This window comes from Gossypium hirsutum, chromosome D11 (genome assembly GCF_007990345.1).
Source record: "Gossypium hirsutum isolate 1008001.06 chromosome D11, Gossypium_hirsutum_v2.1, whole genome shotgun sequence".
Taxonomy (NCBI): domain Eukaryota; kingdom Viridiplantae; phylum Streptophyta; class Magnoliopsida; order Malvales; family Malvaceae; genus Gossypium; species Gossypium hirsutum.
The window spans coordinates 68,727,081-68,869,125 of record NC_053447.1 but is presented as its reverse complement, the minus strand read 5'-3'; the positions used below and the strand labels follow the sequence as shown (position 1 = coordinate 68,869,125).

General features: G+C 34.0%; 10 protein-coding genes across 24 annotated transcripts; 4 read left to right on the top strand and 6 right to left on the bottom strand.

Moving 5' to 3' along the window:
* Positions 1-2,341: 2,341 nt before the first annotated feature.
* Positions 2,342-4,727, top strand: LOC121223495 (L-type lectin-domain containing receptor kinase V.9). The gene has a single exon (XM_041105038.1). It carries the CDS (start codon positions 2,368-2,370, stop codon positions 4,474-4,476), a length of 2,109 nt encoding a protein of 702 aa, XP_040960972.1. The 5' UTR covers positions 2,342-2,367; the 3' UTR covers positions 4,477-4,727.
* A 12,807-nt stretch (positions 4,728-17,534) lies between these two features.
* Positions 17,535-20,814, top strand: LOC107963304 (4-hydroxy-tetrahydrodipicolinate reductase 2, chloroplastic). Its single transcript, XM_041105037.1, has 8 exons — positions 17,535-17,738; positions 18,441-18,678; positions 18,987-19,120; positions 19,213-19,287; positions 19,720-19,821; positions 20,014-20,123; positions 20,221-20,308; positions 20,625-20,814. Exons 1-8 carry the CDS (start codon positions 17,535-17,537, stop codon positions 20,691-20,693), a joined length of 1,020 nt encoding a protein of 339 aa, XP_040960971.1. The 3' UTR covers positions 20,694-20,814.
* A 2,003-nt stretch (positions 20,815-22,817) lies between these two features.
* On the top strand, positions 22,818-24,465 carry LOC121223292 (chromo domain protein LHP1-like). Its single transcript, XM_041104451.1, has 4 exons — positions 22,818-23,210; positions 23,293-23,367; positions 24,190-24,330; positions 24,418-24,465. Exons 1-4 carry the CDS (start codon positions 22,818-22,820, stop codon positions 24,463-24,465), a joined length of 657 nt encoding a protein of 218 aa, XP_040960385.1.
* An 884-nt stretch (positions 24,466-25,349) lies between these two features.
* LOC121203262 (disease resistance protein RPV1) lies at positions 25,350-31,037 on the bottom strand. 2 transcript variants are annotated; one of them, XM_041105030.1, is made up of 7 exons: positions 30,206-31,036; positions 28,816-29,917; positions 28,679-28,719; positions 27,772-28,012; positions 26,650-27,628; positions 26,378-26,580; positions 25,350-26,287 (listed from the first exon to the last, which is right to left on the bottom strand). In XM_041105030.1, exons 1-7 carry the CDS (start codon positions 30,691-30,693, stop codon positions 25,613-25,615), a joined length of 3,729 nt encoding a protein of 1,242 aa, XP_040960964.1. In that variant the 5' UTR covers positions 30,694-31,036; the 3' UTR covers positions 25,350-25,612. The 2 variants fall into 2 exon arrangements, with proteins under 2 accessions (XP_040960964.1, XP_040960963.1); XM_041105029.1 differs by having other exon boundaries at positions 26,378-27,628; positions 30,206-31,037.
* A 49,892-nt stretch (positions 31,038-80,929) lies between these two features.
* On the bottom strand, positions 80,930-117,353 carry LOC107963264 (TMV resistance protein N). Of its 6 annotated transcripts, none has more exons than XR_005920807.1 (8): positions 116,645-117,324; positions 86,536-87,637; positions 86,397-86,437; positions 85,488-85,728; positions 84,095-85,342; positions 82,013-84,004; positions 81,770-81,924; positions 80,930-81,607 (listed from the first exon to the last, which is right to left on the bottom strand). XR_005920807.1 is itself a non-coding variant. In XM_041105028.1 (6 exons), exons 1-6 carry the CDS (start codon positions 117,130-117,132, stop codon positions 83,276-83,278), a joined length of 3,849 nt encoding a protein of 1,282 aa, XP_040960962.1. In that variant the 5' UTR covers positions 117,133-117,324; the 3' UTR covers positions 80,930-83,275. The 6 variants fall into 6 exon arrangements, 1 of the variants encoding a protein (XP_040960962.1); XR_001701879.2 differs by lacking the exons at positions 80,930-81,607; positions 81,770-81,924; positions 82,013-84,004; ... (2 more) ...; positions 86,397-86,437; positions 86,536-87,637 and adding exons at positions 111,098-111,315; positions 112,127-112,195; positions 112,459-113,174; ... (2 more) ...; positions 114,941-114,981; positions 115,338-116,430 and having other exon boundaries at positions 116,645-117,353; XR_005920808.1 differs by lacking the exons at positions 80,930-81,607; positions 81,770-81,924; positions 82,013-84,004; ... (2 more) ...; positions 86,397-86,437; positions 86,536-87,637 and adding exons at positions 111,098-111,315; positions 112,127-112,195; positions 112,459-113,174; ... (2 more) ...; positions 114,941-114,981; positions 115,338-116,430 and having other exon boundaries at positions 116,645-117,303.
* On the bottom strand, positions 90,887-93,373 carry LOC121203528 (disease resistance-like protein DSC1). Its single transcript, XM_041105033.1, has 3 exons — positions 93,104-93,373; positions 91,866-92,960; positions 90,887-91,775 (listed from the first exon to the last, which is right to left on the bottom strand). Exons 1-3 carry the CDS (start codon positions 93,356-93,358, stop codon positions 91,032-91,034), a joined length of 2,094 nt encoding a protein of 697 aa, XP_040960967.1. The 5' UTR covers positions 93,359-93,373; the 3' UTR covers positions 90,887-91,031.
* Positions 95,560-96,685, bottom strand: LOC121223494 (disease resistance protein RPV1-like). Its single transcript, XM_041105036.1, has one exon. It carries the CDS (start codon positions 96,496-96,498, stop codon positions 96,007-96,009), a length of 492 nt encoding a protein of 163 aa, XP_040960970.1. The 5' UTR covers positions 96,499-96,685; the 3' UTR covers positions 95,560-96,006.
* A 3,444-nt stretch (positions 117,354-120,797) lies between the features above and the next one.
* LOC107934974 (disease resistance protein RUN1) lies at positions 120,798-127,363 on the top strand. Of its 7 annotated transcripts, none has more exons than XR_005920809.1 (9): positions 120,799-121,343; positions 121,427-121,936; positions 122,026-123,144; positions 124,123-125,533; positions 125,909-126,049; positions 126,141-126,197; positions 126,314-126,384; positions 126,470-126,542; positions 126,652-127,162. XR_005920809.1 is itself a non-coding variant. In XM_016890770.2 (3 exons), exons 2-3 carry the CDS (start codon positions 121,467-121,469, stop codon positions 123,017-123,019), a joined length of 1,464 nt encoding a protein of 487 aa, XP_016746259.2. In that variant the 5' UTR covers positions 120,798-121,343; positions 121,427-121,466; the 3' UTR covers positions 123,020-123,085. The 7 variants fall into 7 exon arrangements, 1 of the variants encoding a protein (XP_016746259.2); XR_005920810.1 differs by having other exon boundaries at positions 126,664-127,160; XR_005920811.1 differs by lacking the exon at positions 125,909-126,049 and having other exon boundaries at positions 126,664-127,167.
* Positions 127,364-127,688: 325 nt separating this feature from the next.
* On the bottom strand, positions 127,689-129,751 carry LOC121223493 (uncharacterized). Of its 3 annotated transcripts, none has more exons than XR_005920815.1 (3): positions 129,145-129,693; positions 128,399-128,890; positions 127,689-128,051 (listed from the first exon to the last, which is right to left on the bottom strand). XR_005920815.1 is itself a non-coding variant. In XM_041105034.1 (2 exons), the coding sequence occupies exons 1-2, from the start codon at positions 129,548-129,550 to the stop codon at positions 128,753-128,755; spliced, it is 531 nt and encodes a 176-aa protein (XP_040960968.1). In that variant the 5' UTR covers positions 129,551-129,751; the 3' UTR covers positions 128,326-128,752. The 3 variants fall into 3 exon arrangements, 1 of the variants encoding a protein (XP_040960968.1); XR_005920816.1 differs by having other exon boundaries at positions 128,399-128,877; positions 129,145-129,681; XM_041105034.1 differs by lacking the exon at positions 127,689-128,051 and having other exon boundaries at positions 128,326-128,877; positions 129,145-129,751.
* A 6,613-nt stretch (positions 129,752-136,364) lies between these two features.
* On the bottom strand, positions 136,365-139,968 carry LOC121223492 (disease resistance protein RPV1). Its single transcript, XM_041105032.1, has 4 exons — positions 139,184-139,968; positions 137,799-139,040; positions 136,957-137,708; positions 136,365-136,624 (listed from the first exon to the last, which is right to left on the bottom strand). The coding sequence occupies exons 1-3, from the start codon at positions 139,433-139,435 to the stop codon at positions 136,962-136,964; spliced, it is 2,241 nt and encodes a 746-aa protein (XP_040960966.1). The 5' UTR covers positions 139,436-139,968; the 3' UTR covers positions 136,365-136,624; positions 136,957-136,961.
* Positions 139,969-142,045: the final 2,077 nt, after the last annotated feature.

Here is a 142,045-nt window from a genome sequence, read left to right as displayed (position 1 = left end):
AATTTAGTAAACGCTGAAGGCTTGAAAATGAAAATCGCACTTAAAATAGTTTGCTGATGGGATTAAGTTCTCATGCAATGCCGTTGATTCAATGTTTGCAGATTATGATGGCGAAACCAGCTGGAGGTCCAGCGAGGAGAGATCAACCTACAAGAATGGACGGGGACTAAGTCTTGCACGGTATGATTGATTTCCTATCTCCTGTATCTCACCACCCATGTTCGGACTTTGTTTAGGCGTCTATTTTATTTTTAGATGCAAAAACACTTGAGCTTGAAAGAATTTTGCATGTGATTTTAGAGTTTTTACTGTGTTTTTAATGTATTATCGTGACCTATATTAATGTAATCTTTAAGAAGGCATCAACGCTCAAATTAATCTTTTTATTCAATTTCTTAATAATGATGGGCAAAACAAAAATCAGCTTCAAAATATACAAAATCATTCAATACATTAAAGATGATGCGCTATTGCGCTTCAATACTGTTATTTTAAGTACTCTATAGCCTTATTATCTCTTTTGGCCCCTGCACTTTCAATGACATATTGTCATATGTCAAAAGTAAAAAAATACTTAAAAACTAAAAAAACTCATTAAAATCCAAAAATATATATTAAAACTTAGAAAATTATAAAAACTAAAAGAAAATCATAATCTAGTTTTGAAAATTATAAAAAAAATTTAAAAATTATAAATATGTAAAATTTAAAAATTTTCATAATTTTTTTATGAAGTGCAACTCTTTTCCTCCTCAATCCATTTTTTTTTGAATCAGTGTCAACCATTTCAACACCAATAAAAAAATCATTTTCTTTAAGTTTTGAACTGGTGCCGGCCACTTCAACACTAGCACCTAATAAAATATTTTTTTTCTTTTTCTTTTTAAATTGTAGAATACCTATATTTTTTGAAGGTATTTTAAAAAAATAAATTTGGGTAGCTGCCATTACACTGCCGACACAAAAAAAAATATTATTTTTTATTGGACGGGGCAATCATTAAGGCATGATTAGAGAATGATGGAGGGTGGTGCCAATGTGAGATGACCGACACTGCCCGACATTGTAGATTTCAGGTTATATATGTCATAATTTTTCAAACAGTCTCATTTTTATAAATATTTCTTTTCTTTGAGGTTAGCTGGGTAGAATAGTCGGAAGAAATAAACGAAATAAATGGATGTGAATTGTTTCTTTCTTTTTTGTTTTTCTCAAATTCGGCATTGTGGAGTTTCGACTATTTTACCTAAATGACTCAAAAATAATTATTTATGCAAATGACCCTGGTTCAAAAATAATCACCTGAATGACTTAAAATACACAGTAAAATTAGGTAAAAGAAACTAAATGGCCAACAGTATTTTTTCTGCGCAACCATTACTTGATGATTGTGTTAGATATTAAAAAAATAAATTTTTGGTTGTCAAAGACTAGATGATCAGTATCATTGTATTTTTTTCACCCATATTAATATTTAAAAAAAAAACTATCTTTTTGAAGTAATAACACTTTAATGGCCGCAGTCATTTTACCCAAATTAATCTCAAAATCCACGTGACCACTGACCTCTTTATTTTCAATCGTATTTTGATTTATGATACTGATAAATTATAATTTTATTACTCCATCAATGGTTTCGATGGCAACTAGCAGTAGAACAGTGTTTAACTTTCTAACTTTGATAATTTAAATTTAAATTTAAATATGGTTGTAAAAACCTGACATTGGGCCTGTGAAGGCCGGGACCTGCTCAAAAGGTCACAATTTGTCCATTAAGTGGCCGGCACCTTTTTTATTTTAAATTTGGTGTCGGTGTGTCGATAATTAGTATTTCAGCACTCAAACTTCCTTTTTTTTTTTTAATATATGTATTTTTAAGTGTGGAAATCCTGGGCTCATAATTGAAAGTGTGTTTACTAAATATTAGTGTAATGGTTTGCAAGTAAAAGTCAAATATGTTACTATCATATATGACAAATTCTTTGCAAGCTTAATATCTTAAACATTTTTTGTAAGTAATTTTTTATTGTTTTAACTAAAATTGTAGAAAAACAGTTAATTATCTAAATAGGGTGAAGGAAAGCAAGAATTAAATGATTTATTTTACTACTGAAATGGTAAATTCCATTGCGTTTCAAGTTTTTTATTGAAAGGAAAGGAATGCAAGAATTATAATCATTAAGTTTTTTTAATTAAGTTTTTAAATACATATATTAGAGGTAAAGAATTGTCAAGTGTTTCATTATCAGAAGATATCATCACCTTTACCAAATAATCTCATCGTCTTTAAAGGAGAGCAATTTCCTTACTACTGACGGGTAAAATCCCGGAAATTTCTTTGAGGTCTTAATCAAATCGATTAAGACAATGGTGTTTTGGTTTCTTTTTATTTATATTGGACTGATGGTGCAGAATAACTTGCTTACACAACAAAACTTACTACAGCCCATAATCACTATTGCTGAAATTTTGTGTGTAATAATGTCTTGTTTGATCATGCTTGTGCTGCTGCTTTTCCTTCTGAACCTTGCATCTTCAGATATCAACCAGGGTCAGTTTAGTTTCAATGGTTACTTGGATGTAGAAGGAGGAGCAGGGGTAGATTCTAATGGGCTGTTTAAACTGACTAACTCTACACGCCTAATAGCAGGTCACATATTCTACGAGAATCCAATCCATTTCAAGAACTCCAAAAATGGTAGTGTTTTCTCCTTTTCTACCACATTCATTTTTGCAATTATACCGGGATACGGCCATGGAATGGCCTTTGTAATCTCGCCAAACAAAGAAATTCCCGGAGCTTCTGCCGTCCAGTATCTTGGTCTTTTCAATGAAACAAATAACGGTGACAGCTCAAATCATATTGTTGCGGTTGAGCTGGATACAGTTTTGAGCCTTGACGTCAATGACATTGATGACAACCATGTTGGCATCGATATCAATAGCGTAAACTCGGTGAAATCTGCTTCTGCGGGGTATTACACTGATGAAGGTAAGTTCATCAAAGTCAGCCTTGTAAGCGGAGACCCAATGCAAATATGGATAGAATACAACGGGGTTGAGAAGCGACTCAATGTTACGTTGTATCCCATCAATCTACCAAGGCCAAAAACCCCACTTATATCCTACAAAAAGGATCTGTCTCCTTATATGCATGACTTTATGTATGTCGGCTTCTCGTCGTCCACCGGTTCTATTTCAGCTACTTCATCCTCGCACTACATATTGGCTTGGAGTTTCAAGATGAATGGCTCAGCTGATGAGCTAGACTTGTCTCGCCTTCCAAAGATTCCACGACATGATAACGGAGGAATCAAGCAATTGAAGAAGATTTTGGCTATCACCCTTTCTTTCACAGGTCTCACTTTAGTCCTCGTATTGGTTTTCGGGTTTGTGTTGATCTCAAGGAAGAAGAGATTCATGGAGATTCTCGAGGATTGGGAGGTTCAGTTCGGGCCTCATAGATTCTCTTATAAAGATCTATTCAAAGCAACAAAGGGGTTTAAAAAAAAGGAAGTTCTAGGGAGTGGTGGATTTGGTAGGGTGTATAAGGGTGTTTTACCCTCTTCCAACATACAAATTGCCGTCAAAAGGATCTCTCATGATTCAAGGCAAGGTATGAGGGAATTCGTGGCTGAGATTGCAACCATCGGTCGCCTCAGGCATCCGAATTTGGTTCGACTTCTCGGTTATTGCAGGCGCAAGCAGGAGTTGCTTTTGGTTTATGACTACATGCCTAATGGAAGCCTTGACAAGTTTCTTTACCACCAACCTAATAGCAGCCTTAATTGGACACAAAGGTTTAAGATCATCAAGGACGTAGCTTCAGCGTTGTTCTATCTACACCAGCAATGGGTTCAGGTCATCATTCACAGAGATATCAAGCCTGCCAATGTGCTGATAGACAGTGACATGAACGCTCAACTAGGAGATTTCGGGTTGGCAAAGCTATGCGACCTTGGAAATGATCCTCAAACCTCTCATGTAGCAGGCACGCTCGGTTACATGGCTCCTGAGCTCGCAAGAACCGGGAAAGCCAACACAAGCACTGATATATATGCATTTGGAATATTCATGCTTGAAGTTGCATGTGGTAGAAAGCCGATCGAACCACAAACGGCACCAGAGGAAGCATTTCTTGCTGACTGGATAACGGATTGCTGGGATAAAGGAGACATTTTGGCGACTATTGATAAGAGGTTGGGGAAGAGATTTGTGGGACAACAAGCGGAGTTGGTGTTGAAGCTTGGGTTGCTTTGCTCACACCCGGTGACAGCGGCTAGGCCTAGCATGTCCAGCGTTATATCGTATTTGGATGGTGTTGCTTCATTGCCCGATGACTTCAGCTCTGTTATCAAAGTTCGAGAATTCCCAGCAGTATCAAATGAAGTGGGGGCTCCTAATGAGTTGACAGCCGAGAGAAACACCGTTCCTTCATTAACAATTACAGAAGCATTTGTTTCTCACGGTAGGTGAAGTGGAAAAATATCGGGTTTTTCTTTAAAAATTATGATTGTAAAATTAAATAAAAATTTAAAGCCTTCCGAATCGAGTAATAGGGTTTTGTATATATATTTAAGCATCATAAGTAGCATACTGTGGCTGTTCATGCCAATGTCATTTAGGAATATATTTTAAAGCCTTCCGAATCGAGTAACAGGGTTTTGTATAATAGGGTTTTTTCTTTTTATTTTAAGATTTTTATAATGTTTTATATTGTAATAAAATAGAAAGGTGGTCACATGCATAACAAATTAAAAAGCTTAATCGAATAAAAAAGTAGTTGATGTATGTTTTATATTGTAAATAATCTTTAGATAAATATTTAAATTGGAGCGAAATTTTTGATGAATTGTTTACATCAGAATTAAATATGTAAAAATAATCAAATAATGTTAAATAAAAATTAAATCTTTTTGAATATCGTATATAAAATTATGTTTTTATCAATTAAATTTTAATTTTTAAATAAAATCTTTAAATATTATAATGCCGCGTATTCAAATATAATAAAAATTTGAATATAATTGTTTGCATTAGGAGAATAGTAGCTAAAGGAATCTAATGTTCAATAGGCAATAGGGACATGCATGTAAGTCACCAATGCCACGCCAATCTCCTTATCTCTTCATGAATCAATCTCCTTATCGCTCCAATTTAAATAGAAAGGTGGGTCACGTGCATAACCTTTCTATTTTTATTACAATATAAAGCATCGTTGTCCGAAGTCCTTCATAGGTTAATTTCTTAATTACATGTACTATTGGTGTTTAACGTGAACAATGACGAATATTGTATATTAATCATTATTTAAATATCAATTATTGATATTTAAATATAGTGTTATTTACATAATAATAACTGATAGGTATATTTGAATTCTATCTAATCTCATTTATATTTCGGAAAGGAAGCTCACTTTAAAAAATTATTTTATGCATATTTTTATTATTTTTTAAATAAAAAAATTAAAATATTCTCGATAACTTATTTAATTACATAATGACATTTTCATAATTTCTTTAGCTGAATTGGTGCCCAACTCAATCAGGAGCTTAAATTATAATATATCGATATATACAATTGATGGTCAACAATGAGCATTAGCGGCGCAAAGAAAAAAACGCCGCTAAATATCCAGAATTAGCGGCGTTTCATGCAAAACGCCGCAAAAAGTCAGACATACAGTGGCATTTTCTTAATAAATGTCGTAAAAATGCTGACAAAACGCATCGTTTAATCTTCAGGAATAGCGGCAGTAGCGGCGCATTATGAAAACGCCATTATATTGGACAATTAGCGGCGTTTACCTTCAAGCGCCGCAAAATCTCTTAACCAAAACATAGCGTTTTGGTCTTGATGTATACTAGAATTAGTGGCGATTATTGGAATACGCTGCTAAAGCAAGTATTAGCGGTGCTCGGTTAAAAGCGCCGTAAGCAATCTTAACGAAAACGCATAGTTTTGATCTTGATGTATATTAGAATTAGTGGCGTTTATGACAAAACGCCGCTAAAGCAAGTATTAGCGGCGTTCGGTGAAAAGCGCCGCAAACAATCTTAACGAAAACGCATCGTTTTAATCTTGATGTATATTAGAATTAGTGGCGTTTATGACAAAATGCCGCTAAAGCATAGTCTTAGCGGCGTGTAGTGCGAAGCGCCGCAAAATACCTTAACCAAAACGCAGCGTTTTAGTCTTGATGTATACTAGAATTAGTGGCGCCGACGACAAAATGCCACTAAAGTATAGTATTAGCGGCGTGCTTTGAAAAGCGCCACAACATATCTTAACCAATATGCAAAGTTCAGTCTTGAGGTACACTAGAATTAGTGGCGCTTATTGTAAAGCGCCGCAAAGTATCTTAACCAAAACGCAGCGTGTTAGTCTTTATGTATACTAGCATTAGTGGCACTTAAGGGAAATACCGCTAAAGCATAGTATTAGCGGCGGTTGGCGAAAAGCGCCGCAAAATGTCTTAACCAAAACGCAGAGTTTGGTCTTGATGTATACTAGAATTAGTGGCGCTTACGCGGAAACACCGCGAAGATCTTATCTAAAACGCAGCGTTTACTTTTAGAGATATTAGAGGCGCCTTGCTAAAACGCCACATAATTCAATAATTAGGGGCGGTTTTACGCTAACGCCCAACAATTGCTATGCAAACGGCACCGTTTTGTTGTTAAGGTTTAGGTACACTAGCGGCGCAACTTTAAAAACGCCGTAGAAGTCAAGCATTAGTGGTGCTTTATGTTAAGCGCCACAAAAAGATTTAAGCAAAACGTCGTCGTTTTCTTATAGAGGTTTAGAGACATTAGTGGTGCGTTTAGAAAAACGCCGCAAAATCGTTAAGCAAAACAATATTTTTTTGTTGAGCTTTCAACACATTGGCGGTTTAGGGATTATGGATTTAGGCCTTACGGTTTATTATTTATTTTTTATTATTTAAGGGTTGAGGTTTAAGGTTTATAGTTTATAAATGTTTTATGATTTAGGGTTTAAGATTTAAGGTTTAATATTTAGGGTTTACATATGTTCTATGATTTAGGGTTTAAGGAATATGGTTGAGTTAGGGGTTTAGGGATTATGGTGCAATAGTTGGGGTCTAAGGTTGAAGTGTTTAGGGTTAAGGGTTAGGGGTTTAGGGGTTTATAGTTAATGTTATATGATTGAAGGTTTAGGGGATATGGTTAAGGGTTATGTATTATGGTTTGTGGTTTATCATTTGAGGTTGGGGCTTAGGGTGTAGGTGTTAAGGGTTAAGGGTCATGGTTTATGATTTATAGGTTTAAGATTTAGGGTTTAAGGGATAAAAGGGTCTATGTTAATTTAGGGTTAAGGGTTTAGGATTAAGGGTTAAGGGTTTAGGGTAAAAAGTTTACGGTTGATGGTTTTCAGGATATATAAGGGTTGTGGTTTAGGGTTTAGGTTATTTAGTATTTTTGAAAAATACAACCTGACTTCACCGAATTAAATTTTTAAATTGAAGTTTTAGAAAAATACAAACACTATATACGGATTAAGTTCCTACCTTAAATTTTAAGAAAAATACCATCACTAAAAATCAAATTTCCCATTTAATAGAATTAAAAATAATATTGTCATATTGTTGTATGATATTTTAATTTTTTTAAATTATTAAATACTTTGAAATTTTTTACAGTAGTGGCGTTTGGGCCAGAAACGCCGCAAATATGTGTTTAAAATTATGCAAAACGGTGCTGTTTGGATAGGAATTTGATTTTTAGTGGCGTCGCCACTGTAGGTATACAATAGTGGCGTTTTTTATAAAAACGCCGCAAATCCATAAATTATTGTGTGTACGAAAACGGCGTCATTTTCTTAAATGATTTTAACTCTTTAGTGGCGTTTTTATTTAAAACGCCGCAAACTGTAAGCTTTAGCGGCGTTTTTTCTGAAAACGCAGCAACTGTGTATTACAAAATGTTTAGAACGTCGCCGTTTCGTTTGAGGAACAGTTCAGTTATTTAGAACGTCGTCGTTCTGCTTGGCGTCACATATTTTCCCCTTTTGAACCCTAAAACCCGTACCCAGCCCCTAAACTCAGTTTCCTTCCCCTTCCCCTCCCAAATCCCTAATTTTCTTTCAAAATCTCCTCCACTTCCCTAATTCCAGACATTCACGGAGTCTTTTACTTTATTCGGTTCTTCATTTCGTCGGTTTAGTGCGTTTAATTCTTCACAACATTTAGAAGAAGACGAACAGTGGAATAGTTTTTTGGGTAAGCATGAACCGGTTTGATTTCCCTCTTATTTTTCGTGTTTAGGGTTCAATATTGTTAACATTCCATTTCGTCCATGGTTTTAGGTTTCCGAAGCTCATAAAACAATCTCATTTTTGAGTATTGTGGAATCACGTCCCGCCCGATTTACTTTCTCTTCGTCTTCGTAAAGGTATGAAATTCTTTTCTCTTAATTTTGGCTTTACCAATTTATTTTGTTTAGGGTTTTAGGCAGTAACTGTCTTACATTTTGACAATAACTTGTATGCTTTCGAATTCCTAAGTAATTTTTGTGTTCATATATATTTTTTAATTTGTTTGTGGTTAAAGTTAATTTCGAAATTAAAAACAATTTTGCAGCAAATTCTAAACCTTGTTTTGTATTTCTAATTGTTTTTGTTTAAAGGAGCCAGGATGTTTGTTTTGTCTTTTTTTTAGGTTTAATCAGTATAAAATTTAAGAAAATTTTATATATAAAATACGCTATTTTAATATTTTGATTTAGATAATTTGACAATTGATTATTCACTTAAGTTCATATAAATTTGTTTTAGTGATGAAGTTGAACAAGTTTAGTTTTTCTTAGTTAATTTTTTCTTTCCTTTGGTTGCAGCAATTTAGTTTTAGCAATCTAGTCTGCGAATTTGGTACCTCTCACTGGTTTGAAGCAATACATAGAAAGGGTAGATAACCAGAACGTTAGTTTATCCTTTATTTTTTTGTTTTTTCGTTTTATAAATTTACATTTGATTTTGGAAGTTCTGCTTAATGTTGCTGGTTAATGTTAGGGGTTAATGTTGTTGCAAGTTCTTTTTTTGCTGCACGTTGTGGTTAATGTTGCTGCTTATTGTATTTATTTCTGGTTATTGTTCTGGTCTTCAAGATGTTTTTTGCTCCATCTTTCTCCCAAGTGTTTGAATTAATTTCGGTTATGGAATATAATTGCAAATATTATACAGTATTCTCATGGTTTGTAAAGATCCAAATTGAAATCAAATATAATTGCAATTGTGAACTGAATTGATTTAAAGTTTTTAGTTCATGTAAATTTGTTTCATGTTCAGATTTGATTTTTGTTCGTTGTAATTATATATTTCAAATGATTAAATAATGCATAAGTTTACAAAACATAATTTAAATGTCTCATCTGTTTTTGCTGCTAAGATGGTACATTTTATTGTTTTTTGCTGCTAAATCAACCATGTATGGCTACCGAATTTAGTCTTTGCTTAAATCTCAAATTGTACTTCATGTGTTCGGTTTTCTTTGCTGAAAATATTTTCTTTACTTGAATTTGAACCATGTACGCAACCTTTTGTGCAGAAAACGCAATCAATTTGGGACACAAATATTACTCATATATTATAAGACAAAATCTTTTTAATATATAACATATATTAATATGGACATATAACCTATATTCCAATTTTATTAATAATAAATATTATAATTTATCGAATAAATGTAAATTGGATATATAACCTATATTTCAAATTTATTAGTAAACAATTTTTAAATTTTAAAAATAATTATAAATATTTATATAACCAAATTTTTTAATATATAACCTACATAACTTATAAATATTGGTATGTACATTTTTAATATATATTTTTAAAATCTATAATTTTTTCAAAATTTATCAATCATATCATAACTTACATAACTCAAATTTATCAATAATATATATCATAACTTATAGATAAACTTACATAATACATAACTTAAATAGCATACAATATATAGCATACAATATATAACTTAAATTTATCAATAATATATATCATAACTTATATATAAACTTACATAATACATAACTTAAATAACCTTCCTAACTTACATTATTTACATAATACATAACTTAGTACATAACTTACATAATTTTTTCTAAATAACTTACATAAATTAAATAACTTACATAACTTACATAACTTACATAACTTACATAAATTGAATAACTTACATAACTTAAATAACCTCCCTAACTTACATTATTTACATAATACATAGCCTACATAACTTACATAACTTACATATATTAAATAACTTACATAACTTACATAACTCACATAACTCACATAATACACAACTTACATAACTTAGTACATAATACATAAAAATATATCATATCATAACTTACATAACTCATTTATAGTTTTAACTTACCCATGCAAATTATTATCAAGGTCAGACTTCAATAATTAAGAAATGGACCGGTCTTGGATGAATTTGTCAAGGGTAAGTAACGGTTATCGAAATGGAGTACAGACGTTTCTAAATTTTGCATTTCAATATGCAAGCCAAGAGAACATGATGGATGTTCATGGCTTGCATTTACGTAGCAGGCACGCTTGGTTACATGGCTCTTGGGCTCGCAAGAACCGAGAAAGCCAACACAAGCACTGATATATATATATATATATATATGCATTTGGAGCATTCATGCTTGAAGTTGCATGTGGTAGAAAGCTGATCGAACCACGAGCGCCACCAGAGGAAGCATTTCTTGCTGACTGGATAACGGATTGCTGGGATAAAGGAGACATTTTGGCGACTATTGATAAGAGTTTGGAGAAGAGATTTGTGAAACAACAAGCGGAGTTGGTGTTGAAGCTTGGGTTGCTTTGCTCATACCCGGTGGCAGGGGCTAGGCCTAGCATGTCCAGCGTTATATCGTATTTGGACGGTGTTGCTTCATTGCCCGATGACTTGAGCTCTGTTATCAAAGCCGGAGAATTCCTAGCAGGATCAAATGAAGTGGACACTCCTAATGAGTTGACACTAGCCGAAGAGAAACATCGTTCCTTCATTAACAATTACAGAAGCATTTGTTTCTCACGGTAGGTGAAGTGGAAAAATATAGGGTTTTTCATTAAGAATTATGATTGTAAAATTAAATAAAGTTTTAAAGGCTTCCAAATAGAGTAGTAGGGTTTGTACCCCACTGTTTACAATAAGTTAATGCTACTAGGATTTTGTATATATTTAAGCATCATAAGTAGCATAGTGTGGCCGACCATGCTAATAGGGTTTTATACAATTTTTTGTGATTTTCAAAATTTTGAAATTTTTATTTACTTTTTATAATTGTTTTAATTTTTAGAGCATTTTATTACTATTGCATGTATTTTTATTTTAATATTTTCAAAACTTTTAATAATTTTTCAAATATTTATAATTTATTGTATTTTTCTGAAACTTTTAAATTTTTTAATAATTTTCATTTTTTATATTTTTTTGAAATGGATAATTAATTTTTTGAATTTATTAATTTTTATATTTCAAGTTTTATATAATATTTAGTTTTATTTTTAAAATCCAATAGGTCAAGTGTGTTTTTTTATTAAAATATTTAAAGTGTATTTGGATGAAGAATATTAAATTTTTTATATATTTAAAATGCTAGCATTTTAGAATTCATATAAATTCAAAATGGTAGTATTCGTAAATATTTTTTTTGGATAAATAATTTATTTAGAAAAAAGTGAGTTGCTAGCATTTTATAGATTAAAAAATTAATTATAAAAAAGAATAATTATATTAAAAATAAATAATATAAAATATTAATTATGAATATCATTGTATTTTTAGAAAAAAAACTATTAATGGTTTTAATAAAATAAATTTTAAAATACATATTAGAATTAAATAAAATTTTTTTTGAAGTTTAGGTTTCTTATCTTATAGTGAGAGAGACCACGTGTTCTAAATGAAATAAAAGTGGAGAAATTTTGAAAATTTTTGTATTTCCTACCATGAAAATTTTAGGTAAACTATATCATTAGTCACTAAATTATGGGTAAGTTTTCTTTTTGGTCACTTAACTAAAAAAATTACAATTTGGTCATTGAACTATTTAAAAGTTCTCATTTAATTCATTGGTATTAAAATCAATGCTATATGACTTTCTCTAATCACACTATTAACACCAATTGCAAGTTTTCTTTCCTCTTCTCTTATATAATTCAATTTTTTTTATGAAACAACTTTGGACATGAATCTGTAAACCAAAATTCAAACAATTTTTTTTCTTCAATCTTCGACACTGACTATTAGACCGATTTAAATCTAAGGTGTGTTATTTTACTCGTTGATGAGTGTTCATCTATCATACCGATTATCGAATTGTCACTTGAAACTTATTGGTGGAACTTTAAAAAGGAAAAACTTAACAATCTAATACCTTGAATAAAAATTAATTTATAGTTCAATAACAATGTAGGCAAAAATTTACACATAATTTAATTAATAATTTCTATCACGAAGACTGGGAAGACTTTGAAATGTCTTTAATTGCAGGGTGGAAACCTGTTACAGTTCAAATTCCTATATTTCCTACTGAACCTAGTAATAATTCTAGAAAACCTAGAATGGAAGAAATTCAAACTTCAACAATTGATAAAAAGTCAAAAGTTGGAATAATTATAGAAGTTACATTTCAGTTTAGAAAATATAAAAAATATTCTCTAAATGCCTTGATAGATACTGGAGCTACAATATGTAATTGCAGAGAAAATGCTATTCCTGTAGAAAAATGCGAATTAATGAAAAAAACCCATAAAAATAATGGGAATAGAAGGTAGTAAAACTATTATAAAATATAAAGCTAAAAATATATCAATCTATGTAAACAATGTTAGATTTGTGATTCCTAAAATAGTATGTTTTCCTAACATGAAAGGAGATATATTATTAGGTAATAATTTTATTTGTAAGTACTTACCTTTTACTATTGATAAACATTCTATTTGGCTATCAGTAAAAGAAGATTTTGTGGAAATTCCACTTGAAGAAAATAAAAAAATTGTGTGTAATAAAAAAATTTACACCTATTAAAATTAATGAGTTAATATTTGTAATTTATTACTAATATTTGCTGATTTTTTGAGCAGGCCTTTTAATGGATAGAGGTAAAAAGCCTCTACAAGAAACTGTAGGTGAATCAACTACCGTTCGCAAAAAGCCCAACAAAGGAAAAGCAGAATCAAACTCTAAAAAAAGATTTGTACCTGCACAAATACCATTGTATCCTAACCAAGGATATTATGTGTCTTATCCGATGGTAAATCAACCACTTGGACCAAATGTTTTAAAATATCCAATTGTAAACCAACCACTTGGAAGCAGTTTTTCTAACATGGTGTATCAATCACCAATGTCCCAAGATCCATATTTAGCATCACAAACCAGTTATGCTGATATGATCAAAAGATCCGAAAATTTGTTGAAAGAACAACAAATAGAAGATGAAAAAGAAATTTTAAAAATAAAAGAATTTTATAATCCTGGTTTATCACCGGAATTTTATGATTTTATAAACGAGATATGGAAAACCCATATTTCAAATCAGAGAGCTAATTTCCAAAGAGCTCTTACCAGATTTTCATTATTTTTAGTTGAAAAAACAACTAAGGAAAATGAAGCTGAAGATTTATTATTAAATTCTATTTTATATAGAGAATGGGATGAATTCCAAGAATTCATGGAAATTAAGCAGATAAACAATTTTCTTGATATTTTTCAATATTTTATTTACAAAGGGAAAAATACCCCTATTATGAATAAAATATTTAGAATCTGTTTATATAACAAATCTAGGCAGATTTTACCAGTAGAAATATTCAACAAAATCAATAGAACTATCTGTAACCAACAGATAATTTAATTTCAAAAATCATTTTCTGAATATTTTCTCCAATCTTATGTTTTTACGAATTTTATTGGAAATAATATTTCAACTTTAAAATTTAGATTGGATCATCAACCGTTTGATATAACAAGTATCGAATGGGGTTTTGTTCAATAATAACGTAAGCAAAAATTTACCCATAATTTAATTAATAATTTCTATCACGAAGACTGGGAAGACTTTGAAATGTCTTTAATATGAGAAGTAAATCATGTTGGCAAACAAGGTTAAGTTTATATATTGAATTCTATCTAATCTCATTTATATTTTGGAAAGGCCATTATAGATAGTATGTTTGAATTTTCCCCTGAAAACGAAGTCACTGTGGAATTCAATTTTTGTTGCTAAGGCTCATTGAATATTCCACAATAATAATTGATACACATTACATCACCACTTTTCTGAACATGAATTTGAATAAAATAATTTGGATTTATATGTGAAAATTCAGAGTTTTTGTTTGTGCATCAAATGGGAAAAAAAAGACTGAATTTGGGGTTGGCAAATTCATTATCAATTTTTTATATCCCAAATGTAATACTTAAAATTTCTTTTGAAAGCATGAATTTACAAAATCCATAATTCTATTATGCTTTAGCACATTTCGCTTCTTGGTGTGGTTGTTGGATTGATTCATGACATAATTTTAATAAAAAATTTAAATAATTGATAGAAGTATTAAAGTATGGATAATAAAATTGAAATATATAAAAATATCAAAATAAAATTTTAGTTGAGTGGTAAATTAAAATTTTTACTAATGCAATTAACGTATCTTTAAATCAAATCTCACCATAACCATATTTTTATTGTTTTTTTAAGTAAAAAGACTAAAGTAATCTCAAATAATTTAATTTATTTTAATTATGAAAGGATATTTTTGTAATTTCCTAATTGAGTTGGTGTCCAGTTTACTCGTGACGCCAACTTTGTTAGGAGCTTAAATAATAGTATAAATATATACAATTGATGAAAGTAATAAAATGTGTATAATAAAACTAAAATATGTAATAAATATTAAAATAAAGCTTTGGTGAAGTGATCAATTTTATGTTTTACTAACCTAATTGATGAACATTCAAATCTCATTTTATACATATTTTTATTGATTGTTTTAATTAAAATGCAACCATTCCATGTTTTATTTAATCGCTAAATTTTAAAACACTTAATAAAATTTTTAGTTTTTAAAACATGCCTCAGAATAAAATATATTATCCTACTATTTATTTCCCTAATGCTTTTATAGGAGTTGTTTTTATGTATTATATGGATCTACATATAAAATATATTTAAATTTTTTATAAAGGTTTAAATAAAAAAAGTCTCATTTAAAATATAAACATGAGTTGAATAATTTTGTGTTTAATATTTGAGCAACCATAAGTTCTGCTAATACTTTACATAGGCTTAAATCTGACCTGATTTTTTTGTACATTTACTCGAGACTAGTGTTAATTAAAGACTTTGTATCAAATCTTTTATCATTTGACCAATAGTTTTGTGTGACTTGTTTCAAATTTGTTTTTTACTCAGTGGAGTTATATCTCAAAGTTAAAATCCAACATTATGATTAATTTGGAAATAAACTTATTTAAGGGTCAGTTTACTTGTTTAATCGTAAAGGCTCAATCTAAATATGGGAAGATTTGGATAAAAGTACAAGGTTCAAAAAAATTCTAATAAGTCAATAAAACACTAAACCTGTCCCAACATCTAGATTGATCAGACATTGAGTCTTCAATGCTTGGACAGCCTTGGTCTTAACTTTTGTTGATGTTTAAAGTTCTCATAAAAGAAGAAAAATAAGATTATTAAATATTAAATAAGTATTTTTTAAAAAAAAATATAAACAAGCTTAAAATGGATTTAAATTAACCATTTACAAATTTGGATGGACTTGATAAAATTTGAAGTTTGTATTGGACTGAACCTAGCTTGAGTAAATATAAAATGTGCTAGTATCACATATAGACTTGACATTGCTCGGCTCATAAAACCTTTGCTTGCGTAGGGATGAGAATTCAATTGAATCTAGTCGAATTGAGTAAACAAAAAAATTAATCAAGTTGAGAACTCTTATTTTATTATCCCAATTCGATTTAATTTTTTTTTTGAATTAAGCAGAGTGAAATGAAATTCAATCAAGTCAAATCGATTAAATTTGCAGTGAATATAGATCATATTGGACTATCAAGAAATTATCCTCTCAAACCTCGCATGTAGCGGGCACACTTGGTTACATGGCTCCTGAGCATGCAAGAACTGGGAAAGCAAACACAAGCACTGATATATATGCATTTGGAATTTTCATGCTCGAAATTACTTGGGGTAGAAGGCTAATCTAAGCACGAGCATCGCCAGATGAAAATTTTCTTGCAGATTGGATAATGGATTGCTGGGATAAAGGAGGCATTTTGGCGGTTGTCGATGGGATGTTGGAAAAGCGGTTTGTGGTACAAGAAGCTGCCTTTGTGACTCGTATCAGAAGCAGAGTTGGTGTTGAAGCTTGGGTTGCTTTGCTCGCACCCGATGGTGGCGGCTAGGTCTAGCGTGTCCAGTGTGGTATCGTATTTGGATGGTGTTGTTTCGTTACCCGATGATTTAAACTCTGTTATCAAAGCTCGAGAATTCCCTGGATTATCCAATGATGAGTTAATAAGTGAAAGAAACAACACCATTCCTCCATTAACAATTACAGTGTCGTTTGTATCTCATGGTCGGTGAAGTTGAATTAAAGATTGTCTTTCATTTGTTTCTTTTTAAGACGTATGATCCAAATTCAAAACATTTGTTGATAGAGTGTGTTGACACCATTTTTTTGAAGAAAACGGGGTCGACTTGGATTTTGAAAAATGAAACGGGAGTCGCCACCAATCCTTTTTTATGAGGTGTGATTGGATCACCTCGAAAAGTGGTTGTTTTTAATAAACGGTTTGATTTTATTAAAATAAGTTTGGTCCACGAAATTCAGAAAAACGGGTTCGGGAGTCGGTTACGCACGAGGAAGGATTAGCTCCCTCGATATGCCCAAAATTGGTACCTAGTTGATTAGTTAATGTCTTAATGTTGAAAATTGAGAACTTTGAAGAATTTTAAAAATACGATCCTTGAATTAAAATGTTAAAAATTTTCAGGAAAAGCTGCATATTTCACGTTATTCGAGAAAGAGAATCATATCCAGTAAGTTAGGACACAATGTCTCGAATTCCCGATACGCGGATGAAAAATGCTTATTTAAAAGATATTTAGCTATCTCGGATTTAAAAAAGGGGTCACGACCAGTAAGTTAGGACATGATCTTTTTTATTCCCGAGATCATTTAAAACTTAAGTTTGAAAAGATTCATGTATTTAGATTTATTGCGAAAGTCGAAACCCAGTAAGTTAGGTTACAACTTTCTCAAATCTAAACACGAAATTTTGTTTATTTTAAAACCATATTAAATAAAATTAACTCAACATAAAATGGTATGAATAAACACAATATTAACTTGTATAACAAAATGATGATGATAATATAAGCACAAATAATGGCTCTTACTTTTTATCTAATCAAACCATCTTCATTTTCCTTTTTTCCCTTCATTTTCACAGTTCAAAAATGGCTTCCCTCCTTAAGGCCTCTTCCAACGTACTTCGGTCCGAGAAGCTACCTTTCTTGTCCAGAAGCAAGACAAGACAAGGTGTTGTTCCAAAGAAAATAACATTTCGCTTGGTTCCTATCGCATTATCCTTGTCTACGTCGATTGGAACTGTTGAACATGACCTGAGATCTAATTCTCCAGACATTGCCATCCCAATCATGGTACCCGTTTTTCTTTTCTCTGTTAAAAGGAGAAAAAAAAAAGTTGAAATTTTCAGTTGGATTTATCTCTATGTGGTGTATGTTGCCACTGTGTTTGATCATAAGTGAGTAAAGCTTTAAATCGATCAATGGCAAAGGAAGAGTCTTTTTCTATATGGGCATTTTGATTTTGTGTGTATTTTACCAACAGAACTTTAACTTTTAACATCTTTGTCACACGGATTTGGGGTTTGGTGACTTGACATGTAGATGGATAGCAACTTTGGGGGTGGACAAGATTAGATCATCTACTTTGCTTAGCTGTGTTAATATGAGCATTTGCTATGGGGAATGGACTGGGGATTACTGAAAGTTATTTCAGTTTGTTCTGGCTATTCTAATAGCTATTTTTTTGGATTCTGATTATTATGAGTGAAAGAATTTCTCCTTAAGAGTAGGATTTAACCAAGCATAACTAAAATGCCATATTAATTGGCGGTGAGTATTATTGCAAGTATGTATTATGGTTTGATCCCACATATATTATCAAGCTTTTGATCTATGATAATTGTCATTTATTGTTTCTATGTCTTTACTTTCTCAGCTTGGTTGCTCTTCTGAATTTTACCTTGTTACTCTTGCTAAATGGTATGAGAAGATAGGTTAACAGATAATATTGTTTAACATTCACCCCATTGCCTGCTGTTCCTTTTCCTGCTGCAGGTAAATGGTTGTACTGGAAAAATGGGAAAGTCTGTTATCCAAGCAGCAGATTCTGCTGGCCTTTACGTTGTTCCTGTGTCTTTTGATGCAGAGAAGAAGTCTGGACAGACTGTTGAAGCGTGCGGGAAAAAGATTCTTGTGCATGGTCCGTCTGATAGAGAAAGCATCCTTGCTTCTGTCTTTCAGGAGTATCCAAACCTGATTGTGGTAGACTACACCGTGCCTGCCACAATTAATGGTAACCTATTCAGGAACATGCATTTAAAACTAAATCATATTTCATATTTGATGAAAAAAGAACTAAAATGAACTTGAGTGAGAAGCATTTCGATAGTGTGTGGAATAATGTCTCCAAAATTTGAAGCGATATTTTGTGGTGATATTCTATACTATGATTGAATTACTTTCTTCTCAGCTTATCATTAAAAAAGTTACGACTTGTTAAATAAATTTATGCATGCTATTCAAGTCCGATGTTATGATTTGATCTCTCTATTAATTACCTTTTTAAATTGTTTATGTTATTGGGGTGTTTGATAAATATAGATAATGCTGAGCTCTATGGCAAAGTTGGAGAACCTTTTGTTATGGGCACCACTGGTGGAGACAGGGATCAACTCTATAAGACTGTTGAAGAGTCTAAGGTTTATGCTGTGATCTCGCCACAAATGGGGAAACAGGTCATCTAACCTTTAGTCAATTGAAATACTATTTTAACTGTTGGAATCATAGATTTTCTCTTTTGGTTGCTTAGTACTGATGGTTTTTTTAGGTCGTTGCATTTCTTGCAGCGATGGAAATCATGGCTGAGCAGTTTCCTGGAGCCTTCTCTGGATATTCCCTACAGGTACTTCTTTAAATAAGGTTATTTGTTTTGAAAGTGCTTGAAAAAACAATGTTTCAAATTAGGCTGATTAGGTATAACCAATACTGTTATAACTTGTAAACAATTGAGGCTGCAAAATACAACTGTTTGAAGCAATATCAAGAAGCCGGTTTGATATATTGTGAAGAAATAGCATGACTTGGAGCAGTTAGCTTTTGGATCTTACATTTGTGGATGGATTTATCCATTAGTGTTTACATACCATAGGGAATTTGTTTGTAACAAGTTTTCTTGGGCTTGTGTTTACAGTTGCTTATCTTGGTCTTCGGATATGATAGTCCTTTGGGATGCCTCCTTTTCTTAAATATTATTTATAATAAGTTTTCTTGGGCACCATCTTTAGTGTTTTGTCATATTGGTTGCATATTGCTAATCTTCATTAATCTTGATTAGGTGATGGAGTCCCATCAAGCAGGCAAATTGGACACTTCTGGTACTGCTAAGGCTATTATTTCTTGCTTTCAGAAATTGGGGGTGTCATTTGACATGGATCAGGTGTGTGGCTCTCACATATTCTTAATTGTAATTGAAAGAGAAATCAAGTTCTTTTTTCTTATTGGTTAGCGGCTGGGGACGGGGGTAGGAGAAGGTTGGGAGATTTTGACCCTTAGGAATGACATAAATTCCTTTATTATATGGTTCTTTCAAGGTTTTGGACTTCTAACTTGTGTCCTTTTCTTTTTTCAGATACAAATGCTCCGGGATCCCAAGCAGCAGATTGAGATGGTGGGAGTACCAGAAGAGCATCTGTCTGGTCATGCCTTTCATTTGTATCATCTAACATCACCTGATCAAACGTATTGATTTAACTTTTTCACCTGTACCTTACATCTTGTTCAACATGTAACTATCAAATGACCTTTTGATGATCTCCGATTGAAAATTCTTCTGCAGAGTGTCGTTTGAGTTTCAGCATAATGTTTGCGGCAGATCGATATACGCGGAGGGAACTGTTGATGCTATACTTTTCCTTGCTAAGAAGGTGATGTTATTTATATTTCTCTTGCCAGTTTGAATCTATCCTAGTGTTTCACCGAATGTTTTTACTGTTACTGCCTTCGATTTCTGTGAACTTAAAGTTTGTGGCACTAGTGTCTCTATATTTAAATTTCAGAGAAATTGGGCATGCAGTTTGGTTAAGTTAACAATATCCGGTTGTATTTACTGCTTAAGGGTAGGGAGAGTAGCACTTAGGGATCATAATGTTGATTATAACAAATGTCATGGCGAGACTAGGGTGTTGGTTTAGTTTTATGTTCATATCAGTGTGTTTGATTGTGGATATTGTTCAAGTGCAGGTTAAGTCCAAGGCAGACAAGCGTATATATAATATGATTGACGTATTGCGAGAAGGTAACATGCGATAAAAGATGTTTCTTTGCATTTTGTTGTTGGAGTGTATTATTTCACAGCTCAAGATATCTAGAGGACTTAAAGGCAATTTTGATTTCAATGGTATGAGCCATTGCTGTTCTTTGTTCGGTAAAATATTATTGTAGCTTTCAGGTTCACTGATTCAGTCGAGTAGTCATATTATTCAATTAAATAATAAGTATAGTAATTAGTTAATTAAAATATGGTTTTTTAAAGATAAATTTTAATAAAATAAAATAAAATAAAATAAAATAAACTTGATTATTTTATTAATTTTAAAATTTATTCTTTTTAAAGTGTTCGAATGACTAGTTTTCAATTTCAATCTAATTAAATGAACAAGTTTCAAGATTTCATGATAACTTTAAATGATGTGTAAGATTTAAATCAAACAAAATATATAAATAATATTGGAAAGGTGCGTAGATTGATTCTTTTGTTGAAATTAGGAATATTTTTAAACTAACTTATTCAAGAAAAAATTACCCCCTTGGAACAGCAATGTTAAGTGGGGGGAAAGAACTGTCTGGCAAAACAGCATAGAACAAGGATACAGTCTGTATTTTTTTAGTCATAATTATGTTTACGTGATTATGAGTAAAAATTAATTGATATGTTGAAAATATATGATTATCGTAGAGTATACATACAGTATTGCAGCAATTGGCAATTTGTCAACACTATATATAGGCTGGGAACTTTAGCACTGATTTTTGGAAAACCAGGGGAAGTCATTACTCCGTTTTGGACTTTGAATGAATGGGATTAGCCACATTTTGCAGCTAGCATGGGGTCTTCTCTTTTAGCCTATTTTTTAATCCCAGCAGTTTTTCTTGTTCAAGTAACCTGTTTTTAGTTCAATTTTTCAACTTTCCAGAAAGAAGATGAAAGCCAGCTTATCTTGAGTAGGAATTCTTACATAGTTCTTGGAGCCATCCAAGTTACTCCAGATGTTAATGGAGGTTCCATGGAAAATTTGTCTGGACGAGCTCTTTATAAGAAACCATTTCGGCTTTGGAAAGGCAACCACACCACCATTGCTTCTTTCAATACGAGTTTGTCCTCAATATCCTCAACCAAACCTCTCGTGGTGGCGAAGGCGTTGCCTTTTTAATAAATGACAACTCCAGCCTACTGGACAACAGCCAAGGATGGTGGCTGGGGATGGTAAATGCCAACACAAATGGTTCTTCTCAAGCCAGTGTTGCGGTGGAATTTGACACCAGGAAGAGTGATGAGCAAGACATGGAGGGCAACCATATTGGGTTAAATATAAACAGAATCCAGTCAACCAAGCAAGTTTCTTTAAGCAACTACGATGTAAACATTTCAGCCGGAGGTCAGGATTTAAGGGTGCATCTGTGTTATGACGGCTGAAACCTGTCAGTTTTCATTGGGGACAACCAGACACTTGTGCTTTCTTAGCCTGTAGATCTCTCTACTTATCTTCCGCAGAAGATTTTCATGGGATTCTTTGGTTCAACAAGCAATGAAGCTGAGCTCAACTGTGTGAAATCGTGGGCGTTTTCTGATACTGATATAGGAGGAAATGGCAAACAACTGTGGGTTTGGATCATGGTTCCAGTGGCAAGTTTGGGTATATTAGTTGGGGTTGCCATTTGCTTGTGCTTGAGGAGGGTATACAAAGAGGAAAGATTTAGTGGATCAAGGTGCTCAACTTCAAGGGAACATAGAACATGAGATTAGATGATAGCAATTAAATTATTAAGATAGATTTTGTTATTTTTAAAATTTGATGCGGCAAATATATTATGGCATGTGTAATATTATGTCAGCTTGTTATTTTTACATATTACTATATAAAAGCATTCAATAGATTTAATTATTAACGTTTGTATTAAGACTAAAATTCAAAAATTATAATGATTAAAAATGATCTAGAGAATATAGACTAAATCTAACTTTATGCATAATACAAAATTAATAACAAAACTACTACCATTCGGTTTCCAAAAATGGTAGTGTTTCCTCCTTTTCTAACACATCCATTTTTGCAAATGTACCGGGACACTTCCATGGCCATGGAATAGTCTTTGTAATCTCGCCTAACAAAGGAATTCCTGGAGCTCATCCCGTCCAGCATCTTGGTATTTTCAATGAAACAAATAACAGTGACAGCTAAAAGAGTTAAGGATGACAATTCTGCTAACGGTTCAAAGAAAATTGACGAGACAAAGCATGAAAATGATTATGATACCAAACTCAGTGAGCTAAAAGGTGCATTATCTTCTGAAGGGGGCAATAAAGATAAGCTTGCAATTCGGTTTCAAGAAGGCAGAGCTGCTGAAGGTGATGGACCTGTAAATGGGTTACCAAAGGTTGACCGTGGGAAATCAGTTCAGAGTGATCGTCGCACGGGAGCTAAAAGGAGGAAGTCTGGTTCTGTTAAGAGGTTTAAACAGGATCCAGCCTCTTCTGGACCTAATTTGACTCAAAATGCTACAAATGTCCATGTTGGATATGCAATTACAGATGCAGAGATGGAAATCGTAAAATCTTGGTTTAGCAGCAGACAGTTCGAGTCATAGGTCCCCGATTGATAATTCTTTAAGTGTACCTGTCATAACCAAGATCCTCAAGCCTGTAGATTTTCGGATTCCGTATCAGCCAACACTCAAATGTGTCAGTAACCTTCTTGGCAATCAGGTTTGTTACAAACTCTATTTCAATCACCTTTGAACCGAATGAATCTTTCAGCTATATTTTGAGCATTGCTATGATTTTTAATTCTCGTATTCTATAAGAAGTAAATGGAATGCAAATAACTTGCAAAAATGTACGATTGCTTGCCTTTGTACCTTAATTGGCTGACGTATCATGTCTTGAAATTACATCCATGCATTGCTTAGTACCTTTTAGGCTGAAACTTCTAGCCTTCAACATATACGCCCTTTCAGATCCTAATCAATTTAATTACTCTAAAAAATTTCTGAAGTTTTAGTTCAGCTGACTTCAAAATAATCTTGCTTTGCTATTGGTGTGTGGTGTTATTGGATTGAAGTTTGGTTCTTGCTTGCGTAAGTTATCAACTTATCATGTTGCGATGTATTAGCACTTAATGTACTTTCATCATTCATGTCGCTCTTTAGAGTTTCGGTTGTTGTTGGGGCATTTTATGTAGTCTTTTTTTGTTGTAACTATCATGTTTGCACATGTATTTGGATATAGTTTCTTAGAAATCATCATGTTTTTCTTTAGTTCTCGATTTGGGTGAATGTCCTACACTTCTTAAGCACTATGTGCTGATTGAGTACGTATGACCTGATTTAGACATTTCTTTTTGGGTTTCGGAGTATTCTTTTTACCTTCAAATAACAGTTTTTTATTTCATTCCCGAGGATTTTATTTACGAGAAATTGATGATGCTATCACTAGTGGCCCCTAACATAGCAAGTAATTTAGGACATGAACTGCTAGAATGCTAAAATTTTTAGCTTTTTGATCTTAGATGTGATTCTGTTGTTGGAGTCTCTGAGAGTCAAATTTATGCTGCACTTTCTTGAAGTTCATGTTGTCGATGATAAATTTTGTTTGTCAGATTTTGACAGGTCCGATGGAAAAGAGGTTATGGTGGACAACCAATATCTTCAAGCTAACAATCCACTGCTGGTAATGGATCATTCTTTTCCTTCATTAAATTGACTCAAAGAGCTGACAATTCTTGCACTTCTTTTGTTTTGTTTTCTTCCATTGCAGTTAATCAGCTTCTATGAGCACCATCTTAAGTATAGTCCTCCATCTTGATCACCTAGGCGTATTTAGTGTATTGATGAAGCTGAAGGCCGCCATATTCGTTTTGTTTGTGTATGCATTGTTGTAACTCTTTTACATTAGTTGCAGAAGATAGAGCAGGATAAGGAAGAGCTCTCATTTCAAGTTCCAAGCACTTAAAAAAGTTTGGTGATGGGATTAGGTTCTCATGCAAAGCTGTATTTGTTGCTTAGGATCGCATCTGTATTTCATTTTCCCATGATTTTCTTCCACTAAGGTCAGTAATGCTGTTGATTCAATGTTTGCAGATTATAATGGCGAAACCAGCTGGAGGTCCAGCGAGGAGAGATAAATGAATCTATTGAATTTTTTAAAAGAAAAAAATATGAATAAGTGCTCACGCACAAAAGATTTTCTAATTGAATATCAGTGCATACTTTATATTCATATTTGAATAAATATTAAAAATAAATGTCTAAACATAAATATTTTATAAAAAAACGCAAACTGAAGTGTTGGAATAATATTATTTGTACTTCAAGTCATGAAATTTAAATGATACTTTATTAAAAGGGATTAAATCTATTTAAGTACCTTTAAGGATTTATATTTAATCTTTTAAATGTATAAAAACAATTTTGACCAATTAAATTGAATACATAAGTTGGTCTCTAATAAAAATAAAATGATTTTTAACTCAGTTGAAATTATGATAGATCGTTATTAAAGGATTCTCATTTTATCATTACTTGCTTTGTCTCCATTTTTGTCTCACAATTTTGTTTTAATTTGCCTCATCTTCAACCTATAAATAAAATATAGCTGTAAGTGAATATATATAGTGGAAATAAAATTTTAATAAAAAAAGGTGAAACCAATCAAAATATACACATTTAGATTATGTAAAAAGGAATGAATTAAGTGACTAAAATTTTAAATGGTATAAAAAAACAATGTTATCAACATTTGAGATATGTACATGTTGAATATGATGAGTATGAATACAATTTTTTACAATGTTTTGGATCATATCTCATATGCAAAACAAGTCTAGAATAATTGTTTAAATGAAATAGGACAAAGTTGGTTAAGTAGTTTACCACAGTTAATGCTTCTTTCTTGATTGGCCCATTACAAAATTGAAAATTTTTTGCATCCGTTTTGGTTACGGCTCTTCTTCCTACATTTCCTCATAGATATTACGTTTCCGTTTTATGTGAGAAGTGCTACCTACTGATCCATGGTTTTGTGCAGAGTGTTGGTGGATGTGCTCAAAATTTGGAGAAGATTGAGTGGTATGGCACTGCAACTCTTTCATTTCTTCCAAATCTTTCTCATACACTATTCTAACACCACACTTCTTCACCTTAACACTGCTTTCCCTGAAAGACACCTCAAGCTCATCGCATTTTGGATCTAAGCAATGTGTTGTCCATAAATTAGTGGTTTCACAGTCGTCATATTCATCCTCCAAGGAAGGATAGAAGTTATCACGCGACCAATAACGAAGAAAAAGGTGATCTTTCATTATTGGTTCGTCTAGCCCCCAGCCACTCCAATTAATCAGTTCATAATTTCTACCTCGAAAAATAGATCCATTACAGCTGGCTTGTTCAGAATTTCTACAATAGATATTTACTCCACAACCGATAGACTCGTCATGCATTGAAGCATCATTATTGACAAAAATGCAGCAACAAGCAACTCCAATCCATTGACTATCTTTCCAAAGCTGGTTGATAGGTAGGGGTATCTTAATTGAAGAGTCACTTTTTTGTTGGCTAAACCATTCTGGAATTTCACTTCCGGGAATTATAATTTTAAAGGAGTCACTTCTATCAAACCATTGAACCGCCTGCAAAATAAAAAACAAGTCGTTTGGTAACTAAAACCATAAATTCTCAAGTATGAGATTTTGTAAGGGAGAAAAAATAGATTAATAGACCTTAATATGTTCTTTCAGCAGCATTACTGCATTGATTTCCTCAGCCAATTTGAAGCAGTTAGTGGCACAAATGTCAACACCACCCACTAAATTGCGTACTACTTTTGATGGACTTGCAACTACTTCAAGTGAAGAACAACCTTCTATCTTCAAAAGTGCTATACGTGTTGGTAGCTCAGGCAACGATTTAAGCATCTTGCAACCTGACAATTTAAGCAATTTGAGCCTGGAAAGTTGAGTAAGAGCCAAAGGAAGGGTGGTGAAATTCTTACCACTAAGATTAAGATAACTCAAAGAGGATAGACCAGAAATATCACCATGAGTATCTGCTTCACCAAAAGTGCAAATGTTGCAATTTGACAATATAAGATTTCCGAGATTCGACAGTCGAGTAAGAGATGCAGGTATGCTGATGAAATTGTTATCACTAAGATTAAGTATATTCAAAGAGGATAGACCAGAAATATCACTATGAGTATCTGCTTCACCAAAAGTGCACATGTTACAATTTGACAATCGCAGAATTTCAAGCTTCGAGAGTCGAGTAAGAGATGCAGGTATGCTGATGAAATTGTTACCACTAAGATCAAGTATTTCCAAACAGGATAGACCAGAAATATCAGGTGGAATATCTCCTTCACAAAGATTGCAGTCCCTTAGTTTTAGCTCTCTTAAAGAACTCAAACCTGACAACAAAGGCAACATCCGAGCCATGGGATTCGTCCTTCTTCCTTGAATTACCTTGAAAAGAAAAGGAAATTTTGGTAGTAACTTATATGATGGTCCCTTGCGCCCATTGAAAGACAGAACTTTAAGATTTTTAAATTGAAAAATGAAGGATGGTGGTTCTGTTATGGCTGTTTCACTCAAGTCGAGCTCTTCCAAAAACTTTGCTTGCTGCAAATTCTCCGATAAATTTTCCACTCTATAACAACCGGAAAGATCTAGAGTTTTTAGACGTTCCATTTTCCCATCAATCTCCGGAAACCTTATAAGACTTGAGCAACCCGAAAGAATTAATGTTTCTAGAGATTCCATTCCAATTTTGGTTGGAAGAGTCCTAAGACTTCTGCAATCTCTTAAATTCAAAAGTTTAAGGCTCTTAAGCACTCCGATTGTTGGATGAACATCCACTAATTTGGTACAACCTTTCAAAATCAAAACTTCAAGATTTGATGCTGTTGTGAAGTCTGGTGTCTTGATCAGGTTTTGAGACCCTTTGAGGTTCATTATTTTCAAGTTAAACAAGGGCTGTTGAAGACCATAATAAATTAGAAACAAATGAGAAAACATAATAATGCTCATTTTTGTTTTGTTTTTTTTACCTTAATCAAAGTTTAATAATTTATATTAAAATAAGCTAAAACACAAGGATAAGATGAGTTAATTCTTACTCTATTTCCCTTCCATAGTTGTTGAATGTGACTATATGGTAAAAGAAGTGCAACAAGGTTGTCTGGTTGAAAGCTTGAAGGCAAGTATCTTAAAGGGTATCCTGTCCAATTTAAAAGTCGTAGTTCATTAGAAAGATATTTGAGATCATCACAATTTGAAAGGCAAAGCACTTTGAGCAATCTCAGTTTTTTCATCTTCAAGAAGGTATCCACACTTAAATTGAGCATCTTGTTCGATTCCCTAATATCCATGAGCAAAACAAAAATGAGCTTCAAAATATGCAAAAACATTCAATATCTAAAAGAAATGTTGCATCGATATTGTTTTTTAAGTACTGCTCGTATCCAATACTTATATCTAATGTATATTGGTATATGGGTATTAAGAGATGATCCTTTAAGAACCTTTTAAATACGTGAAAAAAATAATTTTTAAATTTTTTTAATATACCCATATTAAAGAGATACTTATATCTAACAATCACATCCGATGTTAAACTACCTAATCCTAAAAAATTGAATTAATATGTTGATTTATATTTGGTCCGCAAACAATGCATAATTTACAAGTTAATGAACCGAACACTGACACATAATTAAAAATGAAACAATTTTCATTAAAAAAATTTGATGACATGTTATAATATAATTCGTTGATATACACTTTTAGTACATTAAATATATACCATTAACTTTCACCAAAAAAAATACCATTAATATTTCAAAAATATAAAATATATACATTTCTCTTTTGATTCTTTTGAAAAAGTAAATATGTTGCTAGATAAATTTTATAATTAAAAATTCAAATATTGAACGTCAAAAGTTTTACTATAGTTTTTTTATCATATTTAAAATAAATAATTATTTACAGTACATATAGATATAAGTTTGTGTGTCTTCTTACCTTTTATTATCGATGATTATGCCTTCAATCATTTCTGTAGCCTAAAAAAGATCAAGAATAGACAATAAAAAAAAAATAAATGGTGAATAATGTAGGATAGAAAAGAAATAGTATGTAACTTTTGTTGAATGACTTACAGTGTTTTTTGTTAAGACATGATGGACGTCCTTTTCCTCCCACAATCTGCAACGTTTTCCAGGTTCATCAACACATTTTTCTGTAACAATTTTTCTTCCCATTTCTTGCAACAAGCTATGCATCCACAAATATTGGTTGCCACCATCGACTTTTATTAAAGATTTCTCAATTAGAATATCAATTCCAATATCGGAGAAAAACTCACAACCACCCAATACTTTCATTACAAAATCTTTCTTCTCCCAGTTGAAGAAGCATGCTATATCTAAAAATATATTCTTATCCCTTTCTTCGAGTCCATCAAAACTGATTCGAAGTGTATTGAGAATTTCTTTATTAGAATCACTTTTAAGTCTTTTAATCGCACTTCTCCATTGCGTTGCATCTCTACCGCACAAAAAGGAACCAAAAACTTCAAGAGCCAAAGGGAGTCCACCAGCATAATTTACAACATGTTTAGAAAGTTCAATGAAATCATCTTTCGGCACTGTATCACTATGGAAAGCTTTGAGATACAATAGTTGAAGCGCATCTTTGGGATTCAGTGTTGTGGGCATATACACATCATCAACTTGGCAACATCGAAGCAAATGTTCGTCTCTTGTTGTTACAATGATTCTACTCCCTAATCCGAACCAATCACGCCTTCCAACCAAGCATTTTAGGTGTTGTATGTTATCAATATTATCAAGAACAACAAGAACCTTTTTGTGAGACAACCTATGGCTAATTGTGTAATTTCCATCATGAACATTGAAAAAGTTGAAGCATTCACCATGAAAGATCTGTGAAAGAAGTTGTTTCTGTAAAGAAACTAGTCCGCATTTGTCTGAAACTTCTCGAATATCAGCAATGAAACTTTTGCCTTCAAAATAAGGTGACATTTGAGTGTAAGCAACTCTTGCGAGTGTCGTTTTACCGATGCCACCCATTCCGTAAATTCCTATAACGCGGATATCATCTTCCCCAATGTTTATTTTCAAATACAAATCCTCCAAGCGTTCACTAATACCAACCAAGTCGCTATGAGTAACTGGATATGTCTGACGTAGTTTTGCTGATATCTTCTTAACAATGTCTCCAATAAATTTTGATTCAGGCCTAAAAAAAATGAAATTTTAATGTTTTGAGTAAAATTTTATTGATATGTTTCGAGTGCACTTCTTTTTCAATGAATCATGAAACATAATATAGTTTCGGAGCAAACAAGAACCAAAAATAAGAAAGCAAGATCTGTTGCGGAGCCAGAAGACAAAATTTGCTCTTTTATTGAAATATGACACTTTTCAATTAAACACATAGGATTAGAAAAAAAGAAGAAGTTATACATACATACATACATATATATATCCAAAAAACTAGAAAATAGAGAAGAAAAGAAAGAATTACCTGTTATTTAAATGCCAACCCTTGATTCCAGCCACTTGAATTAAAGCATTTCGCCACCTTTGGATCTTCTCACTTTCTTCTTTGTATCTCTCTTCATGTCCGGCAAAGGCTTCTTCCACTTTCCCTTTTTGTTTTCTTAAATCAGATGGATCAACATCGTAAAAAATTGGAAACACTTTATGGCTGTCGTTGTTATGTTGTTTAACAATCTCAGCAAGCTCCTCCAAGCACCAACTTGAAAAGGCATAAGTTTGTGAAAAAACGATTACTGAACACCATGATTGCTGAATTGCTTTAAAGAGTTCTGGCGCGATCTCTTCGCTGGCCTCCAGCTTTGGATCATCCCTGAAAGTGACGATCCCACTCCTACTTAAAGCATCATAGAGATGATCGGTAAACTTGTTGCGGGTATCTTCACCTCTAAAACTCAAGAAAACATCATATTTCTTTCTAGAAATGGATGAGGACGTTGAAGGTAATGGCAACATGACGATGTTTGAGAAGAATAATATATATGTGGATGTAGTGTTCAAAATCAGAAAATTGATCGCTCAATACGCCAGAAAGGAACTAGAAACAATAAGTATATGAGAGTGAAGATTGAGAAAAACAGATGAAAATTCCAGGGAAGAATAAAGGACGTTTCTAAGCAATTTCTCTATAACCTTTTCATTTTCGAAATGAATACGAGTAGGTGTGGACATTGGGTGATGCATGTTCTTCCCAGGAAGAATCCAAGAAGGTGGGTGTTGACAAAATGGAGCGTACAATAATTCTAAGTAATAAGTAGAGTGTTGGACGGTTTGTGTTTTACTTTCATTTACATAATCATATAATTGTCTATATAACTATAAATTAAAGGAGTATTTGGAGGACAATGCATTATTTTAAATTCGGTCCCTCACATTTTGCCTTTTATATGATTAAGTTCTATTTGAAGCATTTAAAATGTTCATTAGGTGCAGACTAAAATAACTTATATTTACTCACTATCATAATATTTTATGTATGAATACAATTTATTAATTTAATGTATAGGATTTTTTTTCTTTTACATTATAAGAAAATGTTAGAATTTCAATTTTAGTTATATTATGCCTAAATTTAAGATTTAATTTCTAACCTAATTTAATCATATATTTTTATAATGTTATTAGTTAGACATATAATTAATATTGTTGACTTTTCTATTAGTTATAGCATCATAAAGATGATCCGTGAAGTTGTTGCGAGTATCTTCACCTCTAAAACATCATATTTCTTTTTAGAAATGGAGGAAGAAGTTGAAGGTAAGGACAACATGAGGATGCATGAAAGGAGAAGAATTTCTCAATCTGGTGTTCAAAATCAGAAAATAGGTCGCCCAATACCCACAAAGAAACTAGAAAAGTAAGTATAGGAGCATAGGGGCGGAAATTAGGGGTCAAAGATGAGCGATGGATGTTGTTTCCAAGAAGGTGAGAGTTGGCAAAGTGGAGTCTACTTTAATTATAGGTAATAATTAAAAATGTTGGTCGGTTTGTATTTTACGTATTTAATTATAAGATTATGACAATAATAATTAAAATATAATTTTGAAGCATGTGACCATCAATTTGAGCACTCTTTACACAGTAGGTTGTTTAGTATATTAAGTGGGGAGAACACCAATGTAACCTTAGAATATGAACAAATCCAGACTGTCACCTTCGATTCACCATCAAGCTAACTTTAAGAATGACAATTATGTAATATGTTCGTCAAACCCAAAATAATTCATAGTCATTCAATCTACTTTTTATTACACCTTATATTACTTGGGAAAAATAAAGAAGTTAGCGGGAATGAGGATGAGAGGGACTAATGTGAATATGAGTGATCAAGTCAATAAGAACTTTGTATAGCATGGGGAATTACAAATGTATACTATGGATATTTGTAAACATTTCAGAAAAATTAAAAATAATTTTTTATACTCAACATTTAACTTGAGCCCGATTAAACTTATATGTGTTCGAGCTCGAGCTCAACTCGATAATTAAACTTAAAGTTAATAATATATATTAAAGAAATAATATAATTTAATAATATAAAAATATTTAAAATGTATGTTAAAATTAAAAAGTTAGATACGACTTGTGAACTATTTGAACGGAGTATTACTAAGTTCGTATTCGACTCGACTAATAACTCGAGTTTGTATATTAATTACTTATCCTGCTTTTTATTCTTTTCTTGGGAAACTTGATCCCGTTGGTTTTAATCTTGAAGCAATGGTTTTAAGCAAGGGTGAAATCAGGAATTTTTTTGGGGCCGAAATTATATTTTTATAATTTTTGAAGGATTAAATCAAATTTTTATATTTTTAGGGATCAATTTATTATTTTACTTTTACTGATCAATTTATTATTTTACTTTTACTAATTAAAAATTTTAAAGACCTTAAATAAAAAAAAATTCATTTTTAGAGAGACCGAACCTGCCGCACCCACTAATTTCGCTCCTGTTTTTAAATTTATATATATTAAGTTTCTAATTTTTCTAATGATTTTGCATATCAAAATGTTCGTAGAATCTATTTTTATGATTTTTTTGTGTTTTTTATAGTTGATGACATAGGAGTAGATTGAATGGCAAATATATTTGTATTTTAATTTTGTTAGAAAAATATATTATTCACTTAATGCCATAGATATTATTTTAATGAAATTACTGGTATATGATTTTATTTTATTATATTGCATTTTATAATTTTTTTTAAAAGGGTTCGATTTATTGTTTCACCTAAGACCTTAAAAATATCAAGAACAGGCCTGAGGGTAACGTGGATATTTCGTACATTACTCCTTTTTGCTTAATTATGATGTTTTATGTTGTTTAATTATTGTAATTGTATTGTATTTGTTATACTTAAAAAAAATAAAAAAAATTAAGAGTATATTTATAAAATAGTTATTTATTTCTATATTTCGTGCTAATTCTATACTTGATGTACGAATATTGATGTGCATGATTAAGTTGTTGTCGTCGTTTCTAGGTAGCTTTGTGTGTGATAAGTTGAATCGCGTTGATTTTTGCATGTTTGGGTAATGAGTTAGCCCCATGTGATTTCCAGCTAGAAAGGATTGTAACCAATGTGAGGCATGGGTAACTTCCAAAAGAGGACCCACCGCAAGTCAAATTATCGATTTTCGATCTGTCGTGTAATAATCCTCTCTTTGAAAATCCACCTTATAAGTCTTTCGAATCTAGAGGAGCTCAAACCTCTTATCTGACAGCCGGGGCAATAACAAATCGTACATTGAGAGATTATCGCCATGCTGACACTTGGATGTTGTGCGAGGTAGGATCAATTGGCTCACCATTAATGTCAACAATTTTGAGAAATTCAAATGATTGAAAGTAATCTTCAATTAAGGGAATTAAATTTGTTGTTAATTTTTGTTTATGTGACATTTATTATTATTATTTAAAATACTTTTTATTACGTAAGTGTTGAGTGCATGACATAACACATTACATTTAGAAATATATACTTAAATTTAAATTTTAGAGACAAAAATTATTATAAAGAATAATTATTTTTAATTATTATTTAAATTTCACAATATTTATTTTGCCATTTTATTTAGCTCAATAAACCTATTTTTATCTATATTCACCTAAAGAATCAGAAATGTGAAGGTATATTTTCAACTATTTATTTCCCTAAAACTCTTATAGGAGTTGTTTTTATATATTATATAAATCAACATATAAAATAAATTTAATTTTAGAATTTTGAAAGGTTTAAACTCAAAAATAGGGCTTTAGACAAAAAAAAAAGTTTCATTTAAAATATAAGAATGACTTGAACAATGTTGTAGCTAATATTTTGAGCCAAATTGGGTTTGAGCAAGCATGCATTCTGCTAATACTATACATATGCTTGAACCTGACCCTATCTTTGGCGCATTTACTTGAGATTAGTGTTAATTAAAGACTTTTTATTGAGTCCTTCATCACTTGAACAATAATTTTATCTAACTTGTTTTTTTTTTGTCTGGAGTTATATCTCAAAGTTAAAATTCAACATTATGATTAATTTCAAAATAAACATATTTAAGGGTGGATCTATTCACCCAACCTCAAATACTCATTCTAAATATGGTAGGATTTGAATAAAAGTACAAGACCTGAAAAATACTAATATACCAATAAAACACTCAAGTTGTGACAATGTCTAGATTGATCAGGTCTTAATTGATTAATTATCGAGTCTTCAATTCTTGGATAACCTTAGTCCTAACCATTGTTGATGTTTAAAATTCTAATAAAAGAAAAAATATAAATATTAAATATTAAATATTAAATAAAAATATTTTTCTAAAATATAATATGGATCTTGTAAAAAATAATAATATGGACAAACTTAAAACGAATTTAAATTAGTTATTTACAAATGTGGATGGGCTTGAACAAAATTTGAAGTCTATATTTTGGATCGAACCGAGCTTGAGTAAGCATAAAAAGTTAAGACTTCGCCTCATAAAATCTTTGCTTGCCTAGGGGTGAGAATTCAACCGAATCTAGTCCAATCAAGTAAAAAAAAATTTTTGAGTTAGTCAAGTTGAGGAGTCCTATTTTATCATCTTAATTTGATTTGAATTTTTTTCGAATTGATCAATAAAGTGAAATGAAATTCAAGTTGAATTGATTAAATTTGTAGTGAATATAAATAACATTGGACTACCAAGAAAGGGTGAAAAGCTCACCTTATTACCCAGTGTCATTTTGATGCTATCACAAATTCACTTGGTAGTATATTGCTCTTTGATACTCAGGCACTTGTAGTAGTGCGACTTTGGAAGGGATTTCGTTATGCAAACTACTTCTTCGTGGAAATGCTAGTCAATAGACATGATTAACATGCAAGTTCCTCTTACCATGTACCGGGAATGAGTTACTATTGCCTTTGTTTAGCCATTCATTCACCCTGGAAAGGAATTCTTGAGCTAATTAGTGCTAAGATTCAGAATACACGGGAAAGAAGAATAATACTTCCACACTTTCTTCTCTCAAGCTGATTACACATATTTAATGCAAGAGTAACAACCGTTCCTTAACTGCTTCTATAACTAACTATAACTAATGCTAACAAATACCAAAAACTATATTATTCCCTAATATTCCCCGTACTTATCTTTCATCTTGCTGAACAAACTCCTTCTAAGACATGTTAACAACACAAAGCTGACTTCGAAACCTATTAAACACTGATGCCGATAGTGGTTTTGTTAGTATGTCTACAATCTGGTAAGAACTTGGAACATGGCCAACCTGAAGGACCCCAGCTGCTACCTTTTCTCTGACAAAAAACACATCCAATTCCACATGCTTGAATTTGGAGTGCATAACAGGATTTCCTGCTACTGCTACCGCTGCTGAACTATCACACCAGATTAAAGCCTTGGACAATAGTGGAACACACAATTCACGTAACAATGACTGGATCCAAATCATTTCCGCAGCTATGTGAGCAACACTTCTGTACTATGCCTCTGCTGTAGATCGGGAGACCACCTGTTGTTTCTTGGAGCTCTAAGAGACCGGATTCCCCCCAAGAAAAACACAAAATCCAGAGGTTGACCTGCGGTTATCAACATCAGACCCCTAACTAGCGTCGGAATAACCTTTAAGTAGAAATTTAGATGCTCGAGTGAATTTTAAACCATAGCCCAATGTCCCTTGTAAATACTGCAATATCTTTTTGACTGCTTTGAAGTGTACATCTAATGGCTTATACTTGAACTGACACATTTTATTTACTGAGTAAGCAATGTCGGGCCTGGTTATCACCATGTACTGTAAGGCACCAACAATGCTCCTGTAATGACGTTCATCCTCAATAGGACTCCCATCAGTAGCTGACAAATGGCAATTTGTGACCATTGGTGTAGGAAGAGCATTGGATCGATCCATGGAGGCTTTGCAAAGTAGGTCTTGAATGTACTTTACCTGCGACAGAAACACTCATTCTGTTGTGTACTTAACCTCTATGCCAAGGAAATAGCTTAGCTTCCTAAGTCTTTCAAAGAAAATCGAGCATTAATTTTGGTGACAAAATGATCCACAACCTGATAATCATTGCCAGTGACGATAATGTCATCAACGTAAACTAGGACATACAATAACTGGGCACCTGATTGAAGAATGAAGAGAGAGCTATCTGCCTTGGATACCTCAAATCTCTTGGCAACCAAAAGTTCCCTTAGCTTCTGAAACCTAGCTCGAAGGGCTTGCTTGAGACCATATAGAGCCTTCTTCAACTTACATATAAGAGGCTCACCATTCGAACCACACTGTTCACTCAAATCCCCATTTAAGAACGCGTTATTTATATCAACTTGGTCGAAATATGCCATTTTTGGAGTGAATCTGCGTAGGATGACAATTCAGATGCACTGGAGAGGATGAAGCTGCTACAGGTTGCTGAACTCAACTGCTATAAGAGAGCTAGCAGAGATACTAGAAGAAGACTGATTTAGGTGCAACTAGTCAGAAAAAAACTTTTATTCGAGAGTGTTTGTTTGAACTTAAAGATGCTGTTGAAAGGTGGTTAGCATGCAGCATTGAAGACCACCATGCAGAAGCAGCAGTTTGCACGAGAAAGCAAGGATGTTTAGTTGCATTTTGATTTTTTTTTTGTTTATGTAATGTAACCTAGTTCATTTTGAACTATGACAAGATGATATTTGATGTAAACTTGATGGTGATTGAGCTGTTTACCAGCTTTATTCATTTGCACAAGCTATCATTCCAATTTACTAGGAAACTTAGTGGTAGTAGGTATAGTTTTGGTTAACCTACTGTCTTGACAAGCTAGAAGCTTGATTTATGTATTGGCATTAAGCCATTTTTTTGATGAATGAATTTAATCAAGTCTTCATTCAAAAACTCTCTTCATTATTCCTGCTTTATTCTCTTTAGTTTTCTGTTTGTTTCACCTGCAAGCCACGACACTTGCTGCTCAAGCAATTGGCTGAAACTTCTTGTTAGTTGCTCTCAGCTCCAACAATTGGTATCTAGAGCCCTTGTCTTAGTGGACCTGTTGTTTCAAACCAAGGAATCCGATGGCTTCTTCAGGATTTTCACCAGCTGCACCACCTGTCTTCAATGGAGAAGGATTCCATATTTGGGTTGTCAAAATGAAGACTTACCTGCAGGCATTCGACCTATGGGAGGTAGTCATTTCAGATGCAGAGCCAGCACCTCTCAGAGCAAATCCAACAGTTGCTCAAATGAGGCAACATGCTGATGAAAGAACAAAAAGACACAAGGCCATGTCATGCATACAAAACTGTGTTTCAGATGTGATTTTCACAAGAATCATGGCTTGTGAAACACCAAAGGAGGCTTGGGACAAGCTGAAAGAAGAGTTTCAAGGGACTGAAAGAACAAGGCAACAACAGTTTCTCAACTTGAGAAGGGACTTTGAAAATCTCAAGATGAAAGAAGAAGAAACAGTCAAGCAGTATTCAGACAGAATTATGGCTGTTGTAAACAGCATAAGGCTCCTTGGAGAGCAGTTCAATGAAGCTAGGATAGTGGAGAAGGTTATAGCAACTCTGCCTGAGAGGTATGAGGCAAAAATCTCATCTCTCGAAGACTCAAGGGACCTGTCCACCATCTCCCTGACAGAGTTGATCAATGCTCTATATGCTCAAGAGCAGAGGAGAGCAAGCAGACTGGAGGAGCACCAAGAAGGTGCCTTTCAGGCAAGAACAAATATGGCCTACAAAGGCAAGAAGGACTGGAGAGACAAGCCAAAGAATGATGCTGCAAGGAGCAATGACCAGCCCTGCAGACATTGCAAGAGGCCAGGTCATCCAGAAGACAGATGCTGGTTCAGACCAGATGCAGTATGCCAACACTGCAACAAGAAGGGCCATGTTGAAAGGGTTTGCAAAAATAGAACCAAGCCAAGGCAGAGTCAATATCAACAACCAAAGGTTGAAGCTCAAGTAGCTGAAGACAGCAGTGATCAAGAAGAGCAGGTCTTTGCTGTTTCTTGCTTAGCTGCTGAGAAGAAATGCTCAAAAGGTTGGTTGCTGGACAGTGGATGTACAAACCACATGTCACCAGATGCAACCATTTTCAAAACTTTGGACAGAACCTATAAAACCAAAGTAAAAATTGGAAATGGTCAGTTTATAAAGGCTGAAGGAAAAGGGGATGTGCAGATATACACTCCTACAGGCATCAAAGTCATCTCGAATGTGCTATTAGTACCTGAGATTGACAGAAATCTTCTCAGCATAGCTCAACTTCTAGAGAAAGGATACTCAGTTGTGTTTAAGCAGAAATAATGCCAAATTTTTGATCCAAATGGATCAAATTTCATGACAGTCACCATGACTGACAAGTGCTTTGAAGTGGAATGGCCAGATGACTCACATTCAGCCTGTATTGCCTCCATTGATGACTCCAAGCTATGGCACCAAAGGCTTGGACATGTTAACTTCAAATCAATGGCTCAGATGATTAATGAAGAGTTAGCTGAAAACTTCATCAAAACAGTGAAGAATGATGAAATTTGTGAAGTGTGCCAGCAAGGAAAACAAGCAAGATTGCCATTTCCTGCAAACACAGCATGGAGAGCATCAGAGAAGCTGCAGCTTATACACACTGATGTGTGTGGACCAATGAAGACCGAATCTCTCAATGGGAACAGGTACTTTATTCTTTTCATAGATGATCATACAAGATATTGTTGGATTTATTTTATGAAACAAAAATCAGAAGTTGCTCATGTGTTTTTGAAGTTCAAAGCTGCTGTTGAAACTGAAATTGGCCACAAACTTAAGACACTAAGGTCAGATAATGGAACTGAGTATACCTCAGCTCAGTTTCAACTCTATTGTGAGAATGCAGGCATTAAACACCAACTGACCAATGTGTATACACCTCAACAAAATGGGGTCAGTGAAAGAAAAAATAGAAGTTTGATGAACATGGCAAGGTGCCTCCTGTTTGAGAAAAATCTTCCTAAAACCCTGTGGGCTGAAGCAGTAAACACTGCAGTCTATCTTCAAAATAGACTTCCAACTAAAGCCTTAGCTCAGAAAACTCCATTTGAAGCCTGGTTTGGGTTCAAACCATCACTGGCTCATCTCAGAACCTTTGGTTGCATATGTTATGCACAAGTTCCAGCTGTGAAAAGAGGAAAGCTGGATAAAAGAACTCAAACAGGGATTCTGATAGGCTATAGTGCAGTTAAAAAGGGCTATAGAATGCTGGAACCTTCTACAAATAAGATCCTTGTGAGTAGAGATGTTGTGTTTAATGAGAAGGCATGCTGGAACTGGGATAAAAATGAACCAGAGGCTGTAACTGAAGAACTTGCATCTGATCAAGTTGGAACTAATCAAGACACATTTGAAATGGATGTGGATGATGAACCAATCAGAGGAACTCGATCATTGGCTGATGTTTATGAAAGAGCTCAAGTAGCCATGGTAGAACCAAGTTGTTTTGAAGAGGCAGAAAGTCAACAAGGCTGGAAGCAAGCAATGATAGAAGAGATCAGTATGATAGAAAAGAATCAAACTTGGAGTCTAGTTGAAAGGCCAGCAAACAGGAAAATCATTGGAGTTAAATGGGTTTATCGAGTCAAGCAGAATGCTGATGGAAGCTTAAACAAATTAAAGGCAAGGTTAGTTGTCAAAGGCTTTAGTCAAAGGTATGGATTGGACTACATGGAAACTTTTGCACCAGTGGCCAGGCTTGACACCATCAGATTGGTAGTGGCATTAGCAGCACAAAGGAAGTGGAAGATACATCAGCTTGATGTAAAGTCAGCATTTCTAAATGGATCCCTTGAAGAAGAGATTTATGTGGAACAACCTCAAGGTTTTGAAGTGTCTGGTAGAGAGGATATGGTATATAAGCTGAACAAAGCCTTGTATGGCTTGAAACAGGCTCCAAGAGCCTGGTATAGCAAGATTGACAGCTATTTGATCAGTTTGGGATTTGAGAGGAGTATTAGCGAGCCAACTCTGTATGTCAAAAAGACCAAGGCAGAAACTCAGCTCATTGTCTCATTATATGTCGATGACCTATTGGTGACAGGAGGAGATCAAGATATGCTGGTCAGTTTTAAAGCAAAAATGCAACAGCATTTTGAGATGTCAGATCTTGGATTGATGTCCTACTTCTTAGGCATGGAAGTAACGCAAGCTGAGAAAGGAATTTGGCTAAGTCAGAAGACTTTTGCTATGAAGATTCTCAGAAAATTCTCAATGGAGAATTGCAAGCCTACCAACACACCAATAGCTGTTGGAGGAAAGCTATCGAGTCAAGAGTTTTTTGAACCAGTGTGTGAAACAACTTACAGAAGTCTGATTGGTTGTTTGTTATATCTTACTGCCACTAGACCAGACATAATGTATGCTGTGAGCTTACTCTCGAGATTCATGCATTGCTGCAATGAAAGTCATTTTAAAGCAGGCAAGAGAATTCTCAGTGATTGGGCAGGCTCAGTGGACGATATGAAAAGCACTTCAGGCTATTTTTTCAATCTTGGCTCAGCAGTATTTTGTTGGAGTTCAAAGAAGCAAGCACTGGTGGCTCAATCTACCGCAGAAGCAGAATATGTAGCAGCTGCTGCAGTAGTCAATCAAGCCATTTGGCTTAGAAAAATTCTAGTCGATCTCAACCTTGAACAAGAGGAAGCAACAGAGATAATGTGTGACAATCAATCGGTGTTGCAATTGCAAAGAACCTTGTTTTTCATGGGAGGACAAAACATTTTAACATTAAGCTTCATGCAGTTCGAGAAATGCAACAAGCTCATGAAGTGAAACTGGTTCATTGCAGTTCTGATGAACAATTAGCTGATATTTTAACAAAACCTCTTAATGTTTCAATGTTTCAAAGCTTAAGAATGAAGATGGGAGTTAGCAACATGCTAACCAAGGAGGAGTGTTGAAAGGTGGTTAGCATGCAGCATTGAAGACCACCATGCAGAAGCAGCAGTTTGCACGAGAAAGCAAGGATGTTTAGTTGCATTTTGATTTTTTTTTTGTTTATGTAATGTAACCTAGTTCATTTTGAACTATGACAAGATGATATTTGATGTAAACTTGATGGTGATTGAGCTGTTTACCAGCTTTATTCATTTGCACAAGCTATCATTCCAATTTACTAGGAAACTTAGTGGTAGTAGGTATAGTTTTGGTTAACCTACTGTCTTGACAAGCTAGAAGCTTGATTTATGTATTGGCATTAAGCCATTTTTTTGATGAATGAATTTAATCAAGTCTTCATTCAAAAACTCTCTTCATTCTTCCTGCTTTATTCTCTTTAGTTTTCTGTTTGTTTCACCTGCAAGCCACGACACTTGCTGCTCAAGCAATTGGCTGAAACTTCTTGTTAGTTGCTCTCAGCTCCAACAGATGCTTGTGCTGGAGTGGACACATCAGGAGCAAGAGGCTTAACTAAAGGAAGTATAGAACCACGATGATGCCCCATTACATATTCTGCTGGAGACTCCTTATATAAACCATCACGAAATGGAAACTTGGTTTCATCAAACGTAACATGTCGAGATAGAAAAAGTCGGTCATTTACAGCAAGACACCTATAGCCTTTGGTGTGAGGAACACTTCCAAGAAACACACATTGTTATGACCGAAAACTCAACTTGTATTGTTGAAAAAGTCTAAGATCAGGGAAGCAAGAACATCCAAACACCCCTAGTGAGCTATAGTCAGGTTTGATCTTGTAAAGCACTTCATAAGGACTAGAGTGACATAAAACAGGAGTAGGTAGCCTGTTAGTCAAATAAACAGCATGCACAAAGGCATAAAACCAAAACTTTAAAGGTATACTGGCCCGTGCTAAGAGAGATAAACCCATGTCAACTAGCTGGTGATGTTTCCTCTCAGCAACACCATTTTACTTCGAGGTATAGGGACAAGTAACCCTGTACTGCACACCAAGTCGAGATAATTCTGCAGACAAAACACGATATTCACCTCCCTCATCAGTTTGGAGCATCTTAATAGAATAGCCAAATTGAATTCTAACCATCTGATGAAAATTCAAGAAACATTGGGCCACTTCTGACTTATTTCTGAGAAAATAAACCCAAGTGTATCTACTATACATGTCAATGAATGAGACATAGTAATGAAAACCCTTTGAAGACAAATGAGCAGGGCCTCATACATCGGATACCACAAGTTCGAAAAGAATTGAATACACTATTTTTAAAGTTGAAAAAGGAAGCTTGTGAGCTTTGCCTAGCTGACAGGCTGTACAAACATTACTCAAAGTATTCTGTTTGAAAGAAACATTACAAGATTTCAACATATTAGCCAAAACGACATTATAAGGATCGCCAAGCTGATCGTGCCATAAGGTAGAGGAAGATAGCTGAGCACTGTTCACTAAACTAGAGCTAGGCTTCGAGGTCAACGTAGCAGTAGGAGTAGACTTAGTGAACTGAAATCTGTATAACCCTTCATGCATGTGGCCCTCGAGCAACGTCATTCCTGTCTGAATGTCCTTCACAAAACACAAGACTGGGTGAAACTCAAAGCAAACACCATTATCTTTGGCAAATTGAGCCACAGACATCAAGTTCTTGCATACTCCAGGAACATGTAAAACATTCTGAAGGCAGAGAAGTTTGGCCCCAACTAAGAGAGTGGACGAGCCTACATTAGCAATTAAAACAGACTCACCATTGCCCATAGTAACATGATTTTTACCTGCATATGGAGAGGCAGACGTGAGGTTGGACACTTTATGTGTAATGTGGTTCGTTGCACCAGAATCAGGATACCAAATGGAATTAGACTGTGAAGACGTTAACAGTCGAAAAGGTAAGTGACTAGATGAACTTGGAGAGAACGAACACAACAATGAGATAACATTTGGCAAGTAGGAACCAAAGAAGAACAACCAGATCCATGCAACTGATGACAATTAACTTGTACTGAGTTTGACCCTACAACACTAGAAAAATTTTCATCAAACTTATGATAACAGGTCTGAACCATGTGGCCCACCTTTCCACATAATTGGCACTGTGGCTTAGTGCGAAACTAACCCCGTCCATTACCACGAGATTTCTTACGAGTCTAGCCTCGACCCTGTCCTCTATAGCTTTGCTTAGAACCCTGAGAATATCTTGGAGACTCAACAGACTGTTTCAAACCATCCTCATTGTCAGAATGTCGAGTTTCTAAATTCGCTTGACAAGGAGCTTCTGTTAACAACTCCAATTAACGTGATTCACAATCAAGTAACATCTCTGTTAACAAGTTAAGAAATAACGGAGTAACAGAGGCAAAAACCTGAATAGACTCAAACTCAACTGACAAGCTAGCTAAGATAACGCTCACTTGTTCTTGCTCAGAAATAAAACTACTAGCAGCAGTCAAGTCATCGCTAAGCTGTTTCACCTTAGACATATAGTCTTTAACAGAAAGATTTGCTTTCTTTAGTGAGTATAACGTATGATGCATGCTCGAGATCTTTATTGTTGATTTTACACTAAACCTCCTCTCAATGGTAGTCCATATATCAAAGCTTGTTTTAGCAGTTGTAAGATGAGCTAAAATATCGTCTGTAACAGTTGATAATAGCCAGGAAGTTAGAAATTTATCTTGCTTCCTATGAACAAGAAAGGCTGGATTTTCAACCTGTTGACCATCAGAACCAATAACAAAAACAAGAGGAGAATGAGTATTACTTAGCACAAACCCTTCAAGACCATAACCTTCAAGAATCAACAAAAGTTGATGTTTCCATAAAAAAATATGAGAAGACAGTTTTATGGTATCATGCTTGGAGAAATAATGAACTGCCAGTACAAAAACCATGCCATTTCCTTGCGAATGTTCAGCCTCCCTAGTGTTGGAGGAATGACGCGGTGTGTCAGGTACAGGTGCTCCATTCGAAAATGTATCCGTAGCCATGGAAGACAAAAGAAAGAAAGAAAAACCCTAGCTCTTGATACCATGCTAAGATTCAGAATACACGGGAAAGAAGAATAATACTTCCACACTTTCTTATCTCAAGCTGATTACACATATTTGATGCAAGAGTAACTACCGTTCCTTAACTGCTTCTATAACTAACTATAACTAATGCTAACTAATAACAGAAACTATATTATTCCCTAATAATTAGTGGGTGTTTCGAGTTAAGTTTTTTGAGTTCAAGGTCGTATATTGGGTTTTAAGATGTTTCTTGCGAGATCCCTTAGTTGGGAACTTTCAAATTATTTCCTTGTGATTGAAAAGCTTTATGCTTTGTTTGCTCATGGCTTTTTGAACTTTGAGCGCGTGTCCAGCAATGGGTCCAAGTCATCATTCATAGAGATATCAAGCCTGCCAATGTGCTGATAGGCTGTGACATGAATGCCCAATTGGGGGATTACGGGCTTGCAAAGCTATGCAACCTTGGAAATGATTCTCTCAAACCTCACGTGTAAACTTGGTTACATGGCTCCTGAGCTTGTAAGAACTGGGAAAACAAACACATGCACTAATATATATGCATTTGGTAAAGTTGAATTAAGAATTACTGAGTCATTTGTACCTCATGGTCGGTGAAGTTAAATTAAAGAATTTCTTTCATTTGTTTCATTTTAAGATTTATGATCCAAATTCAAAAGATTTGTTGATAGAGTGTTTTGCAGCTTTAAAGGCCAAGAGTATTGCAGGGCGGAAACTGGTTTATAAGCCTTGAAAGCCCCCATTGTTCTTGTTGGAGTTTGAAGATCGTCCTATTCATTCTATTATTATGTATTAAAAGGACAAATCCACTCTAAAATTTAACTTGAGATTTAGTTAATGTTTCGTCCAATTGTCTTTAAGAACATTAAAACTTATCAATTGTTTGAATCTCAATATTTCATATATCTTTTGTAAGGTTATAACATTTGCTCTGTGAAATCGAGGTTAACATTTGATAATTTCATTTTACTGGTTTTTAATTTGAATAGTTAAATCATTTAAAACAATCATAATTGTGCCCCGATTAAATAGAATTTTCTTCACTTTTATCTTCTCTTTGAGTTAGAGGAAAAGAAGTCTGATTGAGACAAGAATTAAAAGTTTAATGTTAAATTGTAATGAATTTACTATTCAACCACGACAACACTATTAAATTAATGGTTCAATCAACACATTTTAGATTAAAAATTCATAAGTTGACTCAAAATAAAATGTTGAGACCCAAATAGCAGTGTCAAATTTTATAAACGCAATTTCAAACAACTCATTTAAAATAGTATAAATTACATAAAAATACAACAACTAATTATATAATAGCATAATCTATTTCCAAAATCCTAATTCCCTATCCGCTTCCATTTCACCTTGATGACTTTTGTTAGTCCTTCACTTGCATGATCCGTTGAGTAGACTTTCATTCTTCTATTGGTCTAGGGATAAAAATAAAACACCAAGATTATTTTTGTTGCATTGAAATCATATATATTATTGGTACATTAACTTACCTCTAATCAATAAATTTTTATTCATATCACAAAAAATAGAATTGTTGAAAATATTGCTCATCTCACCCAAGAACCATATCTTTATTTCTTTAAACTCTAACATTAGATAAGAACAAAAATTGAATCTATTCAATTTTGAAAAAAAATATTGGATATGAATATGTCTCTCACATGGAAAAGATTTTCCAATTAAATAAAAGAGCATACTTCATATTCATATTTGAATAGTTGTTAAAAACAAATGTCTAAACATAAATAATTTAAATTGTTCTTTTATTAGAAAGAATTAAGGACTTATATTTAATCTTCCAATATATATATATAAAATTTTAATTGATTAAATTGAACAAATAAGTTTATCTCAAATAAAAATGAATTTATTTTTAACTCAGCTAAAATTATGATTTAATCCTCATTGAAGGATTTCACCTTATTATTACCCGTTTCATCACTTAAGCTATCCATTTTTTTTCTACATTTCTATCTCAAGTTGATTATATTTACTTCAACCTACAAATCAAATATAAATATAAGTGAATATATAATGAAAATATAATTTTAATAAATAAAAAATGAAGCCAATCATTTCAATTATGTATAAAGGAATGAATTGACTAAAATTTTAAATGGTACAAAAAAAAAAGACCAATGTTATCAGTATTTGGGATATGTACATCTTGAATATGAGTATTAATAAAAAATTTAAAATATTTTGATATATAATGGACGGATTATGTCTCGTACGTAAACAATTCTAAAAAGATTTACTTTAAATGAAATACAAGATGCAAACAATGTAGATGTCTAAAGAAAAAATTAATAGAACAAGGTTCGTTAAGTAGTTTACCTCAGTTAATACTTCTTACTCGATTGGCCCAATATAAAATTGAAAATTATTTGCATCCGTTTTGGTTGCGGCTCTTCTTCCTCCGTTTCCTCATAGATATAGTTTTCGTTTTATGTGAGAAATGCTACCTTTTGACTCATTGTTGTGAGCAGAGGGTTGGTGGATGTGTTCAAAATTTGGGGAAGATTGAGTAGTATGGCACTGCAACTCTTTTATTTCTTCCAAATCTTTCTTATACACTAATACCACATTTCTTCACCTTAATACTGCTAGCTGTAGCCTTTCACCACAAGCCTTGCCTTGTGCTTATTTAATGAGCCATTAACATTATACTTGGCTCTAAACATCCACTTGACACCAATAACCTTTTTATGATCTGGTTTGTCCACCAATTCCCAAGTGTCATTCTTGTGGATCATTTCTAATTCAGCTTCCATGGCATTCTTCCAGTGTTTTTCCCTGGTAGCTTCTTCAAAATCAGAGGGTTCAACTATTGTAATATCACATCTTTGTTAGATGTCAGTAATAGTTCTGATGCCTCTTACAGGAACATCATCAAAAGCTTCATTGCTTGGTCCTTCTTCAGCAGGTTCAAAAACACAGTCTAGCTGATCTTCTTCAATCAAACTTGCATTTGCACCATTCTAGCTCCAAACCTCCTCTTCATCAAATGTTATCATCCTTACTCACTAAAATTTTCTTTGTTGAAGGATCAAACACTCTATAACCTTTCTTGGTACAACTATAACCAACAAAAATCCCTGGAACAACCCTTCTTTCAAGCTTAGTCCTTTTTTCTGTTGGAACGAGGGCATAGCAGTCACAGCTAAACACCTTCAGGTGTGAAACAGTTGGCTTGAATCCATGCTAGGCTTCAAAAGGTGTCTTTTCTTTCACAGCATAAGTTGGCAGCTTGTTAAGCAGATATACTAAGGTGTTCACAGCCTCAGCCCAAAATTTGCTTGGCAGCTTGCTTTCAAATAGCAAACATCTAGCCATGTCCACTACTGTCATGTTCTTCCTTTCACATACTCTATTCTGTTGAGGAGTATAGACTATTGTTAGCTGATGGCAAATCCCAGCTTGCTCACACAGCTTCCGAAATCTTTTAGACAAGTACTTAGTGCCATTGTCTGATCTTAAAGCCTTAAATCTGCAACCGGTCTGATTTTTAGCTAAAGCCTTGAATTTGTTGAATGCTTCAAACACTTCTGATTTCTGTTTCAAGAAGTAAACCCAACAAAACCTAGTTAAATCATCTATGAACGAAACAAAGTACTTACTATCATTCAAGGAAGGACTCTTCATTGGTCCACAAACATCAGAATAAACCAATTCAAGCTTGTCTCGAGCCCTCCATGCTTTATTGACAAGAAAAGGTAATCTAGCTTGCTTACCAAACTGGCAGACTTCACAAACAGTGTCTCTGACTTCAACCTTGGACATATCTTCAACCATGTTCAACTGATGTAGTAAGTCAAGTGATTTATAGTTGACATGGCCTAGCCTTTTGTGCCATCGACCAGCATTATCAATAAGACTTGTGTAAGCCTTCTTCTTGAGTTGATTTATATCAAGCATAAAGCACCTATCATTCATTTCTACTATGACTAATTCCTGACCATGTGAGTCTTTAACAATGTAGGAGCCATTTTTAAAGACCATTGAATACCTTTTTTCTACTAACTATCCAACACTAAGTAGGTTTTGATCTATGTTAGACACAAAAAACACATCAAAAATTACTTTGTTACCTGACCAAGTGTTGATCACAATATTTCCTCTGCCTTTGGGTTCAATCAGATTCCCATTACCGGTTCTGATCTTTGCAGCAAAACTTCTATTAAGGTCCTTGAACAACTTCTCATCAGCTGCCATATGTTGTGTGCAGCCACTATCCACTAGTCAATCACATCTGACTTTGCTTGAGATTGCAAAGTAGGAGGCTGTGAAAACATGCTCCTCTTGAGCTTGAAGATCCTTAGCAACTCGAGCTTGAATTTACTGTTGAGCTGGTTTTTTCCCTTTACTTCTGCACACCTTCTCAATATAGCCAAACTATTTGCAACTTCTACACTGGATGTCTGGCCTATACCAACAGTACTTTTCCAAGTGTGTAGTCTTCTTGCAGTGAATGTATGGTGGAAACCTTTTCTTGCCTGCATCCCTCATTGGTTTCTCCCTTTTATCGAGCCAAGGCTTATTTCCTTTATGGTTTGAACCTGAGCTTTCTTTGGCCGTTTCTTATAAAGCTATTTCAGGATGCTCTTCCTGCCTATTGGCCCTCTTTTGCTCAAGTGCATAGAAGGAATTTATCAGCTCAGACAATGAAATAGTTGACAAATCTCTCGAGTCCTCAAGTGATGAAAATTTAGACTCAAACTTATTAGGAAGAGTGGTGATGAGCTTTTCAACAACTCTACTCTCACTGAAATCTTCTTCCAAGAGCCTAATGCTGTTGATAGTGGTCATTATCCTGTCTGAATACTGCTTGATGGTTTTTGACTCTTTTATCTTTAGGTTCTCAAAATCTCTCCTGAGATTGATTAATTGTTGCTGCCTTGTTTTATATGATCCCATGAATTCCTCCTTCAGTTTCTCCCATGCTTGCTTGGGTGAGTCACAGGCCATTATCCTAGTCAAGATCACATCAGATACTCTATTATGTAAGTAAGTCATTGCTTTGTGCTTCTTGGCACACTCTTCATTGTACTGCCTAATTTGAGCAATGGTAGGATTGGCCCTCAATGAAGGTGGATCAACATCATTACGACCATTTTCCCCAAATCGTGTGCTTGAAGGTATGTCTTCATCTTAACCACCAAAATATGGTAGTTCTCTCCAGTAAACACAGGTGGTGGAGGTCGTGTGAAGCTCATTCTGCTGAAACAAACTCAACAGCTTTAATTTCTTTCAAGTTTTTATTTTGACAAAAAAAACCAAAAACAGATGCCCTCAAAGATGACAGGCTCTAATTACCATTTGTTGGATCTTTGGCAGGAAAACAAAGTAAAAACAAAGATAGAAGAACCGAAGCAAAAAGAGAATAGAGCTTTAGTAAAAATGATAATTGAAAAATTCACCATAATTTTCATTTAAAATTTGAAAATATATGTGAGTTACATAACATTGGATAGCTACCTAATGACATAACAGCTCCCACTAATGCAAACTTGAATTACACATAAAAGCAAGCTGACATATCAGCTATTACATCAAATTCAAATAAAAAAACTAATCCTACTAACTTTGGACAAATTACATGGAAACTAAACAAGGTTACATATAGGAACAAAATGAAAAAAATGAACTAAGGAAGTCATAGCATTCGGTTCAACTCCAATGCTGATCTCTAAATTGAGCTGCTACTAGTCTTGATGCTAAGCTGCTACTGTTGGTCTTTTGTTGCAGTTCAGGCCAATGCTCAACAAAGAGTGATTTTTTTGTTGGCTAAACTATTCTGGGATTTCACTTCCGGGCATCACAATATCAAAGATTCCACTATCAAACCAATCTCTTGGATATCGAATCGCCTGAAAAATAAAACACAAGTTGTTTGGTAACTAAAACCATAAATTCTCAAGTATGAGATTTTGTAAGGGAGAAAACAGAGATTAATTGACCTTAATATGTTCTTTTAGTAGTGTTAATGCATCGAATTTATCAGCCAATTTGAAGCAGTTAATGGCTCTAATGTCATCACAACACACTAAATTGCATACTTTTGATGGGCTTACAATTACTTCAAGTGAAGAACAACCATCTATCCACACCTTTTTTGTACTTGTTGGTAGCTCAGAAAACAATTTAAACATCCTACGGTCTAACAATATAAGGGTTTTGAACATGGAAAGTTGAGTAAGAGCCGAAGGAATGGTGATGAAATTGTTACCACTAAGATCAAGATAACTCAAAGAGGATAGACTAGAAATATCTCTATGAATATCTGCTCAACCAAGAGTGCACATGTTGCTGTTAGACAATATAAGATATTTAAGCTTAGAGAGTCGAGTAAGAGATGCAGGCATGCTGATGAAATTGTTACCACTAAGATTAAGTTGTTCCAAACAGGTTAGACCCGAAATATCACGTGGAATATCTCCATCACAAAGATTGCAGTTCTTTAGTTTTAGCGTTGTTAATGAACTCAAACCTGACAATGAAAGCAGCATCTGAGCCATGGGATTCGTCCTTTTTCTTTGGATTACCTTAAAAAGAGAAGGCAAATTTGGTCGTAACTTAAATGATTGTCTCTTGTGTCTATTGGAAGACAGAACTTTAAGGTTTTTAAATTGAAAAATGAAGGATGGTGGTTCTATTATGGCTGTTTCACTCAAGTCGAGCTCTTCCAAAAACTTTGCATGCTTTAAATTCTCAGATAATTTTTCAACTCTATAACAATCGAAAAGATCTAAAGTTTTTAGACATTCCATTTTCCTTTCAATCTCCAGAAACCTTACAAGCTTGAGCAACCCAAAAGAATTAATGTTTCAAGAGATTCCATTCCAATTTTGGTTGGAAGAGTCCTAAGACTTTTGCAATCTCTTAAATTCAAAAGTTTAAGACTCTTAAGTACTCCGGTTGATGGATGAACATCCACTAATTTGGTACAACCTTCCAAAATCAAAACTTCAAGATTTGATGTTATTGTGAAGTCCGGTGTCTTCATCAGGTTTTGGGACACTTTAAGATTCACCATTTTCAACTTATACAAGAGTTGTTGAAGACAACAATAAATTAGAGAGAAAAGAGAAAACATAATCAAATTTTAATTAGTTATATTAAAATAAGCTAAAACACAAGGATCAAATGAGTTAATTCTTACTCTATTTTCTTTCCATAGTTGTTCGATGCAGTTGTATGGTAAGAGATGTGTGATAAGATTGTCTAGTTCAAAGTTTGAAGGTAATAAACTTTAAGGACATCCTTTCTAATCTAAAAGTTGTAGTTCATTAGAAATATATTTGAGATTATCACAATTTGAAAAGCAATGTACTTTGAGTAATCTCAATTTTTTCATTTTTCAAGAAGGTATCTACATCAAAATTGAGTATCTTGCTTGATTCCCTAATAAGCATAAGCAAAACAAAAATAAACTTCAAAATGTACAAAGACATTAAATATCTAAAAGCTATATCGCATCGACATTGTTTATTTAAATACCCGTGTCCAATACTTATATCTAATGCATATCAAAATACTCTTTGAAAAAAATTTTTCTTTCTAAAAAAAAAATTAAACATACCCATATTAAAACATATATCTAACAGTCACATCAAATGTCAAATTACCTAATCTTAAAAAAAAAGTTGAATTAATATTCTGATTTATATTTTATCCACAAACAATGCATAATTCTTTAATATAATAAAATATTTATTATATTTATGGTAGTATTTGTTAATATAAATACTTTTTATTGTGTTAGAAAACTTTCATTTTAGTTTTTTTAGTGTACTCAATATATATATATTTAAAATTAATTTTAAATAAAATTAATCTAAAAAATTTAAATATGGATGGTCCAAATTGGGCTTGAATTTAATTCTCTTAAATCGGGTCGGGATTGGGTAAAAATTAAATCCATTTTTTGAGTCGAGCCAAAGATTGAAAAAGTGGTCTAAATACCTTGCATATAGCCTGACCCAGCCCATAAGCACCTCTAATTCAATATATACCATTAATATTTAAAAAATCCCTATTTCTCGATTCTTTTGAAAGAGTAATATGTTGCTAGATAAATTCTATAATTAAACAATGAAATATTGAGTTTAAAAAAATGAAATTATTATTTATAATACACAAAGATACAAATTTATACATATTACCTTTTATTATTAATGATTATCTCTTCAATTATTTATGTACCCTAAAAAAAATCAACAACAAAAAATAGAAAAACAAATAAATGGTGCATAATGTAACATAAAACTTTTGAGATTTTAATGCAATGAAATTAAATATTTATTTCTACAAACATCAAATATAATTTATCTTAAAATTACTAAATATCATTTTTTAAGGATTGTCATATCTACCAATTTGACTAAGCCTTGAATTTATATTATATATTGATTGGATATTCTATAAAAAGGAAAAGAAATAGTATGTAACTTTTTTTGAATGACTTACAGTGTTCTTTGTTAGGATATGATGGACGTCCATTTTCTCCCACAATTGCAATGTTTTCCAGTTTCATCAACACATTTTTCTCTAACAATTTTCCTTCCCATTTCTTGCAACAAGTCATGCATCCACAAATATTGGTTATAGACTTTTATGAGATATTTTTTTAATGAGAACATCAATTCCAATATCTGAAAAAAACTCACAACCATCCAATATTTTGATTACAGATCCTTTCTCCTCCATATTGAAGAAACATGCTATATCTAGAAATATATTCTTCTCCTTTTCTTCCAATCCATCAAAACTGATTCGAAGTTTATCGAGAATTTCTTTATTAGAATCTCTTTTAAGTCTTTCAATTGCACTTCTCCATTGAGTTGCATCTCTACTGCACAAAAAGTAACCCAAAACTTCAAGAGCTAAAAGGAGCCCATCAGCATAATTTACAACATGTTTAGAAAGTTCAATGAAATCATCTTTTGGCACTGTATCACAATGGAAAGCTTTGAGATGAAATGTTGAAGCGCATCTTTGGGATTCTGTGTTGTGGGCATATACATATCATCAACTTGGCAACATCGAAGCAAATGTTCGTCTCTTGTTCTTATAATGGTTCTACTCCCTAATCCGAACCAATCATGCCTTCCAACCAAGCATTTTAGGTGTTGTATGTTATCAACGTTATCAAGAACAACAAGAACCTTTTTGTGAGACAACCTATGGTTAATTATGGCATTCCCTTTGTTAAGCTTTGCCTGCATTACAACAAAAGACTAGCAGCAAATTCAGCTCAACTCCAGCAGCAACACTGTTTTGAAGTGAAGAAATGAAGCTGGTCCGAATGCAGCAACATATTTTGATTATTTTGTTCCTATACAACTTAGTCTTGTTTCTTTGTAATTTGATAGCAAAGTTCGTAAAATATGTTGGCTGATTTGTATTGATGTAATAGCTAATATGTCAGCTTATCTTTGTGTACAAGTTTAAGTTAGTTTTGTTTATGTATTTAGTGGGAGCAGTTAACCATTAGGTAACTGACAAATTACTTTTGTCTAATATGTCAGCTTATCTTTGTGTACAAGTTTAAGTTAGTTTTGTTTATGTATTTAGTGGGAGCAGTTAACCATTAGGTAACTGACAAATTACTTTTGTAACTCTTATATATCTTTCAAAATTTGAATAAAAATTTGATGAAGTTTTTAGTTACTTTTGCTGAGTTCCTTATTCAGTTTTCTTGCTTCTTTCGTTTCTGTTTTTCTTTCTTGCTGAAAAATCCAACAAATGGTATCAAGAGCCTACTGTCTTTGAGGGCTTTGGTTGTGCACTGTCTTTAAGTGATTTGTGCACAAAAAAGAAGCAGAAGTTGTTTTTGTTGGTTTTTTTGTTACTGTAAAGATGAGTTTTTTACCACCTCCTCCACCTATTTTTGCTGGTGAAAATTACAGCATCTGGGTAGTGAAAATGAAAACATATCTGCAGGCACATGACCTGTGAAATATTGTTCTAAATGACACTGAGCCACCATCATTAAGAGCTAACTCGACCATAGCTCAGATCAGGTAACATAGTGAAGACTGTGCCAAGAAGTACAAGGCCATGTCATGCCTTCAAAGTGGAGTTTCTGATGTTATCTTTACAAGAATTATGGCCTGTGACTCACCAAAGCAGGCATGGAATAAACTCAAGGAGGAGTTTCAGGGGTCAGACAAGACTAGGTGGCAATAACTAATTAATTTAAGAAGGGACTTTGAGAATCTGAGAATGAAAGACTCAGAAACCATTAAGCAGTACGCTGACAGAATTATGGCCACTGTCAACAATATAAGACTGCTTGGGGAAGAGTTTAGTGATCAAAGGGTAGTTGAGAAAGTCATAACAACCTTACCAGAGAAGTATGAAGCAAAAATTTCTTCTCTAGAGGATTCAAGGGACCTATCAACAATTCCTTTGACTCAGCTAATAAATGCTCTTTATGCATAAGAGCAAAGAAGGGCAAACAGAATGGAAGAACACTTTGAGGGAACTTTTCAAGCCGGAAGCAAAGAAAGCTCAAGTTCAACCTCTAATTCCAAAGGGAAGAAGCCTTAGACAGAAAAGAAAAAGAAAGAGGCTACCAAGAAGAAATTTCCACCTTGTATCCATTGCAAGAAGACTACTCACCTTGAAAAATACTGCTGGTACAGACCAGACATTCAGTGTAGAGCCTACAAATAGTTTGGCCACATTGAGACAAAAACAAGCCAAAAGCACAATCACAGTATCAGAATCAAGCTCAAGCTACTGAGGATGTTGAAGTACAGGAAGAACATGTCTTTTCAACATCATGTTTTGCAGGCTCGAGCAAGGTTAGCAAGATTTGGCTAATTGAAAGTGGATGTACTCACCACATGGCCTCTGATAAGAGCATATTCAAGGTGTTAGACACCACTTTCAAGTCCAAAGTCAGAATAAGCAATGGTGAACTCTTGGAGGCAAGAGGGAATGGCAAGGCTGTGATAGGCACCAAGTCAGGTAATAAAACCATTTCTGAGGTTCTTTATGTACTTGACATTGATTAAAATGTGCTGAGTGTTGGTCAGCTACTGGAGAAGGGTTACTCTCTTGTTTTTGAAGACAAAACCTATGTGATCAAAGATGCTATTGATCAGGTGTTAGCAACAGTAGTCATGTAAGATAAAACCTTCATTGTGGATGTGAATATGCATCTCAGACTGATGAAGCAAGTTTATGGCATAGGAGGCTAGGGCATGTGAACTACAATTCACTGAGCATGTTGCAAAAGATGAATTTGGTTGATAACATGTCCAAGATCGAGCCAAAGAAGGAAGTGTGTGAAGTCTGTCAGCTTGGCAAGCAGACCAGACTACCTTTCCATGTCAACAAAGTATAGAGAGCTCAAGAAAGACTCCAGCTGGTTCATACAGATATCTGTGGACCTATGAAGACTACCTCCTTAAATGGCAATAGGTACTTTGTATTATTCATACACTAGGTATTATTCACAGATATCCAACACAACTATTTACTTACAAAACAAACTACCAACTAATGCAGTCAAAGGTAAAACACCTTTTGAAACTTGGTTTGGATAGAAACCATCTGTCTTACATGTGAAAGTATTTGGCTGTTTATGTTTTGTACTGGTACTAGCAGAGAAAAGAATTAAGTTAGAAAAGAGGTCCATGCCAGGGGTGTTTGTTGGCTACAACAGTGTAAAGAAGGGATATAGAGTCTTTGATCCACTGACTAAAAAGGTTGTAATAAGCAGTGATGTTGAGTTCAGTGAAGCACACTGTTGGAAATGGGATGGAATTGAGGCAAGTCTGCTTGATGAAGATCAGAATGACCTTGACCTGTAGCAGACTGAAACTGAAGAAGTAGTTGAATATGGCTATGATGATGTACCTATTAGAGGTACTAGGACACTAGCAAACACTTATGAAAGATGTACTGTAACCATGGTGGAGCCTTCCTAATATGATGAAGCTGCAAAAAAGAGCTGTTGGCAAGAGGCTATGGAAACTGAATTGAGGATGATTCACAAGAATGATACTTAGGAGCTTGTTAATAGGCCTAAAAATAGAATGATCATTGGTGTCAAATAGGTTTTCAGAACCAAGAACAATGCTGATGGTTCTCTAGATAAACACAATGCTAGGCTGGTTGTGAAAGGGTACAGTCAGCAACAAGGGATTGATTTCTCTGAAACCTTTGCACCTGTTGCATGGTTGGATACCATAAGGCTGTTGTTTACCTTGGCAGCTCAAAAACACTAGAAGGTACATCATTTAGATGTCAAGTCAGCCTTCTTAAATGGATTTCTCAAGGAAAAAATCTTCATAGAACAGCCTGAAGGATTTAAGATCCCTGGTGAAGAACATAAAGTTTACAAGCTCAAAAAGGCCTTGTATGGCCTAAAACAGGCTCCAAAGGCCTGGTATGAAAGAATATACAGTTATTTGGCAAGGCTTGGGTTCACAAAGAGTGTCAGTGAGCCTACTTTTTATGTCAAAAAAGCTAGAAAGGAGACTTTGTTGATTGTGTCTCTATATGTTGATGATTTGCTAGTTATTGGTTGCAAAAATGAGCTGATTATGGACTTTAAGAAATAGATGCAAGAAGTATTCGAAATGACTGATCTTGGTTTGATGACATACTTTTTTGGCATGGAAGGAAACCAAGAAGATGGAAATATTTTCATAAGCTAGCAAACATTTGCACTAAAAGTGCTAGAGAAATTCTGTATGTCAAATTGTAGATCTGTTACCACACCTGTTGCATTGGGACAGAAGCTATCAAGCACCAGTGAGCATGATCGTGTGGATGAAAAGGCATATAGGAGTTTGGTTGGCTGCTTACTTTATTTGACTGCTACAAGGCCAGACATTGTATATGCTGTTAGCCTTCTTTCAAGGTTTATGCACTATTGTAATATTGCTCATCTTAAAGCAGCAAAAAGGGTATTAAGATATGTCAAAGGAACCCTTAATTCTGGTGTAAATTTTGGAAGGGCAAAGGAGTTAAAGCTTGTTGGTTATTCTGACAGTGATTGGGCTGGTTCAGTTGATGACATGAGAAGTACATCAGGTTATTTCTTCACCTTAGGCTTTAGTGTTTTTAGCTGGAGTTTGCAGAAGCAACAAACTGTTGCTCAATCTACAGCAGAGGCAGAATACATCTCAGCTGTAGCATCAGTTAATCAAGCCATTTGGCTTAAAAAGCTTTTGTATGATTTAAATAAAGAACAAACTCAACCAACTGAAATCAAGGTTGATAATCAATCAGCAGTTGCCATAGCCAAGAATTCAGTCTTCCATGGTAAGACTAAGCATTTTAAAATCAAGTTTCATTTTGTTCGAGAAGCTGAGCAGTCGAAGGAAGTCAGTCTTATTCATTGCAGCTCAGAAACTCAATTGGCTGCTATTTTAACCAAGCCATTAGGAGCTAACAAGTTTGAAGCTTTGAAAAGAAAGATTGGTGTTTGTTGCATATAGTCCAATGAGGAGTGTTAAGCTTTGGCCTGCATCGCAACAAAAGACCAGCAGCAAATTCAGCTCAACTCCAGCAGCAACACTGTTCTGAAGTGAAGAAATGAAGCTGGTCCGAATGCAACAACATATTTTGATTATTTTGTTCCTATACAACTTAGTCTTGTTTCTTTGTAATTTGATAGCAAAGTTAGTAAGATATGTTGGCTGATTTGTATTGATGTAATAGCTGATATGTCAGCTTATCTTTGTGTACAAGTTTAAGTTAGTTTTATTTATGTATTTAGTGGGAGCAGTTAACCATTAGGTAATTGACAAATTACTCTTGTAACTCTCATATATCTTTCAAAATTTAAATGAAAATTTGATGAAGTTTTCAGTTACTTTTGCTGAGTTCCTTATTTAGTTTTCTTGCTTCTTTCATTTTTGTTTTTCTTTCTTGCTGAAAAATCCAACACCCTTCGTGAAAGTTGAAAAAGTTGAAGCATTCATCATGAAAGATTTGTGAAAGAAATTGTTTTTGTAAAGAAACTAGTCCACATTTGTCTGAAACTTCTCGAATATCAGCAATAAAGCTTGTACCTTCAAAATGAGGTGACATTTGAGTGTAAGCAACTCTTGCGGGTGTCGTTTTACCGATTCCAACCAAGTCGTTATGAGTAACTGGATATGTTTGACATAGTTTTGCTGATATCTTCATAACAATGTCTCTAATAAATTCTGATTCGTGCCTGCGAAGAAAGAAATTTTAATTTTTTTGAATAAAATTTTGTTGATATCTTTCAAATGCAATTTGTATCTCATTGAATCATAATGGAAGCAAACAAGAACCAAGAATAAGAAAACAAGATCTGTTGCGGAACCAGAATACAAAATTTGGTCTTTTATTGAAATATGACACTTTTCAATTAAACTAGAAAGTAGAGAAGAAAAGAAGAATTGCCTGTTATTTAAATGCCATCCCTTGATGTTAGCCACTTGAGTCAAAGCGTTTCGCCACCTTTGGATCTTGTCTCTATCTTCTTTGTATCTCTCTTCGTGTTTGGCAAAGGCCTCTTCAACTTTCTCTTTCTGTTTTCTTAAATCTGATGGATCCACATTGTAGAAAATTGGAAATACCTTATGTCCCATGTCGTTTTTTTTTGTTTAACAATCTCAGCAAGCTCTTCCAAGCACCAACCTGAAAAGGCATAGATTTCTGAAAAAAACGATTACCGAGCACCATGATTGCTGAATTGCATTGAAGAGTTCAGGTGCAATCTCTTCGCCAGCCTCCACACTCTTTACACAGTAGGTTGTTTAGTATATTAGGTGAGGAGAATACCAATGTAACCTTAAAATATGAACAAATCCAGACTGTCACCTTTTATTCACCATCAAGCTAGCTCTAAGAATGACAATTATGTAATATGTTCGTCAAACCCAAAATAATTCTTAGTCATTCAATCTACTTTTTATTACACCTTATATTACTTGGGAAAAATAAAGAAGTTAGTGGGAACGAGGCTGATAGGGGTTAATGTGGATCTGAGTGATCAAGTCAATAAGAACTTTATATAGCATCGGGAATTACAAATGTATACTATAGATATTTGTAAACATTTCACCCTTTGTAATTTTCGTATTTGGCTTTTTTGATAATTTTTTGTACTCAATATTTAATTTGAGTTCAATTAAACTTATATGTGTTCGAGTTCGAGCTCAATTTGATAATTAAATTTGAAGTTAATAATATATATTAAGAAAATAATGTAATTTTATAATATAAAAAGATTTAAGATGTATGTTAAAATTGAAAAGTTCGATACGACTTGTGAATTATTTGAACCAAATATTATTAAGTTTGTATTCTGCTTGACTAATAACTCAAGTTTGTTTATTAATTACACTTCTGCTTTTTATTATTTTCTTGGGACACTTGATCCCATTGGTTTTAATCTTGAAGGAATGGTTTTAATCCTGCCACAATTAATGGTAACCTATTCAGGAACATGCATTTAAAACTAAATCATTTTTCATATTTGATGAAAATGGAACTAAAATGAACTTGAGTGACAAGCACTTCGAAAGTGTGTTGAATAATGTCTCCAAAATTTGAAGCGATATTTTGTGGTGATATTCTATACTATGATTGAATTATTCTCAGCTTATCATTAAAAAAGTTACGACTTGTTAAATAAATTTATGCATGCTATTCAAGTCCGATGTTATGATTTGATCATTCTGTTAATTACCTTTTTAAATTGTTTATGGTATTGGGGTGTTTGATAAATATAGATAATGCTGAGCTCTATGGCAAAGTTGGAGTACCTTTTGTTATGGGCACCACTGGTGGAGACACGGATCGACTCTATAAGATTGTTGAAGAGTCAAAGGTTTATGCTGTGATCTCGCCACAAATGAGGAAACAGGTCATCTAACATTTAGTCAGTTGAAATACCATTTTAACTGTTGGAATCATAGATTTCCTTTTTTGGTTGCTTAATACTGATGGTTTTTTTAGGTTGTTGCATTTCTTGCAGCGATGGAGATCATGGCTGAGCAGTTCCCTGGAGCCTTCTCTGGATATTCCCTACAGGTGCTTCTTTAAATAAGGTTATTCGTTTTGAAAGTGCTTGAAAAAACAATATTTTCAAATTAGGCTGATTAGGTATAACCAATAATGTTATAACTTGTCAACAATTGAGGCTGCAAAATACAACTGTTTGAAGCAATATCAAGAAGCCGGTTTGATACATTGTGAAGGAATAGCATGACTTGGAGCAATTAGCTTTTGGATCTTACATTTGTGGATGGATTTATCCATTAGTGTTTACATACCATATGGAATTTGTTTGTAACAAGTTTTCTTGGGCCTGTGTTTACAGTTGCTTATCTTGGTCTTCGGATATGATAGTCCTTTGGGATGCCTCATTTTCTTAAATATTATTTATAATAAGTTTTCTTAGGCACCATCTTTAGTGTTTTGTCATATTGGTTGCATATTGCTAATCTTCATTAATCTTGATTAGGTGATGGAGTCCCATCAAGCAGGCAAATTGGACACTTCTGGTACTGCTAAGGCTATTATTTCTTGCTTTCAGAAATTGGGGGTGTCATTTGACATGGATCAGGTGTGTGGCTCTCACATATTCTTAATTGTAATTGAAAGAGAAATCAAGTTCTTTTTTCTTATTGGTTGGGGGCTGGGGACGGGGGTAGGAGAAGGTTGGGAGATTTTGACCCTTAGGAATTACATAAATTCCTTTATTATATGGTTCTTTCAAGGTTTTGGACTTCTAACTTGTCTCCATTTCTTTTTCCAGATACAAATGCTCTGGGATCCCAAGCAGCAGATTAAGATGGTGGGAGTACCAGAAGAGCATCTGTCTGGTCATGCCTTTCATTTGTATCATCTAACATCACCTCATCAAACGTATTGACTTAACTTTTTCACCTGTACCTTACATCTTGTTGTTGGTGTTGGAGGTAGTAGCAAGCTGCTGAAGCTTTGCTTGGACAGCAAGCCTCGAGGCTTGGAGAAGAAACAATCGAGAAAGAAAAGAAGAATGCAAGTAGGAAAACAGAAAAGAAAGGAGATAATTTGAATGAAAAATGAGTTGATTTCATTAACCATTCAAAGAGGCTTAATGCTATTACATATATGAGATAACACATCACAAAGATAGACAAGTTACCACCTAATCTTGTACCTAACACCACTAAATTACATTAAAACTTGATAATATGACTTGCTTAAGTTGTATTGCTGAATTATCAGTTAATCAACATCAAAGATACATCAAAATGTTTACCTACTTAGTTCAATTTGAACTAAATTACAAAAGGCTTAAAGGGTAACAAAATGCAACAAGCAAATCAGCAACTTCAAGCTTCAACTACTGCATACCACAGCTCGATTGCCTGCTGGCATTTCTTCCAGCATGGCCACCTTTACATGTCGTGCATGGCCACCTTTGCATGAGAACTAAACTCAACACTCCTCCTTAGTTTCCATGCTAGTGACACCTAATTCCCTTCTGAATTTAACAAATTTGGACACATTGAGTGCCTTTGTAAAGATATCAGCAATTTGCTCTTCTGAATTGCAATGAACCAGCTCGATTTCATGAGCTTGCTCCATCTCCCTTATGACATGTAGCTTGATGTTGAAGTGTTTTGTTCTACCATGGAAGACAGGATTCTTTGCAATTGCAATAGTAGATTTGTTGTCACAATAGATCTCTGTTGCTTGTTCTTGATTTTGGTTTAAATCAGCCAAGATTTTTCTAAGCCATATGGCTTGATTTACAGCAGATGCAGCAGCAATATATTCAGCTTCTGCTATTGATTGTGCCACCAGACTCTGCTTCTTAGAGCTCCAGCAAAACATGCCTCAGCCAAGGCTAAATGCATATCCAGATCTGCTCTTCATGTCATCGCATGATCCAGCCCAATCACTATCGACATAGCCTATTAACTTCATGTCTTCAGCTCTCTTGAACATTACACCATGGTTAATGGTGCCTTTGATGTACCTCAGCACTCGTTTAGCTGCTTGAAAGTGCTGATTGTTGCAGCAATTCATGTATCTGGACAGTACACAAACTGCAAACATAATATCGGGCCTTGTTGCAGTCAAATACAGTAGACTACCAATGAGACTCTTGTACATAGTCTCACAAACTAATTCACCAGTTTCCTGTCTTGATAGTTTCATTCCAACAGCCATTGGTGTGCTTGTTGGTTTGCAATTCTTCATAGAGAACTAGTTTAAGACTTTCATAGCAAAGAAACTCTGGCCGAGAAAGATTCCATTCGCTGTTTGCTTCACTTCCATTCCTAGGAAGTAGTTCATTCTGCCTAGATCAGACATCTCAAACATCTTCTTCATTTTCCTCTTGAAATCATCCAGTATGTTCTTGTTTCCTCCAGTTACCAAAAAATCATCAACATAGAGTGACAGAATAAGCTGAGTCTCAGCTTGATTTTTCTTTACATACAAAGTTGGTTCACTGGCACTTCTCTCGAACTCTAAACTGAGCAAGTAGGAATCAATTCGAGCATACCAGGCTCGAGGAGCCTGCTTCAGGCCATACAAGGCCTTCTTCAGCCTGTACACCATGTGTTCTTTGCCAGTGACCACAAACCCTTGAGGTTGCTCAATGTAGATCTCTTCTTCCAGGAAACCATTGAGAAATGCAGACTTTACATCAAGTTGATGAATCGTCCATTGATTTTGAGCAGCCAAAGCAACTATCATTCTGGTTGTGTCAAGTCTGGCTACTGGTGCAAAGGTTTCCAAGTAGTCCAGACCATACCTTTGGCTAAAACTTTTAACAACAAGCCTGGCCTTTAGTTTGTTCAAACTACCATCTGCATTTTGTTTTGCACGATAGACCCATTTCACTCCAATGGTCTTCTTTCCATCTGGCTTATCAACCAGCTCCCATGTTTGATTCTTTTGAATCATATTCATTTCATCAAGCATAGCTTGTTTCCAGCATTCATCTGCCTCAGCCTCTTCAAAACTGTTAGGTTCTGCTATAGCAACCTGTGCCCTTTCATAAATCTCACCTAGGGTCCTTGTGCCTCTCACAAGCAGATCATTAACATCCATTTCAGGATCAAGTTGCTCTAGTTTAGCTTGATCAAGCACCATGTCTTCTAAAGCAGTTTCTGGTTCACTCTTTTTCCAATTCCAGCAAGCTTTTTCATCAAAGATGACATCTTTGCTCACCTGGACTTTGCTTGTCAAGGGATCCAGAACCCTGTAGCCCTTCTTGACTGAGCTATAGCCCACTAGGATGCCAGGTTGAGCTCTCTTTGACAGCTTGTCCCTCTTTGCTACTGGTATTTGTGCATAGCACGGGCAACCAAATACCTTCAGATGTGCCAATGAAGGTTTGAAGCCAAACCATGCCTTGAAAGGTGTTTTGGAAGCAAGAGCTTTGGTAGGAAGCCTATTTTGAAGGTAAACAGCAGTGTTTACTGCCTCAGCCCACATGGTCTTGGGCAGTTTCTTCTCAAACAGTAAGCATCTTGCCATATCTATCAGGCTTCTGTTCTTCCTTTCAGATACCCCATTCTGCTGAGGTGTGTATACATTTGTTAACTGGTGTTTGATGCCAGCATCATTGCAAATGGCTTGAAACTGAGCTAAAGTGTACTCAGTGCCATTGTCTGACCTTACTGACTTCAGCTTGCAACCTGTTTCAGTTTCAACTGTAGTCTTGAACTTTATAAACACTTGAGCTACCTCAGACTTATACTTCATGAAGAAAATCTAGCAATATCTTGAAAAATCATCAATGAAAATGATAAAGTACCTGTTTTTGCTGAGTGACTCAGTCCTCATTGGACCACACACATCAGAGTGCACCAGTTGCAACCTCTCAGTGGCTCTCCATGCTGAGTTTGTAGGAAATGGCAGTCTTGGCTATTTCCCAATTTGGCAAACTTCACACACATCATCATGCTCTATTGAGTTGGTGAAATTTTCTACCAAGCCTTTTTTGGTCATTCGAGCCATTGATCTGAAGTTGGCATGCCCTAGTCTTTGGTGCCAAAGCTTGGAATCATCAACAGAGGCAGTGTATGCTGACTTTGAGTCATTTGGCCAGTGGACCTCAAAGCATTTATCAGTCATTGTGACTGTCATAAGGCTTGATCCACTTGGATCAGCTATGTGGCATTGCTTGTCCTTGAACACAACTGAATAGCCTTTCTCAAGCAACTGAGCTATACTGAGAAGGTTTCTGTCAATTTCAAGTACCAGCAAAACATTTGAGATGACTTTGTTGCCTGTAGGAGTACATATCAGCACTTCTCCTCTTCTTTCATCCCTTATGAGCTAACCATTTCCAACCTTGACCTTGGTTTTGCAACTTGTGTCCAAGGTTTTAAATAAGGAGGCATCTAGTGACACGTGGTTAGTGCAGCCACTGTCCAATAACCAGCCTTTTGAACATTTCTTCTCAGCAGCTAAGCAAGAAATAACAAAGACCTGCTCTTCTTGGTCACTATTGTCCTCGGCTACTCGAGCTTCAACCTTTGGTTATTGAAATTGATTCTGCCTCGGCTTGGTTTTGTTTTTGCAAACTCTTTCAACATGGCCTTTCTTCTTGCAGTGTTGACATACTGCATCTGGCCTGAACCAGCATCTGTCTTCTGGATGACCTGGCCTCTTGCAATGTTTGCAGGGCTGGTCATTGCTCCTTGTAGCATCAGGCTTAGGCCTTTTTCTCCAAGGCTTTTTGCCTCTTTGAGCATTGGTGCTTGAGACTTCTCTTGCCTTGGCTTGAAATGCACCTTCCTGGTGATCTTCAGCTCTGCTAGCTCTCCTTTGTTCCTGAGCATAAAAGGTGTTAATTAGCTCGGTCAAAGAGATGCTAGCAAGATCTCTTGAGTCCTCTAAGGAGGATATCTTTGCCTCATATCTCTCAGGCAAAGTGGAGAGGACTTTCTCCACTATTCTTGCCTCATCAAAGTGCTCACCAAGGAGCCTTATACTGTTAACCACTGCCATGATTCTATCTGCATATTGCTTCACTGTTGCTTCTTCCTTCATTTTCAGATTCTCAAAATCCCTTCTCAAATTCAACAGTTGTTGTTGCCTCGTCCTCTCAGTGCCTTGAAACTCCTCCTTGAGCTTGTCCCAAGCCTGTTTTGGAGTCTCACAGGCCATAATCCTTGTGAAAATCACATCTGACGATGAGTTCTGGATGCAATACATTACCTTATGCCTCTTGGTTCTCTCATCAGTATGCTGCCTGATTTGAGCCACTGTTGGATTGGCTCTCAGTGGCTCTGGTTCAACATCTGAGTTGACCACCTCCCACAGATCAAAAGCCTGCAGGTAGGTTTTCATTTTGACCACCCATATGTGGCAGCCTTCTCCATTGAAGACTTGAGGTGCAGCTGGTGAAAAGCTTGATGAAGCCATGGATTTGTGTAACAGATCCCTTAAGAAATAAGCTCTAGATACCAATTGTTGGTGTTGGAGGTAGTAGCAAGCTGCTGAACCTTTGCTTGGACAGCAAGCCTCGAGGCTTGAAGAAGAAACAATTGAGAAAGAAAAGAAGAATGCAAGTAGGAAAACAGAAAAGAAATGAGATAATTTGAATGAAAAATGAGTTGATTTCATTAACCATTCAAAGAGGCTTAATGCCATTACATATATGAGATAACACATCACAAAGATAGACAAGTTACCACCTAATCTTGTACCTAACACCACTAAATTACATTGAAACTTGATAATATGACTTGCTTAAGTTGTATTGCTGAATTATCAGTCAATTAACATCAAAGATACATCAAAATGTTTACCTACTTAGTTCAATTAGAACTAAATTACAAAAGGCTTAAAGGGTAACAAAATGCAACAAGCAAATCAACAACTTCAAGCTTCAACTGCTGCATACCACAGCTCGATTGCCTGCTGCCATTTCTTCCAGCATGGCCACCTTTGCATGTCGTGCATGGCCACCTTTGCATGGGAACTAAACTCAACACTTGTTCAACATGTAACTATCAAATGACCTTTCGATGATCTCCGATTGAAAATTATTCTGCAGAGTGTCGTTTGAGTTTCAGCATAATGTTTGCGGCAGATCGATATACGCAGAGGGAACTGTTGATGCTATACTTTTCCTTGCTAAGAAGGTGATGTTATTTATATTTCTCTTGCCAGTTTGAATCTATCCTAGTGTTTCACCGAATGTTTTTACTGTTACTGCCTTCGATTTCTGTGAACTTAAAGTTTGTGGCACTAGTGTCTCTATATTTAAATTTCAGAGAAATTGAGCATGCAGTTTGGTTAAGTTAACAATATCCGGTTGTATTTACTGCTTAAGGGTACGGAGAGTAGCACTTAGGGATCATAATGTTGATTATAACAAATTTCATGGCGAGACTAGCGTGTTGGTTTAGTTTTATGTTCATATCAGTGTCTTTGATTGTGAGTATTGTTCAAGTGCAGGTGAAGTCGAAGGCAGACAAGCGTATAGATAATATGATTGACGTATTGTGAGAAGGTAACATGCGATAAAAGACGTTTCTTATGCATTTTGTTGTTGGAGTGGATTATTTCATAGCTCAAGATATGTAGAGGACTTAAAGGCAATTTTGATTTTGTTGGTGCAAAGAGACAACAACAGACTATTTTCAATCTTGCTTGTATAGCAAGCCTCGAGCCTTGCTGAAGAAACAAACTCAGAAGCAAAAACAGAAACACATGCGAATGGAAAACAAAAGAAATTAAGAGAGAGTATTTTGAATGAAAAGAGCTGATATTTTCATTAACAAATCAAGAAGGCATAATGCCATTACATATAATAGATAACAACAACAAAATAAACAAGTCTTTACCTAATGACATACCTAACACCACTAAATTTACATTGGAAATTGTTAATCAGCTTGCTTAAGTTTCTTTGCTGATTTTTCAGTCAATCAATCAACAAAAACATCATAAGGTTTACCAACTTAGTTCAACATGAACTAGATTACAAAATAATAATTAAAAAATACAATCAAAACATAACAAGTAGTTAGGCAACTTCAAGCTCCAGTTTCTGCACTTCATAGCTAGACTGCTTGCTTTCTCCTTGCATGGCCACCTTTGCATGTCTTGCATGGGAACTAAATTCAACACTCCTCCTTAGTTTCCATGCTAGTGACACCTAATTGCCTTCTTAATTTAACAAATTTAGACACATTGAGTGCCTTTGTAAAGATATCAACAATTTGCTCTTCTGAATTGCAATGAACCAGCTCGATTTCATGAGCTTGCTCCATCTCCCTTATGACATGTAGCTTGATGTTGAAGTGCTTTGTTCTACCATGAAAGATAGGATTCTTTGCAATTGCAACAGCAGATTTGTTGTTACAGTAAATCTCTGTTGCCTTTCATTGATTTTGGTTTAAATCAGCTAGGATTTTTCTAAGCCATATGGCTTGATTTACAGCAGATGCAGCAGCAACATATTCAGCTTCTGTTGTTGACTGTGCTACCAGACTTTGCTTTTTAGAACTCCAGCAAAACATGCCTGAGCTAAGACTAAAGGCATATCCAGATGTGCTCCTCATGTCATCACAAGATCCAGCCCAGTCACTATCAACATAGCCTATCAGCTTCATGTTTTCAGCCTTTTTGAACAATACACCATGATCAATGGTGCCTTTGATGTATCTAAGCACTCTTTTAGCTGCTTGAAAGTGCTGATCATTGCAGCAATTCATGTATCTGGATAGCACACTAACAGCAAACATGATATCGGGTCTTGTTGCAGTCAAATACAACAGACTACCAATGAGACTTTTGTACATAGTCTCGCAAATTGGTTCACCACTCCCTTGCCTCGAAAGCTTCACTCCAACAGCCATTGTTGTGCTTGTTGGCTTGCAGTTCTTCAGAGAGAACTTATCCAGGATCTTCATAGTAAAAGAACTCTGACTAAGAAAGATTCCCTTTGTTGTTTGCTTCACTTCCATTCCAAGGAAGTAGTTGATTCTGCCTAAATCAGACATTTCAAACATTTCCATCATTTTTCTTTTGAAATCTTCCAGTATTCTTCTATCTCCTCCAGTTACCAATAAATCATCAACATAGAGTGACAGGATAAGCTGAGTTTCAGCTTGGTTCTTCTTCACATACAGTGTTGGTTCACTGAGACTTCTCTCGAATTCCAAACTGAGCAAGTAAGAATCAATTCGAGCATACCAGGCTCGAGGAGCCTGTTTCAGGCCATACAGAGCCTTTTTCAGTCTGTACACCTTGTGTTCTTTGCCAGTGACCACAAATCCTTGAGGCTGTTCAATGTAGATCTCTTCTTCCAGGAAACCATTGAGAAATGCAGACTTAACATCAAGCTGATGAATGGTCCCCTGATGTTGAGCAGCCAAGGCAACTATCTATCTAACTGTGTCAAGCCTGGCTACTGGTGCAAATGTCTCCAGGTAGTCTAGACCATACCTTTGGCTAAAACCTTTGACAACAAGCCTGGCTTTTAGCTTGTTCAGACTGCCATCTGCATTCTGTTTTGCTCGATAGACCCATTTTACTCCAATGGTAGCTCCCATGTCTGGTTCTTCTCAATCATGTTGATTTCATCGACCATAGCTAGTTTCCAGCCTTCATCTGCCTCAGCCTCTTCAAAACTGCTAGGTTCTGCTATTGCAACCTGTGCCCTTTCATAAATATCATCTAGGGGCCTTGTGCCTCTCACAGGCACATCATCAACATCCATTTCAGGTCCTACCTACTCAAGTTCAGCTTTATTAGGCACCAGGTCTTCTGAAGCAGCTTCTGGTTCATTCTTTTCCTAATTCCAGCAAGCCTTCTCATCGAAGATGACATCTCTGCTGACTTGAACTATGTTTGTCAAAGGATCCAGCACCCTGTAGCCCTTCTTAACTGAGCTATAGCCTACTAGAACATCTGGTTGAGCCCTTTCAGAGAGCTTGTCTCTCTTTGCTGCTGGTATTTGTGCATAACACAGATAACCAACCACCTTCAGATGTGCCAAGGAAGGCTTGAAACCGGACCAAGCTTCGAAAGGTGTTTTGGATGCAAGAGCTTTGGTAGGAAGCTTATTTTGAAGGTAAACAGCAGTGTTTACTGCCTCAGCCCACATGGTCTTGGGCAGTTTCTTCTCAAACAGCAGGCACCTGGCCATATCCATCAAGCTTCTATTCTTCCTTTCTGATACCCCATTCTGCTGAGGTGTGTAGACATTTGTAAGCTGGTGTTTGATACCAGCATCATTGCAAATGGCTTGAAACTGAGCTGAAGTGTACTCAGTGTCATTGTCTGACCTTATCGATTTCAGCTTGCAACCTGTTTCTGTCTCTACAGCAGTTTTAAACTTCACAAACACTTGAGCTACCTCTGACTTGTGTTTTAAGCAGAAAATCCAGCAAAAACTTGTAAAATCATCAATAAAGAGGATGAAATACCTATTTTTGCTGAGTGATTCAGTCCTCATCGGGCCACATACATCAGAGTGCACCAGCTGCAGTTTTTCAGTAGCTCTCCAAGCTGAATTTGTAGGAAATGGCAATCTTGCCTATTTCCCCATCTGGCAAACTTCACACACATCATCATGCTCCACTAAGCTAGTAAAGTTCTCTGCCAAGCCCTCTTTGGCCATTCGAGCCAATGATCTGAAGTTGGCATGCCCAAGCCTTTGATGCCAAAGCTTGGAATCATCAACAGAGGCTGTATATGCAGACTTTGAGTCATTTGGCCAGTGTACCTCAAAGCATTTGTTAGTCATTGTGACTGTCATAAGGCTTGATCCACTTGGATCAGCAATGTGGCACTGTTTGTTCTTGAACACAACAGAATAGCCTTTCTCGAGCAATTGAGCTATGCTGAGAAGGTTTCTGTCGATTTCTGGCACTAACAGCACATTTGGGATGATCTTGTTGCCTATGGGGGTACATATTAGCACCTCTCCTCTTCCTTCAGCCCTTATGAACTGACCATTTCCAACCATGACCTTGGTTTTGTAACTTCTATCCAAGGTTTTAAACAAGGAGGCATCTGGTGACATGTGGTTAGTGCAACCACTGTCCAATAACCAGCCTTTTGAGCATTTCTTCTCAGCAGCTAAGCAAGAAACAGCAAAGACCTGCTCTTCTTGATCACTACTGTCCTCAGCTACTCGAGCTTCAACCTTTGGTTGTTGAAATTGACTCTGCCTTGACTTGGTTCTATTTTTGCAAACCCTTTCAACATGGCCTTTCTTCTTGCAGTGTTGGCATACTGCATCTGGCCTGAACCAGCATCTGTCTTCTAGATGACCTGGCCTCTTGCAATGTCTGCAGGGCTGGTCATTGCTCCTCGCAGTATCAGGCTTAGGCCTGCTTTTCTAAGGCTTTTTACCTCTTGGAGCATTGATGCTCGAGGCTTCTCTGGCCTTGGCATTGAATGCACTTTTCTGGTGGTCTTCAGCTCTGCTAGCTCTCCTTTGTTCCTGAGCATAGAAAGTGTTGATTAGCTCAGTCAAAGAGATGGTAGCAAGGTCTCTTGAGTCCTCAAGAGAGGATATCTTGGCCTCATATCTCTCAGGAAAAGTGGAGAGGACTTTCTCTACTATCCTTGCCTCATCAAAGTGCTCACCAAGGAGCCTTATACTGTTAACCACTGCCATGATTCTATCTGCATACTGCTTCACTGTTTCTTTTTCCTTCATCTTCAGGTTCTCGAAATCCCTTCTCAAATTCAATAGCTGCTGTTGCCTTGTTCTCTCAGTGCCTTGAAACTCCTCCTTAAGCTTATCCCATGCCTGTTTTGGAGTCTCACAGGCCATAATTCTGGTGAAGATGACATCTGACACACAATTCTGAATGCAGGACATGGCTTTGTGCCTTTTGGTCCTCTCATCAGCATGTTGCCTAATCTGAGCTACTGTGGGATTGGCCCTCAGTGGTGCTGGCTCAGCATCTATGTTGACAACTTCCCACAGATCAAAGGCCTGTAGGTAAGTCTTCATCTTGACCAGCCATATGTGGAAGCCTTCTCCATTGAAGACTAGTGGGGCTGCTGGTGAAAAACTTGAGGAAGACATTCAGCTTTCTTAGTTTGATAAAACAGTCCCACTAAGAATGAAGCTCTAGATACCAATTGTTGGTGCAAAGAGACAACAACAGACTGTTTTCAATCTTGCTTGTATAGCAAGCCTCGAGCCTTGCTGAAGAAACAAACTCAGAAGCAAAAACAGAAACACAGGCGAATGGAAAACAAAAGAAATTAAGAGAGTATTTTGAATGAAAAGAGCTGATATTTTCATTAACAAATCAAGAAGGCATAATGCCATTACATATAATAGATAACAACAACAAAATAAACAAGTCTTTACCTAATGACATACCTAACACCACTAAATTTACATTGGAAATTGTTAATCAGCTTGCTTAAGTTTCTTTGCTGATTTTTTAGTCAATCAATCAACAAAAACATCATAAGGTTTACCAACTTAGTTCAACATGAACTAGATTACAAAATAATAATTAAAAATACAATCAAAACATAACAAGTAGTTAGGCAACTTCAAGCTCTAGTTTCTGCACTTCATAGCTAGACTGCTTGTTGCCACTTCTCCTTGCATGGCCACCTTTGCATGTCTTGCATGGGAACTAAATTCAACAGATTTCAATGGTATGAGCCATTGCTGTTCTTTGTTCGGTAAATATTATTGTAGCTTTCAGGTTCACTGATTCAGTCGAGTAGTCATATTATTCAATTAAATAATAAGTATAGTAATTAGTTAATTAAAATATGGTTTTTTAAAGATAAATTTTAATAAAATAAAATAAAATAAACTTGATTATTTTATTAATTTTAAAATTTATTCTTTTTAACGTGTTCGAATGACTAGTGTTCAATATCAATCTAATTAAATGAACAAGTTACAAGATTTCACGATAACTTTAAATGATGTGTAAGATTTAAATCAAACAAAATATATAAATAATATTGGAAAGGTGCGTAGACTGATTCTTTTGTTGAAATTAGGGATATTTTTAAACCAACTTATTCAACAAAAAATTACCCCCTTGGAACGGCAATGTTAAGTGGGGGGAAAGAACTGTCTGGCAAAACAGCATGGAACAAGCATACAGTCTGTATTTTTTTAGTCATAATTATGTTTACGTGATTATGAGTAAAAAAGAATTGATATGTTGAAAATATATGATTATCGTAGAATATACATACAGTATTGCAGCAATTGGTAATTTGTCAACACTATATATAGGTTGGGAACTTTAGCACTGATTTATGGAAAACCAGGGGAAGTAATTACTCTGTTTTGGACTTTGAATGAATGGGATTAGCCACATTTTGCAGCTAGCATGGGGTCTTCTCTTTTAGCCTATTTTTTAATCCCAGCAGTTTTTCTTGTTCAAGTAACCTGTTTTTAGTTCAATTTTCCAGAAAGAAGATGAAGGCCAGCTTATCTTGAGTAGGAATTCTTACATAGTTCTTAGAGCCATCCAAGTTACTCCAGATGTTGATGGAGGTTCCATGGAAAATTTTTCTGGACGAGCTCTTTATAAGAAACCATTTCAGCTTTGGAAAGGCAACCACACCACCATTGCTTCTTTCAATATGAGTTCGTCCTCAATATCCTCAACCAAACCTCTCATGGTGGCGAAGGCGTTGCCTTTTTAATAAACGACAACTCTAGCCTACCGGACAACAGCCAAGTATGGTGGCTGGGGATGGTAAATGCGAACACAAATGGTTCTTCTCAAGCCAGTGTGGCGGTGGAATTTGACACCAGGAAGAGTGATGAGCAAGACATGGAGGGCAACCATATTGGGTTAAATATAAACAGAATCCAGTCGACCAAGCAAGTTTCTTTAAGCAACTACGATGTTTACATTTCAGTCGGAGGTCAGGATTTAAGGGTGCATCTGTGTTATGACGGCTGAAACGTGTCAGTTTTCATTGGGGACAACCAGACACTTGTGCTTTTCTTAGCCTGTAGATCTCTCTACTTATCTTCCGCAGAAGATTTTCATGGGATTCTTTGGTTCAACAAGCAATGAAACTGAGCTCAACTGTGTGAAATCATGGGCGTTTTCTGATACTGATATAGGAGGAAATGGCAATCAACTGTGGGTTTGGATCATGGTTCCAGTGGCAAGTGTGGGTATATTAGTTGGGGTTGCCGTTTGCTTGTGCTTGAGGAGGGTATACAAAGAGGAAAGATTTAGTGGATCAAGGTGCTCAACTTCAAGGGAACATAGAACATGAGATTAAATGGTAGCAATTAAATTTATTAAGATAGGTTTTGTTATTTTTAAAATTTGATGCGGCAAATATATTATGGCATGTGTAATGTTATGTCAGCTTACTATTTCTACATGTTACTATAAACAATCAGTCAATAGATTTAACTATTAACGTTTGCATTAAGACTAAAATTCAAAAAATATAATGATTAAAAATGATCTAGAGAATATAGACTAAATCTAACTTTATGTATAATACAAAATTAATAGCAAAATTACTACCATTTGGTCTCCAAAAATGGTAGTGTTTCATCCTTTTCTACCACATTCATTTTTGCAATTGTACCGGGATACTTCCATGGCCATGGAATAGTCTTTGTAATCTCTCCTAACAAAGGAATTCCTGGAGCTCATCCCGTCCGGCATCTTGGTCTTTTCAATGAAACAAATAACAGTGACAGCTAAAAGAGTTAAGGATAACAATTCTGCAAACGGTTCAAAGAAAATTGACGAGACAAAGCATTAAAATGATTATGATACCAAACTTAGTGAGCTAAAAGGTGCATTATCTTCTGAAGGGGGCAATACAGATAAGCTTGCAATTCGGTTTCAAGAAGGCAGAGCTGCTGAAGGTGATGGACCTGTAAATGGGTTACCAAAGGTTGACCGTGGGGAATCAGTTCAGAGTCGCACGGGAGCTAAAAGAAGGAAGTCTGGTTCTGTTAAGAGGTTTAAACAGGATCCAGCCTCTTCCGGACCTAATTTGACTCAAAATGCTACAAATGTCCATGTTGGCTATGCAATTACAGATGCGGAGATGGAAATCGTAAATCTTGGTTTAGCAGTAGACAGTTCGAGTCATAGGTCCCCTATTGATAATTCTTTAAGTGTACCTGTCAATCTGTCATAACTAAGATCCTCAAGCCTGTAGATTTTCGGCTTCCGTTTTAGCCAACACTCAAGATGTGTCAGTAACCTTCTTGGCAATCAGGTTTGTTACAAACTCTATTTCAATCACCTTTGAACCGAATGAATCTTGCAGCTATATTTTGAGCATTGCTATGAATTTTCATTCTCTTTTTCTATAAGAAGTAAATGGAATGCAATTAGCTTGCAAAAATGTATGATTGCTTGCCTTTGTACCTTAATTGGCTGACGTATCATGTCTTGAAATCATATCCATGCATTGCTTAGTACCTTTTAGTCTGAAACTTCTAGCCTTCAACATATACGCCCATTCAGATCCTAATCAATTTAATTACTCTAAAAAATTTCTAAAGTTTTAGTTCAGCTGACTTCAAAATAATTTACTTTGCCATTGGTGTGTGGTGTTATTGGATTGAAGTTTGGTTCTTGCTTGCGTAAGTTATCAACTTATCATGTTGCGATGTATTAACACTTAATGTACTTTCATCATTCATGTCGCTCTTTAGAGTTTCGGTTGTTGTTGGGGCATTTTATGTACTCTTTTCTGTTGTGACTATCATGTTTGCACATGTATTTGGATATAGTTTCTTAGAAATCATCATGTTTTTCTTTAGTTCTTGATTTGGGAGAATGTCCTACACTTCATAAGCACTATGTGCTGATTATGTATGACCTGATTTAGACATTTCTTTTTGGCTTTCAGGATATTCTTTTTACCTTCAAATAACAGTTTGTTTCATTCCCGAGGATTTTATTTACGAGAAATTGATGATGCTACCACTTGTGGCCCCTAACATAGCAAGTAATTTTAGGACATGAACTTCTAGAATGCTAAAATTTTAGCTTGCTGATCTTAGATGTGATTCTGTTGTTGGAGTCTCTGAGAGTCCTCAAATGCTACACTTTCTTGAAGTTCATGTTGTCGATGATAAATTTTGTTTGTCATATTTTGACAGGTCCGATAGAAAAGAGGTTATGGTGGACAACCAATATCTTAAAGCTAACAATCCACTACTGGTAATGGATCATTTTCTTGCCTGATCTTTTCCTTCATTAAATTGACTCAAAGAGCTAACAATTCTTGCACTTCTTTTGTGTTTTTTTTCTTCCATTGCAGTTAATCAGCTTCTATGAGCAACATCTTAAGTATAGCCCTCCATCTTGATCACCTAGGTGTATTTAGTGTATTGATGAAGCTGAAGGCCGCCATATTCGTTTTGTTTGTGTGTGCATTGTTGTAACTCTTTTACATTAGTTGCAGAAGATAGAGCAGGATAAGAAAGAGCTCTCATTTTTAAGTTCCAAGCACTTAAAATAGTTTGGTGATGGGATTAGGTTCTCATGTAAAGTTGTATTTGTTGCTTAGGATCTGTTGGTGTTATAAACAACAAGCAAGCTAGCTTAGCTATGACTTGAACAGCAAGACTCGTGACTTGGAGAAGAAACAAAGCAGAAATTTGCTTAAGAACAGAACCGAATTGAAAGCAAAGAAAAATGAAGAGTATATGGATGAAAACTAATTGAATTTTTATTGCCAACACTGAACAAAGGCATTAAGCCATTACATATGTCAGACAAGCTGGTTAGTACAAACAAGTTTTCACCTAAACAACTACCTAACACCACTAAGTTACATTGAAACTTGCTAAATTAACTTGTACATGTTGCTTTGCTGAATTTTCAGTCAATCAACACCTAATTACATCATGAAGGATTTACCAACTAAGGGTGGGTTTGGATGGCTGATTGGGTACAGTGCGGTGCGTTTAGCTTACTTTTTGTCTCACGCTACAGTATCACTACAGTATCTAATCTCACTGCCACTGCTGTTTTTACACTAATCATAGGTAAACGCACCGCCCATCCAAACTCACCCTAAGTTCAAATCTAACTTGATTACAAAATGATCATTAGAGTAACAAAATGAAAAATGAAACTCAATAGCAGCATCATGCTTCAGCTCCTGCAAGCTTGGCTCGACTGCATGTGCTACTTCTTGCAGCATGAGCTGTATGGAGGCCAACTTCAACACTCCTCATTCGACTCCATACTGCAAATTCCTATTTTCTTTCCTAATTTGTCAAACCTTGACACACTAAGGGGCTTTGTCAAGATGTCTACCAATTGTCCTTCAGAATTGCAATGAATCAACTCTACTTCTCGAGCTTGCTCCATTTCCCTAACAAAATGGAACTTAATCTTGAAGTGTTTTGTCCTCCCACGGAACACTGGATTCTTTGCAATTGCAACAGCAGATTGGTTGTCACAATAGATCTCTGTTGCTTCCTTTTGGTGCATATTCAAGTCAGCTAAGATTTTCCTTAGCCATATGGCTTGATTCACAGCTCCTGCAACTACCACATATTCTGCTTTAGCTGTTGATTGAGCAACAACTGATTTCTTCTTTGAACTTCAACAGAAAATGGCTGAGCCAAATGTAAAAACATACCTTAAGGTACTCTTCATATCATCCATTGAGCCAGCCTAATCACTACCAGCATAGCCAATCAGTTTAAAGTTTTCAACCTTGTTATATAACATTCCATAATTCAGGCTACCTTTGAAGTACCTGAGGACCTTTTTTGAAGCTTTAAAGTGTTTTTCATTGCAGCAATGCATAAATCTTGAAAGTAAACTCATAGCAAGCATGATGTCTGGTCTGGTGGCAGTTAAATAATACAAGCAACCAACTAGGCTTCTATAAACAGATTCAGTAACCTGTTCAAAAACACCTTGGCTTGATAGCTTTTCTCCAATGGCAATTGGTGTGTTTGTTCCCTTGCAATTCAACATAGAAAACTTGGTTAGAATATTCATTGCAAATGTTTTCTGACTCAAAAAGATTCCATTTTGAGGTTGGGACACTTCCATACCAAGGAAGTAGGACATTTGTCCCAAATCAGACATCTCAAACATCTATTGCATTTTGGCTTTGAAATCAGCCAACATTTCTTGGTCTCCTCCTGTCACTAACAGGTCATCAATATATAAGGATACAATGAGCTGAGTTTCTATTCCTTCCTTCTTGACATATAATATTGGCTCACTAATGCTCATTTCAAATCCCAAACTGACCAAGTAGCTATCGATCCTACTATGCCATGCCCTAGGTGCCCGGTTAAAGCCATACAAGGCTTTCTTCAGTTTGTAAACCATGTCTTCTTTTCTAGCCACTTTGAAACCTTGAGGTTGTTCAACATAGATCTCCTCTTCAAGAAATCCATTTAAGAAGGCTGACTTCACATCGAGTTAATGAATTTTCCACAGCATTTGTGCTGCTAAGGCAATTAGCAGCCTGATGTTGTCTAGCTTGGCCACTGGTGCAAAGGTTTCTAGGTAATCAAAACCATACTTCTGGCTAAACCCCTTGACAACTAGCCTTGCTTTCAGCTTATTCAAGCTCCTATCAGCATTGTGCTTGGCTCGAAACACTTATTTTACCCCAATAACCTTCCTGTTACCTGGTCTCTCAACTAGTTCCCATGTCTGATTCTTATCAATCATATTGATTTCATCAATCATGGCCTATTTCCAGCCTTGCTGAGCTTCAGCCTCTTCAAATCAGCTTGGTTCAACCTCAGCCACTTGAGCTCTTTCGTAAATTTCAGCCAATGGTCTTGTGCCCCTGACTGGTTCATCATCTATGTCCATTTCAGAATCATTCTGATCTGGCTCAGTTTGATCTGCCATCAAGTCTTCAGGAACTATCTCCAGTTTATTTTTCTCCCAATTCCAACATACTTTCTCATCAATCACCACATCTCTGCTCACAAGCACCTTGTTTCTTGAAGGATCCAAGTTTCTATAGCCTTTCTTGACTGTGCTATAGCCTACCAGAATGCCAGGTTGAGCCTTCTTGGTCAACTTGTCCCTCTTCACTGTTGGAACCTGAGCATAGAATATGTTGCCAAAGACCCTCAGGTGGGCCAGTGAAGGCTTGAACCCAAACCATGCCTTAAATAGAGCCTTAAATGGTGTGTAAGTGTTAGTAAGTTGATGTCTAATGCCTGCTTCAGCATAAAAGGCTTGAAACTGAGCTGAGGTATACTCAGTTCTATTATCAGACCTTAGAGTCTTGAGCTTGCAGCCTGCTTCAGTCTCTACAGCAGCCTTAAACTTGCAAAACATTGAGGCCACTTCTGATTTCTGCTTCAAAAAATAAATCCAGTAAAGTCTTGAGTAATCATCAATAAACAGAATGAAGTACCTGCTTCTATTCAGTGACTCGGTCTTCATGGGGCCGCACACATCATGAAAGAGATACCAACTAAGTTCAAATCTAACTTGATTACAAAATGATCATTAGAGTAATAAAATGAAAAATGAAACTCAACAGCAGCATTGTGCTTCAGCTCCTGCAAGCTTGGCTCGACTGCATGTGCTGCTCCTTGCTGCATGAGCTGAATGGAGGCCAACTTCAACAGAATTGCATCTGTATTTTATTTTCCCAACATTTTCTTCCGTTAAGCTCAATAATGCCGTTGATTCAATGTTTGCAGATTATAATGGCAAAACTAACTAGAGGTCCAGTGATGAGAGATAAATGAATCTATTGAATTTTTTAAAAGAAAAAAATATGAATTAGTGTCTCACGCACAAAAATTTTTCTAATTGAATATTAGTGCATACTTTATATATATTCATATTTGAAGAACTATTAAAAATAAATGTCTAAACATAAATATTTTATAAAAAAATATAAATTGAGGAGTTGGAATAATATTATTTCTTCTTCAAGCCATGAAATTTAAATGATACTTTATTAGAAGGGATTAAATCTATTTAAGTACCTTTAAGAAATTATATTTAATCTTTCAAATATATAAAAACAGTTTTGACTGATTAAATTGAACACATAAGTTGGTCTCCAATAAAAATAAAATGATTTTTAACTCAGTTGAAATTATGATTGATCCTTATTAGAGGATTCTCATTTTATCATTACTTGCTTCGTCTTCATTTTTGTCTCACAATTTTGTTTTAATTTGCTTCATCTTCAACCTACAAATATAAAATATAGATGTAAGTGAATATATATAGTGGAAATAAAATTTTAATAAAAAAAAGGTGAAACCAATCAAAATATACACATTAGACCTGTCCATGGGCCGGGCCGGGCCCAGGAAAAAATTTCAGCCCGCTTCCTAGGCCTGGGCCCGCCCCGGCCCGAAATATGGGCCTAAGATTTTGTCCAGGCCCGGCCCGGGAAAAAAATATAGGGCCTAGCCCGGCCCGGCCCGGCCCATTTTTAATTAAAATTAATTTTTTTGATAAAATTAAAACTAATTGTTATTAAAATTAATTGTTAGTAAAATTATCAAATTATTAATTGTTAATTGTATTAATTGTTGTAACAAAATCTAACAGTTGATTAGTAAAATTATCAAATTATTAATTGTATTAATTGTTAATTGTAATAATTGTTGTAACAAAATCTAATATTTGATTAGTAAAACTAACCTGATGTTTTATTATTATTATTATTTTGTAACAGATTTCTTTTTATTCCTTTTTATTTACAATTCGTATTTGTCAGTGCTGTTAAAAAGTATTTTTGTAAACAAATAAGTTTACATTTTTTTTATCTTAAAACCAACCAATATTACATGTGCAAGATTTACCAATGTTATCACTTTCAATTGCTATCATTTACCAATATTACATAATACATAAACTAAGTGATTCTCACTACCAGTTCCAGTACTTAGGCAGATATGTTTTTTTTTTTTTTCATTTGACCAATAAACTTGGGGAAATAAGTGTAGAACCACATTTTGGTTAACTAGACTGCTTTCATCAAATTTCAAGAGGATTAGCTGATTGGCAGTGAATCTTGTGGACTTGAGTTTCTGCCAAACCAGACATGCATTTTCAGAAAGAAAATATAATTAAATTAGCTCATAGGACCGAAACCTCTTATACCATATCAGACCATAGCAAATTACTTTGAGGACCAAAACAACAAGGTTAATGAGGACAATATAGTATATTTTAAACATAAAAAAGTTAAACTAAAATTAAAAACTTAAACTAGTATATTTTAAACATAAAAATATATATATTTAATATATTTTCGGGCTGGGCCCTAGCCAAAAAAATTATGTCCGAGGCCCGGCCCATTTTCTAAACGGGCCTCTTTTTTTGCCCAAGCCCATATTTCGGGCCTATATTTTACCCAAACCCTCTCATATTTCGGGCGGGCCGTCGGGCCGCCCGACCCATGGACAGGTCTAATACACATTTTGATTATGTAAAAAGGAATGAATTAAGGGTCCGTTTGTTAGACTGAAAATGAATTCCAGAAAATGATTTCTAGAAAATGGCTTACTTTTCTGGAAAAGCTAACATATTCTGGTATTTAGATGAATCTGTGTAAAATATTTTCTGTTGTTTGACAGATTTTCTGAAAATATTTTATAAAAGCCCTTTTAAATGAAACAAACATACATTTAAGAATTTATTATCTTCTCATTGTGTAATTGAATTTATTTTATATCTATTAAATTTATATTTTACGCAATGATTTATTTATAAATAAATACATCAAATTAAACCTTAAGAACCAGTGCCAAATAAAAGGATTCAAAGAGAAAAAAATCAATTACAAAAAGAAATTCCCTAGTCTAAGAAAATAGATTACACAAGAATATGTATACACAAGAATACATAGTTTAGACACATCGTCTATGCACAAAAGTCCATAATTCCATTTCCATACCAGTCATTTACATCCAATTACTATGTTAACATGATTATGGCTTACAACAAGAGAGGTAAACATAGAGACGAAGTATACAATCATTCTTATCGTCAATGGGCGCATTTGGATGGAAGACAGAGAGAGCACGAGCAAACTCTTCGAAACCTAGAATTCTGTTATGCTTTGTATCAAACAAGTCAAATATTTGCAGTGAAATCAGAAATATATTGACAGCAACTCAAGCAATATTATGATAACAAGAATTATTGTTTCAAGGATAGAGACATTATTAATTAATATTAGATAAACTCTCTTTTTTGTTTGTTTTGAATAACGCCAATTGGAACTCCTCCTGTCAAATAGTAATATAAATAAAACTTAAATACTACAAAGATGAATGGGAAAGAGCCAACTCAAGACGAGGCGTGATCATCAAGCCAAAAAACTTGACAAACATAACAAAAGATATCAATTATAGAACAAAATGGGAACTATGAAAAAACAAAGACCTTGTTGATCAGCCCATCATCTATAACAACATTGCTTATCTTCTTGAAAAGCTCATAAAGTGCTTCTATTTTACTTACACTAACTGCATGAAGATGAGCAAAAAACAAATTTCAGTAGAATGACTCAAGAACTAAAATAACACAGGCAAAGACTGAACAAAAGTTAAATCAAGCAAAAGCACTGAATTTATCACATAAGCAATATAGGATAATATTTAAAAAGAAAAGAAAAAATGATAACATACAAACGGTCTCTCTTGCAAGAAGTTCAGGATCGACAAGACCTCTTGACTGCTTGTACAAATCATTATCACATCATTACAACACTGAAGCAAATAAATGCTTCAATCCTTCTACGCACTGCAAGATCATATTCTCTTCACATCAATACACTCCATACCTAGGCAACAGCAAAAGAGACCAAAAATCCCATTCATGTCATTCTTTCCATACACTCGATCATTCTAAAAGAAAACAATAGGATTAACCTTTTAACCATTTCTTGATTCTGCTGACTGAAGACCAAATATTGGAGTTGGAATCTGATAAAGCCGGAGACCTCAAACTCAAAGAGAAATCAGTATCTGTCTTATAAAATCAAACCATGATCTTAACCTTTTAACCTACTTGAATTTTCTTTTGTCCTAACAGATTAAAAGCATTCCATAATTGTTTCCCCTTCCTTATTTTTTGTGCATGGAGGAGCACATAAAGAATTAACTCCTCCATGTCTATTTCTCATACATGGGAATCAACAAAATACAATCAGGCAACGCATACAACATTATTCATCATGAATCAAGAAACGCAAAGGAGAGGATAAAAATAAGTAATCCTACCAAACAAAGAATTAGCCATTTCATCTATTTTACAAAATTAAGGGTGACCACAAATCACCCATCTCTGCTAACATCCATTCCAGCATTGTAGTATAGAACAGACAATCATAAAAAGAAGTGGTTCAAAATCAAATACCCATAAAATCAAACACATCAAAAGACCCAATTCAAACACAAAATTATTAACTCCATCACAAATTGAACCTGATCAAAATCCCACCTAATCAATTCTGAATTGAATTTCGAATTTGAATCGACTGATTTTGCTTGAAGTGGAAAATTGCTGAAGGAAAATAGATTAAAAAATTGAAGAGAAAAAATCACCAAATTGTTGAGAGTTTCATTTCTGAAAAGACTAGAAATAGCTAGGGCTTTTTTCCTTTTTGTCAACGAAACTACTGTTGGTTGTTTTTGATATAGAGATGAATCCTGGGTCGGGGACGCAATGAAGGGAAGGGGAAGGAGAAGGAGAGAGCCTTTAGAAAGTTCTGATGTTGGGATGTGAAGAGGAGAAACTTTGGAAAATGTCTTACCGAAATAAAAAAGGGTAAGTCATTTTCCCAAAAAAAACACCTCCTTTTCCCTTGTTTTGTAAAATGTTTTACATTGGAAAATCATTTTCAGCCAAATAAACAATGGAAAAGGCTGAAAAGCTTTTTCGAAAAATGTTTTACCTCAAACAACCGGACCTAAGTGACTAAAATTTTAAATGGTATAAAAAACAATGTTATTAACATTTAAAATATGTAGATGTTGAATATGAATATGAATAAAATTTTTTAAAATGTTTTGGCATATAATGGAAGGATCATATCTCATATGCAAAATAAGTCTAGAATAATTGTTTAAATGAAATATAAGATGTGTAAAAGAAAATTAATAGGACGAAGTTGGTTAAGTAGTTTACCACAGTTAATGCTTCTTTCTTGATTGGCCCATTACAAAATTGAAAATATTTTGCATCCGTTTTGGTTGCGGCTCTTCTTCCTTCGTTTCCTCATAGATATTACGTTTTCGTTTCATGTGAGAAGTGCTACCTACTGATCCATGGTTGTGAGCAGAGTGTTGGTGGATGTGTTCAAAATTTGGAGAAAATTGAGTGGTATGGCACCGCAACTCTATCTCTTCCAAATCTTTCTCATACACTATTCTAACACCACACTTCTTCACCTTAACACAACGGCAATTTGGTCCAAATTCGGCATTGAAAGACAACTTAAGCTCATCGCCTATTTGATCTAAGCAATCTGTTGTCCATAAATTATTGGTTTCACAGTCACCATATTTATCCGCCAAGGAAAGATATAATTCATCACGCGGAAAATAACGAAGAAAAAGGTGATCTTTCATTATGGGCTTGTCAAGGTATCGACCTACCCACCGGTTTCTCCGATCAATTGGTCGACAATTTCTACCTCGAAAAATAGATGCATTACATCCGATAGCCTCGATATGCCTTGAAGCATCATTATTGACAAAAATGCAGCAACAAGCAACTCCAATCCATTGACTATCTTTCGGAACGGGTATCTTAATTGATTTGTCACTTTTTTGTTGGCTAAACCATTCTGGGATTTCACTTCCGGGCATCATAATATCAAAGATGCAACTATCAAACCAATCTCTTGGATATCGAACCCCCTGCAAAATAAAACACAAGTCGTTTGGTAACTAAAACCATAAATTCTCAAGTATGAGATTTTCTATGGTAGAAAAATTAGATTAATCGACCTTAATATGTTCTTTCAGCAGTGTTAATGCATTGATTTTCTCAGCCAATTTGAAGCAGTTAATGGCACGAATGTCACCACAACCCACTAAATTGCATACTTTTGATGGACTTGCAACTACTTCAAGTGAAGAACAACCATCTATAGTCACAACTGCTATACTTGTTGGTAGCTCAGGCAACGATTTAAGCATCTTGCAACCTGACATTGTAAGCAATCTGAGCCTGGAAAGTTGAGTAAGAGCCAAAGGAATGGTGATGAAATTATTACCACTAAGATCAAGACTTATTAAAGAGGATAGACCAGAAAGATCACTATGAATATCTGCTTCACCAAGAGTGCACACGTTGCAATTTGACAAGTCAAGAACATGAAGCTTTGAGAGTCGAGTAAGAGATGCAGGTATGCTGATGAAATTGTTACCACTAAGATTAAGATAACTCAAAGAGGATAGACCAGAAATATCACTATAAGTATCTGCTTCACCAAAAGTGCACATGTTGCAATTTGACAATATAAGATTTGCAAGCTTCAAGAGTCGAGTAAGAGATGCAGGCATGCTGATGAAATTGTTACCACTAAGATCAAGTTTTTCCAAACAGGATAGACCAGAAATATCACGTGGAATATCTCCTTCACAAAGATTGCAGTCCCTTAGTTTTAGCTCTCTTAAAGAACTCATACCTGGCAACAAAGGCAACATCCGAGCCATGGGATTCGTCCTTCTTCCTTGGATTACCTTGAGAAGAGGAGGCAAATTTGGTAGTAACTTATATGATGGTCCCTTGCGCCCATTGAAAGACAGAACTTTAAGATTTTTAAATTGAAAAATGAAGGATGGTGGTTCTGTTATGGCTGTTTCACTCAAGTCTAGCTCTTCCAAAAACTTTGCTTGCTGCAAATTCTCCGATAAATTTTCCACTCTATAACAACCGAAAAGATCTAGAGTTTTTAGACGTTCCATTTTCCCATCAATCTCCGGAAACCTTACAAGACTTGAGCAACCCGAAAGAATTAATGTTTCTAGAGATTCCATTCCAATTTTGGTTGGAAGAGTCCTAAGACTTTTGCAATCTCTTAAATTCAAAAGTTTAAGGCTCTTAAGCACCCCGATTGATGGATGAACATCCACTAATTTGGTACAACCTTCCAAAATCAAAACTTTAAGATTTGATGCTGTTGTGAAGTCTGGTGTCTTGATCAGGTTTTGAGACCCTCTGAGGTTCATTATTTTCAAGTTAAACAAGGGCTGTTGAAGACCATAATAAATTAGAAACAAATGAGAAAACATATATATAATGCTCATTTTTGTTTTTTTGTTTTACCTTAATCAAAGTTTAATAATTTATATTAAAATAAGCTAAAACACAAGGATAAGATGAGTTAATTCTTACTCTATTTCCCTTCCATAGTTGTTGAATGTGACTACATGGTAAAAGAAGTGCGACAAGGTTGTCCGGTTGAAAGCTTGAAGGCAAGTATCTTAAAGGGTATCCTATCCAATCTAAAAGTCGTAGTTCTTTAGAAAGATATTTGAGATCATTACAATTTGAAAGGCAAAGCACTTTGAGCAATCTCAGTTTTTTCATCTTCAAGAAGGTATCCACACTCAAATTGAGCATCTTGTTCGATTTCCTAATATCCATGAACAAAACAAAAATGAGCTTCAAAATATACAAAAACATTCAATATCTAAAAGAAATGTTGCATTGATATATTTTTTTTAAGTACTCGTATCCAATACTTATATCTAATGCACATTCGTATATGGGTATTAAGATATGACCCTTTAAGAACCTTTTAAATATGTGAAAAAAATTATTTTTAAATTTTTTTTGAATATACCCATATTAAAGAGATACTTATATCTAACAATCACATCCAATGTTAAATTACCTAATCCTAAAAAAATGAATTAATATGTTGATTTATATTTGGTCCGCAAACAATACATAATTTACAAGTTAATGAACCAAACAATGATACATAATTAAAAATAAAATCATTTTATTAAAAAAAATTTGATGGCATGTTATAATCTAATTCGTTGATATACGCTTTTAGTACATTAAATATATACCATTAATATTCACAAAAAATATACCATTAATATTTCAAAAATACATACATTTCTTTTTTGATTCTTTTAAAAAAGTAAATATGTTGCTAGATATATAAATTTCATAATTAAACATTGAAATATTGAATGTCAAAAGTTTTGATATAGTTTTTTTTTAGCATATTGAAAAATAATAATTATTTACAGTACACATAGATATAAGTTTATGTGTGTGAATTCTTACCTTTTATTATCGATAATTATACCTTCAATCATTTCTGTAGCCTAAAAAAGATCAAGAACAGACGCTAAGAAAATAAAATAAATGGTGAATAATGGAGGATAGAAAAGAAATAGTATGCAACTTTTGTTGAATGACTTACAATGTTTTTTGTTAGGACATGATGGACGTCCCTTTCCTCCCACAATCTGCAACGTTTTCCAGGTTCATCAACACATTTTTCTTTAACAATTGTTCTTCCCATTTCTTGCAACAAGTCATGCATATTCAAATATTTGTTGTGTTTATTAACTTTTACGAGAGATTTTTTAATGAGAACATCAATTCCGATATCAGGAAAAAACTCACAACCATCCAATACTTTAATTACAAAATCTTTCTTCTCCCCGTTGAAGAAGCATGCTATATCTAAAAATATATTCTTCTCCCTTTCTTCCAGTCCATCAAAACTGATTCGAAGTTTATCGAGAATTTCTTTATTAGAGTCTCTTTTAAGTCTTTCAATCGCACTTCTCCATTGAGTCGCATCTCTACCGCACAAAAAGGAACCCAAAACTTCAAGAGCTAAAGGGAGTCCACCAGCATAATTTACAACATGTTTAGAAAGCTCAATGAAATCATCTTTCTGCACTGTATCACTATGAAAAGCTTTCAGACTGAAAAGTTGAAGCGCATCTTTGGGATTCAATGTTGTGGGCTCATACATATCATCAACTGGCCAAGACCGAAGCAAATGTTCTTCTCTTGTTGTTACAACGATTCTACTTCCTAATCCGAACCAATCGTGCCTTCCTACCAAGCATTTTAAGTGTTGTATGTTATCAACATTATCAAGAACAACAAGAACCTTTTTGTGAGACAACCTATGGCTAATTATGTCACTCCCTTCATGAACATCGAAAAAGTTGAAGCATTCACCATGAAAGATCTGTGAAAGAAGTTGTTTCTGTAAAGAAACTAGTCCGCATTTGTCTGAAACTTCTCGAATATCAGCAATAAAGCTTTTACCTTCAAAATGAGATGACATTTGAGTGTAAGCAACTCTTGCGAGTGTCGTTTTACCGATACCACCCATTCCGCAAATTCCTATAACGCGGACATCATCTTCCCCAATGTTTATTTTCAAATATAAATCCTCCAAGCGTTCACTAATTCCAACCAAGTCGCTATGAGTAGCTGGATATGTCTGACATAGTTTTGTTGATATCTTCTTGACAATGTCTTTAATAAATTCTGATTCATGCCTAAAGAAAAAGAGAGGAAAATTTAATGTTTTGAATAAAACTTTGTTGATATGTTTCAAATAAACTTTCTTTTTCAATGAATCATCAAACATAATATAGTTTGGAAGCAAACAAGAACCAAGAATAAGAAAGCAAGATCTGTTGCGGAGCCAGAATACAAAGTTTGCTCTTTTATTGAAATATGACACTTTTCAATTAAACACATAGGATTAGAAAGAAAAAAAAGATATACATATATATGCAAAAAACTAGAAAATAAAGAAGAAAAGAAGGAATTACCTTTTATTTAAATGCCATCCCTTGATTGCAGCCACTTGAATTAAAGCATTTCGCCATCTTTGGATCTTCTCACTATCTTCTTTGTAACTCTCTTTATGTCTGGCAAAGGCTTCTTCCACTTTCTCTTTTTGTTTTCTTAAATCAGATGGACCAACATGGTAAAAAATTGGAAACACTTTATGGCCGTCGTTGTTATGTTGTTTAACAATCTCAGCAAGCTCCTCCAAGCACCAACTTGAAAAGGCATAAGTTTGTGAAAAAACGATTACCGAGCACCATGATTGCTGAATTGCTTTAAAGAGTTCAGGTGCGATCTCTTCGCCGGCCTCCAGCTTTGGATCATCTCTGAAAGTGACGATCCCACTCCTACTTAGAGCATCATAGAGATGATCGGTAAAGTTGCTGCGGGTATCTTCACCTCTGAAACTCAAGAAAACATCGTATTTTTTTCTAGAAATGGAGGAAGAAGTTGAAGGTAACGACAACATGAGGATGTATGAAAGGAGAAGATATTTCAATCTGGTGTTCAAAATCAGAAAATAATGAATATATGAGGAAAAACATATGAAAAATAGAAGAGGGCCGGGTGATATGTTCTTTTCATGAAGGTGAGAGTTAAAAATGTTGGACGGTTTGTATTTTATGAACTTAACAATGAAAGATAATAATTAAAAACATTACTTTTCGAAATGAAAGGGACTAGGTGTGGAAATTCGGGGTTATAGATGTTTCCGGAAAGACTCCAAGAAGGTGAGAGTAGACAAAATGAAAGGGAGTAGGTGTGGAAATTCGGGGTTATATATGCAATATTTTTACACATATAAAACCAATTATTATTAAGTAATAAGCATAGTGATTTTTTCCATTTCCTTAATCTTAAAACCAATTTTGAGGCATTGATGAGCATTAAACTTGTCCCTTTTAATGATATAAGCACCACCTAATGTACAATCCTTGTCAAATCTCTTTAATATATTTTCAATATAGTATAGTATATGAGCATGAAGGAGAGAACTAGATCCAATTTCCCTAAGCAATTTTTCTATACATTTCCTTTGTTTCCAAATGAAAGCAGGCACGTGTGGAAATTGGGGGATGACAGATGTTGTCTCCATGAAGAATCCAAGAAAGAGTCCACAAAGTGGAGCCTACAATAATTGTAAGTAATAATTCAAAAGTTAAAATTTTGAATAAAAGTCCCCAAATTTTTATTAACTTTACAAACAGATCCTAATGTGTTCCTAATATCTTGGGACAGTGGTAGCCAGTCAATGGCCACCCTTCTGCACCAGTACACCTACCTCAGCACCTACAGGTATCTTCCGCAGCACAAAATGCCAATTCCTTTTGTTGCACTGCAAGCACACACAACATGCTCCACTGATTTCTGTTAATGAAATCAATCTACAAAATTCAAGCCGGGTAGGTTAGCAATTCTGTGTTTGGAGGCAACAATAGCAGAAAATTTCATCTCTGAGCTAACCCAGGGGCCTTTTCACCATTCTCTCTCTATCACTCGAGGCTCCCATCTTCACCACCAACATCACCAACACACCCCGGCTTCATCACTCTCATCTTCCATTACCGACCGCCATCCCAAACAGCTCCCCCTCACCTTTGAACCTCCCAAAACAACAACCTCATTGCCCTCAAGCTCGTAGGTGTGGAAATTGGGGGATGATAAATGTTCTCTCCACGAAGATTCCAAGAAAGAGTTCACAAATGAACCTAAACTCTAAAATTCAAAAAAAAGTAAACTATAAAAATAGTCACTTTTATTTGCCGCAAATTACATTTTAGTCATTTATGTTTGAAATGCTACGTTTTAGCCACTTACATTATCGTTTTGTTACGAAGTAGTCACTCTTCAGTTAAGTTCCGTTATCTCCCTAGTGACAATCCTACATGGCAATCCAAATGGGTTTCAAATGACAACTTGGATTTCCAACTAGGATGAGAATAATTTTTTCAGTTAAAATGAAAAGGAAAACTAAAAAGAAAAAAGAGATGAATGATTTTTCTTTTCCAGTTCAACATGTAATTAATTTAAAATTTTTAATTAATTAAATTTATTTAATTAAAAACCTATTGTTGTACCAATTAGACATCCAAGTTGGCATTTAAAACCCATTTGGACTGCCACGTAGGATTGCCGTTAGGGAGGTAACAGAGCTTAATGGTAGAGTGACCACTTTGTAACAAAACGATACGCAAGTGACTAAAACATAACATTTCAAACATAAGTGACTAAAATGTAATCTGAGTGAAACAAAAGTGACTATATTTGTAGTTTACCCAAAAAAAGTCAATCATAATTTAAAAAATTATATAATATTAAAATACATAATTTTTTTAAAAATAGAAAAATCATAAACATAAAGAAGAATTTTAAATGGTCTAAAAATACTATGTTATCAACATTTAGGATATGCATAGAATATGAGCTCATGTTGAATATGTGTATAAATAAAAAATTTAAAAATTTTTTATATATAAGAAGGATTATATCTCATAAGCAAATAAGTTTACATAGATGTGTAAAAAAATATAAACTGAAGAGTTGGAATAATGTTATTTGTACTTCAAGCCATCAAATTTAAATGATACTTTATTAGAAGGAATTAAATCTATTTAAGTACTATTAACGATTTATAATTAATCTTCTAAATATATAAAAACAGTTTTGATTGATTAAATTGAATACATAAGTTGATCTCCAATAAAAATAAAATAATTTTTAACTCAGCTGAAATTATGATCAATCCTTATTAAATGATTCTCACTTTATTATTACTTGCTTCATCTTCATTTTTGTCTCACAATTTTGTTTCAAGTTGCTTCGTTTTTAATCTACACATAAAATATAGATGTAAGTGAATATATATAATGGAAATATAATTTTAATAAAAAAAAAGTGAAACCAATTAAAATGTACACATTTCGGGTATATGTAAAAAGGAATGAATTAAGTAGCTAAAATTTTAAAATGTTTTGGCATATAATGGAAGGATCATATCGCATATGCAAAACAAGTCTAGAATAATTGTTCAAATGAAATACAAGATGTGTAAAAAAAAAATTAATAGGACAAAGTTGGTTAAGTAGTTTACCACAGTTAATGCTTCTCTCTTGATTGGCCCATTACAAAATTGAAAAAATTTTGCATCCGTTTTGGTTGCGGCTCTTCTTCCTCCGTTTCCTCAGAGATATTACGTTTTCGTTTCATGTGAGAAGTGCTACCTACTGATCCATGGTTTTGAGCAGAGTGTTGGTGGATGTGTTCAAAATTTGGAGAAGATTGAGTGGTATGGCACTGCAACTCTTTCATTTCTTCCAAATCTTTCTCATACACTATTCTAACACCACACTTCTTCACCTTAACACAACCGTCATTTGGTTCAAATTTGGAATTGAAACACAACTGAAGCTCATCGCCTGTTTGATCTAAGCAATCTGCTGTCCATAAATTATTGGTTTCACAGTCACCATATTTATCCTCCAAGGAAATTGGATATAATTCATCACGCAGAAAATAACGAAGAAAAAGGTGATCTTTCATTATGAGCTTGTGAAAGCTTCGACCTACCCACCCGAGGCTCCAAAAAATTCGTCGACAATTTCTACCTCGAAAAATAGATCCATCACAGTAAAGCATCTTATTCCTTGAAGCACCATTATCGACAAAAATGCAGCAACAAGCAACTCCAATCCATTGACTATCTTTTCGAAGGTTGATAGGTAGGGGTATCTTAATTGAAGAGTCACTTTTTTGTTGGCTAAACCATTCTGGGATTTCACTTCCGGGCATCATAATATCAACGATGCTACTATGAAAACAATCTCTTGGATATCGAACCGCCTGCAAAATTAAACACAAGTCGTTTGGTAACTAAAACCATAAATTCTCAAGTATGAGATTTTCTAAGGGAGAAAAAATAGATTAATTGACCTTAATATGTTCTTTCAGCAGTGTTAATGCATTGATTTTCTCAGCCAATTTGAAGCAGTTAATGGCACTAATTTCATCACCACCCGCTAAATTGCATACTTTTGATGGACTTGCAACTACTTCAAGTGAAGAACAATCATCTATTATCATATATCTTATACTTGTTGGTAGCTCAGGCAATGATTTAAGCATCTTGCAACCTGACAATTTAAGCAATTTGAGCCTGGAAAGTTGAGTAAGAGCCAAAGGAATGGTGATGAAATTCTTACCACTAAGATCAAGACGTAGCAAAGAGTATAGACCAGAAAGATCACTACGAATATCTGCTTCACCAAGAGTGCACATGTTGCAATTTGACAATATAAGCTCTTTAAGCTTGGAGAGTCGAGTAAGAGATGCAGGTATGCTGATGAAATTGTTACCACTAAGATCAAGTTCTTCCAAACAGGATAGACCAGAAATATCACGTGGAATATCTCCTTCACAAAGATTGCAGTCCCTTAGATTCAACTCTCTTAATGAACTCAAACCTGACAACAAAGGCAACATCCGAGCCATGGGATTCGTCCTTCTTCCTTGGATTACCTTGACAAGAGAAGGCAAATTTGGTAGTAACTTATATGATGGTCCCTTGCGCCCATTGAAAGACAGAACTTTAAGATTTTTAAATTGAAAAATGAAGGATGGTGGTTCTGTTATGGCTGTTTCACTCAAGTCGAGCTCTTCCAAAAACTTTGCTTGCTGCAAATTCTCCGATAAATTTTCCACTCTATAACAACCGGAAAGATCTAGAGTTTTTAGGCGTTCCATTTTCCCTTCAACATCCGGAAACCTTACAAGATTTGAGCAACCCGAAAGAATTAATGTTTCAAGAGATTCCATTCCAATTTTGGTTGGAAGAGTCCTAAGACTTTTGCAATCTCTTAAATTCAAAAGTTTAAGGCTCCTAAGCACCCCGATTGATGGATGAACATCCACTAATTTGGTACAACCTTCCAAAATCAAAACCTCAAGATTTGATGCTGTTGTGAAGTCTGGTGTCTTGATCAGGTTTTGAGACCCTCTGAGGTTCATTATTTTCAAGTTAAACAAGGGCTGTTGAAGACCATAATAAATTAGAAACAAATGAGAAAACATAATAATGCTCATTTTTGTTTTTTTTGTTTTACCTTAATCAAAGTTTAATAATTTATATTAAAATAAGCTAAAACACAAGGATAAGATGAGTTAATTCTTACTCTATTTCCCTTCCATAGTTGTTGAATGTGACTATATGGTAAAAGAAGTGCGACAAGGTTGTCCGGTTGAAAGCTTGAAGGCAAGTTTCTCAAAGGGTATCCTGTCCAATCTAAAAGTCGTAGGTCATTAGAAAGATATTTGAGATCATCATCACAATTTGAAAGGCAAAGCACTTTAAGCAATCTCAATTTTTTCATCTTCAAGAAGGTATCCACACTCAAATTGAGTATCTTGTTCAATTCCCTAATATCCATGAGCAAAACAAAAATGAGCTTCAAAATATACAAAAACATTCAATATCTAAAAGAAATGTTACATCAATATTGTTTTTTAAGTACTCGTATCCAATACTTATATCTAATGCATATTCGTATATGGGTATTAAGATATGATCCTTTAAGAACCTTTTAAATATGTGAATAAAAACAATTTTTAAATATATATTTTTAACATAGCCATATTAAAGAGATACTTATATCTAATAATCCCATCCGATGTTAAATTACCTAATCCTAAAAAATTGAATTAATATGTTGATTTATATTCGGTCCGCAAACAAAGCATAATTTACAAGTTAATGAACCAAACAATGACACATAATTAAAAATGAAACTATTTTCATTAAAAAATTTCGATGACATGTTATAATCTAATTCGTTGATATAAACTTTTAGTACATTAAATATATACCATTAATTTTCACAAAAAATATACCATTAATATTTCAAAAATACATACATTTCTTTTTTGATTCTTTTGAAAAAGTAAATATGTTGCTAGATATATAAATTTCATAATTAAACATTGAAATATTGAATGTCAAAAGTTTTGATATAGTTTTTTTTAGCATATTGAAAAATAATAATTATTTACAGTACACATAGATATAAGTTTATGTGTGTGAATTCTTACCTTTTATTATCGATAATTATACCTTCAATCATTTCTGTAGCCTAAAAAAGATCAAGAACAGACGCTAAGAAAATAAAATAAATGGTGAATAATGGAGGATAGAAAAGAAATAGTATGCAACTTTTGTTGAATGACTTACAGTGTATTTTGTTAGGACATGATGGACGTCTCTTTCCTCCCACAATCTGTAACGTTTTCCAGGTTCATCAACACATTTTTCTTTAACAATTGTTCTTCCCATTTCTTGCAACAATTCATGCATCTTCAAATATCTGTTGTATTTATCGACTTTTACGAGAGATTTTTTAATGAGAACATCAATTCCGATATCAGGAAAAAACTCACAACTATCTAATACTTTTATTACAAAATCTTTCCTCTCCCCATTGAAGAAGCATGCTATATCTAAAAATATATCCTTCTCTCTTTCTTCCAGTCCATCAAAACTGATTCGAAGTTTATTGAGAATTTCTTTATTAGAATCTCTTTTAAGTCTTTCAATCGCACTTCTCCATTGAGTCGCATCTCTACCGCACAAAAAGGAACCCAAAACTTCAAGAGCTAAAGGGAGTCCACCAGCATAATTTACAACATGTTCAGAAAGCTCAATGAAATCATCTTTCTGCACTGTATCACTATGAAAAGCTTTCAGACTGAAAAGTTGAAGCGCATCTTTGGGATTCAATGTTTTGGGCTCATACATATCATCAACTGGCCAAGACCGAAGCAAATGTTCTTCTCTTGTTGTTACAACGATTCTACTTCCTAATCCGAACCAATCGTGCCTTCCTACCAAGCATTTTAAGTGTTGTATGTTATCAACATTATCAAGAACAACAAGAACCTTTTTGTGAGACAACCTATGGCTAATTATGTCACTCCCTTCATGAACATCGAAAAAGTTGAAGCATTCACCATGAAAGATCTGTGAAAGAAGTTGTTTCTAAAAAGAAACTAGTCCGCATTTGTCTGAAACTTCTCGAATATCAGCAATAAAGCTTTTACCTTCAAATGAGATGACATTTGAGTGTAAGCAACTCTTGCGAGTGTCGTTTTACCGATACCACCCATTCCGCAAATTCCTATAACGCGGACATCATCTTCCCCAATGTTTATTTTCAAATACAAATCCTCCAAGCGTTCACTAATACCAACCAAGTCGCTATGAGTAACTGGATATGTCTGACATGGTTTTGCTGATATCTTCTTAACAATGTCTCTAATAAATTCTGATTCATGCCTAAAAAAAAGAAATTTTAATGTTTTGAGTAAAATTTTGTTGATATGTTTCGAATGCACTTTCTTTTTCAATGAATCATCAAACATAATATAGTTTGTAAGCAAACAAGAACCAAGAATAAGAAAGCAAGATGTGTTGCGGAGCCAGAAGACAAAATTTGCTCTTTTATTGAAATATGACACTTTTCAATTAAACACATAGGATTAGAAAAAAGAAGAAGAAGAAGTTATTGTTAAGCATTGGCCTGCAATGCAACAAATGACCAGCAGCAGTAGCAGCAGCAGCTCAGCTAGCATGCCAGCATTGAGACTGAACCAGAAGCAGTTTAGTTTATATTTGGTCCTTTTGTAACTTGATCAAGTTGGCTTGTAACTTGACATCAAAGTTAGTAAATCTTTTGATTGAATATGATGGATGTAATAGCTGACATTATCAGCTTTGTTTTTGTGTATTGCTTAAGTTACAAATTTGTCAATTATAGTGGGAGTAGTTAAATGTTTAGGTAACTGTCAAGTTAATTTTGTAACTTCAATATATTTCAATTTTGAATGAAAGAAGAAGTTGAATTCCTTCAGTTACATTATTTCAAATCATCATTCCTATTGTTTTGCTTGCTGTTTTGTGTTGCTCTTGCTGCAATTGTTTCAACAGTTATACATACATACATACATACATACATACATACATACATACATACATACATACATACATATATCCAAAACACTAGAAAATAGAGAAGAAAAGAAAGAATTACCGGTTATTTAAATGCCATCCCTTGATTGCAGCCACTTGAATTAAAGCATTTCGCCACCTTTGGATCTTCTCACTTTCTTCTTTGTATCTCTCTTCATGTCTGGCAAAGGCTTCTTCCACTTTCCCTTTTTGTTTGCTTAAATCAGATGGATCAACATCGTAAAAAATTGGAAACACTTTATGGCCGTCGTTGTTATGTTGTTTAACAATCTCAGCAAGCTCCTCCAAGCACCAACTTGAAAAGGCATAAGTTTGTGAAAAAACGATTACTGAGCACCATGATTGCTGAATTGCTTTGAAGAGCTCTGGCGCGATCTCTTCGCCGGCCTCCAGCTTTATATCATCCCTGAAAGTGACTATCCCACTCCTCTTTAGAGCAGCATAGAGATGATCGGTGAAGTTTTTGCGAGTATCTTCACCTCTAAAACTCAAGAAAACATCATATTTCTTTCTAGAAATGTATGAGGAAGTTGAAGGTAATGACAACATGACGATGTTTGAGAAGAAAAATATATATGTGGATGCAGTGTTCAAAATAAGAAAATTGATCGCTCAATACGCCAGAAAGAAACTAGAAACAATAAGTATATGAGAGTGAAGATTGAGAAAAACAGATGAAAATTCCAGGGAAGAATAAAGGATGTTTCTAAGCAAGTTCTCTATAACCTTTTCATTTTCGAAATGAATACGAGTAGGTGTGGACATTGGGTGACGCATGTTCTTTCAAGGAAGAATCCAGGGAGGACAATGTGTTATTTTAAATTCGGTCCCTCACATTTTGCCTTTTATATGATTAAGTTCTATTTGAAGCATCTAAAATGTTCATTAGGTGCAGACTAAAATAACTTATATCTACTCAGTATCATAAAATTTTATGTATGAATACAATTTATTAATTTAATGTGTAGGATTTTTTTTTCTTTTACATTATAAGAAAATGTTAGAATTTCAATTTTAATTTTTTTATTATGCCTAAGATTTAATTTCTAACCTAATTTAATCATATATTTTTATAATAATGTTATTAGTTAGACATATAAGTAATATTGTTGACTTTTCCATTAGTTATAGCATCATAAAGATGACCCGTGAAGTTGTTGCGAGTATCTTCACCTCTAAAACTCAAGAAAACATCATATTTCCTTTTAGAAATGGAGGAAGAAGCTGAAGGGAACGACAACATGAGGATGTATGAAAGGAGAAGGATATCTCAATCTGGTGTTCAAAATCAGAAAATTGATCGCCCAATGCCCACAAAGAAACTGGAAAAAGTAAGTATATGAGAATAGGGGTCAAAGATGAGCGATGGATGTTGTTTCCGAAAGATAATAATTAAAAACATTAGTTTTCGAAATGAAAGGGAGTAGGTGTGGAAATTCGGGGTTATAGATGTTGTTTCCGGAAAGACTCCAAGAAGGTTAGAGTAGACAAAATGGAGCCTATAATTATTATTAAGCAATAAGGACCGTCTGTGTTTTACTCAAATTTCTCAAATATCTACCCAACATCCTAATGATGTATGCAATATTTTTACACATAAAACCCATTATTATTAAGTATATGAACAGTTATAATTAAGTAATAAGCATAGTGATTTTTTTCCATTTCCTTAATCTTAAAACCAATGTTGAGGCATTGATGAACATTAAACTTGTCCCTTTTAATGATATCAGCATCACCTAATGTACAATCCTTGTCAAATCTCTTTAATACATTTTCAATATAGTATAGTATATGAGCATGAAGGAGAGAAATAGATCCAATTTCCCTAAGCAATTTTTCTATACATTTCCTTTGTTTCCAAATGAAAGCGGGGACGTGTGGAAATTGGGGGATGATAGATGTTGTTTCCAGGAAGAATCCAAGAAAGAGTCCACAAAATGGGGCCTACAATAATTGTAAGTAACAATTCAAGTGTTTTACATTATAATTATTAAGTATTAAGTAATTGTGTTTTACATGCTTAACTAGTTTCTTATATAACATACATCTAATTATTTTGTGATAAATTCGATTTTAATTGTTGAGCTTAAAATTTCAAGAATTCACTAACTTGTTAAATGTTTCGAATTAATGTTGGTGTTGGAGTTATATGTTGAAAAAAATATGAAATCATAAACTTACTAATTTGATATAATTTTAAGTTGATTGGACTAAGCTAAATTTGATTTGGCCAATTTTTCTCTTTTCTCTTTTTTTAAGTACATTTTGGACTTTTCACTCATTTAGGTTTTTTTTTTATGTATAAAACATTTTACCATATGCTTTTTACAAAAAAAAAAATACAAGAAGAATAGAAAAAGAAAATCAAAAGTTAAAATTTTGAATAAAAGTCCCCAAATTTTTATTAACTTTACAAACAGATCCTAATGTGTTTCTAATAGCTTGGGACAGGTGGTAGCCAGTCAATGGCCACCCTTCTGCACCAGTACACCTGCCTCAGCACCTACAGGTATCTTCCGCAGCACAAAATGCCAATTCCTTTTGTTGCACTGCAAGCACACACAACATGCTCCACTGATTTCTGTTAATAAAATCAATCTACAAAATTCAAGCCGGGTAGGTTAGCAATTCTGTGTTTTGAGGCAGCAATAGCAGAAAATTTCATCTCTGAGCTAACCCAGGGGCCTTTTCACCATTCTCTCTCTATCACTCGAGGCTCCCATTTTCACCACCAACATCACCAGTACACCCGGGCTTCATCACTCTCATCTTCCATTACCGACCGCCATCCCAAACAGCTCCCCCTCACCTTTGAACCTCCCAAAACAACAACCTCATTGCCCTCAAGCTCGTAGGTGTGGAATTTGGGGGATGATAAATGTTCTCTCCACGAAGATTCCAAGAAAGAGTTCACAAAATGAACCTAAACTCTAAAATTCAAAAAAAAGTAAACTATAAAAATAGTCACTTTTATTTGCCGCAAATTACATTTTAGTCACTTATGTTTGAAATGCTACGTTTTAGCCACTTACGTTATCGTTTTGTTACGAAGTAGTCACTCTTCAGTTAAGTTCCGTTATCTCCCTAGTGACAATCCTACATGGCAACCCAAATAGGTTTTAAATGACAACTTAGATTTCCAACTAGGATTTCCAACTAGGATGAGAATAATTTTTTCAGTTAAAATGAAAAGGAAAACTAAAAAGAAAAAAGAGATGAATGATTTTTTTTCCAGTTCAACATGTAATTAATTTAAAATTTTTAATTAATTAAATTTATTTAATTAAAAACCTATTGTCGTACCAATTAGACATCCAAGTTGGCATTTAAAACCCATTTGGACTGCCACGTAGGATTGCCGTTAGGGAGGTAACGGAGCTTAATGGTAGAGTGACCACTTTGTAACAAAACGATACGCAAGTGACTAAAACATAACATTTCAAACATAAGTGACTAAAATGTAATCTGAGTGAAACAAAAGTGACTATATTTGTAGTTTATCCAAAAAAAGTCAATCATAATTTAAAAAATTATATAATATTAAAATACATAAATTTTTTAAAAATAGAAAAATCATAAACATAAAGAAGAATTTTAAATGGTCTAAAAATACTATGTTATCAACATTTGGGATATGCATAGAATATGAGCTCATGTTGAATATGTGTATAAATAAAAAATTTAAAAATTTTTATATATAAGAAGGATTATATCTCATAAGCAAATAAGTTTACATAGATGTGTAAAAAAACTAATAGGACAAAGTTGGCTCATTATAAAAATAATTTTTTTTTGCATCCATTTTGGTTGGGGCCCTTCTTCCTTCGCTTCCTCATAGATGTTACGTTTTCGTTTTATGTGAGAAGTGCTACCTAAATCTAAATTAAAAATTTAGGATTATTATTTAGATCTAAATTCAACTTTTATCTTTATTTATCTTTTAGAGTTTAAATAGGAACAAATTAGGTTTTCTATTTACTATAAATAGGGAATGGAGTGACATAATTATTCACTCATCAATTCTTGTAAAACACTCATTTCCCCATGAGCCACTAAATTCATCTAGCCAAAGGTTGTTGAGATTCCTCAAAAAAGGTTCATGAGGCTTAGAACCCGCACTTAACATTCTCAACGAGTATTCATCGCTTCTCTGTATTACGGGACTGACGCTTCCGTCCATGACCTTCCAAAATTGATCTTTTTATCTTGTGCAAAGGTAGCCGCTTTGTATATTTTGGGAAGGTTGCACAGTCGGTTTGTTAACTTACTGCGTCAGAGGTTGTCGAGCCCAAGAGACGAAATGGCGTGGCATTCGCCATTGAGAAACGATGATCTAGTGTAAGATGGTCCCACGAAAGTGACGGTTGGCTAGAGTCAGGTTCCTTTAAATCGTAAGTCTAAAATCTAAGTGGAGCTGGTGGTCATAGGAATCCTCTTCCACTATAACTAACTGGCTTATTCTGTCATGAGAAGGATTATGTACGTTGCTTTTTCTCGGGCACGACTGTGCCTAGGATTTCGAGGAATAAGAAGTTGTAGCAATCCAGTCCCTGAGGATTTGACCCTACTTCCCTTATACTATTCTTTTCATTATAGGGATAGATTATTTTTAGTGCTTTCAACAACACACTTATACACTATTCTAACACCACACTTATTTACCTCAAAATTGCAATCATATGCATATATGAAATACATCCCAGGCTTATCGTAATTTTGATCTAAGCAATCTATTGACAATAAATTATTGAATTCATAGTCACCATATTTATCCTCTAAGGAAATTGGATATAGTTTATCACGCGACCAATAATGAAGCAAAATGTGACCTTTCATTATTCCTTTGCCCAAGAACGAGCATCTCAAACCAAGCTATCGACAATTTCTACCTTGAAAAATAAATCCTCCACAACCGATAGAATGTCCTGAAGCATCATTGTCAAAAATACAGCAAGAAGCAACTCCAATCCATTGACTATCTTTCTGAATGTTGATAGGTAAGGGTATCTTAATTAGAATATAATTTTGAATACTGATAAGCTATAAAAGTAACATATTTTAATCTCATTCTTAATGTGTTTTTGGATAATTAATTATGTAAATTAGTGAATTTGATGCTCCTAATCTTTTAAATTCATGTTTCTATACTTAGGAAAGCATTTGGGAGCAAAAAATCAGACAAATAGAGTTGTTTCCAGGATCCACATGGCCTGGGAATTTTCACATGGGCTGGCCACATGCCCGTGTGAGCCACACGGGCTAACCACACGCCCATGTTCCAGCCCGTGTCGATATCGCACCCTACTTCCCAAATACACAGAAAAACCCAATTTTTAGGCATTTTGAGCATTCTAAAGTCTATAAATACCAATTAGAAGAAGACTTAAGGGGGCACTCAGAGAAGATTGAAGAAAAGGCTCGAAGAACGCCATCGAAATCAACTCAGAAGCGGATCTTCCTCAAGATTGAAGATCTCCATTTAATTTCCCTCGAAATTTTATTGAGTTTCTTTATGTCTTATCCTAACTCTGAGATGTTTTTATTCAGGATTATAAACTAAATTCCCTAGATACCTAGGGAGGATGAAACCTATGATGAATCTTATTATTTAATTTCTGTTTTTACGCGATAAATACTTGATTCTTGTTCTCAATTATGTATGCTTATTTCATGTTTTAATATTTTTAGGATATTAATTTATGTTTAATGTGCTTATTTCAGTGGAGAAAAAGTTCATGTTTAAGAGTAGATTTAGCATAATTGAGTGGAGTTGCATGCAATCATAGAAATAGGACGACATAAATCTACAAGATTAGAGTCAAATCTAATAGTGGAATCCATAAACCGAGTTAATGCGACAATAGGGGTTTTAATTAGAAAGAGATTTCAATTAATCAACCTAGAGTCAGTTGTTCTTACTCTTGAAAGAGATATTAACATAATTTAGGGATTTTTATGGATCAAGACACAAGTGAATAAATTATTTAATTCAGATTCAGAATAATAGGTGAAGTCTAGGTGGATTCTTTCCTGGGTACTGTCTATCTCATTGGTAATCTTTGATTATTTTTCTTATATCATTCTCTGTTGCGTTCTTAGTTGGATTAGTTTAGTAATTTTAGATTAAAAACAATCACTCCAATTTGTCGGCTAAATAATAAAAAGGTAATTACTAGTACTTTTAGTCCTCATGGATACGATATTCCCTACTCACTATAACTATACTATTGTTCGATAGGTGCGCTTGCCTTAATTGTATTTATAGTTAGTTTAGTGACCATCAAATACACTCTTTACACTGTAGGTTGTTTAGTATATTAGGTGAGGAGAATACCAATGTAACCTTAAAATATGAACAAATCCAGATTGTGACCTTCAATTCACCATGAAGTTAATTCTAAGAATGACATTTATGTAATATTTTCGTCAAACCCAAAATAATTCATAATCATCTATAAATTTCATAACCCATAATAATTAAACCTAAAATGTTTAAATTTCATATCTAAAATGATTTAATTTCGAATTAGTTTGAACTATTACATAAAATTTAACTCAAATAGAAAATAACTCAAATCTAAATTTAATTAACATCTATATAGATTCAGCCCACTCAATTGAGAGACCTACTTTTTATTACACTCTATATTACTTGGGAAAAGTAAAGGAGTTAGTGGGAATGAGGCTGATAGAGGTTAATGTGAGTCTGAGTGATCAAGTCAACAAGAACCTTTTATAGCATGGGTAATTACAAATGTATACTCTAGATATTTGTAAACATTTCACCCTCTGAAATTTTAGTATTCTACTTTTTGGATAAGTAAAAATAAATTTTCATATTTAACATTCAACTTGAATTTGATTAAATTCATATGTGTTCAAGCTTGAACTCAATTCAATAATTAAATTTAAAGTTAATAATATATCCGATCTATTCTCCGTTAAAACTGAGAAACCCAATAGTCCATCTGTTCTTCCATCTGTTTGCCTACAGTAAAATCCCATTTTATCTTCTTTCTAAGCAGTGGATCTTCAACCTGCTGGACAAAGTGAGCCCAACTGTTGACGGTCCTCTTCCACTACCACTTTCGCTTATGAAGGAACCGCACCAACAAGATAAGTTTCTTCATCTCTCTTTAATCCCTCTGTAGCCAATAGATGAGCAACTCCGTTTGCTTGTTTTGGCACATGTTTAAAGACACAGATTTGATACCCCTCTATTTGAGATATAGGCTCCTATCACTGACCTTTCAACTCCCTTTGTTTGCAGCTTACGAATCACATATAATGAGTCTCCTTCGATCTCCTCCCTCGAGAATGTTGTGTGAGCAGCAAATAAAAAAATAACTTTAGGAAGAAAAATAAATTATTTTCAATTCAGGGAGCAAATAGGCTCTTTAAATAGGCTATACAATTAACGTAAAAAGCAAAACTAACTCCTAAAATAATGGAAAGCATAACAACTTATTCAAAACAACTACTGCCTGTAGACTAGGACTATTGAAAAAGTCTAACAAACCCTCCCTTAAACTAATATTAATCTCTAATATCAGTTTAAACTAAAAAATCTTGCTAACTTCCTGCATTTGTCGCCTTGCAAACTCCAAGCATTTGTCGTAGCTTTTGAAATGTTGCAAGTTTAAGGGCTTTTGTAAATATATCTTTGATTTAATATTCACTTTTGCAATATATCATATTGATCTCTTCATTATTCACACAATCTCTCAAGAAATGATATCGGACATCAATATTCTTGCTTCTCCCATGTAAAATAGGATTCTTGGATAGCTTTGTGGTTGAGCTATTATCACAGTAGATAAGAGTAGGCCACTTTTGCTTGAAATGTACTTCCTCAAGAGGCTTTCTCATCCCAATGGCTTGGCAGACACATGTTGATGCAGCTACAAGTTCTGCTTCATTTGTTGATAGAGTGACAATTGGTTTCTTTCGTGATGACCATGAAACAGCTCCTGTTCCGAACATAAATACGTAACTAGATGTATTTTTCCTATTATCTTGGTCTCTTGCATAGTCACTATCTGTAAACCCAATCAAGGCTGATTTTCTCCCTTCTTGTACAAGATCCCGTAATCGATTGTACCCTACAAATATCTAAAGATTCTTTTTACTGCTTGAAGATGCATTTCCTTTGGACATTCCATGAATCTGCAAATAAGATTTACAACATATGTTATATCTGGTCTGGTCGCAGTGAGATACATTAGACTTCCCACGATTTTTTTGTATAAAGTATTATCGACATCTCTTCCATTATTATCTTTCACCAACTTTAAACTTGTCTCTACTGGTGTACCAACCGGATTGCAGTCCGCCATTTGAAACCTCTTTAGAATCTCCTGCACATACTACCTTTGAGAAATAAAAATACCTATATCTGATTGTGCAACCTCTATACCCAAAAAATAATACAATCTTCCAAGATCTGACATGTCAAATTCAACCATCATGGATTTTTTAAACTTATCAAACAGAACCTGATCATACCCCGTAAATATCAAATCATCGACATATAAGCAAACCATCAACAGTTGTTTCCCGTCATTTTCTATTTTCACAAAAAAAGTATGCTTATAAGGATACTTCTTAAAACCGTTTTGGAGAAAATAAGCCGCAATACGACTATACCATGCTCGAGGGGCTTGTTTGAGTTCGTACAAAGCCTTTTTTAATTTATATACTTTATGCTCTTCACCAATCTTAATATAGCCAGGAGGTTGTTTAACAAATACATGTTCATTGAAGTCTCCATGCAAGAATGCCGACTTGACATCTAGTTAGAAAACCGACCAAGAATTTTGAGCAGCCAATGTAATCACCAATCTGATTGTGTCATGCCTAGCAACTGGAGCGAATATCTCCTTGTAATCGATGCCAAACTCCTAACTATAACCTTACGCTACCAAGCATGCTTTGCATTTGTCAACTTCACCAGTTTCCTTCAGTTTCGTCTTATAAACCCACTTCACATCAATGGTTTTATGTCCCTTTGGAAGCTCAATTAACTCCCAAGTTTTGTTTTTTTTCAATAGTTACAATTTCATCATCCATTGCTCTCTTCCATTTTGATTGTTTAACCGCCTTTTCAAAAAACACAGGATCACAATTTGAAAAAAAATAAAATAGGTGAGTGGATCCTCAAATTAATCAATTCTTGGGACTTCATAATCCCTCATCCAAGTAGGCCTTCTTCTTATACGTGATGGCGTTGGCTCTGTTACAGTTTCAGGTTTTTGAATTGTTTCTCGCTCATGTGATGGCTCCAAATTATCCTCAACATGTAGCTCTTCATCAAAATCTGCTGGAACATTCTGTTGAACTGTTGGTGTTTCTTCTTTGTCTTCTAACTTTGTTCTTTTTTTATCAGGGACATGTGCATAAGCAATACACCCAAAGATTCTGAAATGACTGACATCGGGTCTTCTTTCGCTTATTGCTTCTTTCGGTGTCATATTGCGAACAGTAAAAGTTGGACTCCTATTCAGAATGTGAATGCTCTAGTTGACTGCTTCTGGCCAAAATGTCCTAGGAACTCTGCTTCACTGTAATAAACTTCACACCATGTTGAAAAAGGTTCGATTCTTTCTTTCAGATACACCATTCTGTTGAGGTGTATAGGCTGCTGTCAATTTTCTTTTAATTTCATGCTCTTCACAAAATTGGGTGAATTCATGCAAATTATATTCTCCTCCATGATCAGTCCGCAATACTTGTATAGAATGACCTGCTTCTTTTTCCACAAATGCTTTATATCTTTTAAAAGTAATTAAAGCTTCAGATTTTTCCTGTAAAAAATCAACCCATGTTTTTCTACTCATATCATCTATAAAGGTGATAAGATAGCGTTTACCTCCATTAGAAATGGGATTAATTGGCCCACAAATATCAGAATGCACTATCTCCAATAGGTTTCTCGCTCTTTCAATCTTTCCTTTTAGAAATGGTTCTCGATGTTGCTTACTGAGCACACATTCCTCGCATACATATGCAGGACAAGAAATTTGTGGGAGGCCAGCTACCATGTTTTTTTGCTGAAGCGTTTGTAAGCCTCCAAAACTGAGATGACTGTAACGAAAATGCCATAGCTGCATTGGATCAGATAAGTTTGCCGCAAAACATGACTGAGTAAAATGATTGAGGTAGATCAGAAACATCCGATTTGCTGTCATTGCAACTTGAGCAATTAATCCTGATTTTCCATCTTGAACTCGACACATCCCATTTTTAATTTTAATTTCGTAACCCCTCTCTTGCAACTAACCAATACTTAACAAATTGGTTTTTAAATCTGGGACATAAAGAACATTAGAAATGATTTGAGTAACATTCCTTTTATTTAGAATAGTTACCTGTCTTTTACCCATCACAGAGATCTTCATATCATTGCCAAACTTCACACCATCTCTGAATGATTCATCAAAAGTTAAAAAAATTGACTTATCTCCACTCATGTGATTACTGCATCCGGTGTCTAAATACCACAAATGCTTGTTGGTAGGTTCTTCTGCATGACATACCATCAACAATGATATCTCTTCATCTTGCTCACCTTCTTTTCCAATAAAATTGGATTCTTCCCTATATGTATCTAAGAAAGTCGTCCGGCATTCTGATTCATACTCGTGACAACGATAGCACTCAATATTTGATTTGTCTGCTGACTATGTTCGGTAACTGCCATGTCTTCTCCCTCTTTCCTAAGATTGGTTTCTTGAATTCTGTCGATAGCCATAGTTTCCTCTACCACGACCTCTGCTATGACCTCTGCCTCGACTTTTGTCATTGTGGCTATTCGATCTGCGTCCTCCATTGCCTTTAACCAAATGATTTGATGAAATTTTTAATGCTGATTCTACATTATCTTGCTGCTGCAATTTTCTTTTATGAACCAGCAAAGAACCTTGCAATTCATCAATGGATGAAAAATCAATATCTTTTGATTCCTCAATGGAACATACCACTTAGTTGAACTTTGGTGTCAATGAGCGAAGAATTTTTTCGACTACAACCACATCCTCTAATTTCTCTCCAAATGTTCTCATCTTGCTGATAATAACCATCGTTCTTAAGAAGAAGTTTGAAATGGTCTCCCTAGATTACATCCGATGAAGTTCAAACTCTGAGCGAAGTGCCTGAAGCTGCTGCCTCCTTGCTCTAGTTGATCCCTGGAATTTCTTTTTCATCGAATCTCAAATATCCTTTGACGTATCTTTGCAAAGGATGGTCCTCAAGGTTGAACGTTCAATCGCTCGAAAGAGATAATTTTTTGCCTTAAGATCTTTCAATTTCAAGGCGTCAATTTCTAGTCTGCTGCCAACTCCGAAATTCCCATAGAGACAATGTAACAGCCCGATTCTGGGCCTAGTCGGAATAGTGGTTTCGGGACCACAAATCCGACGAGGGAAAATATGGTTATTATTATATTTTTATGGTCTACAATTTTACGGAAATTTTCGTAAAAATTTCGTTCAAAAATTTTGACGTTTGGGCACTCAATTTAGTCAAAAGGACTAAATTGTAAAAAGTGAAAAAGTTGAGTTCTACATCTTAGAGGTATCTAATTGTTATGAAATTTTAAATTGGAGGTCTTTATGTGGTAATTAGACCATTAGTTAGTTGATGGACAAAAATGGGCATAGAATTAGTGAAATAGATTTTTTTACTAAGGGCATTTTAGTCATTTGGAAATTAAATAGAATTAAATGGGAAAAAGATGGCAAAATATGCTCATCTTCTTCATTAGGACGAAATCAGCAAGGGGGGAAGCCATAGTTAGGGTTTTCAAGCTTCCAAGCTCGATAATCAAGAAAGACGAGAAGACTACCTCAAACGAGGAAAAGAAAAGATAGTGGAGTAAAGTGCAAAATTACGATATTTTGCACCGAGGTAAGTAAACACGTGATTTAATGCATTATTTGGATATCGTTCAATATAAGTTGAGATTTAATTGAACATAGAATAAATGTTTGGCAAATTTCTAAAAATGTTGTTAAATTGGGAAAGGTGGTAAGGTGTGGTAAAACACGGGTTTTGGTTGAACACTCGGAATAGGCCGGAGCATATTGCATATAAAGGGGTTGCTGTGTGCTGATTCCCCGATTCATTGGTGGTTGCTAAGTGCTGATCCCACCGTATTTTAAATGTGAAAGGGGGTTGCTAAGTGCTGATTCCCCCGAGGGGTTGCTAAGTGCTGATTCCCCTAATTATTGGTGGTTGCTAAGTGCTGATTCCACCGTATTTTAAATGTGAGAGGGGGTTGCTAAGTGCTAATTCCCCCGAGGGGTTGCTAAGTGCTGATTCCCCTACCTATTGGTGGTTGCTAAGTGCTGATTCCACCGTATTTTAAATGTGAAAGGGGGTTGCTAAGTGTTGATTTCCCCGAGGGGTTGCTAAGTGCTGACTCCCCGACCCATTTGGTGGTTGCTAAGTGCTGATTCCCTATTCCAGGGCTGGATTGATTTCGAAATCCCCTATTCCAACTTTGGAAAATCACAAAAAAATTATACAAAAATAATTATGGCTTGAAATCTATATGCCTGGATTACTTTTTGAGTCTATTTTTAATAGAAACAAACGAGAACATTGTTTTAAACTTGTACAGAGAGTTATGTGAATTTTTATCAGGGGAGGTCAGGACTGTCGGGCAGTGAAACAGGGGAAGATTTAAAGAATAAACTGTACTAATTAACCTGACCAAAAATTCTGAAAATTTCATTATAGAAAGATATATGAGTCTAGTTTCAGGGAAAATTTACGGAATTCAATTTGGATCCCTGTATCTCCAGATAAAAATAAATTAGTGGTCATGACGCAGAAAACCAGCTTGCTGGAAATTACACAAACAATGAAATTTATTTGTGACTAAATTTATACTATGGTGTAGTCATGTGAAAAATTTATTTATTTGTCATATGTTTACTTTCTAAGCTATATGCTTACTCGTTTTTATTTTTCCCTTGATTATAGTGATTTCCATCAACTCGGAATTGGGACGGAGTCAGATAATCATCTACACTATCATCAACGTTTGGGTATTTTGCTACTAGTATTCTGGAAATTATGGCATGTATAGACGACTTATGTAATGTGGTCACCATGTAAATATATGTTATGGTTTGATTTAAAATGTAGTGTTTATTAATGGTTAAATTGTGTATGTTTATACAACTGAACTTGGTTGGAATATTGAATTGTTTAAGCAAAAATAAGCAGAAATACTGTCGAAATTTTTTTAAAAATTTAGTAATACCTCATACTCTGTTCCGATCAGGAATGCGGGTAAGGGGTGTTACAGACAACTTGCCAATACTCCTTGGATTTGAGAAAATTTTCCATCAACATACTCCGATGATCGTAGTGACCATCGAAGCGAGGAATTGATGGTTGCACAGAACTATCAGAGGCCATTTCTGTTGAATAAAGGAGGGGAAAAACTATTGTTTATCGCTAATTAACCTGGCTCTATGACCACTGTTGTGTGAGCAACAGATCAAAGAAAATAACTTTGGGAAATTTATTTTTCTTTAGGGAGCAAATGGCCTCTTTAAATAGGCTATACAACTAACGTAAAAAGCAAAACTAACTCCTAAAATAATGGAAAGCATAACAACTTATTCAAAACAACCATTGCTTGTAGACCAGGACTATTGAAAAAGTCTATCAGAGAATCCCACATGCAATCCCATCTCGGCCGCATTTCAACTTATACAAGGGCCGTTGAAGACCATCATAAATTAGAAACAAATGAGAAGACATAATAAACTAAAATAAGGCTATTGTGAAAGATGATCCAATTGAGACCAACGTTGAAAAGAGTTCACTATTCATATCACGTCAACGGTTTAATCAACATTTTGCATTAAAAAAATTTATAATTTAACTCAAAATAAAATCTTATAAATGCTAAGAACATTTTTTGTCATTATACCTATTTAAAAGGTTTTATTAACATTACAATTAAATTTATATTTTACAAAAACAAAAATTTCAAAAACCCTATTTAAAATAGTATAATTTACATTACATTACAAGTAAAAAATAACAAATTATATAATAACATAATCTATTTTTTGAAATCGTAATTTTCTAAATTCATCCAAATGCGAAAGTGTTGACTTCCATTTCAACTTGACTTTTGTCGATTCCTTACTTGCATTATCCTTTGAGCCATGCTTCTAACGGTCTAGGGGACAAACATAAAACACCAAGATTATTTTTGTTGCATTGATATCATCATTATCATTGGTATATTAACTTAATTACCTCAAATTGAGAAAGTTTTGTTGATATTACAGAAAACACAACCATTGACAAGAACAGAAAAAAGAAATTAGACAAGAACAAAAAATTAATCTATTGAATTAAAAGAAAAAAAAAGGTTGAATAAGTCTCACACACAAAAAGGATTTTCCAATTAATTAAAAGAGCATACTTTATTTTCATGTTTGAATAAGTGTTAAAAATAAATGTTTAAATATAAATACTTTATAAACAATATAAACTAAAGAGTTGGCATACTATTATTTGTACTTCAAGCCATGAAATTTAAATGTCACTTTTATTAGAACGAATTAAACCTATTTAATTAAGTACTATAAAAGACTTATATTTAATCTTCCCAATATATAAAAATAATTTTGACTGATTAAATTCAACACATAAATTAGTCTCTAATAAAAATAAAATGATTTTTAACTCAGCTGAAATTATGATTAATCCTTATTAAAGGATTCACTTTATTTTTGCATGCTTCATCACAAAAGATATCCATTTTTTTCCATATTTCAGTATTAAGTTGATTAGATTTACTTCAACCTACAATAAAATATAGATGTAAGTTAATATATATATACAATAAAATTAAAATTAAAAAAAAAGTGAAACCAATCAAAATATATACATTTCATTTATGTAAAAAGGAATGAATTGAGTGACTAAAATTTGTAAAAAGGAATGAATTTACTATTCATGTCGAGTCAACACTATTAACGGTTCAATAAGCATTTTGCATTAAAAAATCCATAATTTGACTCAAAATAAAATGTTAAGAGCTTAATTGCTTTAAAAAATAAGGGTTAAATTGTCAAATTTTATAAACACTAAGAACCTTTTTTGTCATTATGCCTAATTTAAAAGGTTTTACTCACATTACAATTAAATAACTATTTGAATTTACATCGTACAAGCAACAAATTCAAAAAGTTGATTTAAAATACTATAATTTACATTACATGTAAAAAAACAACTAATTATTGCTAAAGTGTCCGCTTTCATTTCAACTTGAAGACTTTTGTTGGTCCCTCACTTGCATGATCCTTTGACCAAACTTTCGTACTTCTATTAAGCCTAGGGGACAAACATAAAACACCAAGGTTATTTTTGTTGCATTGAGATCATCTATATTACTAGCGAGAAGAAATTTTATAAACCTGTGATTCCAAATCATCCTTACCACCTTCTAATAGGAGAATAGCAAAACATATTTTTTTTCTTGATTTTCAACTTTTTCCTCCCAAAAAATTCAAATTCAACTAAAAATACTAAAATTTTGAGTTGTCATTCTCCTATTGAAAATGTATAGGAATGACATAGAATTACAGTTTCATATAATCCTTTCTCTATCACTAGTATATTTACTTAGCTCAAATCAAGAAAATTTTGTTAATATCACAAAAAACACAACAGTTGAAAATCTTGCTCATGTCAGTAAAAAATCATATCTTTATTTCTCTAAACCCTAAAATTAGACAAGAACAAAAAATGAATTTATTGAATTTTAAAAAATATATATTTAATATGAATATGTCTCTTCACACGTAAAAGATTTTCTAGCACACTTTATATTCATACTTGAGTAAGTTTTAAAAATAAATGTCTGAATATAAATACTTTACAAAAAAAATACATAAACTTAAGAGTTGGAGTAATATTATTTCTACTACAAACCATGAAATTTAAATGATACTTTTATTAGGAGTAGTTGGAGTAATATTATTAAGTATTAGAAAAGACTTATTTTTAATCTTCTGAATATATAAAAATAATTTTGACTGATTAAATTGAATACATAAGTTAGTCTCAAATAAAAATAAAATGGTTTTTAACTCGGTCCAAATTATGATCTGATCTTTATTAAAGGATTTCACCTTATTGTTACCTGTTTTGTCACCGAAACTATCCATTTTTCTCTACATTTCTATCTCGAGTTGATTATATTTATTTCAACCTACAAATAAAATATAGATGTAAGTGTATATATAATGAAAATAAAATTTTAATAAAAAATGAAACCAATCAAAATTTACACATTTCAGTTATGTAAAAAGGAATGAATTTATAAGCAACTAAAATTTTAAATGATATATATAAACTATGATATGAGCTCCTGTTGAATATGAGTAAAAGATTTATAAGTTTTTGGTATGTAAGAAGGATCGTAAATAAGTCTAGATTGATCACTTTAAATAAAAGATTGGTTAAGTAGTTTACCACAGTTAATGCTTCTTCCTTGATTGGCCCATTATAAAATTGAAAATTTTTTGCATCAGCTTTGGTTGCAGCCCTTCTTCCTCCGTTTCCTCGGAGATATTGCGTTTTTGTTTTATGTCAGAAGTGCTACCTATTGATCCATTGTTTTGAGCAGTGTGTTGGTGGATGTGTTCAAAATTTGGTGAAGATTGAGTGATATGGCACTGCAACTCTTCTATTTCTTCCAAATCTTTCTCATACACTATTCTAACACCACACTTCTTCACCTTAAGGCTATGACCATTGAAAAACACATGAAGCCCATCACGTTTATGATCTACGCAATCTGTTGTCCGTAAATTATGAGTTTCACAGCCACCATATTTATCCTTCAAGGAAAATGGATATAGCTTATCACGCGACCAATAACGAAGAAAAATGTGATCTTTCATTATGGGCTTGCCGAATCGTTTACCCACCAAATAGCCTCTCCTCTCAATCTGTCGACGATTTCTACCATACATTAACGCTCCACAGTCGATAAAGCCCACATCCCTTGAAGCATCATTATTGACAAAAATGCAGCAACAAGCAACTCCAATCCATTCACAATCCTCTTGAAGGTTGATAGGTAAGGGAATCTTAATAAAGAAGTCACCTTTTTGTTGGCTAAACCATCCTGGGATTTCACTTCCGGGCATAATAATATCAAACTTTTCTTTTGAATTTGCAAATGCCTGCAAAATAGAACACAAGTCTTTTGGTAACTAAAACCATAAATTCTCAAGTATGAGAGAAAAAAGAGATAATCGACCTTAAGATGTTTTTTCAGCGGTGTTAATGCATTGATATTCTCAGCCAATTTGAAGCAGTTAATGGCTTTAACGGCATCCGAATGCATTAAATTGCATACTGTTGATGGACTTGCAACTACTTCAAGTGAAGAACAACTATCTATACTCACAACTACTATACTTGTTGGTAGCTCAGGCAACGAGTTGAGCTTCATGCAATTTGATAATGCAAGCAATTTAAGCTCGGAAAGTTGAATCAGAGCCAAAGGAACGGTGATGAAATTGTTACCGTTAAGAAAAAGCCGTTTCAAAGAGGATAGACCATGAATATCTGCTTCGCCAAGAGTACACATGTTGCAATTTGACAATATAAGCTCCTCAAGCTTGGAGAGTCGAGTAAGAGATGCAGGTATGCTGATGAAATTGTTACCACTAAGATTAAGTTCTTCCAAAGAGGATAGACCAGAAATATCAGGTGGAATATCTCCTTCACAAAGATTGCAGTCCATTAGATTTAGCCTTCTTAATGAACTCAAACCTGACAATGTAGGTAACATCGAAGCGATGGAATTTGTCCTTCCTCTTTTGAATTCATTGAAAGACAGAACTTTAAGATTTTTAAATTGAAAAATGAAGGATGGTAGTTCTGTTATGGCTGTTTCACTCAAGTCGAGCTCTTCCAAAAACTTTGCATGCTGCAAATTCTCCGATAATTTTTCAACTCTATAACAACCGGAAAGATCTAGAGATTTTAGACGTTCCATTTTCCCATCAATCTCCGGAAACCTTACAAGACTTGAGCAACCCGAAAGAATTAATGTTTCAAGAGATTCCATTCCAATTATGGTCGGAAGACTCCTAAGACTTTTGCAATCTCTTAAATTCAAAACTTTAAGGCTCTTAAGTATTGCGATTGATGGATGAACATCCACTAATTTGGTACAACCTTTCAATATTAGAACTTCAAGATTTGATGCCGTTGTGAAGTCTGGTGTCTTGATCAGGTTTTGGGACCCTTCAAGGTTCATCATTTTCAACTTACACAAGGGCTGTTGAAGATCACAATAAATTAGAAACAAATGAGAAAACATAATAATGCTTATTTTTATTTTTTTTACCTTAATCAAAGTTTAATCATTTATATTAAAATAAGCTAAAATACAAGGATGAGATGAGTTAATTCTTACTCTATTTCCCTTCCATAGTTGTTGAATGCGACTATATGGTAAAAGAAGTGCAACAAGGTTGTCCGGTTGGAAGCTTGAAGGCAACGATCTTAAAGGGCATCTTTTCCAATCTAGAAGCCGTAACTCATTAGAAAGAAATTTAAGATCATCACAATTTGATAGGCAAAGCACTTTGAGCAATCTCAATTTTTTCATTTTTGAGAAGGCATCGACACTCAAGTTGAGCATCTTGCTCGATTCCCTAATAATCAAGAATAAAACAAAATGAAAATGAGCTTCATAATATACAAAAACATTCAATATCTAAAAGTTATCTGATTCACTGATATACTATTAATATTTCAAAAAGACATACATTTCTCTATTGATTCTTTTGAAAGAGTAATACGCTACTAGATAAATTTCATAATTAAACATTGAAATATTGAGTGTCAAAGGTTTTGCTATAATTTCTTATCATATTTTAAAAAATAAAATAATTATTTACAGTACACATAAATATAAGTTTATATGTCTTCTTACCTTCTATTATCAATGATTATACCTTCAATCATTTTTGTACCCTAAGAAAAATCAAGAATAGAAAATAAGAAAACAAAATTTTAAAAACTTCCATTTTTATTTAGCATTATTATATTCTAAATATAATAAATAAAGTATTTTAAACGAAGTAAAACAATTTCTACAAATATTATGCTCTAAAGAGGGTAATGCAATGAAATTAAATATTTATTTCTACAAATCCTTTTTAATATTTGTCAACATCAAACATGACTTATCTCAAAATTACTAAATATCACTTTTTAAGAATAGTTGTATTAACCAACCAATTAGACTAAGTTTTGGATTTATATCATATATTGATTTGATATTATATAACAAAATAGAAATAGTATGTAACTTTTGTTAAATGACTTACAGTGTTTTTTGTTAGGACATGATGGACGTCTCTTTCCTCCCACAATCTGCAACGTTTTCCAGGTTCATCAACACATTTTTCTCTAACAAATTTTCTTCCCATTTCTTGCAACAAGTTATGCATCCACAAATATTTGTGTTCATCGACTTTTATGAGAGATTTTTTAATGAGAACATCAATACCAATATCTGGGAAAAACTCACAACCATCCAATACTTTCATTACAAAATCTTTCTCCTCCCCATTGAAGAAGCATGCTATATCTAGAAATATATTCTTCTCCCTTTCTTCCAGTCCATCAAAACTGATTCGAAGTTTATCGAGAATTTTTTTATTAGAATCTCTTTTAAGTCTTTCAATTGCACTTCTCCATTGAGTCGCATCTCTACCGCATAAAAAGCAACCCAAAATTTCAAGAGCTAACGGGAGCCCACCAGCATATTTTACAACATGGTAAGAAAGCTCAATGAAATCATCTTTCGGCACTGTATCACCATGAAAAGCTTTCAGACTGAAAAGTTGAAGCGCATCTTTGGGATTCAATGTTGTGGGCTCATACATATCATCAACTGGCCAAGACCGAAGCAAATGTTCTTCTCTTGTTGTTACAATGATTCTGCTCCCTAATCCGAACCAATCATGCCTTCCAACCAAGCATTTTAAGTGTTGTATGTTATCAACATCATCAAGAACAATAAGAACCTTTTTGCGAGACAACATATGACTAATTATATCATTCCCTTCATGAACATTGAAAAATTTGAAGCATTCATCATGAAAAATCTCTGAAAGAAGTTGTTTCTGTAAAGAAACTAATCCACATCTGTCTGAAACTTCTCGAATATCAGCAATAAAGCTTTTACTTTCAAAATGATGTGACATTTGATTATAAGCAAGTCTTGCGAGTGTGGTTTTACCGATACCACCCATTCCGCAAATCCCTATAATGCGGACATCATTTTCCCCAATGTTTATTTTCAAATATAAATCCTCCAAGCGTTCAGTCATTCCAACCAAGTGACTATGAGTAACTGGGTGACATAGTTTTGCTGATATCTTCTTAATAACCTCTCTAATAAATTCCGATTCATGCCTACAAGAAAAGAAATTTTAATTTTTTGAATAATTTATTTTTTCATATTATCAAATGCACTTTCTTTTTCAATGAATCATGAAACATGATATAGTTTGGAAGCAAACAAGAACCAAGACACTTTTCAATTAAACACATAGGATTAGAAAGAAAGAAAAAAGTTATACATATATATCCCAAAAAATAGAAAATAGAGAAGAAAAGAAAGAGTTACCTGTTATTTAAATGCCATCCCTTGATTCCAGCCACTTGAATTAAAGCATTTCGCCACCTTTGGATCTTCTCCCTATCTTCTTTGTATCTCTCTTCATGTCTAGCAAAGGCTTCTTCCACTTTCTCTTTTTGTTTTCTTAAATCAGATGGATCAACATCGTAAAAAATTGGAAACACTATATGGCCGTCGTTGTTATGTTGTTTAACAATCTCAGCAAGCTCCTCCAAGCACCAACTTGAAAAGGCATAAGTTTGCGAAAAAACGATTACCGAACACCATGATTGCTGAATTGCTGTAAAGAGTTCTGGCGAAATCTCTTCGCCGGCCTCCAGCTTTGGATCATCCCTGAAAGTGACGATCCCACTCCTACTTAAAGCATCATAGAGATGATCGGTAAAGTTGTTGCGGGTATCTTCACCTCTAAAACTCAAGAAAACATCATATTTCTTTCTAGAATTGGACGAAGAAGTTGAAGGTAATGACGACATGAAGATGAGCGAGAAAAAAAAATATGTGGATGTAGTGTTGAAAATCAGAAAATTGATCGCTCAATACGTCTGAAAGAAACTAGAAACAGATCAAATTTCCAGGGAAGAATAAAGGTGGTTTCTAAGCAATTTCTCTATAACCTTTTCATTTGGTCATAAATGAGTGATGCATATGAATCCAACAAGGTGGGTGTTGATAAAATGGAGCCTACAATAATTGCAAGTTTTCTTAAGTTTGTGTTTTCTTTTAAATTTTTGGTCAAATCACTTTAAAATAAATAAGAAAATTAATATTTATTCATTTTGTTGATGCAGTATACATGTAGATTACCATGCGAATAACATGTCAGTATTTAATTAATTTTTAAATATTTTTTTATTTTTTTAAATTTTAAAAAATTAATTAAATGGTGATATGTCATTCATATGATAATCTACATGTATGCTATATCAGCAAAATTAAAAAAAATTAACCTTTGTATTAAATTTTAGGGCGATTTGATAGAAAACCTAAGTAAAAAAAGCTAAAAAAGCAAAAAATTAAATAAATAACTAAAATAAATTTTTTTTATAAAACTTGATGGTTAAATAAATCATTCGACCTGAGTCCTGCAAGGAGAGATTAACCTACAGAATGAATGAGGACTAAGCCTTGCATGGTATTTTTTATTTATTTATATTTTATTTTCTTTTTATATGGCACCAACCCCTAAAATGGAAATTTTCCTTTTAGGGCCCTTAAAATTTTAAATTTATAATGATAAAATTATAGTTTGGCTCTCCTAAAAATGATAAAAATTTAATTTAATCCTTTAAAAATTATAAATATATAAACTATTAAAATGATAAAATTACATTTTTACTATCATAAAAAATACAATTTAATTTCGACCCCCTCAAAAATGTCTTGACTTTGCCCTTGCCTATGTTAGGGCTTGGGGTAGGGAGTTAGAAGATCATCTTATTCATTTCTTTCTCGATTTTGCATGGATGCAACGACGGAGCCATGTAGAGGCCCATGGGCCATAGCCCTAAAAAAATTAATTTAATTTTTTTAAATTTAGTCCTTTGTAAATATACTATGACCCTCCCAAAAATATAAGTAGGTCCTATAAGGCTTAAGATTTTTGTAATTTCCCCCTTTATTATATATTATAGCCCTCCTAAAAATATAAGTAGGCCCCTCCAATATTTTTATAGTATTAAAAGTAATATTAAAAAAATTATTCTTGATATCATAGAAAAAGATTGATCTATATCGCTCATATATTAACTTATCTCAAATTGAGAAATTTTTCTTGATATCACAGAAAACACAACTGTTGAAAATCTTGCTCACGTCAACCAAAATCTTATCTCTAACCCCTAATATAGAATGATCAAAAAATGAATCTTTTAATATTTTTTTTAAATATTGGATATGAATGTGACGTCTCTCACACGAAAAAGATCTTCCAATTAATTAAAAGAGCATAATCTTTATATTCACATTTGAGTAAGTGTTAAAAATAAATGTCTAAACATAAATACTTTATTAAAAAATATTAATGGAAGAGTTGGAATAATATTATTTGTACTTCAAGCCATGAAATGTAAATGGTACTTTTATTAGAGGAAAGTATTGTAAAGGACTTATATTTAATATTCCAAATATATAAAAACAATTTTGATTGATTAAATTGAACACATGAGTTGGTCTCAAATAAAAATGAAATAGTTTTTAACTCAGCCCAAATTATGATCTTATCCTCGTTAAAGGATTTTTCACTTTATTATTACCTGCTTTGTCATGAAACTATCCATTTTTCTTCACATCTCTATCTCATATTGATTATATTTACTTCAACCTACAAATAAAATATAAATGTAAGTGAATATATAATGAAGACAAATTTTTAATAAATAAATAAAACTAGTTAAAATGTACACATTTCAATTATGTAAAAAGGAATGAATTGAAGGACTAACATTTTAAATAGTAAAAAAATGTAAATTAAGTGACAAATTTTAAATGGTATAAAAAATCATATTATCAACATTTGAGATATGAACATATTGAATACGATTGAATGGCTAAAAAATGTAATTTTTTTAATATCTTATACGTAAATAAATTTAAAATGATTATTTTAAATGAAATAGAAGTAATAGTACATGGTTGGTTAAGATAAAAGTGTTCTGACGATAACCCAGATTTCTTTTAAAATCACATGTTAACTTAACATTTAACATACTAGACAAGAAAAAACATGATTCACTATGCAATTTATCAAAGCTCCACAAGCACATGTATTTTTTATTAAGCTCAAATCGTCGCCTGTGCTTCACTACAAACATATTAAATTAAGTGATTTTGAAATATTTTAGGGATTACAATTTAAATTTGAGAATACTCCAAACCGATAATGTGATTAATTCTTTTGTTTAAAAATGCTGAGGTGATATTTTAATAGGAATACTTACTAATGTTATATTGAACTAATTAATGATAATATAAAGAGATTGAATTGTGTTATTTTAATGTTTAGAAATTAGACCTTAAATTTGAAAATAATATAGGGATCAAAATTAAAATTTAACTGTTTTTCAGTAATTTTTTTTTATGGCAGTGGGGTTATTCAAGTCTTCTCCTATGCTTCAACCAAACTTTAGAATTGGGTCCAAAATAAATTTTTGGATTTGCTTCATATGGTTATTTATTTTAATAAACATAGAAAAAGTTAACTATGCCTTATCTTCACTACTCTCTCAATTTTTTTTGTTTTTTTAAGTTACCTTTTACAAGATATTATATCACTTTGATAATAATACGTACTAAAACTTTAATTTTAATTGAAATAGTTAACTGTCTTGTTTGAACTAACTAATGACAACATATGAATAAAGAGATTATTTTAAGTTAAAGGACTAAATCTTGAATTTGAGAATAGTAGAGCCACTCAAAATCAAAATTTGACCCTTTTCCAAATTGGCTAATTTCATGGATAGTGAAGTTCCTAAGAGGTTCACAGGGTCGGGTTATTTACATTTTTTGAATAGTCCATTATAGTTTAATTCGACTCGATTTGGTTCACAGTTTTTTATATTAATTTTTTTTTTATTTTTAAGGCTTATTTTGATAAAATGAATTTTGTTTTATGGCTTTTAAATATTATTTGATAAATTTCAAATTCATTTTCATAAATATTTCTAAAATACAATAATTTTTCAAAAACTTTTAAATTACTTTCACTATTTAAATATAAAATATATATTTTTATATCATAAAAATTAAAATTAATTATATATTAAATAAAAATAAAATTTAATTCGATTCGATTCGATTTCTGATAATAACTAAAGTTTTAGTGAAAAAACAAAAAAAAAAAACAAATAAAAATAAAAATTACATCAAACTAATTTGATAAAAAACACTCTTAGCTTTATCTTGATTTAGAATATTTAAAACATCACGAGGGACTTTAAAATAAAACTGTAAACTTATCCTCTCATCTAAGCTCATTTTTAAATTTATATTTTATTAATCGTTCAAATAGGTCCATCAAAACACTCCCACTTTTGTCGGTAAAAGATAAAAAGGAGAATTGATTATCTGTGGTGGTGTTGACTAAGATAATTGCCTAAGCTCAAGTCTAAGGAAAACGCCTTCAATCTCTTCCAAAGATTATGCATATTTTACACTTTTTCTTCTTACAATAATACCAAGCAAAACTCACCTGCTATATTTTTCTCTCTTTTGCTTCAATACTCTTCCATGGCTTCTTCTTCTTCTTCATCTTCTACTCTAATGAAGTATCATGTTTTCTTGAGCTTCAGAGGTGAAGACACGCGCCTTAATTTCACCACTCACTTACTACAAGCTTTGAAAGACGAGGGACTTGATGTTTTCTTCGATGAAGAAAAACTGGAAAGGGGGGACCAGCTTTCACAAGCACTTTCTCGAGCAATTGCAGTCTCAAATATCTCAATCGTCGTTTTGTCTGCAGACTATGCCTCTTCGAAATCATGCTTGGTTGAACTCTCTGACATCATGGACCGCTATAGCGTCGAACAACAAATTGTGATGTGGAGAATATTGATGGGAGTTTTAAGAAATCCTTTGATCAGCATGAAACAAGGAGGTCAGTTGATGAAGTGAAACAATGGAAAACTGCTTTTGCTGAAGTTGGTAAATTAGAAGGGTGGCATATAGATGGAAGCATCTCGGATAGGTAACTATATTTGTCTCATCTCCTTATGTTTGACTTATCTTCGTTTTGGATTTCATATATATACTTCTTCTATTATTTGCTAGACCTGAAACCCAGTACATCAAGGATATTGTTGCGTATGTTATGCAAAAGTTGATGAAGCATCAAGTTTTCTTAAGCTTAGGTGAAGACACACGCCTCAACTTCTCCAATCACCTAGTCAATGCTTTGGAAAAAGTAGGAATTAATGTCTTCCCCGATAACGATTCACTGAAAAAAGGGGAGAAACTTCCGCCAACATATTCTCGAGCAATTTCGGCCTCAAATCTCTCAATCCTCGTTTTATCTAAAGCCTATGCTTCTTCAAAATCATGCTTAGGCGAACCTTCTGACATCATGGATCGCAAGCACAATCCCACTGACAAACATATTGTTCTTCCCGTCTTTTACCATGTTGATCCTTCGGATGTGCGAAATAGTGGTGGGCATTTTAAGACATCCTTCGAAGAGCATGAATCAGAGCAACCAGCTGATAGAGTACAACAATGGAAAACTGCTTTTGCAGAGGTCGGTAAATTAAAAGGGTGGCATATAGAAGGAGGCAAATTTGACAGGTAACTATATTTTTCTCATCTTGTTATTTTCAACTTATCTTTGTTTTAGATTTCATATTTACTTATTTGCATTTTTTATTGTTTTCTAGACCTGAAACCGAGTACATTAAAGATGTTGAAAATGTTATAAAAAAGTTGACGAATATTGGGTTTGAAAGTGCTTCTGAAGAATTGCTTGGAATAGAATATCAGAAAAATGCGATGTTGAAGCTGATTAAGCAAAAAGACTGTCGTGTAATAGGACTTTGGGGAATGGGTGGTCAAGGCAAGTCAACCCTTGCTGAGGCTGTATATAAAAAACTCTCTTCAGAGTTTGAAAGTCATTGCTTTCTTCAAAATGTTAGAGAGGAAATAAAAAAACAAGGGAAGGAATCCTTACGAAATAAATTTCTTTCGGAATTATTGAAATCAAATGTTGATATAGGCACCCCCTCCATTGGATCCACTTTAAGTCAAGAGAGACTCAACAAGATGAAAGTACTTGTTGTCCTTGATGATGTTGATGACTCAGACCAAATAGATTATATGGGTGTTAAACATTTTGGTTATGGAAGTAAAACCATTATAACATCAAGAGATAGACAAGGGCTTGAGAGTGGAGGAGCTGACACAATACATGAGGTGAAAGGGTTAAATGAGAACGGTTCTCTTCAACTTTTTTCTACCTTTGCGTTTAAGCAGTTGAATCCCGCAGTTGGCTTTCAAGATCTATCCCGTAGGTTTGTAAAGTACGCTCAAGGCAATCCACTTGCTCTTAAAGTTTTGGGTTCTGATTTAAATAAAAGAAGTGTAAATTATTGGGAAAGTAAGGTGGAGAAGCTAAAGGACTGTCCCCCAGAAAAAAAAATTTCAGAGGCTTTGAAAAGTAGTTATGATGGGTTAGATTTAGTAGAGCAGAATACATTTCTTGACATTGCATGCTTCTTTAAAGGGGAACCCATAAAAAGAACAAAACTTATTCTAAGTGGTTGTTATAAGGGTGCAGAGTGTGGAATAAACAAATTGGTTGACAAATGCCTCATCAATGTCTCATTGGTTATTTTGGTTATTCTACAATGCGCAGTTTCAGACGTCCACTTATAATTTATATGCATGATACGCTTGAAGAGATGGGAAAGGACATTGTTTGTCAAGAATCTAAAACCCTTGGTAAGTGCAGTCGACTATGGAATCTTAAACACGTGCAAGAAGTGCTCAAATATAATAAAGTAAGCACTAATTATATTTATATTCTTTTATTTTTTTAATATATTTTAATGAGATATTGTCATTTCAGTGAATGCCACTATATAAACCTATACATTTGATATCATATCAAGTATTATCCTTTTTAATTAGTATTTAGAAAATAAAATAATTATCATCATACTAGATATATACATAATGACTATGTCTTAGATGTACGTAGAATCTGCTCAAGGTTTATGATCCTTAGTAAAATATTTAACGCATTAATTTGAAAAAGTAATAACAAAAGAAAAGAAAATACTTTTTGTATGTACAAGTTCTTAAAAGTGCGCAATTAGTCTACTCCTATCCTAATATAATTATTTTTTTATGAGTTATTTAATGGAATGTCCATGGATTTCTCCATGTTAATATTTGATAAATTAGTTTTTGTTATTAGGGAACTGATCGAATTCAAGAAATAAAAGTAGACATGTCACATATGGGTAACCTATTATTCCAACCTTTTGTTTTTGAAAGCATGATTAATCTTTAGATGTATTTTTTCCTATTTTCCTTCGAGTTGGTTGAGGAAAGAGCATGAGGATTATAAGAAGCTACATACATACCAAGATGATATTATATCTCTTGCGGATGAGCTAAGGTATCTTCGATGGGATTATTACCCCTTCAAATCTTTATCATCTAGTTTTAATCCAAAGAACCTTGTTGCATTGGAATTACCATATGGAAACATGGAACAACTTTGGAACGAAGTTCATTGTATATATATTTTTATACTTTCTTCATCCAATAATTTAAAAAAAAATTTATAATTGATATAGCATTTAAATAACATATTTTTATTAAATTTTTTAAAAAATAAATATAAAAGATTTTATTCTATTTTTAAAAGAAACAATTTGATGTATTGATGGTGGGTAATATAAATTTTTATTTTGATAGAGTCTAAGTAAATGATGCTCTAACTACTTTATATATATTCTCATCATGTGCAGGATCTTGTTCATTTACGGAAAATTAACCTTTTCAGTTGCAAAAATTTAAAGAAGATCCCTAATTTTTTAGGAGCCCTCAACCTGGAAAGACTTGACTGTGAAAATTGCGAAAGTTTGGTTAAACTTCCTTCCCTCGCCCGTTTGACATCACTTAAAACCCTTCGCCTTGAGGGATGTCGTAGTCTCAAGAAGTTTCCGGAGATCCCAAATTACTTTCATGAGTTAGATTTATCAGAAACCGGAATAAAAGAAGTACCTGATTTCAATGAGCATCTCGACAGACTTCAATGGTTGACCTTGACAAACTCAATGGTAAAAGATGTATCAAGCAATATTTCAAAGTTGAAATCCCTTTTTTCTCTAGATCTTAGTGGTTGTCCAATCGTTAAATTTTCAACTGTTGATGTGCGCTCACCAAGCTTGAGGTTTAAAAGCCTTAAGTATATGCATATGGATCGTTGCAAGAGCCTCAAATTAATATCAGAGCTTCCACCATATCTGCTCAAGTTGAATGTACTTGACTGCACATCATTGGAAAAAGTTTCCTTTGCAGATCAAAATTTATATCAGTTTGATTATTTAGATGCTGGTGATGCTTGTTTTTATGAGTTTACCATGCTATTCCGTAATTGCTTCAACTTGAATCAAGAGTCAATTAATAACATTGAGGCAAATGCCATGCTCAAAAATCGATTCCTAGCTAAGAAATTGGCAGCGAGATTTGATTGCTGTGGCAAGATTCCTGATTTGTCAAGTTTGATTTGTTGTTTCCCAGGAAACAAAATTTCAGCAAATAAGTTCAAGTGTCAGAGCATGAATTCTTCCTTAAGTTTGAAGATAGCCCCAAATGGGGGTGGTGGGAGCAGATTTTTGGTTTTTGTTATCTGCCTTGTGGCTGATCTCACTCACTGCCGTTACATTAGTGATGTTGAATGTATTTGTAAGTACCAACTTACAGCCGCCGATGGTGGCAATGATGGTGGTGGTGGTGGTTATGAAAAGCTAAGAAGTAAAATATCTTTGTTATTGTTTCCTGAGCCAGAGAAGTACAAGCATTATCACGTGTTTATTCTATCTACCGCCGACATGGTTAAAGAAGACCAGAATTATGAGGAGGCATCATTCAAATTCTACATCAGACTTTTGGATTTAAGAAGAGGAGGAAAAGAGTATGTCAAGGTGGAGAGATGTGGTGTTCATGTATTTTACGTGGATGCAGAGAGTGATACAGATGATACAGATGCTACAGATGCTACTGAAAAGAGACATGCTGGGAACAAAAGAAGCTTTAGCCATCATGGTGAAGAAGGGGGTGGAGGAGTTAAAAGATTGAAATAGTTTGTATTTCTTTCCATCTTGGGCTCTGCTTTTGAGGACTTTCAACTTCTCAATTATGTCATCAAACGCATAGGTAGGGGTTTCATTTTCATCTCATTTTTTCATATTATCATAAATTTTTCAGTTTTTTCATTTATTTTTCATATTGTCATACTTCTGTTTTCCACAATTGTTAATAGTAAATTTTCAACTTATAAATTAGTGACACAAAATGAAGTGCTTTAATTAATTAAAACCAACCAGGATGAATCTAAACTTGCTCTGCTTTATAAATTACTTGTCTTCTAGAAGGTGCTTTACCATACTGAAACCTTGTAGTTCCACATTGTAAATGTTAAAAGCATAATTTATGAAACATAAAATTGGAAATTTCTTCAACAGTTGTGATTGTTGCTTACTATTATTTTTCTCATCTTCATTCCCCTGTCGTGTCTGTGTTCTGTTGTAGATATAGCATATATTGTCCAAGAAGGAAATTCTCCATATATATTAATTAACGTGGAGGAAAATTGAACAGTAACTGGAGATTTCGATACAGTAGCAAAATGATTCTGCTTTGGAGTTGATAAAATATCCATAGGGGATTTTGGTGGGTACCAAAATTCAGATTTTAAAATTCATACTTAATTCTTACGGACAGTTGACTTGTTATTGGTGGTTTTTTTTTTTTTAATTCATAGGACCAATGGTGGACTCGGTTCAGCTTCATAGTTTAGTTCCAGCGTTGGTATCATCTGGTATCTCAATACTTCCTGCATTTTCCTTCAATCATATCTTGATTCATTAGAAAGATTGGTTATTTGTGAGATTGTTTTTTCTTATATCCTTTGCTTCTGTGTTGATGTATGATTAGGGAATGACAAATCTTTGGGAATGCCACTGCTGAATTGGAGCTTTAGCCATACAAGGAGGAACACCTGAGCTGTAAGACCTTCAATTTTATTTACTGAATGCTTGCTTTATACAAGTGTTTGAACTGATATTTGGTGACAATGCAAGTTGTCAACAGATTTGTCAACACAAAGTCAAAGTAATCTTTTGAGCCCCTTTTTGGGTTCTGGCAATTCAGTCTTGGTGGAGAAGTAAGTTACCTTTGACTTTGACTTATTATCATGATTTTAGGTTCATATAATGATTTTCAGCATCCTCTCCATTTTTCCCATTTTTATCAATGGGATTATATAAATCCAGAATTTGCAACAGATCTCAAAACTTGTGGGATAAACACATGGAGCTGGAGGCAACCTTTGACAGTTTTCATTCTCAAGCTAGATTGGGTTAGTTTCATGGTAGAGCTATTGGAGTTGATATTTTCTTATCTTGGATTTTGATTATCATAACAGTTTGTGTTGGAAATTGGCCAGCCATGCTGCTGTTACATTTTTTGGTTGAAGTGCATGCAGCTTGATGACATGCTGCAGCATGTATGCTTGCTGTAACAGCAAGGTTTTTGTTTAGTTTCATTCTAATTAAACTAGTTGAAAATGAACAAGTTGATGACAACTTGATGCATTAGGTGTTGAATGACTAGTTTAGGTGGCTTGTTTGTGTGTACAAGCAATGTTTATCAAGTTACTAGGCTACTTAGTGGTAGTAGGAAGCATTTGGTGATGTATTTGACTATAAATATGTTGTTTTTCTAGTTGAATGAATGAGCTGAATGAGCTATCAGCCATAAGCTCCCTTGCTGCACATTTGTGAGCAAGTAAAAATGCTTCTTGCACCTTGCTTCATTGTTCTGTGCTCTCTGTTCTCTTCTTTTGCTGCTGCCAATGTTCCAACAGTTTGGGCCGAAATTTCTTTGTATGTTACTGCTCTCATGTTGTTTGAGCATTGTAGTGAGGAGAGATTAAGATTCATACTTGAATTCTTTTGACAGTTGACTTGATATTGGCTGGTTTTGATTCATAGGATCAGTGGTGGACATCATTCAGCTTAATTGTTTAGGTTCCACCATTGATGCTCATGCCATAGGCAGCAAGTAGAGATTTAATCATATTGAGATATTTCCTTTGAAAGTTGGTAAATATATATATATATAATATTTCAGTTCATGATTTCTAATTTATATTCATGTTAGCTAAATCTACCAACTATTACCTAAATATAATCAACATGTGTTTGAGATTAATGGTTAATCTTATAACCTATGCTTTTATATTGATCCAGGAGTAGGTATTTTCTATTTGTTATAAACTATTAAATTATAAATATATAAACTATTAAAATGATAAAATTATATTTTTACTATCATAAAAAATACAATTTAATTTCGACTCCCCTAAAAAATTTCTTGACTTCTCCCCTGCCTATATTAGGGCTTGCGGTAAGGAGTTAGAAGATCGTCTTATTCATTTCTTTCTCGATTTTGCATGGGTGCAACGACGGAGCCATGTAGAGGCCCATGGGCCATAGCCCTCCAAAATTTAAATTTTTTTTAAAATTTAGTCCTTTGTAAATATACTATGACCCTCCCAAAATATGATTTTATCCTCGGTAAAGGATTTTTCACTTTATTATTACCTGTTTTGTCATGAAACTATCCACTTTTCTTCACATCTCTACCTCAAATTGATTATATTTACTTCAACCTACAAATAAAATATAAATGTAAGTGAATATATATATATGAAAATAAAATTTTAATAAATAAAACCAATTAAAATGTACACGTTTCAATTTTGTAAAAAAGAAATGAATTGAACCACTAAAATTTTAAATAGTAAAAAAATGTAAATTAAGTGACAAATTTTAAATGGTATAAAAAATTATATTATCAACATTTGAGATATGTACATATTCAATACAATTGTATGGCTAAAAAATTTAAATTTTTTTAATATATATTAAAAAGATCATATCTTATACGTAAATAAATTTAAAATGATTATTTTAAATGAAATAGAAGTAATAGTACATGGTTGGTTAAGTACTTTACCACAATTAATGCTTCTTCCCCGATTGGCCCATCATAAAATTGAAAATTTTTTGCATCCATTTTGGTTGCGGCCCTTCTTCCTTTCCTTCCTCGTAGATCTTACAGTTTCTGTTTGATGTGAGAAGTGCTACCTACTGATCTATGGTTGTGAGCAGAGTGTTGGTGGATGTGTTCAAAACTTGGAGAAGATAGAGTGGTATGGCACTGCAACTCTTTTATTTCTTCCAAATCTTTCTTGTAGCAGGCCCAATTAGCCCGGGCCCGCATGCATAAACCAAATAAATAAATAAAGTCCAATTTTTTCACAAGCCCAATGCACCAAAACACCCCAAACCCAAATTAACCTAGCCCAACTCAGCAAAAAAAACCTAAGTAAAAAACCCTAGCTCCTTTTACTCCAGCGCCGCAACAGCCTCCATTGTGCTCTCCGATCGCCGCACGTTTCGGCCCCCCACGCACGCCGTTTGCTCCACTCTTACCTGCAAATACGGACTCAAAGAGTCCAGAGGAGAAAAACAAGCAAAACAATTTCATTTTTTGTTTTTTCGTCCTATAAAAGGCCATTCTTAATATGTAACCTGGGGATGGAGAAATAAGCAAAAATTGAAAGAAAAGCAGAGAATACAAAATTTTTAAAGGTGAATCGGCTTTTTAGTTTCATTTTATTTATTTTATTTTATTTTATTTTTTTCCCCTTCGCGTTTTATGCTTTAAAGAAATAACAAAAGAAAAAGGAGGGACCTTACCTCTGTCGCCGAAGCCGCCGGATCGTCGCCGTACCCGTCGCGATCGAAGCGCCGGCGTGGACGAATGGCGGCGCAAAGGGTTTGGGTATGAAAACCCTAGCAGAGGATTTCTCTGCTGTTTGGTGCAAAGGAAAAAGGAAAATGAGTTGTTTTTTTTTTGGGAAATTCTGGGTTTTGTAACGATTGCAAAACGGCGTCGTTTAGGGCCTGTTTCTGTGGCCCCAAAACGGCGCCGTATAGGGCTATACCCGCGCGGTGACCCGACCCGGGGAGGATCCGCGCGTCCTGGGCCTAAATGGTAGAATTTTGCGTCCGGTCCTTCCTCTTTTATTTCGATTTTAAATGCAGTATTTCGCACCTTTGCAATTTCGCCACAAAATTTCGCGCCTGTTTCAATTTGGTCCATCGACCAGGATTTCAGATTGCATTGAAACGGCGCCGTGGGATCAATGGAATTATTTCCTTTTGGGTCCTCCTGTTGTGACGCGCATTTCAGATTGATCCTTTCTCAATTTCTTAGTTCGGCCCTTATATTTTATTGATTTTTCTATTTGATCCTTAATCGTTTTTCACTTTCTTTTATGTTATTAGACATTTTATTATTATTATTATTACTATCATTATTAATCATTATTATTATATTACTTATTATTCTTGTTATACTTATATGTATACATCCATACTATCATATATATATATTCTTAAACATTTTTTGAATTCATATACATACACATATTCTGTTATTACTATATTTTTAATTCATTTTTATAGTTTATATATATGTATATACATTTATATTTTATAGTATTGTTATATTTTCCATATTTTATAATATATATACGTATAGATATGCATGCACTTTAAAATCCACATGTTTCTCATACTTTACAATTCAAAATATACATTTTTATAATAGATATGTATATACATTTTTTATGGGGTACCTTTTTGAGTTCTTTTAAAACATTTTATATACTCTTTTATCTATATTATCATTGTACACATATATACATATCCATATTTTTATAATTTCTAATATATTATGCTTACACTTTTATTTTTATGTAAATTTTACATATATTTTATGGTTATGTTCATTTTTTGTATACATGTAAATGTATATGCATTAACATTTTGTAAATACATGTACATGTAGTTTAAATCAGAATATTTGAATCATATTGGACATTGCCTTTTAATATACCCCTTTTTGAAAATATATTTCGGTTTTTACCATTCATCAAAGTTATCTTCTTGACTTAAAGGTTTTTTTGATAAAAGCATTACTGAAAGTTTGGGGTTTTCGGGGGAAATTGAGCCCTAACATATTGGGTTCCGATTTTCTTTGTCAATCTTAAATGACCGGGAATATTTTTATTCAAGGTGCATAAAAATCATTTTTGGGAACTTAACTTGTTGTGCCCTAACGTATTGGGTGTGGCACGTTACTTTCTCGAAATGAAGATTTTTCGTATAAAATAAAAGTGATATTCGAAGTTTGGGGATTATGAGGAATTGTACCCTAACGTATTGGGACTCGATTTCTTTACATGACTTGAACAATTGATTATCCTTTTGCCAATTTCACCATTCAAGCTTATTTTAAAATCTTTTTTAACTTTCGACACAGACATTAAATAGTCAATTCGGTACCGATTTTTGGGCGTTACGAGAGTGCTAACCCTTCCTCGTGCGTAACTGACTCCCGAACCTGTTTTCAAAATTCGCAGACCAAAATGATTTTTGAGGTGGGCCGGTCACACCTTAATAAAGGATCGGTGGCGACTCCAGTTTTATTTTTTAAAGTCGACAACTAAATTTTTGTTTTCAAAAAACGGTTTTGACATTTCTCATACATTATTTTGACACCACACTTCTTCACCTTAGCATTGGCTTTACATGGATGTAAGAAAGACAACTCAAGCTCGCAGTCACCATATTTATCCTCCAATGAAAATGGAAATAATTTATCACGCGACCAATAACGTAGAAAAAGGTGATCTTTCGTTATGGGCTGATTCCTACCTGTCAACAAAATATAGCCCCACCAATCAACCTGTCGACGATGTCTACCTCGAAAAGTAGATCCATTAAGACTGGCTTGTTCAGAATTTCCACAATAGATAAATGCTCCACAACGGATTTTCTCGTCATAGCATGAAGCATCATTATTGACAAAAATGCAGCAACAAGCAACTCCAAGCCATTCACTATCTTTCCGAAGATTGATAGGTAGCGGTACCTTAATCGAAGAGTCACTTTTTTTATGCTGCAGGGAATTCTCGAGCTTTGATAACAGAGCTCAAGTCATCGGGCAATGAAGCAACACCGTCCATATACGATATAATGCTGGACATGCTAGGCCTAGCTGCTGCCACTGGCTGTGAGCAAAGCAACCCAAGCTTCAACGACACAAGTCGTTTGGTAACTAAAACCATAATTTCTCAAGTATGAGATTTTGTAAGGGAGAAAAAAGAGATTAATCCACCTTAATATGTTTTTTCAGCAGTGCTAATTGTTGAACATGGACTGCAATGCAACAACAGGCCAAGGAGCAGACCAGTAGCTGCAGCAGACCAAAACTCGGGCAAAGCTAGGAGCAGCTTGGTTCATTTTGTTCATTTTACTGATTTTGTTTACTTTTTAATATTTGTAATCTTTTGTAACTGAAACAAGTTGATATGCAACTTGATTTTAGAGTTAGTAGGATTTGAAAATGATGGATGTAATAGCTGATTTATTTTCAGCTTTTGTAAATCCCTGCCTGACAACAAAGGCAACATCCGAGCCATGGGATTCGTCCTTCTTCCTTGGATTACCTTGAAAAGAGAAGGCAAATTTGGTAGTAACTTATACGATGGTCCCTTGCGCCCATTGAAAGACAGAACTTTAAGATTTTTAAATTGAGAAATGAAGGATGGTGGTTCTCTTATGGCTGTTTCACTCAAGTCGAGCTCTTCCAAAACCTTTGCTTGCTGCAAATTCTCCGATAAATTTTCCACTCTATAACAACCCAAAAGATCAAGAGTTTTTAGACGTTCCATTTTCCCATCAATCTCCGGAAACCTTACAAGACTTGAGCAACCCGAAAGAATTAATGTTTCAAGGGATTCCATTCCAATTTTGGTCGGAAGACTCCCAAGACTTTTGCAGTCTCTTAAATTAAAAAGTTTAAGGCTCTTAACCACCCCGATTGATGGATGAACATCCACTAATTTGGTACAGCCTTCCAAAATAAAAACTTCAGGATTTAATGCTGTTGTAAGTCCGGTGTCTTGATTAGGTTTTAGGACCCTTTAAGGTTCATCATTTTCAACTTATACAAGGGCTGTTTAAGACAATAATAAATTAGAGAGAAAAGAGAAAACATAATAAGGCTCAAATTTTTTTTATCTTAATCAAATTTTAATCATTTATATTAAAATAAGCTAAAACACATGTATCAGATGAGTTAATTCTTACTCTATTTTCCTTCCATAATCGTTCAATGCAGCTGAATGATAAGAGAAGTGCAACAAGGTTGTCCGGTTGGAAGTTTGAAGGTAACAATCTTAAAAGGCATCATTTCCAATCTAAAAGCCATAGCTTATTGGAAAGATATTTGAGATTATCACAATTTGAGAGGCAAAGCACTTTGAGTAATATCAATTTTTTCATTTTCGAGAAGGTATTTACACTAAAATTGAGCATCTTGCTTGATTCCCTAATAAACAAGAGCAAAACAAAAATGAGCTTCATAATATACAAAGACATTCAATATCTAAAAATTATGCCGCATCGATATTTTTTTTCAAATACCCGTGTCCAATACTTGTATCTAATGTTTATCCGAATATGGATATTAAGATATGATTTTTTTTTGGTGAAATAAGATATGATTCTTGAATAACTCTTTAAATACATGAAAAAAACTTCTTTCTGAAAGAAATTGAATATACCCTTATTAAAGACTTATATCTATCACTCATTCAAATTACCTAAACTTTAAAAAAAAAATTGAGTTAATATTTTGATTTATATTTCATCCACAAACAATGCGTAATTCTTTAATTTAATAAAATATTTATTATATTTATGGTAGTATTTTTTTAATATAAATACTTTTTAATGTGTTAGAAACATTTATTTTAACTTTTTTTAGTGTATTCAATATAATATATTTTTAAAAAAATAATTTTAAATAAAATTAATATAAAAAATAAATATGGACAGTTCAGATTCGGCTTGAGTCCAGTTGGAGAATATGGACTAAATTTAACTTTATGAATAATACAAAACAAATATCAAAATAGAAATCATTGCTACCATTTGGTCTCCAAAAATGGTAGTGTTTCCTCCTTTTCTACCACATCCACTTTTGCAATTGTACCGGGATACTTCCATGGCCATGGAATAGTCTTTGTAATCTCGCCTAACAAAGGAATTCCTCGAGCTTATCCCGTCCAGCATCTTGGTCTTTTCAATGAAACAAATAACGGTGACAGCTTAAGGATAACAATTCTACAAGGTTCAAAGAAAATTGACAAGACAAAGCATGAAAATGATTATGATACCAAACTTAGTGAGCTAAAAGGTGCATTATCTTCTGAAGGGGGCAATACAGATAAGCTTGCAATTCGGTTTCAAGAAGGCAGAGCTGCTGAAGGTGATGGACCTGTAAATGGGTTACCAAAGGTTGACCGTGGGGAATCAGATTAGAGTCGCACGGGAGCTAAAAGGAGGAAGTCTGGTTCTGTTAAGAGGTTTAAACAGGATCCAGCCTCTTCTGACCTAATTTGACTCAAAATGCTATTGGCTATGCAATTACAGATGCAGAGATGGAAATCGTAAATCTTGGTTTAGCAGCAGATAGTTCGAGCCATAGGTCCCCGATTGATAATTCTTTAAGTGTACCTGTCATAACCAAGATCCTCAAGCCTGTAGTTTTTGGGCTGCCTTATCAGCCAACACTCAAGATGTGTCAGTAACCTTCTTGGCAATCAGGTTTGCTACAATAATCACCTTTGAACCGAATGAATCTTGCAGCTATATTTTGAGCATTGCTATGATTTTTCATTCTCTTTTTCTATAAGAAGTAAATGGAATGCAAATAACTTGCAAAAATGTACGGTTTCTTGCCTTTGTAACTTAATTGGCTGACGTATCGTGTCTTGAAATTATATCCATGCATTGCTTAGTACCTTTTAGGCTGAAACTTCTAGCCTTCAACATATACTCCCCATTCAGATCCTAATCAATTTAATTACTCTAAAAAATTTCTAAAGTTTTAGTTCAGCTGACTTCAAAATAATTTTGCTTTGCTATTGGTGTGTGGTGTTATTGGATTGAAGTTCGGTTCTTGCTTGCGTAAGTTATCAACTTATCATGTTGCGATGTATTAACACTTAATGTACTTTCATCATTCATGTGCTCTTTAGAGTTTCGGTCGTTGTTGGGGAATTTTATGTAGTCTTTTCTGTTGTAACTATCATGTTTGCACATGTATTTGGGATATAGTTCGTAGAAATCATCATGTTTTTCTTTAGTTCTCGATTTGGGAGAATGTCCTACACTTCATAAGCACTATGTGCTGATTAAGTATGTATGACCTGATATAGACATTTCTTTTTGGCTTTCGGAATATTCTTTTTACCTTCAAATAACAGTTTTTTGTTTCATTCTCGCCGAGGGTTTTATTTACGAGATCAAATTGATGATGCTATCACTTGTGGCCCCTAACACAGCAAGTAATTTAGGACATGAACTGCTAGAATGCTAAAATTTTTAGCTTGCTGATCTTAGATGTAATTCTGTTGTTGGAGTCTCTGAGAGTCCTCAAATTTATGCTGCACTTTCTTGAAGTTCATGTTGTCGATGATAAATTTTGTTTGTCACATTTTGACAGGTCCGATAGTAAAGAGGTTATGGTGGACAACCAATATCTTCAAGCTAACAATCCACCGCTGGTAATGGATCATTTTCTTGCCTGATCTTTTCCTTCATTAAATTTCCTCAAAGAGCTGACAATTCTTGGACTTATTTTGTTTTTTTTTCTTCCATTGCAGTTAATCAGCCAAAACGACTTCCACCTTTTCGGCTTCTGACACCACCGATCCAGAGGCTGCAAGTAAGGCACAGGTATTTTCTATCTTCGCAATATAATCTTTGACAGTTAACTCACCCTTCTTTGTAAAATGAAGATCATGCTTGATGCTAGAAATTTTCGCACTGGTTGACACAGCGAAAAGACGATTTGCGGTGCTCCAGATGTCACATGCAGATTGAGCAGAGGTAAAACATGACAAAAGTGACGAACTAATCATACTTAGGAGCCAAAAAGCTAACAGCTTATCCTGTTGATTGAACGCAACCGCTTCTGGATTCGGAATAAGAGCACCTTCTGAAGACACAATAAACCGAGACGGAGCAGACAGCGTACCTTCCAAGAAACCTTGCAGCTCATATCCCTCTATTATCAACCGGCTATGTTGCTGCCATTGAACAAAGTTTTCTCCCTCTAGTTTCACGTGTCATGACAAGGGAAAGATTGGACCAGGCATTGACTGGAAAACGTCGGACTCATAGGATCCAGGGATTTAAATTGCGGTTGCGGCCGCGTTTTCGGTCGCATTGCGTTTATCGCGGTTGTGGACATAACGGATGCTATTGCGGTCATTGCGGGTATCGCGGTCGTGAATTTTAAAAAAAATTCACATAACTTATTGTAAAATATAATTGCAGTTTCGATAGTAGTAGTTTCGGACGGTGTCGCTATCGCTATATAACGGCCACTATTTCAGTAACGGACCGCTATTTAAATCCCTGATAGGATCAGCAGAGTTAGAAACGGCTGATGGTGCCATAACACAACAACAGAAGCACGTACCAGGACTAGGTGACTGGTACCATGCTCAAAATATGTATAAACAGAAAAATGAAGTATAGAAGAATCCTTTAGTCGTATGCTATCTTGTTGAATGAATACACTGATAAGGTTTTATACATATAAGAGAACCATCTGGCTAATGAACTGCTAAACAGATTTTGTAACAAACTATCAAACTAACCATCATATATAACAACTGTTTAACACTCACGCACAAAAGATTTTCTAATTGAATATTAGTGCATACATTATATTCATATTTGAATAAATATTAAAAATAAATGTCTAAACATAAATATTTTATAAAAATATATAAACTGAGGAGTTGGAATATTATTATTTGTACTTCAAGCCATGGAATTTAAATGATCATTTATTAGAAGGGATTAAATCTATTTAAGTACCATTAAGGATTTATATTTAATCTTCCAAATATATAAAAACAGTTTTGACTAATTAAATTGAACACATAAGTTAGCCTCTAACAAAAATAAAATGATTTTTAACTCAGTTGAAATTATGGTTAATCCTTATTAAAGGATTCTCACTTTATTATTACTTGCTTCGTCTCCATTTTTGTCTCACAATCTTGTTTCAAGTTGTTTCATCTTCAACCTACAAATAAAATATAGATGTAAGTGAATATATATAATGGAAATAAAATTTTAATTAAAAAAAAGTGAAACCAATCAAAATGTAAACATTTAGATTATGTAAAAAGGAATGAATTAAGTGACTAAAATTTTAAATGGAATAAAAAACAATGTTATCAACATTTGAGATATGTAGATGTTGAATATGAATTTGAATAAAATTTTTTAAAATGTTTTGGCATATAATGGAATGATCATATCTCATATGCAAAATAAGTCTTGAATAATTGTTTAAATGGAATACAAGATGTGTAAAAATAAAATTAATAGGACGAAGTTGGTTAAGTAGTTTACCACAGTTAATGCTTCTTTCTTGATTGGCCCATTACAAATTTGAAAAAATTTTGCATCCGTTTTGGTTGCGGCTCTTCTTCCTCCGTTTCCTCATAGATATTACGTTTTCGTTTCATGTGAGAAGTGCTACCTACTGATCCATGGTTGTGAGCAGAGTGTTGGTGGATGTGTTCAAAATTTGGAGAAGATTGAGTGGTATGGCACTGCAACTCTTTCATTTCTTCCAAATCTTTCTCATACACTATTCTAACACCACATTTCTTCACCTTAACACAACGGTAATTTGGTCCTAATTCGGCATTGAAAGACAATTCAAGCTCATCGCCTATTTGATCTAAGCAATCTGTTGTCCATAAATTATTGGTTTCACAGCCACCATACTTATCCTCCAAGGAAAATGGATATAATTGATCACGCGGAAAATAACGAAGAAAAATGTGATCTTTCACTATGGGCTTGTCAAATTGTCGACCTACCCACCGGTTTCTCCAATAAATTGGTCGACAATTTCTACCTCGAAAAATAGATCCTTTACATTCGATACACTCGTCATCCCTTGAAGCATCATTATTGAAAAAAATGCAGCAACAAGCAACTCCAATCCATTGACTATCTTTCCGAAGGTTGATAGGTAGGGGAATCTTAATTGAAGAGTCACTTTCTTGTTGGCTAAACCATTCTGGAATTTCACTTCCGGGCATCATAATATCAAAGAAGCCATCATCAAAAAATTTTCTTGATTTTGGAAGTGCCTGCAAAATAAAACACAAGTCGTTTGGTAACTAAAACCATAAATTCTCAAGTATGAGATTTTGTAAGGGAGAAAAAATAGATTAATCGACCTCGATATGTTCTTTCAGCAGTGTTAATGCATTGGTTTTCTCAGCCAATTTGAAGCAATTAATGGCACGAATGTTATCACCACCCACTAAATTGCATACTTTTGATGGACTTGCAACTACTTCAAGTGAAGAACAATCATCTATTATTACACTTCTTATACTTGTTGGTAGCTCAGGCAACGATTTAAGCATCTTGCAACCTGACAATTTAAGCAATTTAAGCCTGGAAAGTTGAGTAAGAGCCAAAGGAATGGTGAGGAAATTCTTACCACTAAGGTGAAGACGTATCAAAGAGGATAGACCAGAAAGATCACTATGAATATCGGCTTCACCAAGAGTGCACATGTTGCAATTTGACAAGTCAAGAACATGAAGTTTTGAGAGTCGAGTAAGAGATGCAGGTATGCGGATGAAATTGTTACCACTAAGATCAAGATAACTCAAAGAGGATAGACCAGAAATATCATAATGAGTATCACCAAGAGTGCACATGTTGCAATTTGACAATTCAAGACATTCAAGCTTCGAGAGTCGAGTAAGAGATGCAGGTATGCTGATGAAATTGTTACCACTAAGATCAAGGCTCCACAAAGAGGATAGACCAGAAATATCAGGTGGAATATCTCCTTCACAAAGATGGCAGTCCCTTAGTTTTAGCTCTCTTAAAGAACTCAAACCTGACAACAAAGGCAACATCCGAGCCATGGGATTCGTCCTTCTTCCTTGGATTACCTTGAAAAGAGAAGGCAAATTTGGTAGTAACTTATATGATGGTCCCTTGCGCCCACTGAAAGACAGAACTTTAAGATTTTTAAATTGAAAAATGAAGGATGGTGGTTCTGTTATGGCTGTTTCACTCAAGTCGAGCTCTTCCAAAAACTTTGCTTGCTGCAAATTCTCCGATAAAATTTTCACTCTATAACAACCGGAAAGATCAAGAGTTTTGAGACGTTCCATTTGCCCATCAATCTCTGGAAACCTTACAAGACTTGAGCAACCCGAAAGAACTAATGTTTCAAGAGATTCCATTCCAATTTTGGTTGGAAGACTCTTAAGACTTTTGCAATCTCTTAAATTCAAAAGTTTAAGGCTCTTAAGCACTCCAATTGATGGATGAACATCCACTAATTTGGTACAACCTTCCAAAATCAAAACTTCAAGATTTGATGCTGTTGTGAAGTCTGGTGTCTTGATTAGGTTTTGGGACCCTTTGAGGTTCATTATTTTCAAGTTAAACAAGGGCTGTTGAAGACCATAATAAATTAGAAACAAATGAGAAAACATAATAATGCTCAATTTTGTTATTTTGTTTTACCTTTATCAAAGTTTAATAATTTATACTAAAATAAGCTAAAACACAAGGATAAGATTGAGCTAATTCTTACTCTATTTCCCTTCCATAGTTGTTTAACGTGACTACATGGTAAAAGAAGTGCGACAAGGTTGTCCGGTTGGAAGCTTGAAGGCAAGCATCTTAAAGGATACCCTGTCCAATCTAAAAGCCGTAGTTCATTAGAAAGATATTTGAGGTCATCACAATTTGATAAGCAAAGCACTTTAAGTAATCTCAAATTTTTCATCTTCAAGAAGGTATCCGCACTAAAATTGAGTATCTTGCACGATTCCCTAATAATCATGAGCAAAACAAAAATGAGCTTCAAAATATACAAAAATATTTAATATCTAGAAGCTATGTTGCATCGATATTGTTTTTTAAGTACTCGTATCCAATTCTTATATCTAATGCACATCCATATATGGGTATTAAGATATGATCCTTTAAAATCTTTTTAAATACATGAAAAAAACCTATTTAAAATTTTTTTTTGAATATACTCATATTAAAGACATACTTTTATCTATCAGTCACATCCGAGTTTAAATTACCTAATCCTAAAAAAATGAATTAATATGTTGATTTATATTTGGTCCGCAAACAATACAAATTCTATATAAGTTAATGAACCGAACAATGACACATAATTAAAAATGAAACCATTTTCATTAAAAAAAAACTTTTGATGACATGTTACAATATAATTCATTGATATACACGTGCATTAAATATATACCATTAATTTTCACAAAAAAAAGTATACCATTAATATTTTAAAAATACATACATTTCCCTTTTGATTCTTTAATAGTAAATATGTTGCTAAATAAATTTTATAAGTAAACATTGAAATATTGAGTATCAAAGGTTTTGCTATAGTTTATTATCATATTTAAAAATAATAATTATTTATGGTAATTATTTACGGTACACATAAATTTATTATGAGTGTTTTCTTACCTTTTATTATTGATGATCATACCTTCAATCATTTTTGTAGCCTAAAAAAATCAAGAACATAAAATAAGAAAATAAAATAAATAATGTATAATGCAGGATAAAAAAAGAAATAGTATGTAACTTTTGTTGAATGATTTACAGTGTTTTTTGTTAGGACATGATGGACGTCTCTTTCCTCCCACAATCTGCAACGTTTTCCAGGTTCATCAATACATTTTTCTCTAACAATTGTTCTTCCCATCTCTTGTAACAAGTCATGCATCTTCAAATTTTTGTTGTGTTTATCGACTTTTACGAGAGATTTTTTAACGAGAACATCAAGTCCAATATCAGGAAAAAACTCACAACCATCTAATACTTTGATTACAAAATCTTTATTCTCCCTATCGAAGAAGCATGCTATATCTAAAAATATATTCTTCTCCCTTTCTTCCAGTCCTTCAAAACTGATTCGAAGTTTATCGAAAATTTCTTTATTAGAATCTCTTTTAAGTCTTTCAATTGCACTTCTCCATTGAGTCTTATCTCTACCGCACAAGAAGGAACCCAAAACTTCAAGAGCTAAAGGGAGTCCGCCAGCATAATTTACAACATGTTTAGAAAGCTCAATGAAATCATCTTTCTGCACTGTATCACTATGAAAAGCTTTCAGACTGAAAAGTTGAAGCGCATCTTTGGGATTCAATGTTGTGGGCTCATACATATCATCAACTGGCCAAGATCGAAGCAAATGTTCTTCTCTTGTTGTTACAACGATTCTACTTCCTAATCCGAACCAATCGTGCCTTCCAACCAAGCATTTTAAGTGTTGTATGTTATCAACATTATCAAGAACAAGAAGAACCTTTTTGTGAGACAACCTATGGCTAATTATGTAACTCCCTTCATGAACATCGAAAAAGTTGAAGCATTCACCATGAAAGATCTGTGAAAGAAGTTGTTTCTGTAAAGAAACTAGTCCGCATTTGTCTGAAACTTCTCGAATATCAGCAATAAAGCTTTTACCTTCAAAATGAGATGACATTTGAGTGTAAGCAACTCTTGCGAGTGTCGTTTTACCGATACCACCCATTCCGAAAATTCCTATAACGCGGACATCATCTTCCCCAATGTTTATTTTCAAATATAAATCCTCCAAGCGTTCACTAATTCCAACCAAGTCGCTATGAGTAGATGGATATGTCCGACATAGTTTTGCTGATATCTTCTTGACAATGTCTTTAATAAATTCTGATTCATGCCTAAAAAAAACAGAGGAAAATTTAATTTTTTGAATAAAATTTTGTTGATATGTTTCAAATAAACTTTCTTTTTCAATGAATCATCAAACATAATATAGTTTGGAAGCAAACAAGAACCAAGAATAAGAAAGCAAGATCTGTTGCGGAGCCAGAATACAAAGTTTGCTCTTCTATTGAAATATGGCACTTTTCAGTTAAACACATAGGATTAGAAAGAAAAAAAAAGTTATACATATATATCCAAAAAACTAGAAAAGAAAGAAGAAAAGAAAGAATTACTCGTTATTTAAATGCCATCCCTTGATTCCAGCCACTTGAATTAAAGCATTTCGCCATCTTTGGATCTTCTCACTATCTTCTTTGTATCTCTCTTTATGTCTGGCAAAGGCTTCTTCCACTTTCTCTTTCTGTTTTCTTAAATCAGATGGATCAACATGGTAAAAAATTGGAAACACTTTATGGCCGTCGTTGTTATGTTGTTTAACAATCTCAGAAAGCTCATCCAAGCACCAACTTGAAAAGGCATAAGTATGTGAAAAAATGACTACCGAGCACCATGATTGCTGAATTGCTTTAAAGAGCTCAGGTTCGATCTCTTCACCGGCCTCCAGTTTTGGATCATCTCTGAAAGTGACGATCCCACTCCTACTTAGAGCATCATAGAGATGATCGGTAAAGTTGTTGCGGGTAACTTCACCTCTGAAACTCAA

Excerpts from the sequence above, each read along its gene's own strand:
- LOC107963304 (XM_041105037.1), top strand. The coding sequence starts at position 17,535 with ATGGCTTCCCTCCTTAAGGCCTCTTCCAACGTACTTCGGTCCGAGAAG. Across the intron at positions 17,739-18,440 it reads ACATTGCCATCCCAATCATG|GTAAATGGTTGTACTGGAAA; the intron begins GTACCCGTTTTT and ends TTCCTGCTGCAG. Across the intron at positions 19,288-19,719 it reads TCTCTGGATATTCCCTACAG|GTGATGGAGTCCCATCAAGC; the intron begins GTACTTCTTTAA and ends AATCTTGATTAG.
- LOC121223292 (XM_041104451.1), top strand. The coding sequence starts at position 22,818 with ATGAAACAAATAACAGTGACAGCTAAAAGAGTTAAGGATGACAATTCT. Across the intron at positions 23,211-23,292 it reads CAGATGCAGAGATGGAAATC|ATCCTCAAGCCTGTAGATTT; the intron begins GTAAAATCTTGG and ends GTCATAACCAAG. Across the intron at positions 24,331-24,417 it reads AAGCTAACAATCCACTGCTG|TTAATCAGCTTCTATGAGCA; the intron begins GTAATGGATCAT and ends CTTCCATTGCAG.
- LOC107934974 (XM_016890770.2), top strand. The coding sequence starts at position 121,467 with ATGCAAAAGTTGATGAAGCATCAAGTTTTCTTAAGCTTAGGTGAAGAC. Across the intron at positions 121,937-122,025 it reads GAAGGAGGCAAATTTGACAG|ACCTGAAACCGAGTACATTA; the intron begins GTAACTATATTT and ends ATTGTTTTCTAG.
- LOC121203262 (XM_041105029.1), bottom strand. The coding sequence starts at position 30,693 with ATGTTGCCATTACCTTCAACGTCCTCATCCATTTCTAGAAAGAAATAT. Across the intron at positions 29,918-30,205 it reads GGTTGGCATTTAAATAACAG|GCCTGAATCAAAATTTATTG; the intron begins GTAATTCTTTCT and ends CATTTTTTTTAG. Across the intron at positions 26,288-26,377 it reads TGCTGAAAGAACATATTAAG|GCGGTTCAATGGTTTGATAG; the intron begins GTCTATTAATCT and ends TTTATTTTGCAG.
- LOC107963264 (XM_041105028.1), bottom strand. The coding sequence starts at position 117,132 with ATGTCGTCATTACCTTCAACTTCTTCGTCCAATTCTAGAAAGAAATAT. Across the intron at positions 87,638-116,644 it reads GGATGGCATTTAAATAACAG|GCATGAATCAGAATTTATTA; the intron begins GTAACTCTTTCT and ends CTTTTTCTTTAG. Across the intron at positions 86,438-86,535 it reads ATGTCCTAACAAAAAACATT|GCTACAGAAATGATTGAAGG; the intron begins GTAAGTCATTCA and ends GATCTTTTTTAG.
- LOC121223495 (XM_041105038.1), top strand. The coding sequence starts at position 2,368 with ATGGTGTTTTGGTTTCTTTTTATTTATATTGGACTGATGGTGCAGAAT.
- LOC121223493 (XM_041105034.1), bottom strand. The coding sequence starts at position 129,550 with ATGGACCAAATTGAAACAGGCGCGAAATTTTGTGGCGAAATTGCAAAG. Across the intron at positions 128,878-129,144 it reads CGGCGGCTTCGGCGACAGAG|GTAAGAGTGGAGCAAACGGC; the intron begins GTAAGGTCCCTC and ends CCGTATTTGCAG.
- LOC121223492 (XM_041105032.1), bottom strand. The coding sequence starts at position 139,435 with ATGATTATTAGGGAATCGTGCAAGATACTCAATTTTAGTGCGGATACC. Across the intron at positions 139,041-139,183 it reads AACTATGGAAGGGAAATAGA|CCCTTGTTTAACTTGAAAAT; the intron begins GTAAGAATTAGC and ends GGTCTTCAACAG. Across the intron at positions 137,709-137,798 it reads TGCTGAAAGAACATATCGAG|GCACTTCCAAAATCAAGAAA; the intron begins GTCGATTAATCT and ends TTTATTTTGCAG.
- LOC121203528 (XM_041105033.1), bottom strand. The coding sequence starts at position 93,358 with ATGGATATTAGGGAATTGAACAAGATACTCAATTTGAGTGTGGATACC. Across the intron at positions 92,961-93,103 it reads AACTATGGAAGGGAAATAGA|CCCTTGTTTAACTTGAAAAT; the intron begins GTAAGAATTAAC and ends GGTCTTCAACAG. Across the intron at positions 91,776-91,865 it reads TGCTGAAAGAACATATTAAG|GCGGTTCGATATCCAAGAGA; the intron begins GTCAATTAATCT and ends TTAATTTTGCAG.
- LOC121223494 (XM_041105036.1), bottom strand. The coding sequence starts at position 96,498 with ATGTTGTCATTACCTTCAACTTCCTCATACATTTCTAGAAAGAAATAT.